Source organism: Drosophila elegans, unplaced genomic scaffold (genome assembly GCF_018152505.1).
Source record: "Drosophila elegans isolate 14027-0461.03 unplaced genomic scaffold, ASM1815250v1 contig_476, whole genome shotgun sequence".
Taxonomy (NCBI): domain Eukaryota; kingdom Metazoa; phylum Arthropoda; class Insecta; order Diptera; family Drosophilidae; genus Drosophila; species Drosophila elegans.
Window position 1 is genome coordinate 13,630,978 of NW_024545863.1, and position 131,314 is coordinate 13,762,291.

Here is a 131,314-nt window from a genome sequence, read left to right on the forward strand (position 1 = left end):
TTACTACTTATTGCCCATTTTTTCCCTGTCTTTGTATTTGCGCATTTATGTCCTAAGATCCGATGCTGAGGGCGAGAGGTGTGTCTGGACTTTCCACTTTTGATGCTTTCCTGCGCCACTTTCTCCCCCTTCCGCTGCTTTCTTCCATCCCCCGCCTTAGTCTGACTTTGGTCTAACCCCGAGGCTAGTCGCATAAAATTTGCATATAATTTGAGTAATTTTTTGTATCCTTTTTGTTGCTTTTATTTTATTTGCTGTTGGCGCATTTCTATTTTATGTGCTCAGCTTGTTTTCGAAATCCAAGCGGAACGCAGAGGAGGTGTGTCTTCTGGAACATTGTAAATATTTCTGATAGATGGTAATGGTGGGAACCTGTATACATTTTGCTCAATAAAGCAATTTCCTTGGAGAAGCAAAAAATAATTTAAGTTAGAGAATAAACAGCAAGTTGGAAAAATGCTAAGTTACTGCATTGAACACTTGAAAAGAGTTAAAAGCCGTTTAAGATTAATGTTATAACTATAAAATACTTTTGTGGAATACGTCTTTAATAGTCTCAATAAATTTCAATGTTATTTAGACGGTGCTTTTAGTTCTAAACAAGCGAAATCTTACCAACGCGTAAACCTTTTAATTGCAGTATCTTTTATGTGCACCAATTAAAACTCCCCGATTGCCCCAACTAATTAATTGTTTAATGCACTCCGGCTCATGCATTCGTTTCGAGTTTTTGCAGTGCGTTTTCCAAAATGGCCGTTTGCATAATATCAGCACACATACGCTCAGGATAATGGCTAATGGGGTCGCTGCTGGCCGAAGGGGCACGCTGGGGTTAAGGGTCGCGTGGCAGGCGAGTTGGAGATTTTAATTACCTTTTGAATTTATACTAATTCATATTTGAGTATGTAGCCGGCGCAGCTGGCAAATGGGGGCTCTGCGCCATGTATCTGTATCTGCCTATCTGCGCCATGTATCTTTATCTGTGCGAGTGCCACGCGAAATGTCCAAATGTCCAAATGTCCACTTACAATGTGCAACTGCAAGTGGCACCATCAAATCGGGCATGCAATTATGCTTGTTAATTTTAACCAAATTTATGCGAGAGCTCTCGTTACAAGTTTGCACCAGCCACGGAAACTTTTGGCCCTGTAACATGCAGCGCGACCTTAAACATTTCACTCGCATAAAAGTAAGAGAGTGGGCTTTTCAAGGGGTTGTGAGGGATTTTCGGAGGGGTGGAGCACCACTCAGAAAGTTCTTGAGCTCACGCTGCTGCTGAAATTACTTTTGCATCCGGTGCATTTCGGTGCGAAATGCCCCGCAAGGTCCGTTTGCAAACCTCAAAAGCGTGAGTTTCATGGCGAATTTTTACAGTCGCCTTCCGATGAAGCCATTTTCCTCTCGCCCCTCCCTATATTTTCCGAGCAAAAGTACGACGGGCGGAGGCTTCTGGCTAAGTGAAAATGTGAGCTAACGGAAGCTCAGCGGGATGCTTGAGAAGTAGAGTGGAATCGGGGAGCGGGCAAACATCAAATGCGAGTGTTCAGTGCAGCGCACAAATTGAAAACAAATGGCACAGGCCTGCACAGAATTATTTTCCCTCTTTTTCGTGCGCTTTTTATGCCGCTCCACATTCCTCGTACGAATTTAAACGGCTTTTCTTGGCTGGGTTTTCATTAAGTACTTTTTCTGGCACGTTTCCACGCTCTGGCTTATATTGTAACTCAAACAGCGGGGTTGAGAACATTTTCGCTCAACTTGTTAAGACTAGTTTAAATAAATTATATAATAAATTAATCAAAATTTGAAAAAAGGTTTTGATAACTGAAGGTAACTAGAACTTATAAAGCGAATCGTTTTATGAACATTCCATTTTTAAAGTTTACTTAAATACAAATTCGTTTTAGTTTACCTTGTTATTAAGCTTCAAAAAGAATAAATTTAAACTATGGATTAGTTTTTATTAATGTTTTGTTATATTTTTCTGAGGCTGAACAATTTTGGACACCATTGTGAATATTTATAGTGGCCACCATCGATAGCAAAAACAATAAAACTAACCCTAATTTAAACCAACTTTGAAACATTTTATTTAAAACTACGTTTTGTTTAACTTAGCCTTAGAAATAACGTAGCCACCAAAAGCATAATTTCTTCGCTGTTCCAGTGTAGACTTTGTTCATATTATTCCGTTTTTTGGTCGAGTTGAAAGGCGCCCATTAGAGAGGTACGTGGCCCGAACCGCTTGGCCCATAACTCACAGCGAATGACCTTCTGGTGCAGTCGAAAAAAAAACGCAGGGGAAGGGGGACAAATGAGGAGGGAGCTGGTCCGAAAAGGAATGTGTATAAAGGATGGGCACTGGCAGACCTTTTAATTCCTGTACAAGGCTGCAACACCACCGAAAAACCAGAGAAACGAAGGAAAGAAATATGAGGCCGGCGAAAAAGTGGCTGAGTCCTGCGACTCTCAAGGATTCCGAGCTCGTTGGGCATTTTAAACGATTGCCAAGCCATGATAAATCGGGGAACTAATTTAATTAAAGTTTACTGCAACTCTGGGCCAAGTCCCTGACTTCCTGGCTGCAGAAGCATCTACCACTGCAGTGGCAGATACATTGCCCGATAAAAAGATTCAATTAAGGAAAATACACATTTCATGCAGGTGCCTCCTTCGAGCAGGACTAATAAAATAGGAAAGCGTCAGGTTAAAAATAAAATTTCTTTTTATATAAAACAAACGGGAAGCAAAGACATTTAAATATATTTATTTATTTAAAATATTTTATTCCAGTCCAAATAGAATATGAAATTCAAATAAGATAATTTATTCCATTTTTCAGCTTGGGATGAAAAAATCTATTTCTGAGCTGAAAACAATTTTTCTCTCGAAAAGAATTTTGATTAAAATGTTTTGGGTGAATTTCGCAATGCACACAAGCCCCAAAATGAAATTCTCACAAGAGATATCATAAAGTTTGTGCCTTTCAGCTGGTTGTGATTTATGCTCCGAGGTTGCAATTAATGAAACTAACTATCGTGTATGTTGTAATTACGAATCTGAAAACAATTTTGCCAGGACATACCATTGTTCAGCCATTAATTTATGGCGTTGCGACGGAAACATGTGAGCAAACCGCGTTTTTGCTCCCTGATTTTAATGCAGCGGCTAAAGGAACATAATTAACACAAATACATATGTTTTTATGGGGCATATGCATCAGATAGTGGAATATATATACTTCTGTTATTGTTATGGTGTGTGCGGCCAAAGCGCATTATGCACATTTCGCCCGTCGTCATAAATAAACGCAATTTTGCTGTAAATTACAGATTAAAATGGTAGCTAACATGGGGATGGGCGTGGCAGGTCGCCCCCAAAGACAGGCGGAACTTTTGGACCGCCCTGGATCTGAAGACATAAATAACAAGTTCATTTTCATTTAATTGCACATTTGCGCACACGAAATCGTAAATTGCTGGAGCGACGTAGATACGAATACGAAATTATGATTTCTGCGTATAAAGTTTATGTAAACCCTAACTCGTTTCAGGATCCCCAACTTCCCCAATCTCCAGCTACATCGTTTCCTATCTTGGCTTAGGAATGCAAACAAATTTAAATATTAAATGCCCAGCGACCAGTGCACAATAGGTAAGTATTTGGGGTGGAAGATGCTCGGTGTTCGGAGCTCGGATGTGGGTTTGTTTTGTGTCCTTTCAGGGCGACAGGACATCTGCTCGACTGTCCACGTCCAGAACTGTACAGAAGTAACTAAAACGGCCAACGACTAACTTTCGCCCAAGTACACTTGGCTGTCTACCACTTTGTTGGCCGCCCATTTTGTGCGCGAAGTTTGTCGTGTTTTTCCAAATTGTTATTTTACTTTTTCTGCAAAATTTCTTAACGCCCCGAAGTCAGATATGCTGCCAAAAGTTTTCTCCTCCACCATATTTATGGCAGTTATAGTTCTTCCTGTCCCCTGTTTACTGGCGAACGGCTGCTTCCGGCTATCGCGTCGCCGGATGGGATCTTCAATTGTAACGCTCCCGTGACCTACCCTGTAGTTCCGGGCTTTTGTTTTAATGGCGTTCGATGCATTGTCGGACTGCTGGCTCGATTATCAGAAGCTCGTCTCTACAGGTATCTCACAGGGTAGAAAGAAACAGCGCTCAAAGTGATCTAAAATAGGGAGTGTTCAAATTTCTGAGATCTGTGATAAATAAGTTAAGCAAAGTGTGATACCATACAGTTAAAGTGTGCTACCTTAGTTAAGTAACCTATAGAGACTAGGGATTTTATCATTTCTTTGAAGAAAAAAATTCTCCAGCTGTAAAAATAATCAAACGATGGTTGGAAAAAAAAAATATTTTTTTATGAATGCAAGCACCATATATCATAAATAAATATTAGTTTGTAAATGAAAGTAATCAACAAAACTTTGTTTTTGTGTTGCAGCCCTTATAAATAAATCACATTTTAATGGTAAACATATTTTTATGCTTGTTTTGTTTTATCTCGAGTTATGGCTTAGGATGTAACAACCTAAAAACGGAACGTTCTTTAACTGAAAATTTAAAAAAGATTTTATTATTATAAATGCTAATGCTCAATCAAATTTGTAAATGTTTGGCAAATTAAAAGGCCACTACAATAAATCATGTTGCGTGTACTGAAAGATGAAAATTAGCGTTGTATTTTGGAGATTATAAACCTTGTTAAAATACAAAGAAGGTGCTTAATTATGATTTACTGAAATTAAGTGCATACACATTTTATGATGAAACTTGTTGTCCAATATTACAAATTAAGTTTTAACAATAATTTCTTAAATTTCTCTAATGTTTCAAAAAAAAGCAGGTAAAATTCGACTGATACATGTTATTTTGTTTTTGAAGTGGCTGCGAATTTTTATGTTGTGTCAATTTCAAATCTAAACAGAGATATATAAGTTTATTATTCATTTGTTTTCTATAAAACCACACATTGACACTTTATGTGTTCTTTTTCCCCGGAGAAAGCTTGTTCCCAATTTTTGCAGACGCTCAAAGCTTTCAGCATTTCTACCTTCCCTTTTTATGCCGCAGGAATATAGATCCAAAGAGAAGGAAAAGCAAAGAAAAGCAAAAGAAAACTCATCAAACCCCAAAGCAAATACCAGACATAAACAAGCAAACACCATGCGGCGTATACTTAATATCAGAAGCAGGACCACAACCAGGACCCACCTATAAACGTCATCATAACCCAGCAAACAACGGGGCCACGGAAATGGGGAAAAAAGAACAACGTCAGGCCCATCGAAATCATTATTTATGTAGGAAAACGTGGCGATCTGGACCAGCTCACTTGGATTTTTCCCTCTTTTGCTGCCAACATCTGCAGACAATGGCCTGTGTGTGTGTATTTTCCACTTCCTTTTCCTCTGCGTGTTATGTTGTGATTTTCACCTCTGATTTTCCACGATTTTCCAGCACTTCTTCGCACTTCAAGGGGGAAGTTTGGCTAAGTGAAGCGCAACTTTTACGTGGGCCTGAATTATTAATAAACGTTAAAAGGCAACGCCAATCGCCGCGCCAGTTCTCAGACACCAGCAGAATTTTCCTCTCCGATTGCCACAGGTACTTGCAGGCGTTTTCCTACTGCCCCGTTTTCCGTGCCATAGTTGAGTTGATGTTTTATGTGCTAAGTAGTTGGTAAGTCACCTGCGACAAGTTGGCTGAAAGCTTATTGCTTTCCCCCGCATTCCACCCACTCATCTGGTTTTTGTTACCGCCCTCCGTGTCCTCCATATTTCCACTTTTGGTAGCCAGCTTAATATCATTTGTCATCGCTTTGTTGGACAAAAACATTTCAAAGCTACCCGATGAGTTTTTCCTTTTGCTGCTTATGTCTGCACTTTGAACGCTTGAGAAATTGAACATCCGTATAATGGCATTTTAGGTCCAGAACATAAACTTAAGTTAGTCTTTGTAAATTCTTTACTACCTAAGACATCAAGAAAAATGTTTAATTTTAATAGCTTTTTTTAAATGCTTAAAGCTAAAGAAAGAAGCCGATAAATAAATAATCAGATGACAATTTTAATTTCGAACCACGTGCAGTGAAATATAGATGTTTAAATTAAATGTTCTAGAATAAAAAAATATCTTAATAACGAAAAATCATTTACTTATGAGTATCAGATTTTAAATGGCTATTACCTTACTCTCTTCAACAAGACTAATTACTAAAACATAACTAATAAAGCTGCCAGAATTCTTGTTTTGTAAACGTGGAATATTAAGTGCGCTAGTATGATTGTAAATATAGACGACATGACTTCCGATTGAAAGACAGTTTGAAAATTAAGTCTGGTTAATTCGGATGGTGGTATTGAAAGTCGGCCTTTCAATTGATTAACATTTCTTGACATTACCAAAATCAAATATTTATGGATTAATTATAATCCATACAAATCGCTTTCCAGGCAACTATACTGTCAGTATCAACTGCGTGTAACCCAATATATTATATATTATTTAAATGGAATTTTCACGGCGTTAGATATTTGAAATGGCAGATAAGACATAATAAAGTGCAAAATTTTATGTATTTATTTGCACAGTGGCTTCATAAATCTATTGACGGTTTCCATTCGGGTGGCTTTAAACCTCGAACCTAAGTCGAATCAAGTTGGCCAAACGCCAGAGACAAAGCGATATAAAACTGCCTCACGTTTCATCAAGGATGCCAGGGACGAAAGTTGGTTTTATGGCAGCTGTTGTCCTTGGGGAGAGATATAGGAATGCCAGTGCTCGAGTGCTGGCAAAATAACGAAAATGAAAGAATGCGATTTATTTTCGCATTGACAATCGTTTGATTTTCGCTGCGTTTTTCCTTTTTACGATCCGGGGTGTGGGTTGTGAGTTGGAAAACGCGGATGGTTTCTGTTTTTTCCCAGCTCTTGTTGCTTTTATTGAGTTGGCTATTTCTTTGTCATTTGAACTGTTGTTGTACGCTTGTTGTCTTTCGTTGTTTTACCCGCTTTGCCATGTCCTTTGTTTTTTCGCCTTTGTTGAGTGTTGAGTTTTTTGTTGCCGCTCTCAGCACATTGTCGTTTGGTGAAAAACGGGAAAAGGGGAAAGGGGGAAAAGTGTGAGGAGAAAGGGAAAGGCTCGTAAAGTGATTCGCACATATAATTGCTTTTGTTGTGCTACTCCTCACGTTGCCATGAACCCCTTACTCCTTACCGCGCCCCTGGACCACACCACCCACAGCTATTTTACCAGCGCGTTGAAATCATTCGTCAGGATTTATGCGAATGAGCGACAGTTTCTGCCATTTGTTTGCAATGCCAGGAGGGGAAGGACAACTGCAGAGGCAGTCGGGAAAACTCAGTTGGGAAAATGAGGGAAAAGGGGGACGGAATGGGGCGGAGCAGCGAACATAAGCGATGAATGATGGTGTATCCGTATCTTGGCGCTGAAGTATCTTTGTATCTGGCGCGGAGCGCGAAACACAATTGCTGAATATATTTAACGCGTTTAGTTTCTTCCCGGCTTTCAACACAGAAAAAAAAACAATGATTTCAGTTCTATATTTAAATTCTTTGCTAAGAACTTTTCGCGTTAATAATTGATAACCTACAATGGATACCTGAACATTAACAAATAAGTAACAACCTAACAAAAATAATAACCTTTGTGTTTATTCCAAAGATTACTTTAAAAAGGACACTTAATAATTTCTCTTAAATCAAGTACTAGAATTAATTTTCAAATGTATGATTTTAAATAACTTTTAAACATTTTTTTGCTGCAACTTTATTTAAGAAGAAAACTCTGCCTTATGTTTGTTTTATTCTTTTTTTTTATAATGCTATATAAGTTTTCCTCGAAAACAAAGTAAATTTTAAATTACACACGAAACTAATCATAACATTTTTTTTTTACATATTTGAGACTTTTTAGCTTATATTGTGTGTTTCCCGGTGTATTCAGCTTCCTCCTCCACTTCTAGGCGGTCCGTCTTTTATTTCTTCCTCTGCTTCAGTGCTGTCTATTTTATTAATTCGTTTTATTTTGCTTCGCGTGACAAGTTGACATAAATGGACAAATTGAGCTTTTAAATTTGTCCCAGGATGGACCAGCAACAGCAACAATAAAAAGGAGAGAGATCTGAGACTGAGAAGGACCACGACCACCATCCAGGACGATAGCCAGTCAAATAAATACAAATTGTTTTGCAAATAAAATTGATTACCCGCAACACCATGAGCAGGACTGGGAAATATTTATTGGATTAACATAAACTGAATGGCTGGATTTATGACTGTGACTTCAGTTTCCAGTTAAGCGGCAATTGGCCGTGTTTATTATTTCGGCCAAAGCTAATGAACTTGGAATCATATGGTTATTATTAATTTGCACAAATGTGAAATTAACATGTCAAATAATTGAAATAAAATAAATAAATCAAACGTTCAGGACTTAATTATAGTTAAAGTTTTAAAAATGTTGTTACTAATTATTTTAAATGTCTTCGAAAAAGCTTAGTTTGAGCTGATGTGGAATAGGTCATACTTTTGCTGTCTATTATTAGCTGTTGTTTAAACCTGGATCCTAAATAAAAGACTGGTCATGTCTTATCGCGTGCTGATCATGGCATACTCTTTGTCGAATTCTACGACATTAATAGAGCGATTGAAAGTACAAATCGCTGCTATACGGCATCACATGAATCGGAAATTTGCACTGTAACTTTAAGCCTAGTACTCTGAAAGACGAAATCCGTTCGTCAGCTATGACAGATAGAAAATAACTATCAAACATTTTTCGTCAGGGTCCTTTTACACCCTGGTACTCAGATCGAAGAAAAAATACCTTAAAATTTTAAAGCCTTGACAAAAGTCTTAAATTAACTGTTAGTGAATGGTCGTCAGGCCATAGTAAGCAGAATAAATAATGTAATATTTGATGTTGGAGTTGGCGGAGCAGAGTATTTCTCGGATCTTTAACAGACGAAATATCTATAAAAAAAAATGCACTGCAACAGTACAATTTTGACGAAAAAATGTATGTGCATAACTTTTCTTTCACGTATCGGATTTCAAAGTTGTATACCTTTAAACTCTTGTGGCTTAAGAATCTAAAAATTTGCATTTAAATTTTGTTTTGAAAGTTTGGGTTGATATTTTTACGACATAACTCCTTAATTAAATTCCGAAAAAAATCATTTTAAAAAAGGTACCAAAAACCTTCACTTTTAATTACATAACTTTTATCGCAAACATCCGATTTCAAAATGCCATATCTTTATAGTATTGGGGCTTCAGTCTGTATGTATATGTTTAAAAACATTGAAGCTATGATGATTTGCAGCTTAATTATTCGATAGTTCCTGTGGCAGCTATATGATATCGTTTTCCGATTTTAATAAAATGAAAAGCGTAATTTTGAACTGTCAAATTAATAATAATAATAATAAAAAGACAAAAAAAATTAAAAAAGAAAAATTACAAAACAGAAAAGTTACATTTAAAAAAAAAAATGTAATATGTTTTTATTGTTTCCATGGGTGCTATATTCTAAAATATTTAACAATTACTATATGTCAAAGAACTAAAAAAAAAAAATAAAAAGCTATAATTTTTCTTATTTATTTTTCCGATTGTTCCTATGGGAGCTATATGCTATGATTTCTGAATTTTTCTTTACTTTTATTATCCTGCCCAAACCTTATCGAACTTGATTTCGCTTTTTCTTGGCAGAATACACTGTTGCAAAAGATGATATTATTAATGAAAATGCTAGCATAGACTCGCACCAGTGCTTTGTGGACGCTACTCTACTGCTTGAAAGCAAGCAGTCGATTTACATTTGACAAGAACGTTCAGCCTACATAATACGAACACAAAAAATTATCTACATCATGTAAGGTAAGGTAAAGTATGGTAAGATAAAGTAAGGTAAGGTAAGGTAAAGTAAGGTAAGGTAAGGTCAGGTAAAATAAGGTAAAGTAAAGGACACTACCTAAACGCAGATACACTATATAAAGAAACACAATTTTTAATTAAAATGAAAGATTAAAGTAAAAATAAGTTTAAATTAGTTGGGTGCGCCCCGGTTTTAACCCTCATTTTTATAAATTTGAGGGGTCAAAAAGATTTTCAAGATTGTTCAATAATCGTTGTTTTTCGAAATTGCGTCCACGATAGCTCAAAAATATTTGTATTGAATCCAAAAATTTGGCAGACACGTTTATTGCACTACTCTCAGTGAATGAGCCTCGCTGTTCTTAAATTTTAAAAGCGTGTACCATGTTTGTCGAAACAATACAAATAACGCTTGGTTCCTCGCAGTTTAAGAAGATCAAGTAATCGGTCCGGCAGAACAGAGCCTATGTCGGCGTTGAAAAATGGGTTTAAATTTATGAAAACTATCTTATCCACACAATGTTTATAATTTAAAAAAAAAAAGTACAAAGATTCAATATACTAATAGCTTTGTAAATGTATTTTTGCCGATGAGTTAAAAGTCATTTAACTTTGACGTTTGTATACCTAAAAGAGTTCAATATTGTTGTTGGTTCTAACATTTGAAATACTTGTGGCCTATGATGAAGACAGCTTTCTTTTAAGGCCATTTTAAGTCAACTCCAGTCGCCCCCTTATTCATCCTTAAATGGAGTTGGCAGCGGAACCATTTGGTTGGGTAGTGCGAACATCTTGAAAACCTGTCAGTCAAATTTGATGAAGGTTTCTACGCAGTTCGCCTTTTAAATGTTTCTGTCCTTCCCCTTCTGGACTTATTTCGTTATGCTGGCTGCCATTGCTGCCCACGCTGTCCGCTCTTTTGGGCCATCGTTCTGCGCTTCACGGACCCGAAAAAAAGGAATTTTAAAATTACCGGTAGGTAGGGAAATGGGAATGACGAGTCTAGTCATTTTTCTAGTTTTAAGACGCTTCGCGCTAAACTCGACACTTTAAACACCAAGATCCGCCCCCTAAAAACATGGAAAATGGTTGGGCAAAAAAAATATCTTAGCTCAAGAAACTCAAATTATATAGTTTTTCACAATTATTTTTTTTTTGTGTTGTGAATATATTGGATTGTGTTTACTTCATTGATGTAGAACTAGAAAACAATTGAATGGAAGCTCATTTAAAGATAAATCAGACTGTTCAAAGACGTCATTATAAAATGATTTCATATATACAATAATAAAATCAGTCTGTATTTAAAATTAACTACAAGATACTTAAAACAAAAAACTGATGCATTTTAAGCAGCTTTAAAAAATTGCTTCAAGATATTCATTCTATTTAAGTAAAACTTGTTTTTGTTGGTGAACAGCTCACTATTTTTAAAATATGTTTGATTAAAGTTTTCAATAGTATATATTAAAAGCATTAACATTTTATTTTTAGATCACTAAGTAAATACGAAGATATTAAACCTATGTAATTTAACAATAGGAAGCTCGTAAGATTTGTTTTCAGTTTAAGAATGGCTGAAAGTCTCACTTAGATTTAGATTTATTTTCAGTGTGAAAATGGCTGTTTGTGTCAATTTCAGAGCAATGGCCACTGTCTGCTAAAGTTTTGTGGAATGCCGAACAGATTTACTTGAGTCAAACTCCCTGGCATGGAGGACATGTGTCACGTCGGAAACCATCCCTAAACTTTCCACATCTCAAATCCCCCTCTGAAAAGCTCTCAACAGCTGCCTAAGCTGCTAATAACGAATGGACAGTGGCCAGAAATTGGTCAGAGCGGGTGTCCTTTTCAAGTCCCTTTTAATTACTTGGAATATCAACACTTTGTCAAACTGTCTTATTCATTAAGGTGCGTGTGGTGTGTGGGTGGGTGGCATTTTGTATGAGGCGACCATTAGCCCACACCCTCCCAGCAGACCAATTCCATCTTCTCTTTTTTAATTGTCACTACACTGAGCGACAGGATTCGATGTGGGTAGGGTGGCTCACACGTGTGAAATGGCCGATGATAATTACTTTCCTTCTCTTGTTTTATTCATGAGCAGCACTCAGTCCACAAGCATTTGCTTTCGTTTAATGGGTTTTCCTTCGGGAAGCCTCAAAGTTAAGCAGCTGAATGACCTAAATTTGGCTTGCTAATGTGCGCGGGAAATAAGGAATATAAAATAAAGAATAAACTTAAGGAAAGTGTTTTTTTTAATCGCAACTAAATACCTTTGGTCGAGTTAGAACAGAAAAAAGTGGGATCTGAGGCCCACAAAGAGAAAATTGTAACAATTTGATATTCACATGTTACAAAGAACGTATAATTTTAATAATTGAATAATATATAATGTATATTAAAAAATATTCAATGTGTTGTTTTATTTGTTTAAACATTTTGTAACATTTATCTATTCAACTCTTTCAAAAATATTTATAGTTTTTGTTTTAAAACGCTGGCACTACTTTCCAACTTGGCTTTGTTTGAAGCATTGTTTCGTCTTGAAAACTCACTTTACGCAAAATTGGACTAGAAGCGCATCTTTACCCCCGACTAACGAAAACTCCTGCTGCCTGCCGCAAAAATAGAATGGAAGCGATGAAGACGAGGCGGATTATGTGCCCAAGTGTAACTAAAGAGAATAAGGGCGAAAATCAACGAATCATTAATCAATCCTTTCATGATGTGACGCGGTGCGTGTCCTTTTATGTGTCAAAAAAAAGAAAAAAAGCAACGAGTGAGAGAAAGAAATAAAATTACAAAAAAAACTGGGGGAAAGAAAACCGGCAGAGAAAGCGAAATTAGAGCGAGCCAGAGAGAGAAAGAAAATAAAAGAAAAGAAAAGTATCTTTTTGCATGGGTTTGACTGACAGCTACGCAGGCAGCAACGTCCAAGTGGATGAACAGGATATACAGGATCAGGGTTGGGTAGGAGGGAAACCAAAAAAAAGAAAGTATCAAGAAAATGGCGACAATGTTTGCCCAGAACCGAGCCCTCGGTGATGGTTTTGGGCTTATTTACATTTTGAGGCCGCGTTGATTAGCTGAGTGCGGGTGGCAAAGTCCCCCATGCAATGCCACCCACCGGCCACAATGCTTTCAGGCCCAGCCACACTCCAGAGATAAGGAATAAAATTAAAGTGATAAAGGACGATGGTTTGATTTCACCTACACGAATTTATAATACCCTTTCAGATAAGTACGGGTAAAAATTAAAACTTTAAATTGAAAACAGTTCTAATAACATTTATAATGATGGGAAAAATAACTCTTAAATATAATAAATTTAGTAAAATAAAAAACACCACATTAAAAAAAGGGAGTTATTGGTTTAAAAAGAAAAATTTCACCTTAAAATAAATGTGAGTTGAATAAGATACTTGCGCATATGCTTTTTTTTTTTTTAAAAAGAACTTAGAAAATTTGTATTTGAAATTTGTATTTTTCTTTTTTATTTATATTTTTTTGTAAGAGTTCGTTCTGTTATATCGTTTATCTTGAAATCGAGCAAAATAATTATACTGACCCTAACTGTGCACTCTGCAACTTTTCATGAAAATGTTATTCCCTTTTGGTACAGTCAGTAAGAGACTTATGGTCTTAAAATAACATCCAATAAAATAATTTGATAATTGATCAATCTCCGGTTTTTAATAAAAGTATGATTGACAAATAATAGTTTGTAGATTTATTTTAAGTTACATTCAATTGGCGTAAACTTACGTTTAGCAATTCTTAGTAAAGAATTTTTTCTATCACAATCTCAAGGTAACCCTTGAGTAGTGAAAAAAAGCGAAACGGAAACTTCCAAGTTAAGCTTCACCTGTCTGTCAACTTGGTGTCTTACATATAAGACGGGGGAATGGGAGAGTTTTGGGGTTATTGGGCGGATGAGTGATGGTCTGGGGAGCGGGCTTCTCCAGTTTCCAGACAGATAAAAAATACGCCAGCTATGCCGGGCATCTGCCCAGATGCAGTCGCCAGCAGATGCATCTGGGAAATGGATATGGAAACGGAATCGGAACCTTGATCTTCAGGGTGCGGGGAAAAGTCTTTCTCTCACGTGTCTCCGACGTACGCACGTCACGTTTGTCGGCGGAGAAAAGATACGGATGGAGAAAAGTGACAGTTTGCCAGGAACAGAAAAAAGAAAGATGGTGAAATCTAAAATCAAACAGACGACGGACATGCAGGCGGTCCAAGTTGCAGCCAGGGAGACATGAGACCTACACCAATGCGTGAATATGGAGCACATCATTAATTATGCCCCTGGGCCTGTGTTTGCCGCTGAGCCGATTTATCTGACATTTTTTGGTATTGAAAAGTTCTTCGTTCTTCGGCCGTTCTTCCTGTGGATTTCTTCCCAGCAAAAATAAAAGAATTTCACCCGCTTGGGTTCCTCTTGCCAGTCGAGATCATTTGTTTTCCTGGCGACACATGCCTGGACCTTTGGACAAGCACTTACAAAAGTTACTCCTCCCGAGATGGAAAAAATAGAGTGCATTTGGCCGAGGGAGATCAATTGGATTTGGTGCTAGGACTTTATTAGGGCACTTCAGAGCGTTTTCGTAAATTGAGATGTGTTAATGGTATTTCTTAAAGTCGAAAAACAAATATTCAGTTCCTTTCTGAGAGCAAAATAAATAACCAAAACTTAAATTTATTTCCTCAACAAAACTTTTAAAATCTTTAAAACTTTTACCGACGTTTTCGGGAATAATCAGAAGTACAAAATAAAAATAATAGTTGAGTTTATTTGAATAAAGAAGTACAAAAAAAAGTAGCTAGTTATTGTTTTTGCCTTAAATGCTGCCAAATTATTTCCTAGCACCTTAATTCTCCAGTGAGTATCTCTATTAGAAAGGTTCGAAACCGTGAAAAACATTCGAACTGCGTGACTTGAAAAAGCGAATCGAAAAAGTGCAACCTGAGCATCAGACAATTAGGCTTTGTTCATTAATTAAGGCAGCCAGCTCCGAATTGCAAGTGCTGTTGCGAGCTTCTAATCTGCACATTACAGTCAAGTACTTATCGCTATGACGAGCCAAATGAATTGCTCAATTGCGAGGCGCAATGATAATTACGAGCGTTTGAGCCGGGCCCGAACTTGATCGGATTTCTAGAGAGGAGCGCCGCGATAGTCGCGTCGTGAACATATGCAGTCAATTAAATAAACATTTATTAACCGAGCCACTGCACAAAAGCTGTTAACAAAGCCATTTGGCCATTTCAGAAAATGAAAACGTTCTCAAAAGGTGTTTGTGAGCTGTTCGGGGGTTCGGTAATCGGGGCATTGGGCATCGGGCATCGGGCATCGGGGGCCAGCAACTGCGACCGAGAGTGTCTCTGGGCCCGGAAAAAAGCGGTAATTGATGGTCTTGGCCAGGACGGCGAGTGCAGTTGTTGTTTTCGACCAGCATGGAGCCCACATGCATTTGCAGTCGCCCTCTCTCTTTCTGGGCGTATCTCCGTCCCACTTCTGCCTGGATTTCACGCATGGAACTCGGTCGGCGTCCCGTCTGGTTCGCCATGCACTTAGAAAAATGGCTAGCTTGTCTGGATATACGAAATTATTATCTAAAATTAAATCTAAAATATAGAGTACTACTTATACAGGATCTTTTCACCAACAAGACAACAATTTAAATGCTTTAACATTAGGGCCTTAAAATTTGTTGATTGCCGAAATATTTATTTTTCTAGAGACTGCGAACTAAAACTAATGTTTTTATATTTTTTAAAATAATTTGGTGATGCTTAAACGTTCAATTATACCACCAAACTAGGACTTAGATCTTATTCTTCGAGTGTGGGCTTGGTTTTTCGGCGAGTCCCAGGTTCCAATCCCTCCCGGGCCAAATACATAGTAAATTCGAATTGAATTTTGGCGGTGCGTTCATTAATCATTATTTCAATCATGAAACAAATGTGCTCGCTTGGTGCTGATGCTTGTTGTTGTTGTTCCCGTTGTGTTGTATCTTGTGAAACTTTGTTGCTGTTCTGCCAGCCCCGCATCCACAATCCAATCCAATCCCATCCTCCGCCCCAGCTCCTCCCCTTCGCTGACCATCTTCGATGCGCTTCAAAGATTGATAATCCCTGGGATATCTTTACATTTAATTAGTCACATTCATAACAGACCGCCAGCCAGCGAGCCGTACCAAATTACATGTTACAACAAACCGAGCCTCGCTTTTAGCCATGTTTACGCTCCTCCCCTTATTCCCTCAGATTTTACTAGGTGCTCCCGATACGTGTGAGAAACTGAATTCTCCGGTCTCCGGTTTCTTCTCCGGAGCTGCTGTTCGATATTTCCCTGGCCCTTTAATGAAAAATCGCCGTTGTTACTAATTATGATTGACACAGTCGTAATTGGAAATTTGAGCAAAGCTTTTCGGCCCTACCGCTTCCATCTCAGCCACTTCTGGCATTTCGGCTTCGACTTCGGCAGTCTTCAAAAAGTTTCACTAAATTAAAGGTTTTTGGCTCAAACTAGCCGAAAAGAAAAACTTTCTTTGATGGATAAGCGCAAGTTTTGGGGGGATATCTCGATGTTGGTGTGAGAAATATTTAAAGAAAGTTTACTAACTTCCTGGACGATGCTATTTGGGTCAATCAATGAAAATTCATGGTATTAACTTGAACTTTTCGGATTTAGATAAATTTGAGAGCTTAAGGGGTTTTTTTACTGCTAAAAACTTAATCTTAAATAAGAGTTTTGTAATATACATTATAAGTATAAATAAAATGTTTATTAAGGTTTGCTTTTATATTTGCTTATAGATATAATAAAAATTCGAATGTTTATGTAGTCAACTATTTATGTAATGTAGTTGTATAGAATACTTGCAAATTTTCAGACTTTTAAATATTATGTTTACTTGTGTAATCACTCCATTTGGTTTTACATCATCTAACAACTATAAATAAACAATGTTGTTGTCAATCAAGAATTTCTATTCAATTTCGTCAATCAATTTCATCATTAGATGAGTTTCATTTTTGTTCTGATGAAATTATATTACAGTCATTTACAAAATTATGGATAATTGCCGTGTGCTTAAGAAAGCTGAGATTCTTGAAAACAATTATCCTTTTATTGTTGCTAATTTGATGACTTAATTACGACATTGGGAATGACAAATTTCCAGTGATATGTGAATATTTTAATGGCCCCTTAAACGATGGGCTCGATAAGGCAACGTCTCAAAGCCCAGAGATCTTCTCACTTTCTTGCAAGAACTTAGAGACATGGTTTTACCGAGCAAAGAAAACGTAAACAGCTCGCATCATTAAGCATAATTTGGAGGAGATTTCTTAAGTTTTTGGAGCTAATGCGAGGCAATTAGGGTTTCATCTTTTCCAACCAATTGGCGGCAAAAGGCGATCGATGGTTTGCTTTTGGCCCGAAGCTTTAGTCTGGTCCACATGCAGCAGATATTGCCGCGATATTCCGAGTCCCAACGGAGGCTTCATTATGGCGAGTTGTGCAGCAAAATTAAATCAATCAGAGATAATCTGTCATGGTAATGGGTGCCTGTCCAGCTCCAGTCTCCGTCTCCGCTGTTTTTGTATAGCCCCAAAGCGATCGGCTTCGACTCATTTAAGTGATTCGTGTAATTATTTTAAACAGCCGCAGTGTAAATTTCGTTAAACATTCATCTCCGCTCGGGACTGGGGTTCATGTTCATCTAGGTTCGATTTGGGCATAATATGACAGGCAAACAGTTGAGACCGGTGATAAATGGCCACAAATATTTTGAACCACATTTAATTGTTTCAGGTCTCTGGGGAAGTGAGAAGGTAAATGCAAAACTTTCGATTGGTATTGTAAATATGACTTTAATGACTATAAAAGTCAAAACTGGCTTTAATTCTGAGAGCCACACATTCGAGAGGCGTTCGGTGGGCTAGTCAGTCAATCATTAATCACTCAATCAATCATTTGGCAAACGATTCCTGGCAGCCTTCATTGTCCTGTTGTTTTCGCTGGAAGAACCTCCAGCTTTTCGCTGGGGTCTCAAGCTAATCAACATCCCTGATTCCCCCAGTTCCATTCCTTACTCCCAGAGTTCCCCTGGTTAGGCTGAATCTACGTCGACTTGTCAACATGTCGTTAACACAATTTCCATACCAGATTGATTGGAATTCCAGACTCTAACTGAAGGCTGTCTATGAGATGGAAATGGGTGGGTCGGGGAGGAGTGGTAAATTGCAGATTCCAGATTCTACTCTGTTTGAAAATAATAAATTTTTGTTTACTTATCATTTAAATATAGTTAAAACTTAAGCTTCATGATGTCAAGTTAGTTTAACTAAGGATAATTGAGTAAAAGATACCGAACTTGAAAATTCACTACGTCAGAAACTTTATTTTGATTTTCGCATCGGTATTCGAAAAGTCGTTTGAAAAAAATTTCATTGTTAATATAAAACGCTAGTTCCATCCCTATTTAAAAATAATATATCAAAGTGAATGCGCTATATTCTGTAAAAGATACCGGCTCTTGAAAAAATGTTGTATTCCAAAAGTATTTCTTTAAAATATGAGCATGAAAGGTAAAATTATAATTGCCAATAAGTTTAAAAAATCCTATAACTCTTTTTCTTTTGTTTTTAAGTTAAAATATAATTTACAAAATATTACAAACAATTTTACTACTAAAATTATTATTATAACTCAGATTTCTTACAAAGCTCAAGAAAACGTGGACCAACTTTAAAATGTTCTAGATTTAAGTCGATTTTTTAACCATTTTGCATACAGCAAGGCTATAGGCTTTTTAAATTGTAAACGTAGAGTATGATTACATAAACATTGGTTTTGTAAAGCCTTTTTGTAGCGTATTGGACTCTAGCCTAATAAAATAATTTTGAATATCATGAAAATATATTTTTTATGTATGTCCATTCCCATTATTAGCATATTCCTAATTACTAATATTAGTCAACTAATCAGTGTCTGTGGATTCCGCCCATTCTGAATATTTGTATTCGATCACACACTCTGGGTCTTCTTAATTTAATATCACAAACTTTTGATGGCTGGCTTAAAGAAGCGAGCTGAAAACAAAGAAATCCCATGCTCAAGGCATGGTGGTTCCTTATATATATTCGCATTGGTGGTCGTAATGTGCCTCGGTGGATGTGGATGCGACATCATTAATCACGTTTCAGTGTGTTGCCTCGTGCAGCAAGTGAACTTCCTTCTGCCGCCGCCTGACAGTCGCAACTGATTGCTGGATCTGAATTGGGATTTCGGACTCAAATGCCCCGGACAAAGAGCAAGCGACGGCAACAAACACACGCTTCCCCCATCTGCGCCATCCTTTCGGTGCCGCATCCCATCCTTCCCTCCCTGCTGACGCAAAGCTCTCAGCGAGCCCTCGTCCTGCGAATCCGGGAACTTTCCCTCGCCACCCACCTCGAGATTTCACCCACCTCAGGAGCTGTGGCTGTGTCAGGGCTGAGCAAATTCAATGTAGCAGCCACTAATGCGACTGAATTCAAAAGTTTCTTGGGCACCGGCCAAGGAGGAAAATAGTATGCTAAGGATGCTATGCAAATGCTTTAAGAAAAGGCTTTACAGACTTAGTCAAGTACTAAGAGAAAATCAGTACAGATTTCACACTATACAGAGCTTTTAAAATATTTATAAAACAATATGTGTATTAATAGAAAGTTAAAGGGGAACCTACTATAATTTTAAATTTAAATGTAATGATTGTTTTTTCTGTTTAGTGTCTCCGAATTTTTGATTTCGCCAAAGACAATAAAATTAAAGATTTTTCTCTTTCAACCAAGTTTTATCCGAAAATGTAATAGGAAATTGGATGCAATAAGAGCAATTATGACCTTTACTTAAGATATAAAAACTGTACGAGGAATATAATGCTATAAAATAAAAAAGATTTATTTGTAGGAAGATTAAAAACTTCAAAAAGATATATGATATATTTAAGGAAATATTCTGCAATATATAAACAGCTCGGTTGGCTTTATTTGTAAACAAAAGAAGCATAATGAGCAACACAATACTATTAGTTAACATGCAACTCCAATTAGTTAACATTCGCTAGTCAATTAATTCAAACACTTTAACAAGGAATGAAGACTTAAACCAACATTCACACCTACGAGCCTGACCAACGAACCGCAGACTAAATTTAAGTTTTATACACTTAACTGGCCTAATGACGTTTTGATGGTGACCATCAAAATCGAATCAGTTGGAAGTCGATTAATTAGTGGCCCTGCCTCCTATATCGCCTTTCCCCGTCAACATATGGAATTGATGGCGAAGGTGGCTCAGCACGTGGACCCAATTGTGAGGGGGTTAAGTTATTTTGGTGGGTTATAGGCGGCTCAATTATTCGGCAATTAGCAAGAGTCACTTTCAGAAGCAAACTCCAAAAGTGCGACACGAATTAATGTTCCCTTTTATTTTCAAAAGAAAGAGTTAGCGCGTACCAGTTTGTTTATTTATTTATGTTTTAATATTCAGTATATGCTCAAACCAAGCACCAATATTTGTATTTATTGAACTGATCCATTTTGATCTTAATGTGATCCATGTGATTCAGTCAAAATATTTACTAAAAACAATATTAAAGCGTTAAATGTCCGACCTTCTCGGCTGCATTATACAACAATCATTCTATCGATTTTCCATGTTTTGTTTGCTTCATTTGAATATTTGCCCGTCATCACCGCAACAACAACATCTGAGGAAAAATCACGGTAGTAATGATAGCAACAATAACAGCCTTAACCCCAGCAAGACCACAACAAAAGTCACATAGGAGAACATAATGCCAAAGTGATATTCGTTGGTTGTTCAATTGAAATTACTGCAAGTCAGCCCAGACTCTCCAACTCGGTAGCTGATTTCATCCAATATATTCTTTCCCCTTCTCAAGATCAATACTGCTATTAGCCCAGAGTTCGCTGCATCTCCACTCGCTCCTATAGGAACCCATTTCTGAAAGTGGAAAATAAATGGTCTGGTCCATATCCACACTTGCGTCTTGTCCGGGATCGATGAAAGCCCTCTGAAAATGGGCGGTGCTTCTTGGGCCCAGACGACTTTTTCGCCGACTCCAGTTTTCGAGCGTGCGCCATGACTGCCGGGCCACCAACACAATCGCAGAAAAAAGACAACTAAAATGTTGTGTCTGTGAGGGAGTTTAACAGTCGTTTCTGGGGATGTGGGTAAAGTTGAGCACTACAGTGGTGGCACTACATTTTGGCTCTAAGCTAAACTAGGTATTCATTTAGATAAATATTTATAAATAAAAATATATTTGGAAAATAACGAATAAAATAATGTTATGCTACAAGAGGAGAATTCTCCCGGGCTATTGTTACCATAGACGATGCTATACACAAGTCCAGTATGCACAGGATCTAACGCGAACATAGGTACAAGTAAATTTAATTTAACATTATATACTTGGTGATTTAAGTCTGCAAATTTTAATTTCTATGTCCAAAACATTTACTTTTACCTAGATATTGCTTAAATTGTGTACCTCTTCCCTTGCCTATAGAAGATTTTTATTGTTTGATATAAACCATAATTATTACGTTATTTATTAGTCAGATAAAAACATTTTTTTTAATACATAATTGGTAATTTTATAATGTTTTTTATAATGTGACTAGTGTCTGTTAATACAATAAATAAATTCATAAAAAATAGCCCGATTTCAATATCAATTTCAATTTCAAGCAGTTCAATATTCCATGCCGCTACTGTGCGTGCGACTCTGAATGGGTGTGACCAAAGATCCTGCCATCTCACTCTGGCCCCCATTGCTCCCTCTCAGTCGCACGCAAAGAAAGAGCGCTGTTCGGTGGTTGAAAATGGCGGACGAGGAGGAGGGTGAGAATAGATATGGCAGCGAGGTTTATACGTATGGTTCTCATTCCATGGCGCTTTGTGTGTGTATGTGGGCCGTCCTTCGATTGTTGTCGCAGTGAAAACCCGTTTTGATGGCAATGGCGGTGGGAGAGAGGAAGCGAGAGAGCGAATGGGTGAGCGAAGAGTGGCGGAACAGGTTCGCTCGCGAGGAGAGTTACCGCCAGCGAGCATAACAAAAAATCGGCTCGAATGGAACGGTTCGTGTTCGCAGCGCACTCGTAAAACCGAAGCGTCCGACATTTCTCCCAGTGTGTGTTTTAAAATTTATAAAAAACCGTTTTTTATAGCCGAAAAAGATCGCAATAATAAAGTTTCTCTGAACCACAAGGTTCCGAGGCTTACCAAAGTGCCAAAAAAAATAGTGCAAATCAAATCCAAAAGTTCTCAAAACAATACAAGTGAAAAATCGGTGATAAAGGTTACAAAAAACCAAATAAAAGTCCATCAAATGTGTTTAGATTCTAAGGACGAACGCATGTTCTGATAACAAATTTTAAAAACCAAGGTTTATAAATCTGAATTTAATCACAACTTATAAGAGGAGGTGCCTCTAACCAATAACTACTGTTCGGAAAGAAAAAGCTACAGAATATGTGCAGGCCGAGTGAAAGTACCCAAGAAGATATCTAAAAGTAAACAAATCGCAGAGAAATCCCGTCTGGAGAACCCCGATCCCACAGATCTCCCGTCATGAGCTCTTTCCTCATGGGTTATCCGCATGCTCCACATCATGTCCAGAGTCCCATGTCCATGGCCAACAGCTTGGACCCAAAGTTTCCGCCGGTGGCCGACGACTATCACCACTACAACGGCCATTACTCGATGACCGCCTCCACGGGCCACATGAGCGGTGCCGTCGGCGGCGGAGGAGTGACAGGTGTTGGCTCGGTGGGTGGTGGTGCAGGTGGGATGACGGGTCATCCGCATGCCATGCATCCGGCGGACATGGTCAGCGACTACATGGCGCACCACCACAATCCGCATACCCACTCCCACTCGCACAACCACTCGCTGCCGCACCACCACAGCAATAGTGCGTTGTCCGGACACCACCAGCCATCTGCCGGCGGTTATAGTTCCAATTACGCCACCGCCACTCCACCCTCACATCCGCACGCACATCCGCACTCGCATCCACACCAGAGCCTCGGCTACTACGTGCACCACGCCCCCGAGTTCATATCCGCCGGAGCGGTGCACTCCGATCCTACGAACGGGTACGGTCCGGCGGTAAATGTTCCGAACACGAGCAACGGCAGTGGCGGCGGAGGAAGCGGGGGAGTCGTCGGTGGTGGAGGCGGAGCTGTGGGTGGATCAGCAAACGGATACTACGGCGGATACGGCGGAGGCTATGGAGCTGCGAACGGGAGCGTAGGCAGCACCCACTCCCAAGGACACTCGCCGCACCAGATGATGGATCTGCCGCTCCAGTGTAGCTCCACGGAACCACCGACGAACACGGCCCTGGGACTACAGGAATTAGGTGGGTAAAAAAACTAAGTAAGAAAACACTTAATTTAAATTGGCAACACGGGATTAGCCTAGACATTTTCGATCTCGCACTTATTGACAACAAAAAACTAAATTTTTCTTACATGAGTCAAAAAGGTATAACGGGCCGGATACTTAATGTATTGGTTTCAGTTTTCAACTTAAAAATTGCTTTGTTTCAGTTTTGTTTTTTTGACATCGATTGACAGATGTAGTACCGCAAATTGTACCTTTAATAAGCATTCAAAAGCCGGCCCTGTCGTTAGCAAACTGATAAGCTCCTCATTTAAAATATTGTTTAATCATTTTAAGTAAATATACTATTTACAACAAGTTTGATACCTTACAATTTTAGATTAAAGTAGCGCTTCCAACCTCATGTAACGGTTTTGGTCATACCAAATAAATTTTCCTATGAGTATATTAAACATTTAATAAAGTGGGAAGATGTAGTATTACGCTCAGAATTTTTTATACAATTTAAATTATATTTAAGCCATCTTTTGCTAGCATCATAGGACTAACTGTGTTAATAAAATGTAAGTCTTTAAGCCAGTTGATTCAGAATTTGTCTGTAAGGCGTGAGGGTTCTAAGAGCAAATTGTTTGAGAGTATACTATTTTAGCTAGCATTTGAATCATTATCACTCGCGGAACCAGCGTGGCTTAAAACTAAAAACATAACGCTCTGACATACCTATAATAAAAATTTTTGAAATTAAATTCGCATGTTATGAACAGCTCAATAAAGATGTTTTTATACTCAAAAATTACAATTAAGTTTCCATTTGTTTGAAATTTGTAATGCAATCAATTTGTTTTATAAATTATTTTTCATTCCGATAAAATAGACTTCTTTGCACCGAAACATAACAATATTCGTTCCCTACAGGTTTAAAACTAGAGAAACGCATTGAAGAAGCTGTACCTGCCGGACAACAACTGCAAGAGCTGGGGATGCGATTGCGCTGTGATGATATGGGATCCGAAAATGTAAATATCCTGAAAGAGATATTCCACAAGAGTACGCATAATCGAAGTTTTGATTGATTTGTTTAGGACGACATGTCGGAGGAGGATCGGCTCATGCTGGATCGATCTCCAGACGAACTGGGCTCCAACGACAACGACGATGATCTCGGCGACTCAGACAGCGAAGATGATCTGATGGCTGAGACGACCGATGGCGAACGGATCATCTACCCCTGGATGAAGAAGATCCATGTGGCGGGAGTGGGTAAGTCAAGACTTTCTCTTCACCTCTTTCTTCCCCCAATTCGCCCCCATGTTGCGGCTCATTTTCGGGGTATGCTAATTAAATTACTTAGCTGCCAACACCCACTTGATCCACTGACAGGCCCCTGTATAGTTCGTTCTTTGGCGAAAACCAAAACGAAAATAAACAATATAAAATAAAAGCCAAAGACAGCAACCAACCGGGTAACAGAAAAAAGAAAACTGCGACTTCAAGCTCATTAATCAAAATCAAGAGTGCCACGCCTTGTGTCGAGGGGCGAACCGTGTTCACCAAATGACAAGTTCCTGTACATACTGCTCCTATATAATATCATACAATGCACATATCGTTGAGTGTGTTCCATTCGCCTGCAATCAGCACTCCAGCTCCTGGTAATAAGGCCTCTTCAGCGGTTCTTTCAGCACTTGAACCGACTTAAAGTCAACTAAGACTACTGAATGGTACACTGCTGATTGATATAGCATACAGAGTGATCTGGGGAGTGCAGAATTGGTCTGCATATATGAGCCTATATTGAATATAATGGAATGAATAAAAAGAGTCAGCGAGCTAGATTTATTTTTCCCATTGGCTTTAATTTGTAGAATGCTTTAAAAATTAACTTAAATTAAATTTAAATTTTGGTGCATCTTTGGTCCTAAATTAGTTTTTGAGTTAAGTTTACCTTGAGAAAACCTTAAAATCTAACAGACCAATTAAAAAGAATAATAAACTATAAATTAATTTTCAAACATATGTATAAAATGAGAAAATGGAAAAAAATGAAATTTGTATAATGTAAAATAAAATGTCATTCCTATAATTTTATTCATAATGTCACTGCTTCCCATTCCCTTTATAGCACAATTTTCAACTGAAGTGACTCACACAAATTCATTCTCTAAGTCCTACAATCAGAGCTTTCATGAATATGGTGTTGCATTATTCTTGGCACAAAAACTGAATGCAACATCGAGTAAACTTGGACGTGGAGAACAGGTTTCTCGATTCCATTCACCAGATCCAGAGACCGACTGAATGGACGCCGTTGAGTTGAGTTGACAGTGTTGGCCTGGCAGAGATAATTACCCTTAATTGGCGCGCCCAAAACGGGGAATTCTTTCAGCCATGTGTCGACCAACCATGTGTGTTACCAACAATATCAACCGGCCAACTGGCGATTGTCGTCGCTTATTGTTTTAATAATGAGGAATTGGGGATGCCTCGGGGCGGCATGTAGGTGACGAATTCATTTACTAGAGGATCGGAAGGAGATAGGGAGAAAACTGATAGATTGCTTTTTAATTAGCACAGCGTCGAAGTACTCCAGCTCGACAATAACCTTGACCCAAATGGGTAATTATAACGTTTCGCTTAACGCCACTCCGACTCGCTCATTGTCAAATGCCTCGTCGGTTCATCGGTTTTCCAGTACCCACTCCAGATTTTAGTCTCACTGGGAATTTGTCTTTGCACTGTAAAAAAAAGAAAAATTTTAATTGTAGCTGGTCAAAAAAAAACAGTGTCCATAAATGTGAAAATTATTTTTGAAAATTAATTTATATTTCGCTTTATTTTTTATAAGAATAACTTGTTTTCTATGAAATTCTTATAATCTTCATTAGTGATTTGAATATATTACAAAATATTATAATTTATTAACCAAAAGTATATTTTTTGTACTTTAAAAAAACTTTATAGTATAGGATTACATCTGTTGTATTATTATACTAATTACATCCTATTCTATTTAATAACATTTTCAATAAAGTTTGCTTAAAGGAAATTTTATAAGATGCTTTAAAAGCAGTTTTCATTACAACTTTAGCACTCAGAATTATTTTTAGTGAATTTTTTAGATACGAAAACCACTGTTGTTCTTGACTACATTTTTCTCCGAGTGCCAGCATCAAAATTCAAACATTAACAACGAAAAATCAAAGCAGTTCGTCGGACAGTGGAACAGAAAGGCAAACGATCGCTCAGGGGCATTTTTGACACAGTCGCAAGGTATACGACTTCTCTTCAGATTCGGATTCGGATTCAGATTCCGATACCCCCTCCTCCATCGGTGAGGTAAAACTCCGACTGAGTGACGGATGGTCCGTGTCATTTGATGTTAATGTTGTGACATTTATCATGAGCGCACGACCACGAGAACAAGACGAAACTTGATTATCTCAGCCCGCGTCTCGGCATCCGTCTCGTTATGCCCCAAAACCCGTAACCCCGAGAGCCCCCTCCGGTGTCATGTTGTTCCCTTAACAAATGACTTACACTCGCTTAGCACTTGCCCGAAACTATGGCTCAAAACTATGCCTGCGATGTGGCGTGTGGTCTCTTGCTCAATTTACTTTGTTTTTGCCCTAAGGCGAGCCTAAAACTTGTTCAAAACTTGTGCTCCCGCCGGATAAAAGAGCGAGGGCTAGGTGTGAAACGAATTTGGAGAGCAATTTTGTGGATTATTTAATAGTTGCCATTAAAAGTGTTGAAAGGCTATGAAAAGTTAATGGAATACGGCTTTACTTAATGGTCAAGTTAATAATTTGTTTAGATTGACAAGCAAACAACATAATTTGCAATTGCTTTTAAAATTGTGTTTCTTTATTTTTTATAAAGGTATTTTCTTAATCAACAAGAATTAATATAATAAATAATATTATATATAATTTCATTTTATTTATTTACATCCTAACGCTACCGGTAAAGACTTATATTTATTGCATTATTCACATAAAATGAAATAATTTAAATATACTACCTCAAAATTAACAAAATTGAGTTTACAACTTGTGTATTACACTTACAAGCTATCAATTCCATGGAAGCTATGTATATGATATACGATTGTAATTAAACTATAACAGTATCTCTGATTTTTTAAACCATAAATACACCTTAAGGAATATTAAGAATAAATTAAAAACTGGGTTGCAAACTTCTGAATGGTATTGTAATACACATTGCAAGGGTAACTGAAAGATACTTATTTAAATTAGTGAATATAAAACCATCTACAAACCACAAAAGTGCTTTACATTTTAGTTTATACTATAAAGCTATTAAAATGGATCATATCCTGAAGCTTTTGTTATAAAAAACTCATATTAAGTTTTATCAACGTGGCTTTTTCTTACTTACCTACTTTTACTTATTTTATTTCTCGTAATTTTTTAATAAAGTACTAAATAATTATTTGCTTATCTTAATTAGTTGGCAACAAAAGATAATTAATATAGTATTAGTTATTCGATAATAAAGTTCTTGGTATTTAAAGTTCAATTTAATTCATTATTATTACATTTCATTTAAAAACGGGCTACTTTTTTAATGACGTAGTCATTTTAACAAAACTAGTCTAGCATGAGCAAACTTATTGATTATTAAAATAATTAAATTTACTTAAAACGAGAGATTTTCCAACAAACAAATACATTTGTCAAAAGCAAATGTATTCAATTTAATCTTCTTATTAAACCAAATGTTAACGCGTTACTTTAATATAATAACCGATAGTGTTACCAAAATTATTGAGAGCCATTTGTGACACATGCTAATGCTAAATCTAAACGAAATAAATTCTGTCAGAAGACTTGACTGAATAATATTGATTTCATGCACGACGGCGGCCCAAGATGAGGCGGCTAAAAACGCGTACAAGTTTCGTGTTTGTACAGGGAGAGACACACAGCTACAGCAACAGCTACAGATACAGTGTAGCCGCTTTCAATGAACAGTGGAACGTGAACAGCCTTGTAACTGAATTTCAATGGCAAGTCCACGATTAAGTTTCCACTAAGAGGCTGAGTTTTGCCTGGGAGTCACAGTTACCCGATGACTTGCGGAAAAGCCTCAGAGGCGGGCAAAAAAAAAAGTGCAAGCCGCAGATACAGATACATTTACAGACACAAATTCAGATACACGAGGCCCAGACGCAGATGCTGTAAAAACTCAGTTGGAATTGCGCCTTTTGCCAAAGTGCAAAGCAAATGGCTGGGAAAGGGGGTGGTAACGGGCGAGGAATCAGGGGAGTAATCACCGGCGGCCCAGGGCATGACAATGATGAAAATGACGCAGTAAAATTAAGAAGTTCGCCTTTATGACAGATGGGGCACGAACAGCTGAGTCTCAGCTGGATTCTTCACAAAGCATAATTAGCGATCCCTGCCGCTCACTCTCTCTCTCTCTCTCTCTCTCTTTTACTCGCTTTATTGCCGTCTCTGTTTTGGTTCGGCAATTTACGCCAATAAAGTTCTTCGGAGCTGTGCAAATTATTGAAATTGGCTTTAATTAGCGGAGCTTTTATTGCCCCTGCCACGCTCTGCGCATTGTCCGTCTGGAAATACAAATATATGAAGTATATAAAAGACTTGGTGGGGTTTTTGTGGGTTCTTGTCTCGAAAGCAACGAATCTCCAAGGTCGCCATACGCGTTCTCCATTGTTCGCCGGGCTCTGAGTCGTGAGCTTCTTAGCTTGTCTTGTCTTTCTTCTGGTACTCTGCACTTTGGAGTCGGTTTTGGTTTCGGTTTCGCTTGATTTTACGGATCCATTCTATTTCCATTTCGTTAGCACAACAAAACGATTCCGTCTTGGGACAAGTGCTGACTTTTCGGCTTAGTTGAATAACATTGCTGATGGTCATTCGATTGGCTTCTCTTTTTGTTTATTCTGGCAGTGGAATCGAAAGTGAAACGAATACATTTCAAAATGGGAAAACTATTGCTTTGAAGTTCACTTTGAGGTTTAGTTACAGTATGCAGATGAAATGGAAAGCTCTTTTAAATATAATTTTAAAAAAATGTGAAATTTCTCACAACTCATAAACCTGAGGATTTCTGACTTTAAATGTTATTCATTGATTTAAATGTATTTTTTTAATGATAAACTTAAACGTGTAAAGTAACTAAGTTTTTTTTTTAGAACTTGTCCGTGGTTCTTGAAATCTCCAAATCCATAATTAGAGTATATCAAACCCCAAAGCAAGACAATGGTAATTTTAAATAAATTGTTAACGCATTACCATTTTTAGCACTACAATTTCTGGTGTTCTTTTAAAATTAGTTTCGCTTAACATACACAGAATAAAGTTTTGTGCAACTCTTTCAGCTCAACTTAAATTAACATATTTTTCCATTTAGTTGTGCACTTGGCTTAAAGCCATTGAAAAGCACCCAAAGTATTTGCGTTTAAATTAAAAGAATTCGAGTTGTAGAACAATTCTCCCACAGCGCGGCAACCAGTTCAAGTGCTGCGGGTACTTTACGTTGAATACACGATTCTACACATATGTAAACATATATATATACATATATACATATATACCAAATATGGTATATATACGAGGGTTTGGGTGTTCTACCCGTACATGTGTAAGTAGCATGAGCTCATGTTTATTTTTATTATTTGCCTGCCACAAATTGCAAGTCACTTGACAAGCTGCTGATGCAGCTCCCGCTGTTGTTGAAATGTTGACTTGCCTTTTTTCTTCTTCTCTGTGTTGTTGTTGTTGTTGCCATGAGCTCACACACTTTATGAAAAAAAAAATATTAAACAAAAACACCGAGCTCCGAGTAAAGTTTTAAACTTAGAACCCAGCTGGATAACGCGGCGTATGCGCAATCCCCGTTCGGGCATTCATTAGTGCAGACCGAAAATTAATTTCTTGCCATTTGTTAGTTGCATTCGAAATGCGATTTCCTCTAATAGACAAACAGGTTTGGTGGCGTTTTTCCTACGCTTGCTATAAATGCTTTTGATGAATGTTTATATAAATGAATTATGACAGCCGTTAAATATTTTCATTTGATTTCTTTCTATTTTACATTACAATTTTTGTTGTCTTCTCGGGTTGGCACGAGTCAAATTTCTTTTTCGGATTAACCACAGACAAATACACAGTGTCTGTTTATCGGGTTGGCAATTAATCATTTATATTCAGGTATCTTCTCATATCGAATGCAAAATGAATGAACTAAAAGAATCGAAGCCCGGAAGTTGTCTGGTGGCCACCGCACCTCAAAATCGGGTTAGCTTAAGCCCACAAATGAGGCCGCCAGACAACAACAGATTATGAAATAATGCCTGACATAGTTTTTATTCGCCCTCTCTCGCTCTGGCTGGCTGAAAATGTAGAGTCACAAACGCATGATAAATCATATGAAATTTTGGATGGGACAAACATGCCGACAGCCTGAGTCAGGCAAGTCCAGAACGATAGTGTGGGATCGAAAGGGACGGACCGCTGCCTACGCTCAGGGTCCACCCGCGGGCGCCAATTTACTGCAGTCTCCCTTCTTTTCACAGCTCTTTAGCACTTTTCCACCCAACATCCCCTCCAAAGGAACGTCTCCCCCGGGGCTTGTGCAATCTTGATTTCCTTGGCCTTGTATGATTCGGCAGTTTCATAAATTGGCTGCCATTCTTGGCAATTTTAAATGCAATTGGCACTCTTTTTCGTTTTCGTTTTCGTTTTTCGCCTTAAGCCATGACACTGCGATTTCCTTTGGCGTGGACCGAAGTTCTTCCGCCTCGCGGGCCTGGCAGTTTCGTTGAAATGTTGAAATGAAATGATACGCACTTATTAAAAACGAATTAACGCAGCATGCCGCCAACGCCAGCGCCGACTTCTCCGCTGACGCAGCAGCTGACATTGGAATCGGTGTTGTTTCGTTATCTGTTTTATTTCCCTGCTCCTTTGGGTTTTTTGTAATTGATATTGCAGTTGGCTCGGTTCGGTTTCGGTGCCGTCCCTTTTCGGTTTCCTTTTTATTTTCAATTCATGTTTTCGGGCTTCGGTACTTCGATCGCAGCCCGAATAAATAATTGATGGATTAGTGTTACATGCTCAAATTTGAGCGAAACTTTGTTAAATAATTATTAAGTGTTATGGCGAATCTACCACATTCTTATCTTTATTATTTTTTATTTATTTTTAATGTGCCTTTTAGACCAACCCGCAACTACCATTCTCTTAACTTGCCAAGATGTACTTCAAATTTTGGCCTGCTGAACTCTTTCCTGTGCCTTTTAATAATTATAATGTATATATATATATATCCATTTCTACCTCTATCGCTGTCTTAAAAGTTACAGTTTAGAAAACCTTCTTTCCTGGGGTGGACCACCCTTAAAATACATCTTTTACCTCCCAAAGAATAAACTTTTAACACTGTTTGACCTGCCACCCCGACACAAAAAATAAAAATAAAAAACTTGTCAGCAGCTCTTAGGCGCATCTGTTTGGTTCCCTTCTGAACTTCTGCAATGACCTGACCCATAGTAGTCCATTTTTTTCTGATGGACCACCCAGTCCAGTGTAAGCCCCACTCCCCTGTTTTGGGGGCCTGCCAACGGTTGGCTGGACATATATCATTAATCTAAGTTTCGGGCCGGCCGAGCTGGGATTGAAATATTTCTATCAAATCGAAAGCTGTCTGTCACAGAGCAATGAAATTTTTATAAATGCACAACTCCCGGGCGGGAAGTGCGAGGGACTATACCTCTAATAGAAACATCAGCGGAGATGGCATTAAATTGAAATTGATGGAGCGTGTATAAATTTGGATGTCCATCTCCGACGGGCGGCAGGTGCGAGGCATTTATCTGGCGGCGATAAAATTGAAGGAAAACGGAGTAAGAAACTGGAAAGGGAAAGAGAAAAAAGAGGAGAAGCGGAAGGATGCAACCCTCAGATGTGTTTAATTTTCCAGCCGGAAAAACTAACTAACTGTGGCCGCGTAATTTTTCGGGAGGCCCAAGGACAAGCCCTGACATCCTGGCAGTGGCGCGCCATTTGATTTTGATTAATTACCCAAGGCCCAACTGACACCACTCTTTCATGTGCCCGCGGGCTAACCCTCTGAATCGCCTCCACCCCCTCCTCCTGAAAGCACCACCCCCGCCCCACGACCTGTCCAGTTGCAAGGTGAAAGCGAGAAAAACTTTGGCGCGGTCTCTTTAAGGGTTGTCAACTTATCTGGGAGATTTATTGAGAACTTGGCCTGTTATGAAACGCAATTTGAAGTGTATTAATTGTGGTGCCCCACCGCCACCCCTCCATTATGTTTATACTCCCCGATCATTAATTATGCAAATCCTGCGTTCTCTCTGAAAGTTATACACAGAAAGAACAAGGATCTATTCTTAATTTTCAATGTATTTTCATTCGGAATCTTTTGACCAATTTTAGGCCACAAACATTTTGCGTTCAGATTTTGGGGAACGACAAAGGAGATAATTTTTGATTTTCGACCAATTTTCAATTAAAAACCAATTTTAAAAACATATATTTTATTTTAAATATAAACAAAATAGTCAAAAAAATATTTTATTTTTGTTGTTAACACAGTCTGTTTTATTTTTTTAACTTAACTTACAAGTCGCCCTTTGTATTGTTTTTAGAACTTATGCAGTAAGCAGGATGTTTTTTCTCTTGTAGTGAAACTGTCAGAGAACTTATAAACATCTCATTATTAATGGACACTTCTTGTGTAAAAACATTAACTTGAAATTTTGGCTAATCAAAATGTACTTTCTCATTTTTCTGTGTAGCGAACGGGTCGTATCAGCCGGGAATGGAACCGAAACGCCAGCGCACCGCCTACACGCGCCACCAGATCCTGGAGCTGGAGAAGGAGTTCCACTACAACCGCTACCTGACGCGTCGGCGGCGCATCGAGATCGCCCATACGCTGGTCCTGTCGGAGCGGCAGATCAAGATCTGGTTCCAGAACAGGCGCATGAAGTGGAAGAAGGACAACAAGCTGCCCAACACCAAGAACGTGCGCAAGAAGACGGTGGACGCCAACGGCAACCCAACACCGGTAGCCAAGAAGCCCTCCAAGCGAGCCGCCTCCAAAAAGCAGCAGCAATCGCAACAGCAGCAGTCGCAGCAGCAGCAGCAGCAATCGCAGCAGACTCCGGTGATGAATGAGGTGAGTGGAGCGTGTTGAAAGTCAACAGGAACCGGCACTTAAGGGCCATATACTCCCCAGCATTGGCAATCCTGCGTGTTCATTTATTAATAAATAATACGCTCCATTACAACAGGCAATTAATACTTGGTATTGCTACTATACAATAAGACTGCTGTCTGGATAAAACTGGAATGAATCTGTGCATAGCATTGTTAGGTTTTCACCACAAAATTTTTCACTAAATAGAAATATGCAATTTTATTTTTAGCGTGAATTTTCCTAAAGTAAAGCCAAGAGCTTCTATCAAAATTAGGTTTTTAAGTTCTGGTAGGTAACCAGTTGATCACCATTTTGATCCTTCTTCTCCTTCTATCGTTGCAGTGCATTCGTTCGGATAGTTTGGAAAGTATTGGTGACGTCAGTTCGTCGCTGGGCAATCCGCCCTACATACCGGCGGCACCTGATACGGCTAATTCTTATGCGGGATCTCAGCAGCACCACGGCAATAACAACAACAACAATGGCGGCGGCAATAACAATAACAACAACAACAGCAACCTCAATAACAATAACAATCAAATGGGTCACACGAATCTGCATGGGCACCATCAACAGCAACAACAACAGCAACAACAACAGCAACAGCAGCAATCCGATCTCATGACCAATCTTCAGCTACACATCAAACAGGATTACGATCTGACGGCCCTGTAGAATCAGCAGGGAAATCTTCAAGATGACTTCAGCATTGTACATTAGCAGCTATCCCTATCATTCTTTGTAGAATTTTGTTTTTCATTTCGAATCAATAGCCTTGTACCCAAGACAAGGTTAACGACAAATCGGAGTATACAGTGAACGTAGTTAGTTAAGGACCGACCATTAGGTAGACAACCCTCATTATATAAAGTTGCAATCCCGATTCCCCACAAATGTTGTATATGAGTTTTACTTAAGCACCCTAGGATTCAGGTTTAAGAGTTTGTATAAAGCCTAGAACGATTCGTCATAGCTATTAAGTGGCATATACTTAGCTCTAGAATTGCTTATTTGTACAATTATGGTATCTATAAATATTATTAACGAATGTAGTTTGCATCTGTTGTGCGTCTCTAGATGTGTGTAAGTTCGTACTTATATTTTATTGATACAAATAAAACCGAACAGTGGAAAATATATCAAAATAAAGAAAATATATTGTATATGGAAATGAAAACGAAAAGATTTTTAACTGATTTAAGAATGAATTATACCTATATGGGGTTTTAAACGTTAAAGTCTTTGAAGGACATATATTTTAAGTGGTAAGTGTTATAAAGTCCCGATGAAGTTCTTAAGCTCTTATTGTTTTTAAAGGCTTAAGTTATAAAGCTTTAGAAAACAGGACCTGCGAATAAGAATTTAAAAGAATCTTCGTAAATATGATTTCCTGAATGAGTTAAGCAACCCCTTTGATTGATAGTCCCGAAGAGAAGTTTCTTAACCCGCCCACACGAGATATGCACACTTGCGAGCTCGACTATAATCCGCTGATTCATCATCGCTCATTGTCAACTAATTAGGACAAATTTAAACATCATGGCCCAAACGCTGCTGGGTAGCCAAATTCAGAGTCGACTGGAGTCGATTGTCTCCCCCTCAGCTCCTTGTGCTAAAGAATTCAACAGGCCTTTGTGGGCAATCAACTTGGCCAAAGGAGAGGAGCTGAGGTCGCCAAATGCTAACAAGAGTTCTTAATTAAAAATCGATTCGCCAATGATTGATCACAGCCCATTGGCACCTGTTGGCTTCTGGAAATATGTTCAACAAGAAATCATCTCCGAGAGTGGGGATCCTCCGCAGATGGAGTGTGTGCGATAAACTGGTCTTAGCTCACTTGCCCCGAATCGCCTGAATCGAGGTCCTATTGCGAATATTGGCTGGCTAGTCAGGCGTGGCCTGCGTTGACAATGACCCAAGTCTCCGCGAGAGTGTCCGCCGACACGGGGACATAATCAATCTACCCCCGATCCCTGACAGTGGATTGGGATTGTCGGCCGGGTACATGGAAACACTCTTAGCGCTTAATTTATCATTGCGAAATGATCAGCTCTGTTCCTCGAAACACTGGGACTCGGGCCCCGAAACTGGAAATTGCGCGCACTCTTCCCCAGCGATAAAAGGATTAAGACCTACTTATAGACCGGAACGACCCAAGAAGTTGTCCAGGGAGCTGGCTACTAAAAAGTCGCGAGTTGACATCGGGGACGGGCACAAAGCTGAAATTAGCAGCTCAAAGTGATTACGAGAGCATGAGCACGTGTTAGGGGAATAATTTAACACTTTGACAGAGCCTTCAGGGGACTCAGGGTCCTTCAGAGAGGGAGAAAAGCCCTGAAAAGGCATCTCGTAATTATGACCAACGGTAGCTTCACTTGTCAGTTGCCCAGGGCAAAGGACCTACCGCGACTCAGCCCTTGAGAGAGCTGGATTTTTTTTTATAGCCATTTTTTAAAATATAAAAAATTCACATACAATTTTAGGAGCCTAATAAATTATGAAAGATAAAGAGGCATCCTTTTCCCGCTGAAAATTTTGTTACTTATTATTAACAAATATTAAGCTTAAATTTAATACTCATAAAAAAATTTAATAAAGCATTGGAAAATTCTCTAAAAAGGTATGTCAGACTAAAAAACTAAATATTCATTCAGCTACTTACATAGGCATAAAATTAATATATATGTCCTGGAAATAACAGAAATAAGAACCAATAAAAATGTTTTCATAAAAATGAGTGTAAATACATTATGAGGCAACGAAGATTTCCCTTCGAGTCTGCCATACAATCCTACGAGATTAATATGATTCTGTGAAATTTTGTTAATCCATTAACCCCCACGAAACGACCTCACACCTTTTGGTAACAACTGGAGGAGACCATAAATACGGCAACCATTTGTTCTAAATGATTTTTAATAGACAAAACTCAGCGCAGCCATTCCATCTGGCCATTTATATCCCAGTCCGGCTTCAAAGAGCCAATCCATCGCCTGGGCACTTGCATGCCGAACATAATACATGGGTTAATGGTTACAAATTAGGCTGGATCGGTTGCAGGCAACCAACACGCAAGTAGAGGGGAGTGGCACGGTGGACCAACCGCAGGCTTCCTTGGAGGAGGAGTGAATACACAGCCTAGGTAAAGAAAGTAGCATCGGAATTGCAATATGTTAAATATTAAACTAAAAAAAAATGGTTTTTATTATATTTGATATACAGTATCCATACCGTGGAACGACCATGTAATTTTACATCAATATATGATATATTTTTTGCCATTTAACAAAAATCGGAAAAGCAATCATATATTAAAATGTAAATACAATGCAAATTAAAACATACAAGCTCAATATTTGATTTGTTTAATAAAATAAAGGAAGAACTAAATTAAAATATAATTTCTATTTAAACGTTTGGAGATAAAAAAAGTTTTACTGATTAAACTACAAAATAAAGAAAAACTAAATTAATACATAATTTCGAATTGCCTCGTTAGTTATTTGTAAAGCCTTTTATGAATGTTTTCAAGTAGTTCAAACAAATTTTACAATATTGCATTTTCGCACACATTTTTCTAGAATAAAAAACAAACAAATTTATTCACTGTTTTCAAGAACCATATTTACTGCTATTGCATTGACCGGAGTTGTGTGCGAAGTAAACTAAGCTGCCAATTTAATAAATGGCCAAGCATTAATTAAATCGGAAAGGAGAGGGAACACACAAGAAACGGGAGGAGGACTGGAGTTGCGACTTGAGTGATGAGACTTGATTGATTCCTGCCGAGGGCCACACTTGAGGTGCATTGTTGCACATAATTGTGGCTCTGGCCTTGGCTGCACATTGATTTATTTATGCGGCCCGCTCTCCTTTGTCCCCTGGAATTTGTTTCCAATTCAAACTTAATGAGAATTGATGCCTCTTCAGCTTTTTGGAGATCAGAGTTGTTTGTTTTGGCTTCGGCTTGTTTTGGCATTAAATGGCCTACTAATTGGCAAGGTGAAAACAATTAGCTGACATTTCTTGGAACGGACCAAAACCCCGGGGCAAAAACGGTAGCCAGCTAGAGCCTAAAATGTCCTGCGGCATTTATCAAAAGGAGTGAGGGAAGAAGTCAAACTGGAAACACTGAATCCTATATCCCAGCACGACGGCTGCGAATCCTTTACCGTTCTAATCCCTTCACTTGTGCCGCCCGACGGCGCGTGGGCGTTTTCGGTGGGCGTTCCGCTGTGTCCGTATGCAAAAACGGTTTGTCCATCCAAGGAAATTAGCAACCGTAGACGCAGTTAATTGTTTCCCGTTGTATTTTGCTTTTCTTCCTGCCAGGATCTCACGAAAAATATGGGTACAAATTTTAGGCTCTAATCAAAGGGTTGAGACAGTGGGCCGAGCCGTGTCCCTTGACTTCTGTTGGGATAATCCGGGATGAAAGAGGATGAGACTGGATGAGACTGGATTAGCCAAAGGAAAAAAGATGCTTTGAATACCGCTGCGAAAAGTCAAAAGTTAGGCAAACTGAGCCGCTCGAGAAATAACTCAAAATGTTGCAAAACCAACAGATTTTCTACGGGAATGGAAAAATGCGAGTAGATTCATTGAGCATATGACCGGAAACTTGATTTTTTGCACTTGCTTTTTTATGATACATTGAATAATTCTATAAATATACGGTGGATTCGATACAATATGTTGATATTGAACAGAGACGGAGATAAATCGCTAGTAAATAAATGCACAATACAAATTGTTACCAAATCGGTTTTCATTTTTCTGTTTTTGTTATATTTCTAGCTTGTTGATTTTTGAATTCCACTTTACGTATCCCACTTATAAACAAATACTACAAATACTATGCACTCATCCTAATGCTCATTCCATTTATTTTTGCGAGTTCTTTTGCCGAGCAGCAAAAGTATCTGCCGTAATTGACATTCGATCATTAATCAAACTGCACAATGCAGCAGAATTCTTGTCTGTTTTCTTTTTTGGTCTGCTTCTTTTCGTTAAGTTTACGAATTTGTATTCGCGTTGAAAGAAAAATACCCAAATTGTGGACACTTTTTAAAATTTTAACTTGCGGAACAGCCGTCAACACCTTTATTCAGAAAAGCACGGTGTAGAGAACTAAATTTCCTCGTTGTAAATTTAGAATCCACTTTTTGTGCACTGAAGAAATAATCACTTTCAGAACAGGTATAGTTTTAAAAAGATAATAACATCAATTTTATTAAATAATATAATTGTTTTAATATTAGGTAAACATAGTATATATATTCTGAAAAGCATTTTTAGATGTCAAACGAATTTAGCGTAAATCGTTCTTAAACGATTCTCAGTAAAGGGTTTTCTTTTTCAATTATATATAAAAATGTGTCACAAATTTTACCAATTTCAATTATCAATTTTAATTAGATCTTTTAAATATCTATATATATATTTCTATAAGGAAAAACTAAAAAATTCTAAACGTTTTATCAACCTAAAACCAACCACAAGGTTTTGAAAACAATCCCCACTATCAAAACTTTATGCGAAATAGTTAAAATATAAATTGTTTTTTGGCTGTGTATCTATCATGGCTGCCATCTGAAGGCTTTGTTTTTGCTACTGACAGCCCCTTGACATGGCCATGGCAGCTGGAGAAGGCCTGAAGGGTCCGCAAATCCCCATATATGATGTGTGCTCTCACCCTCATCCCTCACATCCTCACCAACTTTCTCGTCAGCCACCCTCACCACTCTGCTATCAAATCCACACCATCCCGGCGCCAGAGTGAAAGTTCCCCTTGAACAGAATCCAAAAAGGACCCACATAAAAGTAGCAATTCAACCATTTGCAATTCTTACCCTCGCTTCGGAGTGTGTCTGTGACAGTGGCATTTTTGATGAAATTTTATTCCGTTCACATAGCCGTCAATGTCATTTCTGCCGCTCGCTTAGTCCCTTGCCTTTTTATGTCCTTTTGTTGATTATTTCGTTGACTTGCTTCTGCCTCAGACCCCAGCAAAAAATAGATACACCCAAATGGAAATCACAAGTTTTCCGACAAATGTTTTGTCCACTATGGTTTTGACTCCGACATTTTTTTTTTTGCTCTCATCTTGGACAATATCAAAACTAACAATATCACACTTCTGGAACAAAACAAATATGGATTGAGTAATTTTATTCGGTCCTTTTGTACATTATTAGGCACACTTTTTACAATATAGGGTATATATTTCAGAGCTTCCTACAGAACATCTTGGGAGAGTTCACCATAACCACAACCAACAAAAATTAGTTATTTTATAATCAAATCGTCCCCCAACGTTATCTGAAAAATTTTTTTTTCTCTAAAAGTAGAAAAAAAAATTAAGTAAAGGTGGGGCGGTTTCTTATACAAAAAAATGCGTACAAAGTTTGAAATGAATCGGTCTAGTTTTCAAATATCAAAGAGCGTTTAAGGTTAAGCTGTTAGAGTTGGTGCGTTAAAGGCCAGGAGTATTAAAAGACACAACTCTAAGAATATCTAAGGACATATTCTTGAAACCTTAAACAAAAAGACAAGAGAAACAAAGTTTTCAAAAGTAAAATCCCTTACCCCCTCTCAACACCAAATTTTGTTTACTAAAAATATGAAAAAAGGTTTCTAAATATGTCTTACAACAGATTCGTAGATAAATATTAGCCAATAACCCAACCACATGGCCGTAGAATGTATAATGTAACATAAGTAAATTAGCAGGTATGAAAACCGTTCGTTTTTGTAAAATGTAAAATGTATTTACACTGCTTGCTTTCAAGCAGTAAAGTTGCGTCAACAAATCAATGGTGCCATTTGCTAGCTTGGGCATATTTTTTCTTAATAACGCGATTTTTTGAACAGTGTCGTCTATCCAGGAAGATTAAAATTTTTCTTATAGCATTTTTTCGGTTCAGGGGTTTTAAAATATCAACTTTTTTTTTACAACTTAAACTTATATATTTCTAAAGAAAAATTGCCCTCGCTTTAAGTGAAATTTTCCAAATTTATGTAGCCTTAGCCTTAGATAAACCTTTTTATAATGTTCGTCCCTAATTCCCAATACTAACTTTTTCAATATTTTATTTTATTAAGAAAACTATAAAATAAAAAGTTTCGAGAAGTTTATTAATTGTTTGACTTAGTGGCTCTCCACACTCTGTCTAATTTCATATTTAGTTTCCTACCGACTGCCTCATGCGTTTTTTAAGCTCTAGTGTAGGTAACTCCATGTTGTTGTCCGTCATCCGTACTTCACTGGCCAATTTTGCCTAAAACAACTGAGTAAGTGGTGATGTCATCGGAAAACGGCCGACTAAGAAATCCACAAAACTCTGCAAAACCCAAACTTAATAGCCTTGTTACACCTACACCAGTAACCAATCGTTATCGGAGTTAACGCAAAATGAGCATTTAAACAAATCAAACTCGAGTGAAAGCGTTTGGCTGTAGGAAAACAGTTAACAGTGCAACAGTTAAGCTAAAAAAAGTGATAATTAACAAGGACAATTTTGGCAAGGAAGAGTCGTTGGCCTAACTCTATGTCTACAATATGGAAGGTGTTTTAGCAAAAGCTGGCGTAAAACCATTGAACATATTAAGAGCGTAATAATTAGAGGTAATAGTTTTCCACGGCAGTGAAGTAATTGAAAAAATATCGAGTAGAAATCCCAAACAAATCGAATCAGTTAAAAAAATAAACCCTTTTTTAGAGAGAAAAACCCCAAAGTAAAATTAAACATTGAAATATTTGAATGCAACATTGTTTTTGAAAATATAATCTTACTTAAATAAACTAAAAACTTGATAACGTAATTATTAACATATTTAATTGGTTTATCCAATAATTAAATTGAAGATTTAAATTTTTTTAAATTTAAAATTGATGATTTCCATACTTAAAAATAAAAATATTAAATATTTGGATTTACCATGATATTTCTCTGGGTGTACAAATGAAAGGTTAAAAAAGAAAAACAAATTTAGGCTTATCACCTAAAGATAGAAAATTTTGTCATCGAACCTTATCGGAATATTTTGTATTGTACGTGATTTATTACAATTTTAATATCTAAATTACTAGAAATTCAAGGAATCTTTTGAAAGAGTTGCGAATGGATGTGCTCTGTAACACGGATAGAATTTCTCCCGGAAACAAAAAGGTATCCGGACTTAATGGGCGACGGATGTTATTCAAGTGGCGTCCTATGCAAATTGGGCAAAGTGCATGGCCATTTTTGCAAAACTGCAAACTTCGCCAATCCTCCGCACACGAACACGACCACAAATCGACTCAACACAATCGACTTGACCCAAATGTCTAGCTGGGGCGAACATACAGATATCCCACACACCCTGGAACCGCCCTCACACCCTCGGCGAAATTGAAATGGCAATTTGTATGCAAAATTGTGAGAATGTAAATTTCATGCAACACATCGAATAAATTGAAGTCGGCAGGAATATAAATGAAACCAAAAGAATTCAGCAATAACATCAAAGTGTCCCATGTCCGGTACCAAGAAATTTTAAATGCGGTGCTTAATTCAATTGTACGAAGAGAACATTGCTGGGTGGTGGGATGGTGATAAGAATATTATTTATCATTAGGATTCCACAAAATACAAACATGCAGCTGAAATTTATTTAACACAACATTAAAGTTTTTATTTATATTTAATAACAGTTTTAGACCACTTTAAATTATTTAATACTTATAAGTATTTTCATATTATTGAAAATAATTTCAAATTATTTTTGGCAAACACTGAAACGTTTACACCAGCATTAAATAATTTAAGTCCACTTCATTTATCTTAATCTTTATTTACACCGCTGTGATATTTTATCCTTTTGAAAGTGATACAAAAGTATTAAATTTAACATTTTTTTTCATTGACACGTTTACTTTTTCATTAAAGTATGTTCTTAAGCTGTATATATATATTTATTTAATATTCTTATGAATTTATACAGTGTTTGTTACAAGATTTGTATTTTAACGCAACATTAGTAAGCAAAAATACGATAAGGTAGATATGATAAAAAAGTTTAACATGAAAATATTTTTTTTTGTTGCCAGAAAATTCGATCAGTCATCCACGCTTTATTAATAAATAGTTCCTGTTTTATATTTAATGTGTTATATTTAAGCTTGTGTGGTGTCAACAAGAGCAGTACAATTTTTAAACTCCTTCGTCTCTGAATCATTGGCATTGAAAAGTGAAACTTTAATACGCGGTACTCTTATCTATTATAGTAAGCCAAAAAATTGTGTCAAGACAGCAATTTATTATCATGGATTTTATGGTAAGCTATGGAATATTATTACTTGGCAACAGTAATTAGTGTTATTTGTTTGAAGTGAGTCATAATGGAATTAAACGAATTATTAAATTGTTATTGTAGTTGGTGGTTACATTTTCATTTCATATTGTTATTTTCAAATTTTCTGGTCTTCATTTCACAATCTCGTAGAAGTCTATCGTAATTTACATACATAAGTAACTTAACTTAATCTTAACCACTTATTCGTTGGTAAACACATACAACTAATTGTTTTGAGGAATATTCACTTATTAAATCAATTTTGAAATTCACTTTGTCACTTGATTTCGGCTTCATTTGAAATCATGCTATTTCGCTGGATATTGAACCACACAAACCTCTCTAGAACCGAATTTGTCCTTAAAGCTAATGTAAAACAAATTCGGATCTACAGGGTAGACGTGGAGCAAACTGAAGGGGAGCAGTCGCAGCGGCGAAATGAACTGAGGTGAGCAATCACGGCTGCAAAAAAGTGAAAATGTTAATAAACATATACCATGTGTATGTACAGGGCGGGGTAATTTGGGCAGCGCGGCAATTACATGCGCCTCGGGTAAATTATATTTATCGTGCCACACGTGATGCGACGATGGCTGGCCACTATACAACCGTTTCCTTTATTCCTCTTGAAAATTATGAAATGACCTATAAATGTGATTACAAAGCTCGCCATGGCCTGCCAATTAAATGGAGGCATTCGCGAGGTCTCCGTGTCCGTGTCCGTGTCCGTGTCCGTATTCCTCGCCCGAAAGTCACGAACGCCTTGCCGCCGGAGTAGCCAGCTCCGTGATGTCTTCGCCCTCGCCTCTGGAAACCAACTGAAGCCAAGACCTCAGCGAGTGCCCCGAGATTAGGCAGTAGTCCGAAAAAAAAAAAAAACAGAGGACGGAAAGTAATGCCCGACCTTATCGGAAGAAGCGGCGATAAGATAAGATACGGCTGCGATGTCTTTGGGAGTGCTTAGTGCGCTTGTATCTAATTGATTGCCGGCGGATTACGGCACTTTCTTCGCGTCGATAAAATAGGTGCGAGGCCTGGAAATTGGATAGACAAGAAGCACATTTAATGAATGATAGATCTAAGTGCGGGTCCCTCTGTTTGCACTGAAATCAATCAGCGAGTCGCCCCGCTAAGCTCCCGACCTGGATCGCCGTCGCCGGTGGAAGTTGGGCGCCAGTTTAAGCCTTCTTGGTGTCCCTGCTCCGAATCGGTGAATCGGTGAATCGGTAACGATGGTGGCGATGATTCATCACTAAGCCCTGCTAAGACTGCTGAGTAATGCCCGGAGAGGGGGTGGGGGGAGGGGGGTTCCGATGTGGCAGATGCTCCGACATAGTTCGTGTGTCCTGTAATGAAATTTCAATTAATTAATGACTTTTTGGCAGTATTCATTAGCACTAAACGGCAGGCTTAGACAGTACTAAGCTGGCAAAGTCAAAAACCTTTTCGGTGCCGACGGGTTAGCCTAGAAATCCCCCGGATTAGGGCCTTAATGGCAACAAATCTTGCGTAAACAAAGGAAGGAGGACGAATCGTTTGACTTTGCACACCCTCTAAAACTCCCTGTCCTATTCTCTCTCTCTCTCTCTCTCTCTCTGTCTGCCTGCGGTGCCTCTTTGTCTGCAGCCCTTGTTGTCCTTTTTGCAGCCTCAACATGGCTGCTCAGGACCTTACCCTGCCTTAAAAACAGACAAAGAGAGGGAGAGAGGAAGATACGGAGAGAGGGAGAGACAGAGAGCTCTCCAAATGTGTACACACAATCCACAAGGGGTAGCAAGGACTTTCAGGAGAGAGACCGAATCGGGGTGAAGGACCAGGCAGCCAAAAGGCAGCTGGGCCGAAGTCGCGTTTAATTAACTGATCGTCCGGCTGAAGCCAGGGAAGCCAGAGTGCTCCATATTTCAGCACCTTGGCCAAATTAGCGCCGTCTTGCCAAATCGAAATTCGCAAAAACACACATTACATCACCCCAACAACACCCCCGAATCAGAAATGCTAATTGATTTCACGTGGTCAGTGGCTCACACTTAAGGCGAAATTGTCAGGAAATATACATGCTCGACGGCCTCCCAAGCCGAAGCTCGCTAATGCAGTGCAAATATTTGGCAGCATTAAATATATTATGGAAATAATAGATCTGTCGTTAATTTGTTGCGCCCAAATGAGCGATGGATTGTGAGTTTGGCAGCGTTTTTAGTTAACGAAACTACAATTCACGCGCATTGTGTACAGTCATGCCGAGATGCTAATGATAGTGAAGTCATAGAAAAGTATTAAAAACTATATTTTTAGACAAGCTAGTCACTCAAATTATGCGTAGTCGTACTTAATTTAGTGAGTTCCTCGCTAAGACAAATCAGCACATTGAATTTTAATATGCTCTAAATTTATATTTAAGCCTCATATTTACCGCCTGTTTATTCATTGACTGTTATTAGAAAGTTGACTTCGCATAACAAACAACTTTAACTATATTTTCTAAGCCAAATTTTTATGGTTTATCAATAAACTGTGTGTATTCCTTTACAAACAAAGTTCAATGCCCAATAATTCTTGTTTTGGTCATATTATTTAAATAGTTTGATTTTATTTGTACTATTATCCAAGATAGTTTGAAATATTTCAGTCCCGCAAATAACTTTAATTATGACTTTAATATTTTTGATCAAAATTTATCTTTAATTCGACATACTTATTTAATTGTCTTTTCATTGTTACCTTCAAACATTGATTAATTAATTTACAAAGTATTCCCCCGATATCTGTGCCCATATCTGTGTTTTGATAAGTATGATGTACGAGCGTGTCAGATATTATTTTGGCTGCCTTTGGAAATACTTTTGCTATTTTTGTTCGCCGATAGCCATCCAGAAGCGATTTTCAATCGAGCCGCAAGCTTTGGAAGTCCATTAATTAGTTTCAGCTTACCTAATAACTCAGTTTTGTAAGCCACATGAATCACTCAATCAATGTGTTCTATTGTGTTGAAATTTCTAACTCATCAGGCGACTACATTTTGCCCTCAGATGCAATAACAGTAGGAAGATTCAAAGAGAAAGCCGAAGAGCAATCCCCTCCGGAAGTACTGCGAAAAGCGTACAATAGGCGAGTAAAGAATGCGTATCTTCCCCAGTCACCTGTACACAGAACAAAATTATTTATCTCATAATTAGGAAATTATTATTATTACCACCTATAATTTTCTAATTTAGTCTACAGTGTATTAATTTTAATACAATTTTATTAACTAGAAATGCATTTTGTTTTAGTTTTGCGAACTCCAAATAAATAAAATAATAAATATCAATATTTGTGAATGCAATTTTAAAGTCTTACATCTTATATATTTTTAGGTAATGTGGTGATCTAATCAAATTGCTGCAGTAACCAATAAGGGCAAACATGAAATAAACAATCAAGCATTTTCTTCTCAGTTTTTAATTATTTTTTCCTTTAAGGAAAAGAGTCCGTATTTTCTTCAGTGTATCTCCCCCTTGCCATACGCTAACCTATTCCCTGGTCAGACCCATAAACCATAGACCGACCAGCAACAGATACGGCGGCAACAAAGGGGCAATGACTGGCTAAATTTTTGCAATGTTGCTTTTAGCACATGAAGACAACTTCGCACATAAATCAAAGTGCCCTGTCTGTGGAGAGATGATGTGGGGCGTGGGGAGGTGACAGATCATTTACCTTGGCCGTCGTCGGTGCCAAGTGTCACTGTGCATTGGGCTCGCGCGTCACTATTCAATCACTGTTGGCCCACTGTAGCCCCACTGCCATGTTGAGTTGTTTGCATCGAGCGCCGAGCTTCGGAGGCCAAGGTTGTTTCAGTTTACTGAATAATATTATTGTTGCTACTTCACCTTCCTGCCATTCGCCGCGAAAATCGAGAGGCAGGTAGAAATGAGAAGAGAGAACTCAGAAAGAAATTCCGAAAACGGTTCGCGGTTCGCGTTTTTTGTTTTTTTTTTTTTGCATTTATTTTGAACCTGCCCAGCTTTGCGGCATTTTGTATCTGCACATCTGTATCCGAATCTGTATAGGTATAGGTATCGGTAAAGGTATAGGTATCGGTATCGGTACCTTTACCCCATATCCATCGCATGGGGTTCGCATACCGGTCTGCGTCTTCGTTTTATTCTACTCGATATTGTCGGTGTCTGTTTGTTGTTTACAAAAATACGCGCCTTCCTTTTGCATTTTATTTATTTTTAGTGTCTTAATTTATCTTTTCACTGGGCATAATGAAAATGCGCGGGTAACAGAAATTCGCTCCCAGGTGGCGTTTAAGGCGTAGGGAACAGTGGGTTAGAGTGTTTGCAAACCAAGAACTGCATCACACATGTTGGCTAATAATATCTTATTTACGCAAAATTACTACACAAAGTTTGTATGCTTCTTTAAGCAGTTACAAAAGTTCGGCCTTAAAAAGTAAACTATTTTAATATACCAAAACAAAAATGGGATTTAATAAACAACATTTTAAGGAAATATTATTAACAAGAAACGATTTAAATGTAAGTAAAATTTGATTGACTCTGATGTTCTCGAAATATGTTCGCTGGTTGTGTATCAAATCAATAGAAAAGTAAATAGCCAAGTTAGCTCGGCACTGATATTTTCGGGTTGAGTTCACTGTGCACTTCATAAAGTGCAAGTTCCCAGGCCAGCTGCATTCTCCCGACTGGCTGATTGTTTCAAAATTTGCATGAAATTCCAATAAATATGTCATACTGCAGTTACCCCAATTTCAGTGGAAGAAGTTCCCAGCTCATTTGTGTTTGGTTATACGTACTCTTGGGGTTGAACGGGATGTTAGAGATGGAGTACTAAGGGTATGTTAATATCAGAAATTCGATAAGGAAATATGTTCATAAAAAATGTAGCATGTGGCAAGGTCGGCTCTGAGGTTATTTCTCCGGGGAATTTTGGGGTTCCAAATATTGTGGGCTAGGGCTTCAATAATTTGTGCAGCTCATGCTGGCTAGATCTGACGTGAGAATTCAGGTTGTAAGCAATTAAAATATTTCCGGTTTTGGCATCATTAATTTCAAAGATTTAATTTTAGGTCTGTTTGTTTGCTATTTTTATTGTGGGATTTTTGTGAAATAAATTAGAAGGCGTTGTGCCTTCAATAAATATATTCAAAATTCAATAGATTTGAATAGACCATAAAAAAATAATAAATCCGTCAGAGCAAACGCGTTGGTTATTTTTCTGGCTGTCTTTTTTGCATATATGCACTTATGCAACTTAGCCTCAATTGTTTGGTGACCCATTGACACAAAACTGTGGACTGTGAAACAGACTTCTCGCTAACAGTCAACAGATTTGAATCTGGAAACGTTTAACACTTTTCTCCGCTCCGTCATTCATATTTATGAGCGGCACATTCCCAATGCAAACTTTTAGAAATTCATATCTAATCTCAGGCACACCCTCTAAACCAAACATTTCCCAGCTTAGGTCCCTTGTAAAAGGTTTTAATTGCCCAGCGGAATTTGAGCCAACATTGCATGCATTTTGTGGGCCATGTGGACAAGCTGAATAATTATACAACAGCCCAGGCGAATTTATGATTCAGATTCAGGCTTTGACCTGAATCCAACCGAAAAACAAACGAAAACAATGTGGCACAGCACCTTCATAAAGATATCAGCCAACTGTGAGACGAACAGGTCTCGTCTCCGAATTTGTCAAAAGCCACAAAAAGCCGCTGGCCGACAGGCCATGGTTCCAATAGCCGACGTCAGCGAATGCATAAAATAGCCATAAACTCTTATTTACTTTGCTTTTCCTATAAAGCCTGTAGCCTAGCCAGTTTTGTTAGCCGTCACCTGCTCATTTGGTTATTAGTCAGTTGCCGGTTTTAGTTCGAACCATTTGCATATTAAATGAGCAAAGAAACAATTGGTAAAAACGGAAAACAGTCCAAAAAACGATTTAGTTTTGAGTGCAGCTGCTTTCTCTAACGCTTCGACCTCATCCGAAGGGCGAGATTGTTGGAGGGGGATTCCCGAAGCGAAAGCTGCGCATCCCTGGCCACAAATCGGATGACACGCACCTTACGCGCAGCCCCACGCAAAATTTGCACAGAAGCACTGTGTTTTTAGGGGTAAATGCATTGACACAGAAAAAAGTGCCTGGTCATCTTGATTATCCCCTATCAGAAATCAGATAGGAAAACAAAACACTTAAAGTTTAGACAAAATGTCGTTGTTTAAAAAATTATATTTTTTTATTTGTAAAATGCATTGAGATTTTCGGACACCCCAATTAATCTATAAGCAGCTTTTAGTGAAGTCTTAGAAACCAGACATAGTTGAATTAAAATAATTATGTTTAATTTAAGATTTTAAAAGCTTATTGCTTTCCCTAAACATTTGAAGTGTCACTCATTAACAAAGATTAAAAAGCAAGTAAAAAAGTAATTACAAATCCGATTGAGTAAGTCTATTTTTCTATTTGATTACTTTAAGATGAATAATAAAATCTGCAAATTAAATTGAAGGTAGCGAAAATTTACTTTAAAAAATCCTAAGCTATATTTTTGGAGTCATAAGTGTACATGAATTTTTTTCCAGTGCGTTTAATGTAGCAGCTTGCAGCCTGCTATGTACATTAACTGCAGCCGCCGCAGGAAAACTAGGGGTTGGGTCACCATCGCCACCGCCACCTTCACCATCCCGTTCTCAGCCTGAGGCTTAACACTTTGCCACTTGGCGTATCTGGAGCCGATAATCATCTTCTTGGCCCCAGCCTCCCCCTCAACCCTGATTCCATAGCGGGATTATGGGTGGGTGGGTGTGCCTGGGTGGGTGGCCTGCAGCAGCTGTCGCCGCTTTCTTCGGCACAGCACTAATATTTCGGTATACTACTTAACCCATGCACTAAATGGCGGGACAAGTGTTTTCCACCCGAAGCGGGGAAAATTGGTAAGCGGGAAAAGGGAAAAGGGGGTTGGGTTAACTGGGGGTTGTTGTTGCTGCTGCTGCTGCTGATAGCGCGACAACGAGGTTGAAATTCGGTTTCGGGTTTTTTCTATTTTTTTTTTTGCGCCCGACTTTTGGAATTGCAAGGGTGAGAGGGGGTTGTGCTCTGCGCAAATGAAAAGTGGATGAAAGGAGCACATTTCCGGGCGCTCGCGACACCACTACACGCTCGAAACGGAGCACACAGATACACTTATACAGAGGCGACGACGAGTCGAAACGAGGACAGGCGCAGGCTTTGGAAATGGCAATTGACTGTGCCACTGCCACCCGCAGACCACCAGACCACCAGACCGCCAGACCGCCCACTCTGCCCCCTCTTAATGCACATGCGTACAACTATCTGGTGACTTTTGCTCAGCATATTTTCTTTTAGCAATTCTACTTTTGTATGAATTTTCGAACTTTAGAACGTACCTGTTTCGAATACGCTGGAGGGTGCAGCCTTAAATCCATTTTAACTAAACGTTTTTAAAGTTGTATTTTTAATAACATTTCAGGATTAAAATTCCTTTACATTTCGAACACTTTGGCACCGAGTTTTTTTAATCTGTTTTCGTACTAATCGACCAGTTATTTATTCGTTTATTCGCAGCCATATTAATTGCATGGCACGGCCCAGGGATCAGGTCGCAGCATCCTGCAGGATAATGGCTGCTCTGTCCGCCTCTGCTGCAGCGACGCCAGCAGAAGCAGCGGCGGACGATGGCCGCCTTTGCCGTGAGCAGAACGCTCACGTTCCGCCGCGCTCGGCGTCAAATTTCAAACTGAAACTGAAGTGAGCTCAGCTCACCATTTCAGCGCAGTCGACGTCCGCCGAGCGGTAAGCGGTGTTTTTTGCCAAGTTGATAACAGCCATAATGCCCGGCCCGCTCTCCCTCCGCTTCCCGCTTCCCGCTCCCCGCTACCCTCCCCGAGATCTGGCTCTGCTTCTGGATCTGGGTCTGGATCTGGGTTGTGTGTGGCCCAAGCCCAAGCACGAAACTCCAGGGAGAGAATCGGGGCAGGGACGTCGTGTGGAGAGCTCGCGAAGAGAGCCAGGCTGCAGAAGAGAGCCGTTCTATTACACTTAAAGAAAAATAGCCCCTACTCCATCCTCTGGAATTTAGTTGTTTACTTATTTCATTATTCGTACTCCTACTCATTAGATACGGTATAATGACACAGATAAAATTGAGCGTATATTTTCATATTTGGCAAGGCAGTTAATATGATTACATAATTCTTTATTTGATTTTCTGCTATGAATCATTTTATTGTGCATATTAATACAATTATGCTTATCTGTTTAAATTTTACTTTAATAGAAAATGTTTGTTTTCGTCCATAGTATATATAGTATTGCAAATGTTTTAATAGCTTTTTTTGCTTTTAAGTTCCTTCATAATTTTAATGAGATTTTAATTAAATATTTACGTGCTTAAAATCAATAAAACAAAAGCAATCTTCTTTTGTGAAAACAAATTTAACGTAATTAATAATGGTAGTCTTTTTTTTTTTTAAGTACAGAAAGTTCCTGTTACAATATGTACATAAAATTGAAAGCCAAAATCAAAAATAAAAACCAACAAATTTAAGAAGCCAATTTAATTAGAGGGCTACATTATGAATTTTTAACTCTTTTAGTTGTGCTTAACAGGAGCTTGCCTCAAGAAAACAACATCAGAGATATTTCTTACAAACCTAAACTTATTCTTCCCACTTTACAGAACATTTATTGGGAGAACAGTTCCTTCTCCTCCTGGACTGTTTCGCCAAGTGTAGCAACTCCTGCTCTAAGTTTTCCAGGGCACAACAACGTGTGTTTGTGCTTGTAGAGTTTGAACAAATCCAGCTCATTTCATTTGTAGACATTTGTGGACTCTGTTTCCAGAAGTGCTCAATTGTCCAATAGATTTTCGCGTGTGTGCGTAGGAGGACCTCAGCACACTCGGCAATTTACGAGGCCAGCACAGCTCCCCTTTTCGTATATGTGTGTATACAAGTCTGTGTGACTCCCCCTTTCGTTTTCTCCAACGAGCTGAGAGTCAATGAAACTTCTTTGTCGGAAGACGGCGATGTGAACGCTCCGCGTGTTTTCAGAATGAAATCAAAGTGGGATATTTAAAGCCTCATTAATCAGAGCGTCGCTTTGCCGAGAAAAACCTTCGTGCTGGGGAGACTTGAGGTCCTCGAGAGGTCCTGAAGGACCCCATTCATCGAGGCTGGGACTAGGGGCTGTGGGCGGAGTCTGGTGTTGATGCGCTCGTTAAATTTAAATTTGTTGCATTGATAATTACACAGTTAGCCATCGAAGGGGACACCATTAAGTGTAATTATTTGCCAACTCTCTTATCAAAGCTGATAAAAGGCAACATATCTATTAGCTTCTTTTGAATGGGGAGTAATCTGTGAGAAAAAATGTATCTTCTTTTGGGCCGATTAAAATTCAAAGCAATGATTAAAAACAACAAACGACGAAATCAATATTTTTAAGTAAAAAAATCTGTATCTCTTCAGTTTGGACGATTGACCGATCTCAGAATTTATTCTTACTTAAAATCGTAATTCCTCGCAACATCGTTAGGCAGATGCAATCCTAAAAAACTTAAGAATATTTTGACATTCGCCATTTCTGTTTTGGGAATCTGTCATAAACGACCGAACAAAAATATTTCCCCTAACGAGGGAAATCCATTGTCCCATTCTGTTTGCCATTTTTAATTTATGGCCCATATTTCCCTTCGGTTTTCCTTTTTTATACGATGGCTACCTGAAACGAAGCAGAGTTTTGGCCCAACAACAGGTAAGATGTTGCTAATGGTCGCAGCCTTGAAGGAATTTCTCCCTAGCGTATCATCCAACGTCATGGAACAGTTTTGAAAACGTATCTTGACTTTGGTTTATCATCTAAATATTTGCGTTTATTTTGTAGATTAGCAGGTACACCAAACGTTTTCTCCTCTCGGGCCGTTCGTCCCTGCTTTTATTGTTGCATCGTGAGCGGTGGGGCAATTTGATGATTCGTCGTAATGAATGCTAATTAAACGCATTCGTTTTCTAGTTCACTTGGCAGGCGGCGGTAGGGCAACAAACAGCCAGCATCCAAGTCCGATGCTAAATCGACCAGAGCCGCCACGATTTGGTATCGGTACACACTATATGTACCCGTCTTCTGTGTCTTCGGCGGGGTAGGAAAGTGTGTCAAAAATTCTTGAGCGTATCCAGTCGCACTGAAAAAAATCACAGCAAATGCTTATAAAGTTTGTATTTATAATTTACCATATGAAAACTTTATTAAATCAATAGTGGTCTAGTTCGATAGTAATTCGTATATCAATAGATCTCTCCTGAAATGAAAACTATATCTTTCAATGTGTTTAAATTATAAAAATCTGGTTTACTGAAAACATTTTTTATATTTTGTCTGTGTGCCTCAAAGACGACCAGCAATAAACGCCAGGCTCTTCGTTTTACCGCCGGAGTCTAGCAAACATAGCACTCACACAATCTCTATCAAACCCTTACAGACACATAACAGTGAAGCAGAGAAAACGTTGCAGAGCACACAATTTGGGTATATCCACGATGTCGACAGTGGCAGTAAATGGAAATACAAATAAGAGGTGCTAATTTCATGAGGGTTCAATTAGATGCCTGGCTGCTGTACGATTTCTCTTCAAGTTTCGTTTTTCTGCTATGCACGACTTGTTAGAACTGAAAAATTACAGAGTGCTGCATAGAGTTGATCTTATTTGAATATAATATTTTACAACTCCAAAAGAAACAGTCGAGAGAGAAAAAAAAGTGGTTCGCCCGAGCAGGGACTTGAACCCTGGACCCTTGGATTAAAAGTCCAATGCTCTACCGACTGAGCTACCCGGGCGTTGTAGATTATTGCCGTCAAAGTGTTCTATATAAACAAAGCGACCGCGATATATCAAGCAGTGTAAAGCAGTCCAGAAAAGCTTCACAAAAAGCTTAAAAGGTTGTCTTAACTTGGCGGTGTACAAATTTTTATTTTTATATTAAAATTAACTAAACCTATATTCTTTTATAATACCATTTATATTGTTTTCTTTTTTAACTTTGTAATAAACCAATTTTTTGCATGTCATCTTTTTAATCTTTTTTTCCTTAACTTGCTTCAAGTCAACACTGGGGTTTACTTTATTGGGGTATTATTGTTTCACTGTACCTTAAAGCTCCGATATTGACTCCAAGCAGTTAAGGCCGTTGCAATCTCTTTTTTTAAAATACTTTTTGGCACTGAAAAATTACTTTAAAAAAAACGGTTTTGCAAAATTGACGGAATTATCTTTGTACAAAGTACAAATATTATGTTGCTCATTTTAAATTATGTTTTTTTTTTATTTTTGGCAAATAGTGTAGTTAACTTTTCATTTTTATATGTGCATATTTAATATATTTCCCTTGAATGCGACATAAAATGCTCAAATGGGTTTAACTGTATTCGAAAAAACATCTTAAAACAAAACTTACACAAAAACAATACAAATATAAAGAAAAACAAAACAAGTATGTAAACATGTATGAATATGGAAAAAAAAATAAAAACTATTTTAAATTGTATACGTTTTATATTTTGATAATGATCTTGGATTGGACTGGGAGGGACCTACGTTCCTATAAGTAGAGTTGTCTGGCCGCTGACGTTCGAATGCCCGGATAGCTCAGTCGGTAGAGCATTGGACTTTTAATCCAAGGGTCCAGGGTTCAAGTCCCTGTTCGGGCGGCACTACTTTTTTGTTTATATGGAGTCTTTTTCGCAAGGACATGACGTTATTTTTTGGCGTCTTAAAAATAGTAAACAAAACTCCTTTAGATTAGAGGATCTAAGCAAATATTTTTGCATCCTTTGACAAATCTGTGTTGCTCGTTGGCATTACAATGTATTTGAAAAGCTCCAGACAAAGACAACTAACGCAGCCGATTCTGAGTTCTTCGGGACTGGAAAAAAGAAATGGAGCAAGAAAAATATTTTTATTCCGCGGAGCAAAAGATTGTGGTCCAATCATATTGGTTGGGCTGATAACGGCAGTTCACTCCGGTACGCTATCCCACTACTGCCTACCACGGGAACTCTTGGCTGCTGGTTTTCACCCCTGGCCCGGTTCATCCCTCCTTAGCCAACCTGAATGCCGCGGACTCCTCCATGGCACCCATATTGATGGCAAGCTTAGTGCGGACGTTCCGTCAACATGAGCTGGTCCGCTACACAGTAGATCCCAGCCTCAGGCCATCCCACAATCGGACCTCACAGAAGCGTGATTACAGAAGCTGCCAACCTTCCAGTCGAAATGCTGCCGACTAAAACCCAGCCAGACGTCACTGTTTGGGTTCGGGTGAAAGTGAACTACGTTACCGATGCACCACTTCATCGACACGAAGCAGGTTTAATAAACTGCTTTATCGACAGCCGCGTTGCCAACCGAAGAAGTTTGAATAAAGCAGTCATTAGCTTCGGCGCCATGTCCATTTCCCACGACAGCAGGAATATAGCAATAATTAACGATTTTTGCTTAAAATAAATATTTAAAAAAAAGCAACGATCGCCCGAGCAGGGACTTGAACCCTGGACCCTTGGATTAAAAGTCCAATGCTCTACCGACTGAGCTACCCGGGCACTGTAATTGGCGCCGGCGAATTGTACGGGGATTTAGAAAGCAGTAAAATATATCTCCTTAAATTATATCCTTTGCATTTATCAATACTGTATATGTATATATAATACGCATATGTAATAGGCATCAAAATGGATCGCAAATATTTTGTCGTCAAGATTTGATTATTGTAGACGGTTTTTGGGTTTTTTTTCTTATTTTCATCACTTTTTTGATCCGACAAATACTATGCTTTGCCAGCTCCAACCTGAAAGATTAAATTTTTTTTTCTTTTCGTCAATGTGGACACAATAATCACGCTAGGCAATCGATAGCTGACTTATACTAATCTTAACAATCTGCCCCTATTTTAATTTTATACTACAATTTTTTTTTTGCCTCCAGCAAAGAATCGGTTCGCACTATCTGCTGGGCTGCAGGGTCAATACTATGAGTTAACCTTTCGCCTTTCAAATTGGCGATGATTTAAAACTTAACTGACTTTTAAAAAATGATTTGTAAAAAAGTATACCTCCTAATATCTGTCATCTACCATGTCTCAATTTCTTTGTCACTTAACTCTCACTATGCTATAGTAATAGCAAACAACCATTGTCACCAAACATCAGAAAACTATGCATTAAAAAGTTGATTTTTTAAATATTTTTCATTACTGAATGGAATTATACATTTTTGTTTTTTGACAAATACTTCGAAATAAGCTTTGCATGGGACAATTCGCAATCTTTCTATACCAAATTAAATTTTTTTCTAAAGAACTACTATAGCATATTAAAAAATCGATGAAAACTGTTTATCACATAGCAAAAACCTCAACTTAAAATGCAAAGGATATAATTTAGGGAGTTTTATTTTACTGCTTTCTAAAAACCCGTGAAATTTGCCGGCGCCGGTTACAGTGCCCGGGTAGCTCAGTCGGTAGAGCATTGGACTTTTAATCCAAGGGTCCAGGGTTCAAGTCCCTGCTCGGGCGAAATTTCTTTTTATTTTTAAAAAAATTTATTTTAAGCCAAAATAGTTAATTATGGCTATATTCCTGCTGTCGTGGGAAATGGTCATGGCGCTGAGGCTAATGACTGCTTTAATCAAACTTCTTCGGTTGGCAACGCGGCTGTCGATAAAGCAGTTTATTAAACCTGCTTCGTGTCGATGAAGTGGTGCATCGGTAAGGTAGTTCACTTTCACCCGAACCCAAACAGTGACGTCTGGCTGGGTTTTAGTCGGCAGCATTTCGACTGGAAGGTTGGCAGCTTCTGTAATCACGCTTCTGTGAGGTCCGATTGTGGGATGGCCTGAGGCTGGGATCTACTGTGTAGCGGACCAGCTCATGTTGACGGAACGTCCGCACTAAGCTTGCCATCAATATGGGTGCCATGGAGGAGTCCGCGGCATTCAGGTTGGCTAAGGAGGGATGAACCGGGCCAGGGGTGAAAACCAGCAGCCAAGAGTTCCCGTGGTAGGCAGTAGTGGGATAGCGTACCGGAGTGAACTGCCGTTATCAGCCCAACCAATATGATTGGACCACAATCTTTTGCTCCGCGGAATAAAAATATTTTTCTTGCTCCATTTCTTTTTTCCAGTCCCGAAGAACTCAGAATCGGCTGCGTTAGTTGTCTTTGTCTGGAGCTTTTCAAATACATTGTAATGCCAACGAGCAACACAGATTTGTCAAAGGATGCAAAAATATTTGCTTAGATCCTCTAATCTAAAGGAGTTTTGTTTACTATTTTTAAGACGCCAAAAAATAACGTCATGTCCTTGCGAAAAAGACTCCATATAAACAAAAAAGTAGTGCCGCCCGAACAGGGACTTGAACCCTGGACCCTTGGATTAAAAGTCCAATGCTCTACCGACTGAGCTATCCGGGCATTCGAACGTCAGCGGCCAGACAACTCTACTTATAGGAACGTAGGTCCCTCCCAGTCCAATCCAAGATCATTATCAAAATATAAACGTGTACAATTTAAAATAGTTTTTATTTTTTCCATATTCATACATGTTTACATACTTGTTTTGTTTTTATTTATATTTGTATTGTTTTCGTGGTAGTTGAAGTTTTATCTGTTTTTGTTTTCGATTGCATTTTTTTTTATAATAATTGCCTTTGTAATCGAACCCAGATTAAGGTAATACATACATGCGAATTTCTTTAAAAATTAGTTGCGTAATTTTATTTTACATGGAATGCAGTTAAACTTTTTGCGCCCACTGTGCCTGGCGGACAGTGAGTGCCCCCTTAACCCGAAACTTCGAATGGTGTTTCATTCAATCGATTGGGAAAATCATTTCATTACGGATCCGACAAATTGCATTAAACAAACAATCGAAAATGTACAAACTAAGATTGAACAAATGTACAAAATGGGAAACAAAAAACGATTAATTAATTTGTGCTAGGTATTTTTTGTTTGATTCTCTCATTTTCCATAGTTTTGTTCGTTTTGCTTCGCCTTGCTCATTCTGATTTGTTTTCTCTAAAATTTATCTTGCTAATTCGATATACATAATTTAGGCTTACGAGCTAGGTTCACATAGACTACCGATAGTTCTAGAATGCACTAACCTTAGCTTAGCGAAAAGTACAGCATAAATAATTACTTTACATTACGATTATGGGTTTCCTTTAGCTTTAGGCTTTAACAATTCTCGCTTTAATAAAATTTCGTTGGCTTACTGTATCGATTAACTACCGAATTAAATGTACAGACATTGTTGAGAGGCCTTTGAATAAATAATCTGGAAGGGTCAGCTGTTGTTCCAAAGAAAATCCTGATTAACTATAGCAAGTTCTATGCTAATTTTGAAATATTTTATTTCCTGTTTAACTTCCGAATTTGTCCTTCAGTGGCAATTAAAAACGATTGATTTTTGATAAAATTAGTAAAGCATTTTTCGAGCCGCTAGAGCACTTTTAACAACACAAACGCAAGCGCACAAAATAAATTGAACAGTTACAGATAATTCCGAAATTTTCTCTCCAAGACGAAACACAAACATAAAAAGGCGAGCTGGAACGCTCTGCTATTTACAAACTAAACAAAGCCTTATGTGGTTAACTAGAGTAAGGTTCTCTACTAGCTAGGAATTAAGTACACTCTTGAGGACTCCCTGGAGGGTGCTGGGTGGGGTGTTGGTTGGTTAGGATCAGGGTCTGGGTCTTGGGTGGTACAAACGAAGAACTAATGTTAATTAGAAATCACTTTGAAATTATTGCAGATATTAGTTTTGTTCAACTCGACAGCTCTGTCTGTTCATCTGTGCTGCTTAGAGACTAAAATTATGCTAGGCTTACGAACTAACAGCTTTTCGAATACTGCTTAGAGAAAGAGATTCATCATACTGGAAGGACCCACGAGCACTCGCTTATAAAGGTTTAGAAACAACTTTGAAGAAGTACTTATCATATCCGTATGATCCAACGGTCAATTAGCATCAAATATCAATAAGAAAGTGAGCCATTTTGATATGTTAATTACTAGATTTGAATGCATCTTACAAATTTGTATCTGCTTTGCTTTTTGAAGATTTTATTATTTAACATTTGAAAATGTGATGAGTGGGATTGCGATTGCTCGGGGTACAACCTCCAGTATCATAAACCCAAACGAACCATCGGTGTATGGCTCGTTTCTTAGCTTAACACGAATCAGTTGCAAACAAGAAACATCACTGGATGTTGGTTGATCGACGGGCGGCGACAGGCGGTAGGCGATGGGCGGTAGGCGGTAGGCTGGAAGCGGCAGGGGCGTGGCAGGCGGACAGATCTCAGCAGCAGAACAAATTGCAGCCGACAATGTCCGCCTTGAAGTCCAGCAGCAACTCCTGGTCGGGCTCACAGTCCGGCTCCAAGAGTTGCTCGAGCCCCGGATCCTGAATGCGATCCACGGGGCTATCCTGCTGCTGCTGCTGCTGCTGCTGCTGATGCAGCTGCTGCTGCCTGATGATAACCTGAGATCAGAACTCCTGCGGATACTTGATGCAGTCGGTCGCCTGGGAGCCGGGGGCGGTGGAGGCGAACAGGGAGTTGGGACCGTTGCCATTGCTGCCGCCGTTGGCGGTCAGTGCAACTGACCCCGCACCACCACCCACTCCCACCCCCACGGAGCCACCTCCGCCGCCGTCTTGCGACTGGTAGCCGCTGGCCGCCGAGGCCGCCGCCGCCGTCTGATATGGTTCCTGATACAACTGATTGAGTCTCTAACCAGTACCCGAAAAGTGCCACGCGTCCTATGCGCTCAGGTGCGCGAACTGCGACGGATGGATATCGAACTGGTGGTACGGGTGGCCATAGGGACCCATGTGGTAGGGCACAATGTTCATCGAGGCCATCTTGTGCTCCTTCTTCCACTTCATGCGCCGGTTCTGGAACCAGATCTTGATCTGGCGCTCCGTGAGACACAAGGCGTGCGCGATCTCGATCCTGCGGCGGCGGGTCAGGTAGCGGTTGAAGTGGAACTCCTTCTCCAGCTCCAGCGTCTGGTAGCGGGTGTATGAGGTCCGTTGTCGTTTCGTCTCGCCATTGGCATTCACAGTACCTGCAGGAAGAAGTGGGGAAACGTGTTAGTTCGATGGGAAACTTATTAACTTATAAATAACCTCTTATTATTTACTTTAGGTTACACAAAATACTATAGTGCAGGGTATTGACGTAATTAAATTTATAATGTAATATCACGTGCATTGACTTTTAAATGATAGTTAAATTAATAATTTAATTTAAGAAGCAATTGAAATAAAATAATCTTGGAATCACACTTTTCTCCTGCTTTTAGATACCACTAACTTTGTATTGCAAATATGTACATTACAAAGTTATACATAGTATTTACATATGTACACCGGAAAAATAGTAATAAAATAAAATCTATTGTTCAATATCTTCAGTGATACACTACAGAACCACAAAAAAAAATCTTGGCTTTCAAATAAAATATTTTTTAGTTCAGTAGCAAAACACTAAACTTTTTTTTTAAATTAAATATATACAAACGTATTGAAATATGAATTTGAATATCTATCGTGTTTAAATGTTCCTACCCCACTTTTATCTTTGCCGTTCCCTTAGGAAGCATTTGTTTCTGCCAAAAACTATTTGAAGGCGTTCCTAGGCAATCGTCAAACGTTCAAGTGGACAACACCACCCGATGCCCCACTCCAATCTAGCTTTCTCACCGCTCCGAGGCAGTTAATTTTCTCATTTATATTGTGATTTTCTGCAACGTTGCGCATTTCATAAATATGACGTGTCAAACTGCCATTTGGTGGCACCCGAAAAGTTCATACTTGCTATTGTGTTTTGCCAAGAAAAGGGGTACGAGAAGGTATCTCGCCGCAGACAGATGGTTGTCGCTTGCCGAAAACCATCTTGCCCCGTTCCCCAGTATCCTTGTATCTGCAATCGCGGAAGATAATGACAATTTCCCGTTCTCGGCAGGTCGTCCCCGAAAACTTTTCTGTCATCTGAATCGCGGCTTTTGCGCTGGCAAGCCGCACGAGGGCGTTCGAAGCGCGTCGTTCATAATGAGGGGGCGTGCTACGGCAAAGTAGACTTTTAAAAGCCATTTACCATGGCGTGTTATTACGGCCAACTCAATTGGCCCGCCCGCTTTGTTTTGGCTTTCCAATACGCGGCAAAGAGTTGAGGCAGTTCAGCCGTAGACACAGTATCTCTAGTATTTATATCTGGCAAATGTGTGGCAGTCAGTCAATGTGATAGACGGCAACCGCTGGCTCGTTTTTGGGGGATTGTTGTCTCGCTTATTTCCAAGTTCCACTAATTGTATATGGGTCATGGCCCATTTGCTAAATGGAAAATAGTTTTTATGTTGGGCTGCATTATTTTACATTAATCAGAGGTCTATTAAGTCAATGTTTTACTCTGGCCTTAAAGAAGAATATATTTTTTTGGTAAGTAAAGCTTTAGCTTTTGTGTATTTTATTAATATTTAGCTATTTATCATAAGAAATAATTTGATATCGGCATTCCCATATTGTTTTTAAATTATTATATTGAGTTAAAACTTTTGAATAAAAATTAATCAAATTAACTAAATTAATCATTTAAAAGTTTGTAATTTAATACTATAAAAAGTGGGACTACAATAAATGAAAACAAAATTTGTTATTTGCCAACAGAAATTGAAATACCAATTTTTTTTTGTATTTAATTTGGCATCGGCACTCTTATATTATTTTAAATTATTTTATTGAGTAAAAACTGTTTTTAAATAAAAATATATAAAATATACTAAATGTCATCTTAATGCTTTCAAGTTCTAGACTGCTCAGAACGCAATAAAGCGTAGTGAGAAGTTTAATTCAATACGTGAAATGGTTTGACTTCAATAAAAGTAAATTATTTTATTTGATTTTCTTATTGAGGCTATGCTTTAATATAAGTAAGCTGCTTAAGTTTATTTTGTGATGCCCTTGCCTTCCTAAAGATACAAATTTAAAATGTGGTTGGCTTTAAATAAAACCCAAAAACAAAGTCCGCCCCACACACACACACACACACACACACACACACACACACACACTTCCGAAAGTTTTCCGCTGCTGTTGCCGCTGTCACAGTTTAGTGGTCTTCGATGTGACGTTGGCGGAAGATGTCAGGTCACATCAATCAGCGGCGAAAATCTAAATGGAATTTCTGATTAAAGTTGAAATTAATTACCGCTCATTTAATTAAGGCGAGTTTAAGTGTGGTCGGGAAAGCGCCGACATCAAAAGCTCCTGCGATTCCCTGGCTGGCTGCCATCCTGAATGGGCTGAAACTAATGACCAAGTAAACAGCGAGCAGACAGTAACCAGACAACGGCCATCGGCTTCATCAGTCATGCGGATCAGCCGGCAATAGAGACGGACTATGGTTGGCCAACTGTTGTGGCCACGAGTGGCAAATTGAAGTGCACTAATCCGGCCCGGACTCTTGACCCATTTCGTTTTGCTGCCACTGTCAGTCGGCCATCAAATTTGATATTGCAAGTAATATTTCTAGTTTGCCATTAGAGGGTCTCTTTTTGTTTGTCTGCTGCGGTGTAAAGTTTTCCCAAAACTTGGCAGACTTCCGACTGATGCATGATGTGCAGACATTTTTGAGTGCCCTTTACTATTTGATAAGCAGGGAGCCCTGACCTTGCCCACTCGTCCGGCCAAATCAATATGTCCTGTGGCCACAGCTCTCCTCGGGGATCACAGACAGTTTTGTTTTCTTTTCTGGCAGAGAGACAAGACAACAAAAGACAAGCCGAACACTTGCACTGCCGTCGACCATTTACAATTGTCAAATGCCGCTGTCATATGTTGCAATTTGTTTACACCACTCAAGGAGTGAAGGGGGGGAAAGCGTATCTTTCGGATGCGTGCTGGTATCTGCAAGAGTTTTGGGCGCCTGAAGACTTAAGGAATGTCTCACGACATTAAGAGTTCCATGGCCAAACTAATTGCTTAGTAAGTTTTTAGTATTCAATGCATAAACTCAGAAATTTTATTTCCTTTAAGTCAAAAACTTCAATAAATAAAGATGATTTAGACAGTATCTTTAATTCCTTGAAAATTATATTGAATAAAGCTTATTTTTCCAAATAAAGCCTAATTTTTACAATTAACTTGTACAATTAGTTTCCCAGAAAACTGAACCGATTCGCTTGCAAATGTGACATCCCTTCTCTCCACTCATATGTCTAGATCAACCCCATCATCCCAAATCGTCTTCCTCCAAAGCAGATCACCGTCACTGGCATCATCAGCCACTAATTCCCACTCAGATTTTGTTTGATTTCCGACTAAAGATCAGCAGACATCCGCAACCCGTTGAGTCCCCAGCCAAGTGTCAACACTACGGTCTCTGTTAGCCCTTCCTCTGAGCATATTTTTCCTTATTTTTTGGTTAACTACATGCGAGTTAGTAGCGCATCGCTGTCGTCATGGCCAGGCGCAATATCTAAGGCGAAAGCCCCAGTGAGTTGACAGGGCAGAGCACCATCCGAAAGCAGCCCCATCGTATCCAACGGCACCTGGCATGTCATATCACTAGTGCTTATATCACTTGCCAGAGGACAGGAGGGGGGGGCATGTGAGGGGCCAGATCTCTTGACAGCGCCAATGAGCGAACATTCGAAGCGTTTTACAAGTTTGTTCCCATTTCCCTGCCACCTCAATGGGATGGGATGGCATGGGGATGCCAGCGCACTGTATCTCTGTCTGGGTCTGGGCATTTGTGAAATACTATATAGACATATTGGATTTTGCATGTACAAACATATATGTGCACATATTTTCGAGGCAGAACGCCCCAAGAATGAAGAATCAGCTTGTGTGTGACTTCTTTGTGGCGTTGCCTTAGTACTAATACCCTTTTCTCGGGCAGTGAAATACTACCTACTTTGTGTGTCAGTCTGTTGAATTGGTTTTATGTTTTAAATTTATATCAATTAAGTGATAATTTAATGTATATCTAGACCAATAATAGTCTTAAGCTTTTTTATGTTTGCCAATATGTACTTAAATCTTCTCATCACACTTTAATTTTCTTTAACTAATAGTGGGGAATGGTAATTGAATCACTGCCACTAAAGTGTATTGACACTTCGACTTGACTGCGAGCTCCCTTCATTGTTGGTCATTTCATTTGCATTTCACGTAAGATGACGTCAAGTGTACTGGGCTAAGAGAGCTTTGCTGACAGCCGCTTAACATATCAGTTGGAAATTTGAAATTTTTGGTGCATCCCATTTCGGCCTGCATGCAAAAATCTGTTTCAGAATTTATTAAGTGACGATCGGAGCTCGGAACTTGGAGCTCCTGCGATCTCAGTGTCAGCGGGATCGGTTCTGCAATTCAAATTGCCATTGTCTGGCCGGGATGTTCGGTTCGATGTTTCGTCTTTATCTTTTTGCATACTCCTCGATCGTCCTGTGATTGACACGAGATTAGCATACATGGTAGTGGCCCGAGCGAAGTCGATTGCAGGCAGGTTCAAAGTTAAGCTGAAAACCTTTGGCGTAGGTCAGACACCAGTATCTTTCGAGCCGAAGTTTAATTGTTTTCTGTTTGCCGCGTCGCAAATAGAAATAATAAAGAAGAAAAAAAACGACTAAAAGATACTTGCGGCTTGTCACAAACACTTGTACCGGTCATTTGTCAACGGTCTGGCGTCTGGTCAGGCGAAAAAAAAAATACAACACAACGACTGAACATCGTCATCGTAATCAGCAACGTGTGCGGCACTCCAAGATCCCAGCACCTGGGATCGGATCGGATCCGATGGAATGGGCTGGGATGGCATGGTAGGGAGCACGATCATCTGGCGGCCTCAGTTTTGATTTTATCGTGCAAAAACAACTTTGAACTTGTTGCACTTTTTACAGCGAATTGTAAAGCTTACACAGAGAAAAAAAACATAACACCGTACTGTTATCTCAATGCCACTCAAGTCTATATATATTAAAGTGTTTGTTATGCTGATTGGCAAAGGGAACATATGAGCATCTCGACAAATATAAAAATATTTTTGAGTGTTAAGTTCACCAAATAGATAATTACTGATATTTTTTTTCTGTGCAGATTTGCTGAGTCAGGTTGATGTCCATCAGGACAGGCCATAAATCAATGCACTTCCGATCATCGCAGCGGCTACTTAAGGGCCTGTGGCTAATGAGTCGTTTAACCAATAACCATTATCAATGTCACAATTTCAGCCGCAGGTCATTACTCATAGGAAGCGAGCGAGTCGGGAATTTGGTCACAAATTGAACTAATTAAACACAACAAGTGATCTTGGCTAAGATCGCATGAATTGACAAGGAATTCGGAGCAGTTTTGCGGCTCTCTGGAAACTAAAGTTCCCTCAAATAAGTTTCGAACTCGAACGAACAGATCCAGAAATAAATCAGACAGAGGGCAGAGGTGCCACGCTTGAGGTCTGCTGGAAGAGATAAATCTTGGACCCTGGGACCGATCGGCACGGAGGGATATATGGGATATATGGTATGGGAATGCAGATGGAGGAGTCAAAAGGGCCGCCACGGGGACATGTGCAGCGTGCGGGTTAATTTCTTTCGGAAAAAGAAAATTAATCAAACATGCGGTCGCCGGGCTATCCGAGCATGTATCTCATGCCTCTCTATTCGGCAGGCTGTATCTTCGCCGAGCGTTGCATTCCTTAGGTGATAAATGATGCTGCCCGGCGGTTTGACTCACATTGTGTGTGTTATTTTTGGGGGCAGGCGACAAATGATGTGACATTTGTGATAATGAAAGTGTTGCCGTGGCCTCCACCCACTATGTGCCATTCAGCACGCGCCGGACAACAGGTGTTTTGGTGTCCATCGATGTCCACGGACCATTAAAGCGCTATTAAATCGTAGTCACAACTACTGTCTGCCGTTGTCTGGATGTATTTGTCACACCCTGGGAAGGGGGTGAGGGCATGGGAATTCCCAAAAAAAGAAGCAGGATCTTGATCATTAATCACAATTCAAATAAAGGAAGCGCTGCAGTCACAGGATGGTGGTCAGAAAAATGGCAAGAATATTAAAAACACTCCAAGAAATGGGTTGCAGCCAATTTCTTGGGGCCTCTGGGGGGAAACTTTTTGTATTGTTTCTTGTTTTGCTCGGCGGTGCGAATTGTGCGTGGCCTTGCCCTGCTCCCACCCATTTACAAACCCACTCCCCTCCTTCAGGTTTTTGGGCATTCGCGTGGCTGCCTTTTGCTGGGTTTCGTGAAAAATGGAAATTATGTCAAGAAGTAAATTGATTATTTCGCTTTAAAGCATTTTTCAATTTATATTCCGTGTTTGTTGTCAACACGAACACATTCAGTTTCGTCAGCCCGACAGCCGCCACAATGGCCAGCATTTTATTTCCAGCTCTTTTTTTCGCCGTTTTCTTCACTTACTCGAAGGCACTCGAGTGAAATGACATCATGTGGCAGAAAGCTCTAATTCTCGACTTCTCAGGCAACAGCTGATGCGGTTCGTTGGCAAATTGAACGATCTAAACCTTGAGGGTTCACGGGGTGAAATCGAAGACGAAGGGCGCCTTTGCTCAGATGGAGCAGCATATGGTTTTCTAGTTTCCGGTGCTAAAGATTCTTTCCGCCTAACATTGCAAAGTAAACCATTCAACATGTTTAAGGAGCGGGCTGAATACGGGCTAAGCAAATTGTATGTAATATTTAATTTACAAATTTGCTATTACGCCCTGGCACCTTTACATAATTTAAAAAAGAATTTACAAATATCGATTATGTTTGGTCACTGCTAAAAAATTGTACACATTTTTTTAATGATTATATATATATATACATTTCATTTAAATAAATAAACTAAAAGTTCTATGAAACTTTAATTTATAGGTCACTTAGAAAGTGTTAAAATTTTAGAAATATCCGCCAATCTTTTATAGGTTACAAAAAAGTTTTAAGTAGTATTTCTTTTGGCTTTTCTTTTGCAAGTTGCTTACAAATTACTCCAGAAAAGTATGTTTTTGGACTCCTTGATTAAATTGAAATATATTAAAATTAAATTTAAAGCTGTTTACAGTGTTATAAGAGCTACTCTTTTAAAATCCTTAAAAAAATTTGAACCAATCTTGTGAAAGTAGAAATGAAATGTGTTTCAGTCGTCAAATACAATTTAAAGCCCGCGATTTCGAGCTTAAAACTTAATAATGACTTTCTCTCAGTTTTGAACTCTTTATTCCTCCCTCCAACGAATTGCACCAATTAAGCCAGCCATCGAAGTCAACCTGTTGATTGGACACTCAAGACTTAAGTGCTTTTCGGGGGATTAAGTCAGGCAAACGCCCCCGAGAGACACGTGACGCCCCCGACCAACCCTCTCAACCTGCCCCAGCTCCAACCCCTCTCCCCTTTCCTGGCCCCGGCAATAGACAATCAACCCTTGGAGAGCTTTCCACGCGAAGAAGTTTCCATAATTGTTTTCAATTCGAGACAGTTGCCAACCCCGGACACCATCCTTCAATCCTCAGCGGTGGCATAATGAGCTGGGTAACAAATTATGCCGCTTGTAGCTTGTATTGTGTTGAAAATATAATAAATGAATTATCTGCATAATTAATGAGCTTTTAATTTTTAATGGCGCGTCGCAGGCTCCCAGGGTCCAAGCTGGCAAATGGACAGAGCATAAGCCTCACCGAGGAACGGTGGAACCGTGCGATTATCAGGCCGCCAGTATCTTTTAGATACAATTTTAATGTGACTTCTTGCAAATTATTTATGCGCGCATTTTCGCTCAGATAATTATCGTTTATCTCTGATTTAAAGAGTTCTCTCCCGCCAGAAGATGCTGAGCATGTACACACATACTACGGATATGGGTACGGGTACGGGTACGGGTACGGGTACGGGTACGGGTATGGGTACGGTTATGGGAGTGTGTTCATGTTCGGATCCAAAATGACTACCTCAGTTAATTATGGGGCTCCCGAGTAGGGAGCGAGCGTCGCGCATGCGCACATAAATTAGCCGGGCTGCGCTGGAAACCTGTTTTCACTTCGTTCGTCTTCCTCCCCGTGAAAAGACCGCGTAAACAGAGATACCCCTCCGGTACCCCCGAAATACCCTGCACCGGGGCACCGGTGCACCCATTTTTAATGAGTGTCCTGTCGTCTGCAGTTGAATGAACGCGCTACAAAATGCGGCATTGTCGTTGTCTGGCTTCTGGAGTTCTCGCTCATTTTCCCGCAGACCCATGATTAACTGCTCGGGGTCTTTGACTGGCGCTGATGACCAAGGAAGGACCTGCTCCAAACCCGAATCCGCGACTCGGTAATCAATCACGGGCACGTTGAAGAATTTTTTCCTCGGCGATTTTGATTTACTCGCGTCGCACTCATTGACTTTCCATTAATAATTTCCTTTGTAAATTGCATCCTGTGGCAATTGTTGTAATTGTGATGAATTCTTTATCAAGGCAAAGTGCGCCGGGAGCGGGGAAGAGGCTACTGTCAATGGCGTTAGGTTCAATTATTTTCCATATTTCTTCCGCTGAGGCTGGGCAATTCATTTGCGATCCATCAGATGGCAGGCCACAATTTGCATTTGGATATTAGCTTTTGCCCCGCGGATTCCCATCCATTTAATTCGCTAGTTGATGGGGTTTTGATTGTGCATTTAAAATCAGTTATCTGATTGGCTTTGGGTTGCATAACAGCAAATCGCGGCAAACAGAATTGAAATTGAGGCATTAAACTTGGCCCGGGTCAATGAGGTTCAGATTAAGTGTTCTACATCGACCATTAGCCGATCTACTTAGGGTCATTAATCAAACGGAAAGTTATATTCAAATTACGGCTAATAGAGCTGTAGATTGTGTGCGGTTTATTTCATTAGAACTCTTTTTGCCGTTCATTGAATAAATATATAAATTTCAGGGCACACTCATTTCTACCGGTTCTTAGCTAAAAATAAGTGTTCAACCCACGGCTAAATATTGCCGCATAGTTAATTAAATGGAAACACAAAACACACAACCGACTCTGGCAAATTAACTTGAAATTTAACTCATAGAGATATAGTGATGTATTTGCAAGCTTCGTTTTTAGAAAACAAAAGTATTCAACATGGCTGCCCCAGCCACATGTCAGAGAAGATGTGAACACGAAAAAAAGCATCGAAAAAGTGAAAAAAGACGCAAATTAAAACCCCAAGCAACGACTCAACGACGGAGGCTGAGACCGAAACCGAGGCTGAGTTGATGAAGATGAAGATGAAGATGGTGAAGTCAGGGCGCGGAACAAGTTTTCAAAACTTGCTACAAAGGTGTCTTTAAAAATCTTTTAATTTCGACTCTTCCCCCCGCAGCCGCTCACCCCTTTTTTTTTTGCTCTTTCGAGCAATGTGCAAATTTGCTGTCGTCAGTGGGGAACTTAAAATGGAGCTGGAAAAGGAGTTCGAACAGGGCCTGGGCGCTGGAAGCTGGGAGTCGCCGCCCGCCTTTTAATGAAGCGCGAAGTGCAGCAAATGTATCTGTATCTGTTACTGCACAAGGAGAAATATTACCCCATTGTGTTTACCTAATCTGATATAAAAAAAACTTTAAGTAAATTACCCTATTAAATGACGACTTAAATATCAGATTAAGAAAATATATTACTTGAAAAATGTTAATTTGATTTAAATATTAATAGTAACGACAACTGGTCGAATGAACGACAAAAGATAAGAACATTTCTGAATTTTGCCCCTGATGTATATAATGCCAAAATAATAAATAAACATAGTTCTCCATCGGAAATAAACTACATTTTTAGTATTAAATAATATATAACACTGAACAAAATTGGAAATATATTGTTATTTTTATAAGTAATTAAACTTTTTTAAATACAGAATGATTTGGTTCGGTTAAACAAAAAGGAAACAGTTTCGCAGACTCATGCACATATATTGTGAAAAAAATATTAAGATTTTAGATAAGTCCAAGGCTCATTGTTCCAGCTAACCAAACCGTCCCAAAATTAAATTTTTCGTATTAAAAATTTAAACTTAAATCAGTTTTAACTTGACCATGTGTAATTTTTTTCGGTGTGTCGATAAGCGTATTGAAAGTGAAGCAAGCTCCAGCCAATGTTGTTTTGGGCCCCAGGGCAGAACGTTGCCAACAAATTGCAATTGTTGCCATTGCATTCGAGCTGTCACTGCAAGAGGGAGACAGCTCTAACACAACTACACACACATACACAAACACACATATACACACACACAGCGAAGAGCCCAAAGCTGACCCTTGAACCCCGCCGATTTTAGCACGCCATAAACAGGAAGAAAGGCCCAGTTCACGGCCTGGTACGAAATATGGCCAGGAAAAGCCAAGTGGAAGTGCCAGACGTTTAAATCGAATTGGCTTCAGGTGGCACACCGGGCAGCCCGGTTTTAATCTGCGAAATGTAAGCCAGTTCGTGGCACGTAGCCGCAGACAGCAGATACATATGTATCTGCCAGATACATTCGCACACGCCCGGACCACGCGTGTAACTCAATTTTCAATGGAGGAGGTGGCAGCACACGTACCTCCGCTTGAGTTGGGCAAAATCCTGGATGAGGTGGGCAGCCCGGGGAGGGGAGATCCCGAACCCGGCTCACTTGTGGGTTTGTCTACTCAGCCAAATAGTTTTGCCGCCTGCATTAATAATTCACAATTTCATCTCGGATTGTATGCGATTTGTGATGGTTTTCGTTTAACTTCGGTTTGGTTTGCTGCCCCGCTCCAAGGTCTGCGGTCGAGTCCAGGTCCCACTGTACCATATTCATAGCCTGTTGCTGGTTAAGTTTACACACAGTGGGCAGCAGGACTCCAAAGTGAGGTAAATGTGGGAGTGGATGGCTAATTTAAGGTATTTAAAGAAACATGTTAAATAAGTGCTTCAGTTATACACAGTCACTTTTATCTGATCAACCTTGTTATTGTTAATTAATTAAATTAATTATTCAGGACTTTAAAGGCTTTAAGCTTTTTTTTTAGTTGATTAAACTAACTAACTAAATGATGGTCATTTGTCCGATATAATTTTTAACAGCCAAATACTATAAGTAGCGAAACTCTTTGCTAGTACCGCAATTGACCATATATTAAAAGTCTTTATAAATTTTCAGAGATAATTTTAGATAACTTGCAGGGGCTCCAGCTGTTTTCCGGGATTTCCCAGATTTAAGCACTTAATATCCCCTCGACACCCACTGTGCTCCGTTCGCTTATCGCCATTGCGTCATTTCATTTAAGTTAATGCGCAAAGAGATTAATATTCTATGCGTATCTCGGCGAAACCGGCCAAAGGAAAAAGGAAAAAGGAAAAGGGGGAAAACGGTAACTGGGTGAGAAGTGGATGCTGGAGAGCTGGAGAGCTGAAGAGCTGGGGATCCGTGGATCCGCGGCCATCTGCAGATGTGCGCCAATTTGCGACTGAATTTGATAAATTCGCACTGCAGCGCTGCCGTGACACTCGGTTGAATTTATGGCTCGCACTTTTTCACCATTCAAATCGCAATTACTTTGCTTGATTCGCAATTTAATTTTCCCCCTCCCCAGCCAGCAATCGAGTATCTGGCAGATATAGTCGTACATATATGCACTGCCCGTTTCAGTGGTTCTCTAAACAATGGAGAAAGAGTAAACATTCTTGGCTGCTGTGCGAGTCCATTAGAATGTCGTATCAAAGTGAAATGATTCTCTGCGAGCTGGGGCCATTTCCTTGCGGTTTTGGTCTCTGTATCTGTATCCGTATCCGTATCTGTATGTGTTCCCGAAGCTGCATCCATAGATGTATCTGTACATTCCCGCTGGCCGCCTGCATCTATCAGCGCCGGCACATCATCAGTCATTAGTGGCGCCATTGTGGGCTCTTTAAATATTGCTGTCTTTGTGGCCGGCGAGTGGCCTCCATTGTTACTGTCTCCCTCGACTCGAGCTCTACTCTCTCCCTTTCCCCAGTTTTATGCGCTTTTATTAACTTTGGCCAAAATGTGGCCGACTGCCACTTGAAGGCATCAATGGGCAACTAAGTTTCATAAACAACAAGCTCTTCGGGCCATCATTCATCTTTTTGTGTGTGTCGAGTTGAAGACGCTTTAAAAGCGTTTTCCTCACCGACTGATTTGGGCTATACGATGAGTGATATTTTTAAGGCAGACAATGCCTTTGGGTACCTATATTTAGAACTGCACAAAAGTTGGCCTACAAACAAATTAATCTAGACGCTAATGAGCAGCTAAATTCACTTACACTAAACTGCACCCATTTTAAAAATGTATAATAAAAAATGTAAGGTTTAACCTAGAAATTTAAGAAGGCGACTTTTAGTGAGTACAATTAATTTTAGATAATACTTTAACAAAACGAAGGCTTAAAAGTTTGATTTAAAATTTGAAAAGATTTAAATGGAAGCTTTAAGCTGATTTAATAATCACCTAAGTAAAGCATCATACGCTTATTCTAAGTCAAAACTAAATCTGTTCAATACCATTGGAATCAAACTTTATATTTGTTGTATGTAGCACTGTGTTATTAGGCGTTGTTCTCTTTTCAGTGCCCGTATCTGCCCAACTTAAAGCCGAATGAATTTCAATTCAAGCAGAGTGACGAGTTCGCTTAGCATCCCTCGAAACTGAATGGGACACCGAGTTCATTAAGAACAATCGCCAGTAAAATACACTCGGCGTTCCGTGTGCCAAAAAAGTTACGCTTGGTGCGAAACAATTCGACAGGCACTTCTGTTTTCAGGCTCCCATTAGCGGCCCAGAATACCCAGAGTCCCCTAATAATAGGTCTCGGCTTGGGCAAGAGCCATCATCGTCATCTGGGAACCGGTGGGGCAGTGGTATAAATTTATGTTCTACTGCACTTTCAGCACCTTGCACTGATGCTGATGCCGGGCATTTTGGTGAGCATTATAAAAATCATTTTCATTTTCGGGGACCTTAGAACGCGCAGAGCACCAAAATAAAAATAATAACAATCATTATGATTAAACGTAGCCATTTGAAAAGTCGTGTTCCAAGTTAATGAAAATGTAATTGGGCAGCGAATGCCGGGCGCGTTTTTCTTCCCGGCTCTGGATCTGCAGGTTCTCCATCTCTGGGTGCCGTCTGAGTTTCTTTTTAATGGGCGGGGGCAGGCGCAAAAGCAGCATGGCGGCAGGAGCTGTAACTGCAACAGCAGGTCCACCAGCAGACAGCGACACCCCAGACCAGAGTCCAGACCATTTCCGAGATCGGGAACACAACCCCAGTTCCGTACACAGCAAAAAATTAACTAACTGAGTGGATTCAAAGTCGAAACGTTAGTCTTAAACGTGATTTTGCGTGGTACAAGTTTTTGCTTTCAATTCTCAAATGTATACAAATAATTTTCTCAAATTTTAAATTAAATTTTATAATTGCAATTAAAAGTGTCATAAATGTCAAAATACAAGAAATTTCTTTGAAAAAATTGTATCCCCCTTCCTAAACTCATTTAATGGAATTTTAAGCAACATACATTCAATTAAATTATTTAGTTGTTGTCTATACTTCAAATTATAGATTTTTAATAAATGAAAATATTAGTTTTATGTTTTTTAATCAGTTGTTAGCTTATGTGAATGTATAATGTTTTATAATAATAACTATAATAACTGAATGCCCAATTTTTTTTCTAAGTTAGGTTTTAGCTTAAAGCATGTCGTTTAAAGTTAAAATCGAGATTAGACAGCTTATTTAACTTGAAAGCTTCCAACATGTCTTATCATGTTGTGGTCTGGAACCTATATTAAACAATTAGAATTATAATGAATCAAAACATTATTATGTTGTTGTTTTTCAAATTAATAATTTTAATTTAAATTTAAATTTTAAGAAAGGGACGCCCATTTATTTCAAGTTATTTTTCAGCAGGTTGCCATTTTATTTTTCAATTTTAAATAGTGATTTTTCCCTCAGTGCATTTCCAGTTTCAGAGGCTGCTGCATTCTGCTGCCTTGCAGCGACCGTCGCGTATCTTGTATCTGGCATTCAACTCGTTTGCAAACTATTAATTTTGTGTAACATCCTGGCATCTGCGGCATCGAGTGGCCAAAGCCTTCGGGTTGAACGGCACGATCGGCAAGGGAAACAGAACTGCAGATATTTGCAATTTAGATTTAGAAAATAGACTTTTAGCTGGGGTAGTGCTTTCCAGCACGTTAGATTTAGTTTCCTGGTGTTTCCATTTTCCGCCTAGCTTCTGTTTCAATTCTTCTGCCAAGTTACCATTATTGACACGATATTCGGTAATTATACGAATTGTATGCAATTTATGGAAATTTTTAAGGCAAAATTGCATGCAAAGTTGAGCATATTTTTATGTGCAATTAGGCACTAACTAAAGGCTGTTGTGAGGCCACTCAAAGGAAAAAACCCACAGATTGTATAAATAAATAACCCACTAATTAGGGAGCGGCCCGCTCGAGTAAAAAAATGTGCATAAAGAAATGTCAACAAATTGTCAATTTGTATAGAAATAACGGGGAGAGGCGATCCAATAGGCATTTGACATTTCGACAGTGCCGTCTGCCAGTCATCAGCAGGTAGCACGAGTGTCTTTCTATCTGTATCTGTTTGCTGTATCTGTATCTGCATCTACGCCAGGTATCCGCTGGCTGCATCTTTTGATGATCTGCTTGGAGCCCTGCCAGCTTCGGTCTTGTCAATTAAAGAACGAATTTCGAATGGCAAACGACTTCACAAGACTGCATGCGATATTAACCAAACATGCAGCTATGCTCATGTGTGTTTATTGGCAGATACTTGATGCCAGGAGCTCTTTAAAAAAGACTCTTTTTGTGAAAAGTTGTTCGCAGAATTTCAGACAGCCTCGTTCTCTTCGAGCCGAAGATGGCGTTTGAGCTGGCGTTTTTTCTTTGCATTATAAAATGGTTGCCACAGTAACAACTTGACGTGATTATATGCCATCAGCCCGGCTCCCCGCCACTCCTCCTACCCTCCCCTCGCCACCCCATCCGCCCCCCCTGCTTCCCGCCTCATGAGCAACATGCACTCCAAATTTGCATAATTGTTAACATGATGTTGCTGTTGCCTTTGCTGTTGCTGTTATTTTTACTGGACTTTAATCAGCGCCCGTTTCCGATGCTACCCTCAAGATTGCCCTTTATTATTGGCGTTTGCGCTGCTTGGCACCTGCAACAACGTTTTTTAATAGTAATTCTTAGTTCGGTTGCAATTATAAAAAATCCTGGACATGCCAACACACCCATCTGAAATTCTAATAAAGACATTTGCTGTCGAAAATTAAGTTGTGTTCTGGGACGATAAAGCTGCCAGCTTAATTGCTCGGCAGGCTGTTGACTCTTCGGCTCTTAAAAAAAAGTGGGCGTGGCTTTCTGCAGCTACAACTAAAGTTATTGCAATCTGCAATATATCTTACCGTCAGCTTATCTACAAAATGCTTTTTGTTATAACTAAAGCATTATCTCACCTTTAAAACTGATTTATCATAATCATAATACAAGACATAGTTCTTTCCAACCATATAAATTGCTATTCTAATATAGATACAAATATAGAATTAAATTCGAAGCTATAGTTAGATATAACTGTTTAGTCCCAACGTAATACAACTCCAAGAGCAACTATTGTTGTAGCTGTATCCAGAAACTATATAATTATATCTAAAGATATAGCTATAGATGGCTGCCTTTCACATTGCCCTCAACCGAATATGATTAAGAAAGTAATTAAATCTCGGCGATGCATGAAAACTCAAGGAAAATGGCAACGCCAGACGGAGATGCCAAGATCCACGAGATACATAATTTCCTGCGTTTAATTCTGTGAGTGCGTCTTTTGTGTGAGCTGTGCGAGTATCTGTAGAAATGTATCTGTAGCTCTGAGCCCATTTCATTCATGTCTCTTCCAGGCGAAGTTCATGTTCTTCATTACCGCGCCCCGCTGCAATCAATTTCTTCCGCGCTTCCACTTGCTGCAATTTGCATAACAGATACTCGCCGTTCTTGTTGTTATTGTTGTTATTGCCCGGCTGCCATGAGTAACAGATACATAAATAATAACAATGTGCCCCATTGATTGGAACCGAGCAGGGAACGAGTTTTCCCGCACACACGCTCGCGAATCGAAATGGAAAATCAAGAAAAGTTGTTAGTCAATACGTATCTGTATCTGCTGACTTGTTGGCAGTCCGACTATCTATAAATATGCAGTTCAGGCGGCAGCACATCAGCGTCTCTTTAATTGGCTGACATGTTGTGATTTGGGGTTGTCAAGTGGCAGTTGAAATGCAAAATGCAAGCCAGCAATTAAACTTTTCATCGAGGAATTCACCAATATTTATTTTCAGCATTGAATAATTTCGCTTGCCATTTGGTTATACTTCAATGAGCTAATGAGCGGGGAATTTGATTTATGAGCCACCAAGATAAAACCGGCCAAAAATTATTTCCCAAAACCCGAATATAATGATTTATACGTGGACAAAAATATTTAATTATTTTTTAGCCAAAATAACAAACGAGCTGCAGGTAAGATTGCAGCCAGGTAGATCCAAGCAAATGTCAAACTATTTGCAACGCAATTAATCTCCCACAACCGCCGACTAGTATGAAGAATCATTCCAATAATTTGATTAAACTTGCGATCCCCAAAACGGCATCGTGAGTTGCCCCTTCGATGGGTCAGAAAAGGTGGAAAAATTGGAGAATCCGAAGGAATCGGGGGGGGTGGCAGAAAGAAAAATCTGTGTGCGCGCCAGAGACATGATGAAAAATCACTGAACAATTTTTCGTTCACAATTTTCCAGCCCAACAAATTTCGGGTGGAAATTTGTTCGGTTCAATTTAAATATAAACCGAGCGAGGTGCTGAGATTTATATCAAGCCACAGTGGCCGTATCTTGTGCATCTGTATCTGTCTGGCTGCAGATGTGTCTGTATCTGCGGCGGTATTATGAGTTATTGTGGGAGTCAGACGGCCTTAGCTGCGGGATCGGATCGTTTCACGTTTGTTTACAATTTTCACGAGCTACGATTTTCGCGGTCGAGTTTTTCACGCAGCGTTTCCCCTTTTCCTTCGCCACGAAACTGGAGAAAAATCGGAGAGCGTAAGTGCGAGGGAAATGTTGTTATTGTTTATGTATTTTGACAAGATTCCCCGCGCGCACTGTTTGCCAGACAATTTGGTGCTAAGCACTCGGCAACACTTTCTGCCCAATGAATATTGCTGGCTAGTTGCAACACCCATTCCGAGTGAGTGAGCCAAGTGTCTCGCAGAAGTGGTAATGAGGGCTGGATGAGGTATCGATTGAGGTGAGTTTCTCGTAAAATATTCCGCCGAGGATGATGATTTATGGATCTCAATTCCAGCTAATTCTATCATAAGTGGCTGTGAGTCAGTTAAGTGATACAGCACATTATTAAAATTATTAAAATAAATGAGCTGAATAACTAATTTACTTCTAAGATAAAAAGTTTCGTTGGATTTCAGAATTTTAAATATCGGTTTATTTACAACGTAAAGCTTTATTTGATTTTGATTTGAATGAAAAGTAATTTTAAGTTTTCTCCAAAAGAATTATAATTATTGTGAAATCTACTGAAACAATATATTTTAAAGATGACAACGGTTATGCTTAACATATCGCAGCTTTTGAACTCTTCTTTTATTTTATTTTTTTTTATTTAATTAAATAAATAATAACATTAAATGCTCGAACATACTCAAAATCGTGTCAGTGCCTATTAAACAACTCTTAAAGCTAACATCACATTGAGATAGTTCATTTGTGCTGCAGCCCAACGATGTGAACTCATATCAACTTTCTTTGAGAGAATACAAATTTAAAGCTTTATAAAGACATTAAAAAACCCGGGCCTGGTAAACAAATAATTAAAAATACCTATTCCCCAACTATTAATACATGAAATTAATCTGAAATTAGTACTCACTCGTTCCGAGATGCACTCGCTTCATCCACGGATATATCTGCGGCGGGTTCTTCTTTCCGTTGCCGCTGTTCTGGCTGCTGCCCGCCTCGTTGCCGCTGTCACTTTCGGAGTCCGAGTCGCCGCCACCCGGACTGTGCATCGGGACATTGACGTTCCCCGGACCGCCGGGTACTCCGGATCCGCTGTGGTTGTTGTTCAAGCTGGCAGCGGCGGCGGCGGCCGCCAGACTTCCGCCCAAAACGCCCTTGTTCAGCGATCGGGCCACGCTCTCCACCACCGAACTGGGCGACAGCTTTGGCGATATATCCCTGGTGGACAGATCCTGCGGACTGGCCAGCGACTGGCTGTTGTTGTTGTTGTTGCTGTTGGCGCTGTTGTTGTTGTTGTTGCTGCCGGGAACGCCCCCACCCCCGCTGCCGCCCGGCGTCACAGGATCGTTGGCGTACTTGCAACTGATGTTGGCCTGCTGCTGCTGCTGCTGTTGCTGTTGCGGGTGTTGCTGCTGGTTGGCGAGTTGCTGCTGCTGCTGGGCAACAACTGCTGCCGCCGCATGGGCATGTTGCTGCTGCTGTTGCTGTTGCTGCTGCTGCTGCTGCTGCAGGAGCAATCGCTGCGGCTGTAGCTGTGTGTAGTCCACCATATCGGGGTTTCCCTGTCCGCCGTAGGCCGCCTGGTTGGCGTAGTGGGCCTGCGGTGTGTTCGGGTACAGGTTGGGCGTGTAGGCCGCCGCGGCCGGGAAGTAGTCGTTCGCACCCGGAGTGGCCGCCCCCGCACTGCCCTGACCCCCGTTGGCCCCGCCACTGGGCACCACGCCCCCGCCACCGCTACCGCCCGCCCCGCCTCCACTGCCGCCCGCACTCGAGTTGCCCGCTCCGGGGTGATTCTGCTGCGGATTCATCTGTTGCGGATAACAGGAGGCCAGCGAGTTGACGAACTGGTACGAGGACATCGCGAAGCAGTCGGGATCCATTCTGAGGCCAGGGGTCCAAGTGGTGGATTGGAGTCTGCAAATTGGATGGATGAGGATTAGAAACGAGATCATTCGGTAGGGATTCAATAGTTTAGAAAGTTTATGAAACTAAAAGTGCAGATATAAGTAATTTTAAAGAAAAGTTTTATTAATTACAAGTTCTGTGATTAAATAAGATTTTACATTATATAAAGCAATTTAATTGCTTGATGTTCTTTAGCTACGAATCTAATTATTATTGTTTTCACCTCCATTATTCTACATTGAATTGACTAAAGTCTTAGTGTATAATAGAGGGTTAAGGTTACCACAAAATAAATACGCTTTTATTAGTTTACACTTTCTGCTTTGAGATCTCATTCAGCGATTGGCAACATTGTATCGAAGAAGCTGCGGGGGACTAAATATTTGCATTTAACTAAAGATAACTTGAATACAAGTCAATTTGTTGACTCCCACTTAGTTGCAAAAGGGCGGCGAAAAAAAACGCTGAACAAACCCTGGAGATAAATATTATTCCAAGTTTTGAGATGAAATGAAGAGAGCTAATGATTAAGAGCAAATATATTCTGATGTCTTCAATTTAATAGTTTGCAAGCTTTTAATTAAAATCAACGCATATATATCGACATTGTATCTATTTTCTATGTGGTAGCTCTAGGAAAAACAAGCATTAAAATACCAGTTAAAACGGAGAGTTAGGAAATACGTGGTCGGTGTTTTAAGTAAATGAAACCCAAGACACTGTATCCGACTCGCGCCTCTTGATTGGTTCCTCCCTCGAAGTGTTTCTTCAGCCGCTGATAATTTCACTTGCCTTTACTTGGTTATTATTATTATTACTTTTAGAACGGTAAAGAGTCGGGTTTTTTTCTGTGGTGGAGAGAGCTGGGGCTGCCTAAGCATGCAATTTAGCGAGCCTGGCCATCGAAGTGGATACTTTTCGTATGTATTGGAGCTTTTGGCCGTGGAATGCCGAGGGACCGCCCACTCTTCTGGACACACTTGGCGGAAACTTCTTGCGGCTGCACTTGCTGGCAAGACCTCCTCCCCCTCCCCCTCCTCCTCTTCCTCTTCGTCTTATTGCAACCATCGCAGATACTGCAGTCTTGGTCTTGGGCATGTTTGTTCAATGGCGGAAAACTCGTATTCTCCGCTGCGCAGATAGCAAACAAAAGCAATGACCCTCCGCTTCGAAAGGAGCTGAAGGAAAGGAGCTCTCGAATCGCCCCAGAGCCGAAAAAGTGCAAAAAGGCAATAAGGCAAAAGAGGCCAAGCGAGGCCGCTGCACATGAACATGGCCAAAAAAAGTACAACATCGAGATGGCAATATTACTTTACTCCATCGAAGCATGAATACCCTTGCAGCTAATCAAAAATGGGCTATTGTCAATGGCATTTAATAAACATATAACAAAAAACACTCGTTAATGTAAAATGTTAAAAAATTGAATAGAGACCTTTAAAATCGGGTTAAAACAGGAACAGGTAAACAAAGTGAATATAGTTATTGTCCCAATATAGTTAGATATTTTTTTAATTTATTTTTTTATTGTGTTTAATTCCTTACATATTGGATAGCATTTGATATATCAAAGTGGATAAAATGTATTTTGTTAAGCACTATAAACTTTGAAGCAAAGAAACCAAAATGTTGTTAAATAAATATGGGAACACCCATTCTATCCTCTTGAAGGGCATTAAAATAAGCAACAACTGCGGAGCACCGAGAACATTGGCCAAAAACAATGCAACCAAATGCACACCCCGCACTTCCCTGCCCTTATTTGTGGCTTGAAACCAATAATTTTGATTCAGTGGGCAATTTAACCCTTTAGCATGTTGGCCAAATGAAAGGAGCTCTCAACTTGGGCTTAAATTAAAACGCCGTACGCCATTCGAAACTGGCCAAGAACCCAAGGAGCGAATGCTCAACTTTGGACAGAGATTTATTTGATGAGCAGGGTTCTCGGGGAAAATGCAACAAAAAATAAAAATTAAGGAAATATTGTAAACTTGCCTTAAGGTCTCTGCCCCTCCCTCTACCCTCTACTCTCCACTCTCGCCGATCTCCACCGATTATAGGCTTTAAGGCCGGGGTAACGGTGCTTTGGAGAAAACCATTTCGACCTGGCAATATGAGAATTATAGTTGTAGACAAGCGCCCGTGTTTAAGCCAAGCCGAACAAGGCCGAAATCAGCAAAATTATAGGATCAGCGTCTCTGGCTGACTTTGAACCTTTGACTGGCAGATATTTGAACAACCTAGGGTCGAATCGATTTGGTGGCAATTCGAATGGAAGCGATGAAAATTGATTGGGTGAAAAACTACAATTTTGAAGCAGTCAAAGTTGGCAAGCTAACCTAATGAAAATTGATTCGAACGTTTAGTACAAACATTTGTTTTTACACAACAGACTTTTTGATTTATTCAATCTACTTGCTGGAAAATAAAAAATCTAATACGAGCCGTAAGTCATTTTCACTTAATAATTTTCAAAGAATTTATTTTATCTTATCGTTTACGCTATTAAAATAAAACTTAGTTAAAGGTATATTACTCAAACTAAAATTTTGTAAAACAATTTAATGTTTTCTTCTTATCATTATTCGTATGCAGTTGCGTTATGAAAATCAGACTAGAGGCGTCTGTCGATTTCCTGGTCACTTAAGGGCAAATTAAAAATTCCAAAAAAATGTGAGAGGGGAAGAGAAACAGAAGCCATAAATTAAACGAATTTTGAAAATTGTTTTCCAAACAGTTTGAAACGGCGCTGAGGCGACAAGCGGTTCAATTGGTGTTAATTAAATCCATGAATAATAAAAACGCCGGCGAATTTTGCGGGCTCCGAAAGAGACGGGGAAACCAAGGGGAGACAGAGAGGGAAAGATCAGACGTTGTCTTAGATTGGCGATCGTCGGTCGAGCTCATAAGAAAGCCATAAATTACGGCAATTCTTTCGGGCTCAGCGACATTTTGGACTCGGGCAACCGAGTTTTTCCTTTGTTTCTCCTCTGTTATATAAACAGTTTTAATATGCCCTCAAATAGGAGTGAAATTTCTCCTTTGCCCCGATACTTAAACCGCAGAACGAATTTCCTTTTCCCGGCCTCGGCGTTTTCCATTTCACATTGCCACAGGTAGGATCAGATCCTAAAAGATCCAAGCTAAAGGGGAGGGAAAGAGTCAGAGTGAGAGTAAATAAACAGCAATTGAGTTGCACATGCGTTTGCCGATGCCATAAATCAATTTGGGGAAATATTCCAGGGCGACAGCTGAAAAGGGTTTTCTTCCCCGAACTTCATTCAAGATATTGACGTTATGTTTTCGGGGGTTGGGGGGTTTGACTTTTCGAAGCATTCCTTTCATGAACAAGGGGCTGAGCATCTGCCCAATTAAGATGATTAACTTTTGCATAATCGATAATTACCATTTTTGGGAGGTGATGGGATTTGAATGTGAGGAATGTCTGAAAAATGTTGGTGCGAAGAGCTTTAGCTTTTGACTTTAATTAAAATATTATTCCAAACAATAAAAATTTTCAGGGAAATATAAAACAGATCTTAAAGCTTTGCGTATGCTCACAATTTTGTGCATCTAATGTAAAATTTCAATTAAAACTTATTTCAATATAAATGCAGAAAATTAACCTACACAACTTAAGGTTTTGTTAAATATCTTTAAGCCTTTGCAACTTTTACTTTTACTACTTTTACCTAACTATAAACAACTTTTACTTATTCAAAGCCCAACTTCTTAACGTCTTAAGACTCTTCTTAACCGCCCATTGAAGGAACTGTCATCCATTTCTGAGCACTCCATCATCGTCATCATCTACGCCATCGGCCCAGAGGCCACCATCTTAATTATGAGGCGAACAAAGCACCCAAAGCAGTTATTTCTCCTACAAATGTCGCCCGGTCTGGCTGTTTGTCGTCACCATCACGGATTTTGTACCCAAACGAGCCCTGGCCATAAATCATAATTTTTAATATTTGTTGTCAACAGGGACGTAGCTTGTGTGCATGTAAACACGCCGCTCTAGAACCTCATTTTGCGGTACGCACGAGTACAAGTCTCAAAAAAAAAAGGTAAAAATAAACAGAACAAAAAAAGATGAATAAAGGTATTTGCGCACGCGCAGTCACACTCATTGGCAAAGCTTGTCGTCCCGCTCACACGCCGATCTACTGGCCTGTGGGGAAGCGAGAAGGGAAGAGACTGTGTGCGGACCCATTAAAAAGTCATAAAAATTTGTAAGCACCTCATAAAAATAGTCATAAATATTATTCCTCTTCATCTTTTTGTGCATCTCCTCTGCTGCGGCAACCCTCGTCACAGTTGCTGTTTGGTGTTTGCGGTTTGGTTGTTTGTTTGTCATGGCTCTCATAATTTTTATGAGTTCTCCAATTGTTTTCCCCGACTAAAAACCAATCATCGATTTCGATCCTCACTGCAAGCGGCCATTTGTGGCTCAGTCTGTCATCTCATCTCCGCTCTGATAATTTACGATCTGTTGCGCAATGGTCGAGTCGGAATTATCATCACAGTAGTCCTGTTTTTGGTCAAGGACATCTCAATTGTGTAATATATTATGGTTTGGCTACTGTTCAGAGATAATCCTTGTCAAGTGGGGTGGTATAGTGATTATTATTGGGAGCTATTCTTCTGATTCTTTCTTAAAAGATCTTAAAGATACTTAATCATTTTCACACACAGAAATATTAAAGTGCAAGCATTTCTTGGCTTGAGTAAAAACATATTTAACAATTCTTGGAACTCTTATAAATATTAATAGAAAAATTAAAGAATGACTGCAAATATGACGTTCGAAGCATTTGTTTTTCTTTATCTTGTTGTAGACATGTCGTTTCCTGACAAAAATGTCTGCCGTTTTTGCAGCCAATAGATCAACGACTTTAGCACAAATTTTCAGCTCGCGTGTTTGCGATTTTGATTTATAAATATGAACAAGTAGAGTTGATATATTTGAGGAGGGTGTGGAGGGCGGGGAGCTGGGGTTGGAACGTGATGAATGTCTCCGCCAGGCGCAGGCCAAATAAATTACAGCGCTGCAGAAGAGGCACTCGAAGAACTTTGGACTGGCCTGTTCCCTCCAATTAGCTATTTGGAAATGGGATTCGGAGTGGGAACGTTACTGGGTCTACAACTGTCTCAGTGTTGTGCCCACATTATGCAATCGAGGCCCAGCACTTTGATCTTGGCCCACCCTCGGCGAGCTGGTCGAATGCGAATGAAAGTGACCTACATCAAGTGGAATTTCTTCCACTTACAGCACATATGTGAGGCCCTGCCGGGACGAGGAATGCTGCCCAGGAGCAGCGTCTTTACTCGGTCATTGGCGAAGTCCCCTTGAGTTCCAGACTAGTGCGTCCGTCTTCTTTTTATTTTACATAATTTCAAGTTCGCCCCATGGCGTCTTGGCCAGCATGGGCTCGCTTCCCCGGACAGGGGCCAAGCCTATATGGTTATAATACTTCTTCATCCCTACTCGGGTTAGGTATATAACGCTATGTGCCTGGATTAGCCTTCTATATGCGCCGCTTGTTAGGCATTTTTCATTCGCTGTGACATTTCGCCTTTGTGCCTCTTAATTATTTCAAAAGCGGCTGCATTTCGTTTTAATGAAGTGAAAATTCCTTGCGTTGATACCGCACACGCAACCCAATGAAAAATTACTAAAACACACACCGAAAACCAGAAACAAAGGCCAAATATAAAGAAAATATATACACAGTAGATTCGGGGTTCGGTTTCGGGCAATACAAACATATTTTATTGATTTATAAAGATGAAATTACTTGGCTTGGAATGCCTTTTATTATTCAGCGTAAGCAAATGAGTAAGTCAAAGAAAAATAGCCCAGAGCATTTTGATATTTGATTTGATATTTGATTCTTTAAGCAATAGACCTAATTAAAATGTATTGATTATAATTAATGAGTACTATTAATCCATTATATTATTAAAAAAAAAATTAGCCAAAAAATGTTAACATTTTTCAATTGTTATATAAATTTCCACTAAACACAAATATAAATAAGGTACAAGGATTTATTAACATATTTTATTTATAAACGTAATGGTATTTATTTTATTTTAAATGAAATTTTAAAATATAGACATTAGAAGGTTTTAATCAACAGTAGAAGGTTTTATGTTAAAGCTGTTTGGATTAAGAGTCAATGGTTTTAATTAATCATTTGGCTTAATATCTGTTTCATTTTTATTTTGAACACATTAAAAAATTCGCACAGAAAAGAAAAAAACAAAAAACTAAAAATATAAAAAATATCCTTAAATTTTTAACACTAGTTTTCACCTGCCCCAAAGTGGTGTATCAAATTTTCCTGTCTTAAAACTCATTTACTCACAATTTCAGTTAGCCGACGGCGTTCACCTTTGGTGAATCGAGTTTGTTTTTAGATGTTTACTGCACTGAACTACGAATTTCACTTGTGCTGAAGGCGGAAACTGCAGTGGACTATCACAAAAGTATAATTGTCACAACCAGCCGGATATCTGGAGAGTTAATCCGCTGGCATCCTGCTGGCAAATTGGCTAGACTTTTGCGTTCTACCTGTAGGTGAGAGTTTTGGATGGTCCTAAGGGGTAATTGGCCGCAAAGGGCTAAGCGACGGATTTGGACGGGTTTTAGTATCACAAGAACACACGCACTCGCGCAATTTGTCACAGATCGCGATAAGTATCTGCGGGATGGTTAAGTATCTAAGTATCTGCGCGAATTTCACGCCGAATTTATTACTGTCCATCAACGCCAGCATCGATGCAAGCACTTTGCAGCCCATCCATCTCTTTCGCTAAAATCGAACAGTATCTGAGTATCTTTGTATCTTTGCGCGGCACAGCTGTTGGATTGTGTAGTTGGATTGTTGAGTTTCAGAGTGTTTGTTTTTTGTTATTCCGGTGTATCCGCGGATACGTGCTCGAAGCGCCAATGTCTCACTTTGACTGCTCGGGCATAATTCAAATATCTGAGCATCAATAAAAAACACACAGATACGCGTACGCGCTGGCTCACTCACACTGGCCCATTCGCCCCGTCCAATTGTATCTGCGAGTACGAGCAAGTAGGGCTATGTGACTATGTATCGCCGACCAAGTGCAGCGTTCATTATTCGAAAAGTGTGCGAGCGGGATGGCAGAGCGGCGCACTGGCCGCCATCTCGCTCGCTCTCGGGCAGCGCAGGCCACTACCTTTGCGGACGCGAAGAACGATTCGAATCAACCGCCAAACCAGAAATTCGTTGCCACAAATTGTATCTCACGGATACGAGGCCGCTGTGTATGTGAGTTCGAAAGAGAGCCAGTTCGAAAAACACCGCTCTCCGCATTTCGAACAAGTTCTTATTGCTCTCACACATACTGTCCGTGTCCGTGTGAGATCGTTGGTCGAAAATACGTTTTCGAACTTCGACTTGACCGAAATTCTTATTGTTCTCACAGACACTGTCCGTGTGAGATCGATTCCGAAGGGGGTACAAATCATAAACATTCGAACTTCGAACTTATACCATCTCCGAACGATTTAGTATTATACTGAGAACATTTATATATTTATTATAAGGGACTTTGGAATAAAAAGACTATCAAAAAATAATTTGGATGCTTGAAATATTGTGGAGTTAAAAATGACAAATATCTTGTTTCCAAAAAATTACCCCAAACTTACTTATATTAGGCATATTATTAAAATATTGTAAAAATGTTTTAATGTAGTCAAATCAATACGCAATACTTTTTTAAAACTGTTGTATTTGTAATATAAGCCTCTTGACCTTTTATGAATATTTTATGCAATCCACTGACTCGACATCCATATAAATACATATTTGTTTTAAACTTTTATAACCTATTTTTCCATTTAACGTAAAATTTATTTTGTAAGCTATAAAATTCCTAACGAATTTTGATAACAAGCTATTTTAAATTTACCATTAACATATGATGTTATGTTAAAAACAAGAATGAAACTATTTTTTTTTTAGTTTCCCTTACAAGCTCAATAATTAGGTTTTAAAGGAACACTCTAAACACCATATAAATATTTTTCTACTTTTCTCTCCTTGTTTTCAGAATTTACTGTTTATTCTTTACACCCAATATTTTCTTACCTTTAAGTAGAGGTTGTGGGCGAAATCCAATCGCAGGATGCGAATAATTTGTGGTAATTCAATAAGTTTATCTGTCAACACTTCACCTTCACTCTTAACTTTGTATTTCTGTGATAATTGTATTTGCCTTTAGCACTGCACTTCAAACTTCCAAGTTATTTGAGAGGGTAATCACTTTTAAATATTATTTTCTGGCTGAGCCGAAATTCCTCTCCTATGTAGAGGAGTCAATGGGTAGAGTAATCGCTATGGGGGGGACCATGGCACCTTGCCGTCGCCAAAGAGCTTTCCATGGAATCGCAAGACTGCCTTTCGAGCGGAAACTTCGCGGATTGCGGCGCGTACGAGTACGAGTACGAGTATCTGAGTATCTTTAGCAGGAGACCGAGCGCGCAGCTTGGCGACTGAAGTGCGCCACGTTCGAATCACGTTTGAGCCATAAAAACCAACAAAACGACCCTCTAGCTGACTTCGTTTGTGTGCGTTTCGAACACTGTAAATCATTCGTGGACCCGGCCAACGGGTGCGAGCGAGAGGTGGATGAGTGCGAATTTTCGAAAAGCAGTCTGTCCCGCCCGCACCCACGGCTAGCTCCGCCCCCTGCCGTGATTTATGCGACGAGGGTGCCACGGCAACCGGCCTATGGCGCTCAAGCTTTTTATTCGCCTCGGCTGGGAAATTGGGAAATGAGGAAAATGGGAAAAATGGGGGGCTGCCGCAGGAGAGGCGAGAAAAAACAGGTAGTTGGCAGCCACTCCAGGACGCATCTGCCCCCGGTTCACGCTCCAGATTAGGCCGAAATCATCCTAGATTAGGCGTCTCGGCCCGCACGTCCCCACTTTATTTGTATTCAATCGTGGCGCTGTTCCGCTAAATCACCGTCACATTATTATTTCGCATTATTATTTTATAAACGTTCCGCTCTGCTCCGCGTTCATTTCCATTTTTATTGGCCGTATTCGAAAATGCAAAGTCTCCTGCTAAAGTTATCCCTCCTTTAAAACGAGCTCGTTGGCAGTTGTCTCTGAATTTAAATTTATGGGTCTGTTTTCGGGGCTCTCGGGTTCATTTGGACTCCAGCCAAGTTCAAGTTCTCATGATTCATTCGGTTTCGGGGCTTAACGATTTTGATTTGTTTGGCTAAATGCCTTAATTAAAAGTCGATTTCATATTTGCTACCAACATTCCAGATTCACATTCAGAGCTGAACAAATGTTGTTTGATTTCGGCGGCATTTGAATTTGAATTTAAATTCGATTGAATGGTTTGTTTCTGTTTTTTAAAGGTTGATTAGCTTTTTTTTTATCACAACACTGAGTTGCTGATGAAGACACACCCAATGAGATGATTGTTTTGGTTTTTATTCTTAAAATGTAAGTAGGTTTGGGAAACACATAATAAATCAAAAGTTTTTAAATTAGCCCCCTTTGTTTGTTAATTTGGTTGCTAATAATAACTTTTTAAACATTTGCTTGGAATGGCATTAGTCGATTTTTATGTTTTTTTGCAGATCAGGAGTATTATACAAATATAGTAAAATATTTTATTTGCTGGGAAACAATATCAAAATCAATTTCAATTTTTACTACTTTTGTATTTGACTTAAGTTAAGATAATGTTTATGTTGAATTAACTTGGTTTAAGAAAGTAAGCCATTAAATTTAAAAAAATGTTTCCAGAAAGTAACTTCCAGATAATTTGTTTGAGAGCTCTTGCAGACCTAAAATAATTAATCCATATTAATAAACTCTTTTTAAACAATCGATGGTTTTCTAATACTCAAGACTCGTGTAATTTTTCCAAATGTTTTTCTATGTTCTTACCAAACACACATGTAGCACTTACTGCTCTCTCTGTAGAGCCCGCATGTCATTCACAAAGCAAATAAAAATATTAAAAAAGAAGAGATGGAAAATAAATGAAAAACTAAAAAAAGAAATCATAAGAGAGACGCCTGCGTGTACTTCTGTAATTGGAGTTGATGTTGGCGATGCCAGCGGGCAGTCAGAGCCAGACTCTCGTATCCCAATCCATAGTGTACCACGCCATCCTCCCGATCCCATTCCATTTCAGATCCATGGAGGGTCCCCTCAGCAGCATCCAACATGTTGCAGTCGATTTTTCATCATCGCTTGCATGTTGTTCCTTCGACGTTGTAGCTATTGCCCCTCACACACACTCGCTCAATTTATAATATGAAACAATCAGCCGTGTTTGTAGTTTGTTTTTAGTTTAAGAAACAGCGTTTAACGCGAAATAGGAATTTTCAAATTACATGTGGGCATAGAACAGAAAACACGGCCAAAAAAAAGACTGCTCAATATTTTGTTTTATAAAACGGAGTAAATATGTTAAAGTTGCTATTTAAAATGTTAAAGTTGATAACTTATATTGGAAAATTATCACAACATTGTGTCTTATGAAATTTAAAACTTGTTTTATTTACAAAGTAAATGTTTAATATCTTTTTTTTATTAAAATTCCAAGGCGTTAACATTAAAGATTGTTGTAAGCACAAAATTAAGTTGCTACAGAACTGAAAAATATCAAGATGACACGATAAACTATCGCTATGATTTTGTCTCTGTGCATCAACGGAACTACAACTGCAACAGTTTCCAATTAAACGATCTAAGAAAAATGGACACCCCTCCCATGACCAAACTCACGACAATTCGTTAATACCTTGCCATTTGAGTTCTTCACGCATCCGTAATGGAAATGGGGGTTTTCGAAAAGGTTGGAGGATGTCTACGAGTAGTTGATAAATATCCTCCATTTAGAGGCAAACACAAGTCGGTGTTAGTCGGGATATAAGCGATATCTGGAGCAGAGCAAGCTCCGACAGAACCAACTGCAGTTGGCGATGCATTGAGAGATGCATTTACATTAAAGGCCAATTTAAATTAATTTCCACTCTCTGCTTTTTGGCAGCTACCAGTTTTCAGTCCTCCGTCCTCAGAGCCCTCAGTGTCAGTGTCAGTCCATTCACATTTGATTATGACAAACGTTGCTCAGCTGTCAGACATGAGCTACTTAGTTGAACAAGATGGCTGGCAAAGTTGCTGAAGGGAGAGGAGGAGGAGTTCGGGGTCTTGAGACTGGGTGAAGTGGTTCCGCAGGGAAGGGACTGGAGGTCATTAGGAGGAGACAACAGCTGAGCTTAAGCGACGAGCTCAGGGTAGAAGACTCTGCGGGATTCGGTAAGGGCAGCAAGGAAGAATATCTTGAAAATAATAAAAACAAAAAATTATATAACCTTGCAGCTATTGCAAAAATTAATCGTTCCTATGCCTGCTGTAAGATAAGCGTAATTCTGAATTATTAAACCATTTCTATATCCAAAAACTTTTTTTAAAAGTCGAAAATTAGAGAAGTCACCATTTTTTTGTTTAATTATAATACCATCTGGAAGAGAATCAAAATCGTTGGTTTACTTTAAATACATAAATCCCATATATTTCTTTATCTCAATAAAATTTAGTAAAAAGATACATTTTCATGTGATTTAAAAACCTAATAAATTATTTTAACATTTTCAAACTGTTTAGCAAACTTTTATATTATAAAGTCATATATGTGATCCCTAAAAAATATGACTATTTGGTATTAAAATATTTTTGCTAATACAAATTGAAGGCACTGTTAAATGCTTCTTTAAAATATTATTAATACAAATCAGAGATAAATATAATTTCAAGTCCTTATAGATTCCCAACAGTGCATATATTACAGGAAACGCCATTTTGATTGAATTTTCATACGCATACACACAACCCCGAGTACATGTACTGGGACCATAAGGACACATTTGCCAGCCAGCCAGATAACCAAGCTTTTTTCCGCAATGGGAAAAGCTTTAACTGTATATTGCTCTCGCTTTGGCCGCTGCTGCTGCGGAACGAGAAGGTTTTCAAAGGAGGGTTTGAGGGGCACGGGGCTGTTGCGCATGTCCTTAGCCACAAGCTGCGTACTTATACAATGATTAATTCCCCAGGACAGCGGCGAAAGTTGCCACGAACCTATGAGCTACTTTAAAGTATCTTTAAAGTAAGTGTAAACTTGGCAGCGAAATATTTAAAAATGGCCGACAAAGGATAGAAGGCAGCTGCTCATTCCCAGGCAGCCCCTAGGATTCGTTCCCAGCTCAAATCCTGACAGCAATCAATCAGATCGCAACAAAAGATACGCCGCAAAAAAAAAAAAGGAGAAGAAAACAAAAAATTGTATAAATTCCCGACTGACTGCTCTTGAAATTCTGCTCCAAGGTCGAGCCCTCAGCTCAATGTCCTTCTAACAGGTCCTTTGCCATTGTTCGACATGTTCCAGTTGTAGTTTTTGGCAAATGCTTGCCAATTTCTTACCCGAAACTCCTTTCGCCCGATTCGGAATCGGATTTCGATGCCGAGGCTCATTTGTGTTCATTATCGTCCTGCGGCGCGCCGCCAACGGAATCCTTCCATGCCAGTTCCCTAGTTTTCATCCTCCTTCGCCCACACATTGCGTGTGAACAATGCGGGCATTCACTTGTACGCAGGACTTAGCTACATGTTGCCCGATTGTGTCCTTTCACTCTGCATTTGGCCTCCTGCCGCCGCTGCTAATCAGCGCCGCTTTAATTAGTCCACCTCATCAAGGCCACATTAAAGGCGCAGAAGGATTGCAGCAGTGTGCGGAATTTGCAAATGAGTCACTTTCGTCACGGTTTGAAGTTAATCTTGCAACGGAGGATGTGATGCTGAGGAAGAACAGGTTGTGTGATCAAGTATTAAAGACTTGCCAAGGTTTTGCAACCTTTCTTTTAAGAAATACAAATACAAATAAAGTCAAACTTAGTATCGAGTGTAAGTAAAATAAATGTTTTTAATGTTCAGTAAGTGTTTTATTTGTGTTATATATATTTTTTCATTTGAACTCGGTAACTATGTTGGAAACTTATAATTTGGATATTATAAACAAAATCTTTCAATAAAAGGTTACCCAGCCAAATAAATTAAAAGTCAAACAATATGTTGTTTGTAAAAATGTAATTATTTACTTATACATTCTGTTGGGTGAGAGTAAGGCGACATATAGGTATTATTTCTGATTTTAAATTAATAATCCACATAGAATTTGTTCGACTTCTTTTACATAATTTACTTAGAAATGCATAGTCATAAAATGTTGCACTAGCTGCAGAGCGTCTGCAACATTGCACTGGCAACATGCAATGCAATGTGCCTGAAACATTGTTGCTGAAGGACAAATGCAAGCAGTGCATCCTGCTAAGCGTTACTCTCACATTAGAGGGAGTGGGTTTGTGTCTAGGTACGACCAAAATATTTTCGAAAGAACTATTTTGTAGAATGTAAAAAACGATTTTTCCAATCAGCAGGACAGAAAACTATATCTTTTCAATTCAGTTGGAAAATTATTATCCCTATTTAACTTCCACCCTCCTGACCACAGATGCCGCTTTAAGGCAGTAAAAATTTCCAGCCTTAACCGTAAGAGGCCAGATCAAGTTTTAAACAAATTCCAGGCCGAAACATACTTAAATGTTTCAAGAGTTCCCGAGCCCCCCCTTTTGAGCTGTCAAACTGAACACCGACCTTGGCCATTAATCGTCCCATTCATGTCAAATTTGTACAATTCGAATGTCAATTGGGTGCGAGAAGGAGAAAGTTTTCGGCCAGCCTCCGACGCGACAGCAGAAAAATCAATAATTCCGAACGCGTGAATTTCCATTAACAATTTGTTTGGCGAACTTGAAACGTGAAGCACACAAAACACGAAGAGCCTTGAACCGATGCTTAAAAAATAAATTAGAAAATTCCTCCGCACCCGCGGGCACATGTGCAGGGAAATCTAGTGAAGTTCTCACCGTGTAACTGAGGCCATCGACTCTGCTGCTCAGAATTAGGGTTTTCCGGGGGTTGTGGAAGGGAAAATCTGGGGGCGGGGAGGTTGGCGCCTTGCCTAATTTGAATACATGCATACGGAAAATTTGTGTGTGTCTGAAAATGGAAATTCTGTGTGCGATTCGCTCACTGACTGGCTGACACATATTTGGGCATGATCAAAATTAATGACCCGGCACTCATATAGGCGCAGAAACTCAAGCACGGAGACACCTTGGCACACACATTAGGCTTATGCAACACAAGCTCTAAAAATGGGTAAAATGGGGTTTAGTCTCAAGATTTTTCGGAACAACGTTGATTCTAAAGTTAATTGTTCGTTTAAAATCTGATCAGCTTTAAAAGTATATTAAACTAAAGAACTTTTTGGCAAAAATATAAAGTTACTCGTATAAAATAAATTCAAACTTAAATGTTTTTTCTGTTTAAGATTTAATAGTATATATATTAGACATGCCTGTAAAATATTTAATACAATTTTGTACCCCTGTTTAAATTAATATTTTCTAAGTTTATGCATTAATTTATGTACATAGACAGTGAACAAACTATTTTTCCTTTTATGCACTTTTAGAAATGGATGAGGAAATCATTTGTTTGGTTGTACTTGATAGACAATCATAAGTTTTTTCCACTTTACAGTTTATTAGAAACGACTGTAATGCATAATTTCTTAAATTATGTCGAGTTTTATTGGGCTCAAAATGTAGTTGGCCGCTATATCAAAAACCAGCTGCATTAGCTCAATAATTCCAGCAATCAGTCTAAAAGGTTGGCTTGTGAATAGCCATAAGAATAAGAACCCACCCAACGATCATATCGGCGCCGCCCTTGTGTAAATATCATTTCACGGATTCTTTTGCAGCCGTTTGGCGTCACATGCAATTTGCCATCATTTCGAGTTAAACGCTTTTTTTGACCCGAGCTGTCGGTTATTAAAAGTCATAATTGAATTTCTTGTAAACAGTTGTTGGTTGTGAAAGATGTGGCCCGAACATGCAAAAACCCACAAATAAGGGGCTGAAGGGGGAAGGATGGGGACTCCGGCCTGGCGCTGAAGATTTCGAAAGTATGAAAAAAGCAATTAAAACTGAAATAATGAATTCTTTCTTGCGCCAGTCGCTGCCATGTTCCTCTTTCGAGGTTGGAGTTGAATGCGGAGTCAGAGTCAGAGTCGGAGTTGGTTGGCTGGTTGCCTTTCTGGTGAAGGGATTGGCCTTCGCTTCACCCATCCCCCGCCCTCTCCACCAGAAATTTCCCGGGCTGATTAGCATGAGGCGTAACACTTTTTAATTGCAGCCACATTTTGCCGAGCCCCGAATGTGCAGCAACAGAAACACTGGCAACACATAATGATAGCAGCACTTATCTTGCCATCAGAAAGTTGAAAAAGTTTATACCTACACTTTTTCAATTTTTTTAACAATTACAAAAGTTTTTCTGGCGGCTGCTTTCCCCCGATTTTATGTCGCCTTACGATTTTAGGTTGCCTTTTTTCGGTTGGATTGATAAATATATGGTTACCTTAAATTACCACTACTTATAAATGAAAATGGAGAGTTTTTGCAATGATTTCACATTTTATTCGTTGTACAAACTTGCTGAATAATATATTAAACTTAAATGTATCGTAAATAATGCAATTGTTTTTATGTATTTGTGTATTTATAGAACCAATAATTTGAGCGTTTGCAATATGTTTACTGTTTTCGAAAAGGGTGTTTAAATTAATGAGTAAATCAATACTAGTAATCAATACTATAAACATAAATACTTTTATTGACTATAAAAAATATAATAAATTCCAAAGCTGCAAGAATTGGTTTTGTTCAGAAAGTGGTTTGTTTTGGATTAACTCATTTAGCTGGGAAAGATAAAATCCATAGTTTAAGAAATCACAATATCATCATGTCCTGCTCTACATCTAATTTAAGGACACCCATTGGGTGTTGACTGTCCTTAGCTGCAGTTCCATTATCTTCCTTGGGTTGTCAAGTTATCTACGCCGCTTGATGCTATTGTGGGTGTGTTCGCAGGAACTGCTACAAAAAATTGTGACAATTTACACTGATCTCTGGAACCTGGCCAAGAGTCCCGTCCTTGACTGTCATAAAGTCAGTTCCGCTAAAAATCGTCGTAAAATACTCCCGTGAACTAGAAAAAATAAAGCACACAAAAAATGTGCCTCAGTTCTAGTTTAATTTTGAGAAATTCTCTGTTCGGGCAGAGGGAAAAAATGGAAACTAGAATACGCGGGACAATAAAAAAAACGGTGCGCTGTAAAAACGTTTTAGAGCGAACTCGCTTTTGTGCTTCGCGCATTTTGGTCATTGTTAAAAAATTCGAGCATTTTTTTGGGTCGCGACACAATTTTTTGCCATAGTGCCTCTTGGATTTCTCTTGGTCCTGGCCTCGTTCTCAGGTCCTGGTCTCATTTTCCATTTAAAATGCGCGACGCACAGAAATTTTTACACGAATTTATGATTTTATCGCTTTACGACCGGAGGGCCTAATAAACATTTATTGAGGCTGCCGACGGTCTTAGGAGTTCTGCTCGAGTTTCTTACCGTACTAGGCCTCGTTTGGTAGCCTCAAAACTGTAGCAGGGTCAGGTTGCTCGGGATCTATGCGGATCCTGCGAATTAAGCCAGTCCAAGGCCGCGCAGGGTTATGCAAGTCTATGCAACGGATGGGCTTGCATAATAAAGGTAAATATTTGTTTAACTGGGAACTGCTCTAGTTAGCATTGTCCCAGTGGCATTGTTTCCGCCCTCATCCCGGTTCCGCCCACGAGCCGGGAAGCGAGTCAATAAACAGTCACCTTCACCTCTTACACAATATTTCACAACGATCTCGCAAATCCGGGGATTAGGCGCACAATTCCCGGCGTTCTCAAAAGGTTTCGGGCATCGTGTCGTCCGCAGTCGCCATTTGCTCTAATTTAAATTACCATTCTGCATTGTTGTAAAATGTTTCCTAAAAACTGACCCAATTTACGCCACACACTTTTCTTTATACTTTTTCGAGTAAGTCTTTCGTTTTACGACCTAAAAATGGTGAAAATTTCCGCGAATTTTAAATTATTTTATATTGTGTAAGATTTTTGAATAGGTCTTGGAGGTGCGGATTCGGAAATCGAGAAACGGGAAATCAGTTTCTAAGAAGAGAACGGTCTGATTAAAATTTTCATTTTATTTAAAATACTCGATATTTTCAGTGTTTCGGTATATTTATAAAAAAATTTATTTTCTTTTCTAGTTAAAAAAAAACCTTTTCCAGAACTTGATAAAAAAGAAAGTGAGAAAATCAGAAAATAGCGAAATTTGTTTATAGAAATGAAAACCACTATATTTTTTCTTGAGAACTAAAACAAGCCCTTTTAAACTTAGTTTTGTTCATTGATAACCAAACATTAAGATAAATTAAAACAACATTTCTTATGCCTAAAGGGTATGTTTTTAAGCACTGTCGCACTACTATTATTATTACCGCAGCTGTATATATTATATGTAGAGAAATTTTAAAATACTTTGTAAAGTTTATGGTGCAAAAATACATTTATTTTGAATAGTCGCCAACTTTCTAAATAAAAATATTAAGCTTAAGTATGTTTAAGTATCCTATATGTTGCTAAGAATAATTTAATTATAATAAAAAGTATTTCATTTTTGGAAATAAGGTCATAAACACAGGACATTTTCGTACGATTGAAACGTAGCTTAGCACTCAAGGATTTAAGTCCCTTACTTAACCCGTACAGCCATTACAGCTCAATTTCTTGCGAGACGGGGGCGTTGGCAGAAGGAAAGTCTGTTTTGGGTAAACAGAGCGAAAATCCCTTCCACCGCCCCCGCCCTCGAACCAGCCATTTCCACCTCTGATTCCTCTGATTTCCACGGACGAATCAAGGCCTACCTGAAGCGGAAGACGCGTGTGTCTCGCATTAGAATGATGTCCTGTCGAAGGACGAGGCTCGCGCGACTCGACTCGGACCGACTAGAGTCGGCTGTTTATGGATGGTAAATGCACCGTGTCATGGGTCCTTAAGCGTCTTAATTGCTCGCGTATCCTTCGCCGGCGAGCAGCGCAATTGGTTTCCAAGGCGGAAATATTATTGGCACATCATAAAACTATAAAACCGGCCGCAGGGGGCCCTTCCTCCTATGCCCTGGCATGTCCAGTTCAGTTCTACAACTCGGAAATCGAGCTCTGAGATTCAAACTAAGTCCGTCCAATGCCATCAGCCAATTCGCCGAATTACGAGGAGCACGCGCGACAGTCTACGCCGAACTCCCCAGAGGCCTCCGCCCAATCATTGTTAATGGACTTCGTCCTTATTAGCTGTTGATGTCCCACGTTGACGAACAGCTACGGGATATATCTTCCCTGGTATCACCATCAAATATCCACTGAGTGTCCATAATCTGAGGAAAGACATATATTATTTAATATTATTATTTTATAATCGAATTCATTAATTTTATTTAAACTTTTGCGTTTTATTGTTACAATAAATTGACAAAACAAAAATTAAAAACAAAAATGCGGTTAATTTATGGTTATGGTTAAAAATTAAACACACCCAGAGAAAATCCACATAGTAAAATTAAACATTAACATATTTGAATGTAACATTATTTTTGAAAATATAAACTTACTTAAAATACTTAAATAAATATAAGAATAATTAATTGATTAATCCAAAAAGAAAATTGTAGATTACAATTTTTTTTAATTTAAAACTACATTTTTTTAATACTTAAAAATAAAAATGAATGTGTAACCCACTTTGATTTAAACACAAAACTCCTAAATCAGTACCAAAAATTTTTAGTTTAAAGTGAAAATATTTGGATTTACCATAATGTTTCTCGGGGTGTATGTTTTCATTATATTATAATATCTTGTTTCACAATGAGGACTAAAAATATACTATTTTATTCTGTTTGAAAGCCAACTAAAATAAAATTTAAAAAATATTTGGGTATATTTTTGAATAAAGTTAAATGAGGAATATGCATTTTTTATAATTTGGAGATTTAATACGCTCGAAAAGATAGAACGCTTGATTGTCAGATCGTACAAGCAAATTGTATATATTATTGAGAAATTATTAGTTAAATATTCATATATTTTTTTATGTTTATACTGTAAGTCAATCTTTTAATGTTCCAAGCAATTGTCTAAACTTAATTCTTTAAATTAATTACAAAATACTTGAGCTGAGAGTAATACTACTATTTTTTAAACAAATAATAATTGTAAGATAGCTACACCTGCTAGCTATACCTCACGACTTACAACAATATTTGCGAGCTAAAAAGTCATCAATCTCGGTGGTCTCAATTGGTGAGGCTGTTACAGAAGGTGTTAACAAGGCTCTAACTGAGACTTGGCAATTCGAATTTTATATCTCAGGGCCACAAGCAGTCCCATTGCAATGCATAATTCCCATTTCATTCAGCTTACGAGGTCATCATCGCTATTGAAGAGCGGCGGGACAATGCGAATAAGTGTGACAGGAGCAATTATTGCCTGATCCTGATGTCTTCGATGTCAACACAACAGAGCTCGAAAATGGCAGGCAATTCGAGGATATACAGCTCGCACAGGACTTCGAACAGAAGCCAAGGACACAGGCAACGCGTGACGCATTGGGAAAATATTTGTACAAAACATTGAGGAAGTCTGAAAAGGAGCACAGCGTCTCGCCATCCTTGACTTTGATTGGTGCCGATCCAAGGACGAAATGCTATATCCACCCATTGAGTTGACCTCGAGAGGAGTCGTCGGAGGCCCTCCGATCGAAGGTCATCGAGGAAATATACTCAGTCTGGCTTTCTCTGGTTCCAAGTGAAATCTAGAAGCCGAAGATTACTTCATCTAGACATCTTAGACATCTGGTAAACTCATCGAGCCGATTTCCCCAGCGTAGAGCTAACGACTCGATCTGTGTGCAGTTTGATTGTTAACTCAAACAAATCGCATAACGCACACGGAAATTTTGAATAATTCTCGAGCATCACTGCTAATTAGCCGCCGATTGAGGCAATCAAATTGATTGCCTGCGATCGAAGCCAAAGAAAGCCTCACGCTGGGATCTCCGGACACGAGTTAGACGGATTGACGCTGGTACTATATATAGACGGTGTATCGGAATAGTTCGGGAATTTGTACCAATCGTGAGTTGTTTGTTTTGTTTGTTGATAATTTTTCTCGGCCCTTTACTATTTTATACGCAGCGGGTCGTCGCCTGTTTCACTCTGATAATGAGTGCGATCTACTCGATTGTTTTTATCACCCCTTCCCCACTTTTATGGCATTTGCTGTATAATGAGAAATGCCCCCCGGAGGAGATCAGCAGCGACTTCAAAGGAAAACCAGCCCCAGCATGTGACCATCATAGTTTTACTCAGGCTAGGAAAACAAACAAAACTCGGGACTTTACTGACACTGGAGTATCCTAATGGGATATCTTATGTAATGCCCCACTGTTGGTCAGGTGGTGCATTAGGCCATTTTAAAAAAGCTTTGAAGTTGGAAATATTAATGAGCCCCAAAGCAGCAGGTACGACAATCGATAAGGCAATTAATGAAAACAATGCACCGTTTGCTCTGTAAACTATTGAAGTTGAAATTACTTCTTGGTTTTTTTAAAAAACAGACTTAAAGAACCTGACTCTTTGCTTTTATGTTTTGGTTTTTTATTCTTGTATCGGTTCACAAAAATATTCAATATTTTCCTTACTTTTTGGTCTTTTTAGTGAGAACCTCCCCATAATAATATTTAAACCGAGTTTTCCAAGCCATTTTGTTCACAAAAAAATTGAGTTTAAATTGAAATTCGCAGGATAACAAACGCAAATCAATTTTAGCATTGAATAATGTAGAATTTATTTAAAAAAGGGTATTTTTCGCTTTCTCCTTTTGTCCGAACATATCAAAAGAAACGACAAGAACTATGACAAAATTGATATGGAAGTAAATTAAAATCATCATAATATCTTAAAAAATTATTTTTTGGTATGCAAATTAAATCTTTTATAACACGTTTATTTGGTAAATTCAACAACTTACAACTTAATTCATTTTTTTTTGGATATTTAAGGAGAGAAATAAATGAGTTTAGTTTCGTTTTGTATCCTAATGATGTTGGTCACTCTGGTTTCGCTTGACCATCGACAGCTGATGATGCTACCTCTGGGGAAAATAATGATGTGGATGACTGCAACAGCAGCCAAAATATATCTGAGGGCTGGGAATTAACACATTCGCCTCCTCCAGGCGCGTGCCTGTTTCACCTTCCCGTGCATTTATCAATAGTGCGCCGGACCGACCCACCGAGCTGTAGAGCTGTAGAGCTATATAGATGGCGATGGCTATCTGACTGGGCTAACCCTCATGGAAGTGCCAAAAATGTGCAACGCCGTCAGCGGAAGAAAGGAAGGAAGGATGAACTGAAGCGGGGAGGGGTTCGCAGGATACAAGGGGACGGGGGACATGCAGCTACTCAGGCACAATGGGATGGTCCCGATTCACTGTCAAGGTAATTTATTAATTCGACAATAAAAACGCACGAATTCTTGGCCTGAGCTGCGGACTGGCACTCTGGGTGGGGTTCGGGCTTGCAAACGGATTCGGATTCGAGATGGGGTGTGTTGTGGTCGGACACTCGCATGTGGGCCTTACAACTCAATTAAAGTTGCCGGGGTTCTGGACGTCGAGCATGCTGCATTTCCTTGGAGATCCGGGGTGAGCTGAGTATTTTTATCGCCATGTGTTGGCTTCGGATTAATCTCGATTGAGCCGAAACCCAATCGGTCGTAAGTGAGAAAGTTAAGTGGCTTTATTAAATTCGCCAAATGAGAGTCAATAAAAATTAAATAATTGTCTTGAAAATATATTTTTAGTATAGCACTAACAATATGTGTTTTAATACGATGCTTGTTTAGTTAGGTTTTAATCGAGAAGTGGATATGGGTCAAACATATACTTATTTGTGTAAGCTAAGCAAACACATTCGTCGAAATTCTCTTCTATGTACCACAAAGAAAAAATAAATTAATGTTACAAAAATAAATTTTATAATATTGTTTTAAGGAAATGATTAAAAAAATGTTAGCATATATATATTAAATAAATAAAAATTCCAAATAAATTTTTTAATATTTTCTTACAAAGAAATTATTAAGAAAATGTTAACATAACGCAAAAAATAAGAAACAAAAATGAGATTTAAAATCCTGATGAAGCCATCTTAGTTTTGAAAGAACCTGATGTTACGATTTGATATAATAAATATTTTGTGGCATGGTTTGGTTTACAAAGAAAACGAATTTTGTAAGCTAGATTTTTTAGAAAACCCTCCTTAGGTTACTATACAATTTATTTGGACGAACAGTTACGTATCCCACTCCAAACCGAACACTGATTGTTAAATTTACTCTAAAGCCAGAAAGGCGGCTTCACATTCACTGGGATTGTAGCAATCACAGGACATCGGGGAAAAGCGAACTGCAGTCTGGCGTACTCTCTTCTGTCAAACTGAAAAACGCCATAAATTTAGTGCAACAATGGAAGCTGCCAGCGGATGGGGATGGGGTACGGTTGTTCGGGGAGTGGACTTGGGGTGAGGTAGAATTCGCACATGCACAAACGGCACACATATGCCACGACTATCGATATGTTAGGGGTGTTCAACGGGGGTGGCTGATAACATTTTTCTCGTCCGCGTAAGCCGATCAGAAAGTCATGTAAACACAAAAAGTGGCGGAGAAGCGATTGTTTTTTTAGCAGTCAATTTAGCTGAGCGGCTTTTGGTTATATGCATCCACCAGATAAGCCAGAAATTTGAGCCTCGTTACAGAACGAGCAAAGTCGGGGCAAAAAATAGTTTGCACTTAATATTGGCCAAAAAAAAAACAAGTAACTACCCTAAAACAAGCACTTCAGCTAACATTTAAATTGAAGCACATTTTATAATATACACATTGAAATAAAATGTCATTTAATAAAGCTGTAGTTATACACATCTTTAAATTTAATTAATATATAAATTTAAGAATATATTGTTCTATTGGCATTAGAGAGTACTGATGTGGGAAAACTGAATATAAATATTTAAGGACTGCTAATGTCCGATTTATGATATAACTTTATATTTAACTCTGAATTTATTTTTGACCATCACTTAAAATAAAAATGTGTATGTGTAAAGAACCAAAATTCTTAGGCCCATTTCTTCATTTTTCGCTGAAAGCAGCAAGGATCCATTAGGTTTCTCAATTTACAATGCACTTATTACTAATTAAGTATAATTTTGTTTTATAAATAAAAGAATAAAAGAAAATTCATTAAATGCTTAATACAAAGTATAGTTTAGTCCAGTTTCTTTTTTTTAATAATTAAAAATAACATTTAATATTTCAATTTTTGTAAGCAAAAATGATTGTATATTTTAGCAGTCAATATGGCAAAGCGTCTTTCGGTTTTTGAGCAAATATTAGACACAGGAGTGAGTTTGGGATCGGGAGTTGCGCACTTGCTTGGCCACGAGGGCAAACAAAAAGCGTAAACACGCGACCCTCGGCCACGCGCAATCGTTGTTTCAAGGATCGGACGTAATGTTATCCTTTGGCCGCCCAGTGCCGCGGAATAAATTCGGAGGGAAAGGGCCGCGGATTCCGGGAACAACTGGCAGCCAGTCGCTGTCCTCCCGCGTTGGAAAAAATCCAGAGAAATTTTTAGGGAACCATAAACGGGCCGGGAAAAAGCCTCTGTGCCGAGGGAACATCTTCAGCAACAGTTTACGGTTCCTTTTTATGTCTTTATGATTATTGCAATTAGAGGGAGATCGATTGATCGGCCCTCTCGCTCTGCGCACCTCATAGGTAGGCATCTCATGGCAGTAATTACCGTGCAGCGTCTCAAGGTCGCCGAGGAGGGGAAGTGCGCGGGCGGATAACTCGCGATGATAATGGGCGCGATGGGTAGGTAATAAGCAGCACAGCAGGTAGGCCCCGAACGGATAAAGCCTGCAGCACCTCGGATAACTTCCCCTCGCCGAGAATGCAAGGACATTCGCCCGGAGGGGTGGTTGCGAACAGCAGGCGGCAAAGTGTCATGCGCAGGGATATTTATGCGCTATAACGGCGAGCGTGTGCCGAGAGCACACTGATTTTGCTATATATGCAGGATCTGCCGCAGGACCAGCTCATTCGCAAACTCACCAGCGTTGCGTGCACATCGCAGACTTAGAGAGCAGTCCAGTAATCTACAAATAAACACAAGAGATGGCCGCCACCAACAGCCAACAGAGTCACTACAGCTACGCCGACAACATGAACATGTACAACATGTACCACCCCCACAGTTTGCCGCCCACCTACTACGATAACTCCGCCAGCAATGCCTACTACCAGAACAGTTCCAGTTACCAGAGCTACCAAAGCTACTATCCGCAGGAGAGCTACTCGGACAGCTGCTACTACTACAACAACATCCAAGAGCAGTCCCAGACCGCCCAAACCGCCCAGTCAGCGCCAATCACACCCCCACCGAAGTGCGCCAAGCGGAAGGCCGAAGAGGATGCCATCATCGCCGCCGTTGAGGAGCGACCCAGCACCCTGAGGGCTCTGCTCACCAACCCCGTGAAGAAGCTGAAGTACACCCCCGACTACTTCTACACCACCGTGGAGCAGGTGAAGAAAGCCCCGGCTCCGGTCTCGGTCCCGGTCTCCAAGGTCGCCGCCAGTCCCGCCCCCAGCTACGAGCAGGAGTACGTGGCCGTGCCCACGCCCAGCGCCTCCGAGGACGTCGACTACCTGGACGTCTACTCCCCCAGTCGCAGTCGCAGTCGCAGAAGTCGCAGCTGAAGAATGGCGACTTTGCCACCCCGCCGCCAACCACGCCCACCTCCCTCCCGCCACCCGTCGAGGGCATTAGCACGCCACCCCAGTCGCCGGGGGAGAAGTCCTCGTCGGCTGTCAGCCAGGAGATCAATCATCGAATTGTGACAGCCCCGAACGGAGCCGGCGATTTCAATTGGTCGCACATCGAGGAGACTTTGGCATCAGGTAGGCATCGTTCGCAAGCAAATCAACCCCTAAATCGTTCTTAAAAATATTCAAAAGAATTGCCAAAAAAAAGTATATATTTATGATAGCAAACACTAACTTATGTTTCCTTTATTTTTTGCTTACAGATTGCAAAGACTCGAAACGCACTCGCCAGACATACACTCGCTACCAGACCCTGGAGCTCGAGAAGGAGTTCCACTTCAATAGGTACATCACTCGGCGTCGTCGCATCGACATCGCCAATGCCCTGAGCCTGAGCGAACGGCAGATCAAGATCTGGTTCCAGAACCGACGCATGAAGTCCAAGAAGGATCGCACGCTGGAGAGCTCGCCGGAGCACTGTGGTGCGGGCTACTCGGCGCTGCTGCCGCCACTGGAGGCCACCACCACCAGCTCTGGTCCTGGCCCCGCTGCGGTGTCATCAGTGCCCATGTACCACCACCATCACCACCACCACCAGGCCACGGCCAGCAGCTATCCCGCCTACAACCACAACCACAGCCATGGCCACAGTCACGGCTATGGCCTGCTGAACGATTACCCACAGCAGCAGCAGAGCCATCAGCAGTACGAGGTCTACCCGCAGCAGTACCAGAACCAACAGCAGTGCGGCTACCAGCAGCATCCGCAGGACCTCTACCATCTGCCCTGAGCTCCTCGGTACCGCCGTACCGCCGTACCGCCACACACCCAACACGCACTTCCCTCGACCATTTGTAGGTGACACGCAAATGGCGAAAGCCGAGAACGAAGCTGCGAAGCGATGAGTCGCACAGTAGAGGCACAGTAGAGGGCGCAGCGCACTCCCTATGGTGCCCAGGACCCTTGGGCACAAGGACGAGTGCGCCTGTGCAGCGGCGCAGACAGACACACAGCCTGCCTGCCCAGAGAAATGAAATGATCAGGCACGGGAACAGGAAGAGGAACAGCAAGAGGAAAAGGATCCTTGCTGCGAGCGGAACCCAGTGGCTGGCCATGATGGGTTCTCAGCGATCGATTAGCTGCGGCCAAACACAAACCCAAAACACTCAGCTGGGAGGCCGATAATGGCCAAAAGACTTGGAGACTGACACATGTTTTTTGTACATTTAGCTGTTAAGATGATATTAGATTCCTATTTATTAAAATATATAGCAAATCAATCGAATTTAAAACAAATTAAATGCAATTTTTATTGGGAAGTTGGGTAAATGAACTCTGGTAGTTGGGAATGATTTGAAATATCCCAAATTTCGAATACCATGCTAAAAATATATTTCATTGATCAGTAACTTTCTTAAAAATAAATTAACGTGCTATGTTTAAGACATCTTTAGACATCCAAGTCTATATATATATATATATATATATATAGATCTTTAAGATACATTTTAGTTTTATTGTTTTTTTTTTCAAAAATCAAATTCAAAATTTCCAAACTAAAATTTTATTTTTTAAGAATATTTAACGCTCTAATACTTAATACCCGAATTTTAGTTCTTACAAAAACGTTGCTAATTTTTTTAGCGAGCTTCTGTATCTCCAAGAAAAAAGGCTAAATAGAATTTGTTTACCAACTTAAGGAACTTTTGGACACTTGGTTGTAAATCTCATGATTTATTTCTAACGAATTGCATTCTCTGATCGCTGCAACCACCCGACACATTTTTGCTGAACTTATACGAAAAGCAAACGATTCAATGTTGAGCACGAATCCTGCAAATTCGAGCAGCTGCGTTTTCTCGCCTTGATCCCCCTCATCCCTGACCCAATGCTATCTCTCGGATTTTCTACAAAATTCACTCTTTTCGGCAGAGAAATTGTCACATTTTGGTCGGGCCTCGGGGTATATCTACCACCACATCCCCGGCCCCTTCCTCCCCTTCGCCGATGTTCGTTCGTCTATTGAAGTGAGACATTGATTGGTCATTTTTCATTGCACACCCGTGACAGTTATGGGTAACGCAACGCAAAAGGAAAAGCCGAATCCCGATCCTGAATCAGAATCAAGGGCAAAGGGAGCATTGTGCAGTCGCATTTTCCCCGGCATCATTTATCCGTCTCATTAGATAAAAGTGGACAGTGGGTGAGCAGTCAGTCCAAAGTGGCATCTGTGTTCCTTTGGTAGAGTTAGGTGAGAAATGGCATTCGGTTAGTTTAGTGGTGAAATTTACCAAGCATCTGCAATTAGGGCTTAGGCAGTTTACATTAACGATTTTGATATGAATATATTTCACAAGTCGTCTTCGCAAAATCTTGGATGTTTCACATTAATTACATTTAAATTTTTTTTACTAACGATTAGATCTCACATGAAAATAGTACAAATAGTGAATTCAAATGTTTTTGTATGCCAAAATAGAAATAAAAACTTAATTTAAGTTTGAACACATACAAATTTTATTTTCAAAGATTAAATATTTAATTAAAATGTAATTAAATTCAACAAATTTATATTTAATTTAATAGGAACAGCTTTTCAGAGTATCCTCATTACGAATTTAATCAAATTTTGTTTCGTCCTTTTCCACCTTGAAATATAAAAATATTTAGTTTTTATATAAACAGACACTGGCATTGGCCCTTAACTACACTGGTATAAAAATATATTTTTATTTGACTTTTTTGGAATTTATTTAAATATCTGAAAATTTTATTTAATAGAAACTTTTTTAAATCTACATCAATTTAAATACTTTAATAGTTAATCAATATTAAATATTCAAATTAACAATTAAATATATTAATTTTGAGTTCAATAGTCAAATTTTTTTTTACTTTTACATTTTTTTTATCAGTTTAATACCCAATAATTGCCTAGAGGGACATTACCCGATACTGAATTTGACTAGGAAAATAAATTTAAGCAACTTAGCATGATCAACATAAAGATTAACCCGTCTTAATTTCCAAGACAAGCCCACTAGTTTTTAGGGCAGTTAAACATATGAGATATAAAGGAGATTTTTTTTATTAAAGTAATTGTTAAAATAAATTCACCAAACTTTACAGGATTAATTGTAGTAAAACTTAAAATGGCTCTTGAAAAGCTAAATAAAAGTTTTGCATATTTGGTTAGTAAAATTTAAATTAAATTAATTATCTTTAAGCTCAACAGTGTAAACCCAATACAACCCGATCGCTATTAAGGAAGCTTTTAAATGGGATCGTTTACATATACAAATATAAGACTGATATAATGGTATGAACTACTTTTTAGGTCAAGCTGCTAAACTTATTTAATTATCTACTACGCAAAGAAATTAAAACCGTTTCATTGATTCTTATCTTCTAATTTCCAATATTTTTAATTTTTTCCTGAACGGTCATCCATCCTCACCTAAACGTATCGAGGAGAGAAAAAAAATTCTGCATATTTTTTATAGTTTCCAAAAAGTCAACATTAAGCAAGCAGATTTCCTAAGTCCTTTGAAAACTCCGTTAACTCGCGTATACCCTTCCTAGCCCTTTAGCCAACATTAAGTAAACGAAGTTGCAAGGTCTTCTTACGGTTTTTTTAGAGTCAACATTCCTTTTTTAAATGCTTCTTTGGAACTCTAAGAAGTGGTAAAAGATTTACGTGTAAATTGCGAAAGAGTTACGTTAACTCTTCCCCAAGTCCTTCTGCGAAACGAAGCCTTTTTTTATCCTTTTTATTCGCATTTCGCTTTATTAGAGAGTCTCGGGGTCGTTTCTTAACTCATTCGCGAACCATAAAACCCGAGATTCGCGGAAGGAGTCGTCGTTGTGGGCGGAATCCTTTTGCAGACCCGGTTCAGTCAAGGCTGCAAAGTCAATCCTTTAGCATAATCCTTTAAATAGCCAAAATAAAGCCCGCCTTTGTCAAAACAATGCGCTTCGCTCGCAAAATTCGCATTTGCGAATAGGCGGTACCATTGTGTCCACTTAGCCGGCAGGTACCGCCTCCTCGAAGTCCTTGGGTTCCGAAGATTCCTCCGTCTACAGCTCTATCCCTTCCACCAGCCTCAACCATAACGATCGTAAAGTTATCCTTTCGCAAACACGAGCACAAGGTTACCTCCTTAAGCTGGCGAAGGAGTTACAAAGTCATAAAAACAAAACACCTTTGTCCGCGCAGCATTGTCGGTTGGCGAATTATCCTTTCTGTCGCCGCTGCCGAATCCTTAATCCGCGCCGTGTTTACAGCCAGCTAGAGGGAGATGGGCTGAGAAAATAGATAGAGATAGTAGGAAATTCGCAAATGACTCGGCTCTGGCGAAAGAGAAAGGGACATGACATGCCAGAACTGGAATGCCGAGGGTTTTCGAGGATAAGCCTTTTGCTGGAAGGGATTAAATTACATTATCCTTATGTTAAAGATAAACACGGAGCGTCTAATCCAAAACATTAGATCAAGCGTGATGTTCGAATTAACTCGAGCTGAAGAGTTTTAAGCGAAGGCATAGCTTTCCTTTGAAATTATAAATAACAATTCTTATTTTATAATTTCCAGATTTGAATAAAAATGTATCTTGAGCATACTACAATTCAGAATATTAAAAGTAGCTGAACATATTTCGCGTGTTGTGACCATCAGCTTGGTCGTTTTTAAATAAGACAAGAAGGTTAATTGAAAGCAGAGATGATCCAAAAACTAACTTCCAAAGGAGTTTTGATAAAATCAGTTTCCCATTTCAATCTTAAAGTGTGACAGATTCTTTTATATTATTTATATTTTATCTGCCAACAGCTAAAAACAAAAGAAACTTTACAATCAATAACAGAGAAAGAAAATATGATGACAGGTCAAAAAAATTGTCAAATTGTAAAAGATACCTGTCTTGAAATATTTTGGCTTCTGTCAACAATAATAATAATAATATAATTTGAAATGTTCCGCATACAAAGAATATTTCATAACGCTGACAAGGGTAGGCAATAACCACACACTTGTAAATCTCAGTAAAATTACGCTCCTGTCATATAATCACTGTACACGAGATGATAATCGAACTGATACGATGACACCCAAACGACTTCGGCAAGTCATCGTGGAGGTCAGCACTTCTGTTGCGGCCGCACCCTTTGTTGTGATGGCCATATATTTATGGCGCTCAAAAAGCAATTAATTGTGACCCAAATCAAATATTTCCGAATGGCTGGCAATATCAACACGGCAGCCCGATCTAATGGCCCGGCAAATGCCACCGATCTCCATGGACCAAGACGTAGGAACAGGAATGGATATATACACGTAGTGGGAATGGTAATGAGATCGAGATCGGCATGGCCTGGTATGCTGCATGAGTTATGGCCACCATGCTAAGATGTCGCTCCAAATGCTTCGTTTCTATGCACACGTAGAAAAATTCTTCTAACTTTTAATTTCCGTGTTGCCATCTTGATATTTTCCTATACATATTGTAACACCAAAAGTTTTAAAGCTTGTCAGTTTTATGAATTCTTTTCTTGAAAATAGTAAAACATATTTTATTTTCGTATTATTTTTTTAAAATTGATAATTCCTTAAAGTTCTGAAATTTTTAGTTCCAGTGGATAAATATTACAAATGCTGAAAGGATATCAGTATTTATATTGATGTTTTCATATTGTAAAAAATAGTAATAGTTTAAAACATTAAAATAAACAAACGATTCACAAAAAATGTTAATGATTTTTTTGTGTGCATAAAATATGTTCATGATGCTTGTACTTTCCATGGAATATCCAAGCCAAACTCCGATGAAATCAGCGCCGAAACTAAAACTAAACCAAACCTGATCGTTCGCCAGCGGCTAGATCAGTGCTGAACCCTGCCCCAGCCAGAGGTTAACATCAATATGGTAATAAGCCATATCACGTCCACTGAGAACCTCCGATCCCAAGCAATCCTCATGTGAGTTTGAGGCTGGGGGATTTATGAGTTCACCGAATGCTTTATGGCGTGTCGCTTTGACTAATTTATCTGCAAAAGGCGACGGCGCTGGCCACGAGTTTTTATTGTTAATTTATGATAAAGCTGATTATAGCCGATTCGGTTTTGGTTTTTGTTTTGTATTTGTTATACAGTCCCAACAAAGGGATTGGGCTGCTGAAGTAAGGGATTAAACAAACTGTCTTGCTGCCGTTTGCCAATAAAATATGTAAAACTAAAGTTTTTGCCAGATATCAAGTTGAATAAAAAGTCAATTTTAGCTTAGGACAAAGGATAATGTAACTTAATCTGGCTTACCACAAATGAACTGTTTGTATTCTATTTTAGAGTCCAAATATCTTTAAACTATAATAGCCAGTCTCATCCATAAGGCCAAAGAACCAATCTATTAACAATCATCACAAGAATTATTGATCTTATAACTGAAGAACTGCTTTTGTGGACTGTTAAAAAATGTTCGAAACATAAACTTTTAAGATTTAGCGCCAAAATTTTTGTTTAACTTTGTTAACGGTTTCCCTGTTAATGCATTTTTTTTTTAATACTTAATGAGTACAATAAGAACTCTGCAATTTTTATCTGAGCACCAAATCACAAAACAAAGAAAGCATCTTGTAAAGTAATCTTGCAGATATATTTCAATTATTGTTGATTCTTGCCCCGCTAGCTAATGAAAAAGTCTTTCGTTATTCTGAAAATGAGAGCGACTGCGAGGAAATCTCTGGTCGGTTTATTTTAAATGGGCCGTAAAAGATAATTTTAATTTTTAATCAAACATATGCACTGCAAGTCCCGCGCCGACGAGGACCGCCATCCACCGCGTATTTTTGTGTCAAAGAGGCCGCCGAAAAAACATGTGAGGATGCATCCTCAGATTCAGCGGATGGCACCGCTCGACGTAGCACATCTTGAGTGCTCGTGCTCGAGAGCCCGATCTGCCACTGCCACCGCCTCCGCATCGGCACTATTTGGCTATAGCTGGCATTATTTTCGCGCGTTCACGGCCATGGTACAGCAATACTAAATTCCCCATCTTTTGGTTTTCTAAAGAAAAGTTTTGTGATTTGAGTAAAGGGTATCTCATAGTGGTAGAATTCGACACTCATAGAAACTAGAAAGAACTCTATGCTCAACCACAATCGCAACAGAGAGCGTTGAACATGCTATGTTTTTATTTTTTTAATTCTAGGGCTTGCAAATACAAACAAACAAAATATTAAAACTGCTTAAAGAAACCACAAATGAAGGAAGAAATCAAACATCGGCTAGCCGTAGTTTAATATAATTAAAAAACAATACCAAATTTTAAATTTTTCCGATAGTTCCAAAGGAAGCACACGATATAGTCTTCCGATTTAATATATATATATTTAATATATCGAACTTTGTTTAAACAAATTGAAAAACGGCGCAGCTTTATTTTGTACCCATTTTTTTCCCATGGTTTGCTTGGGAGCTATATGATATAGTCCTTGATGTAGTCGAAACATTGTCGTACTACCTGGACTATAATGAAGAGTTTAGGAAAAGTTTAATCCAGATAGCTATAAAACTGAGAGTCTAGCTTGCACAGAAACGGACGGATAAATAAATGGAACGACTCTAACGGTGGTGACTAAGAATAAATATACTGTAAGGCGTCGGTAATGCCTCTTTTACTGTGCCCAATTTTTTAACTAATATTCAAGTGTACCCTGCAAGGGTATAAAAAATTAAAAATTGAAATTATTAAGTGTACCCTGCAAGGGTATAAAAAATTAAAAATTGAAATTATTAAAAAAAAAGTAATTTTTTTTTGTGACGACCATTTAGTCACTTTATGATCAGTTATGAAATGTTGAATGTAGATTTGATAATAACAATATTTTATACAACATAACAATTATTAATTTATTAATTAACAATAAAAATTGATCTTGTGAAGGAGGTAGGACTTTTAATAAACTGTGAAAAATATACGCAAAAAATTAAAACAATTGTTTTTTTTATGCATGTATGTATATTTCCCTTGAGAATATAAATTAATAACACGATAAGTGTCGTTTCTATCGACAGCTATATTTGCATCACTATCCTGAACAAAGAAAAACGAGGTAGGGCACAAGTGCTTGAATGCGTTGACAAAAATAAAACTGATCGGAGCAAAAATGTAATAAACATTAATGTTCGTGTGTGCGACAGGTCAGAAAGTGCAAATTAACTGATATATTTTTGAGCCCCTGTGTATTTGCCTAGTCTCATTTTCATATTTTTAGTTTTAATGTTAATAAATTTTGTATGCAGCACCATCTAGTGACAAGGGCCAGAAGCTTGCAACCCATATTCAATTCTTATTCGAAAAATCCAGTTAGTTGGATATTTCAAAAAATAGGACTAATCCTTTATCTACATTATACATGAACCTTACGTTTATAATTGTATATCGAGGACAACAACCAAAACTAACTGCGGCCTTCACTGCTTGCATGAACTGCTTGCAGATACATTGTTGCGCGACTTTCGACTTAAAATCTGCAACATGTGTAAAAAATAATAATGTTTAGATACAAAAGGATCAGAAATGATAACAGTTTTGTTCTTTACAAATTTCAAGGAAAGAAACCAAAGAAAACTCAATATTATATATATAAATAAAGTCATTTTATTAATTTTCATATACCAAAAAATTGTAACTTTTAAAACAGCCGTGTCGAAGGTCTTTTTTGTAATCAAAGATGGATATCTTGTCCCACTCTTATTTCCTAATTGCAGCCCATGAATGAGTTTCCACGGCCACAAACAATACTTGTGGAAAATACACCGTTACCAGCGCACTCGAAAATATTTGTGTCGTTCGGCGAAAGTTCAAAGAAATCCGACATTTTTGTTTTGTCTTGCGTGAGTCGTGAGCGTGAACCGACAAAAGTTATGTATGGCGCTTCTCTACAGTTGTTCCTCAATTAAACTTTCCTGTGCCTCTCTGATTCCCTTACCCTTCGATTTCCCTCACAAGGCAAACACAATGCGCGGTCTGAATAAATATGGCGCAAGTAAACAAAAATATCTGGAAGATACAATTATACGCACGCAATTTGTCAATCAGAACGAAATTTTTCTTTTATTTGCTCGCCGGTCATTAAGAGCTTCAGCAACCTGAGAATGGGAGAACAAATGTAATAAAAGTGCCGCAAGGCGGTGTTTCTTTTTTGTGCCCACAGTCTGGGGGAGTAATAAGTTCTGTGGTGTTTGCCTTCATTTTGTTTCGAGTTCAGGGCTTTCCTTTGGCAATTATAGTTCTGTTAGATTGAGTTGCTCTCGCTGGATTTTTCTGCTGCAGCCCGAATCGCTTGAACGACGAGACAGTCGCACAAAAGGTAAACTAATTAATTGATTAATGGCCGCGATCACACGCTTTATCTCGCAAATTAATATTATTCAATTTAAAACTGACTTAAAGTCGTTTTCACCACAACTAAGAGTTGTCGCACTATAATGGCGCTCATTAATTCTCCCCAGCCCCAGACAGAGAAAGAGGACTATAGAGAAAGAAAGGGAGGCAGAGAGAGCAGTCAGCAAGATCCTTTTGAGATCTTTATCGCCTCGCCGATCCCTCCGACCATCGATAGTCCCCGAATGAATCAGTTGCCGCTTGTCACATGCGCCCAAGTCGGGCCTCAGATAATGCCAATGGATCGCATAACTCAAATCTCGACTCTCGGGATCCGAAACCGCCGTCCTGGTCACATGAGTCCCCACAATTAATTGAGCTGTTAAATGTAAGTCTCGGAGAAACGAAAGGGAAAAATTAAAATTGACATCCCAATTAATATTTGGCTCGTTTGCATGTCGGGCCGCAGAATACTCGGAACAATTTACAGGTTCTACAGGTTTTTCCATCCTCCAACTGCCCGCCGAAGATTTTGTCTCGCGGGGCTTGCCCAAATCGTATCGATTTCAATCAGTTAGGTGTGGATATTTCAATTTCATCCTCAAGTTACTCTTGAAATGATAATGTAGAGGTCTGTGGCTCTAGGAATAAGAGTTTTACAGCAAATAAACAATGTGAATGCTAACGTGACAAGTGTCTTTATTATTTCTATTTCTATTTGTTATGTTATAATCATATATACTTTGTATCTCATATTAAATATCTCAAATGTCTTAAATTTCTTTAGTTCTACATAATACACTTTTTTTTCTTGTATTGTACTCGTACTAATTCAGATATATCCTTTACTTATTACATTTTTTTTTAATAAAATCGTAAAATTGTTTCAATGGCTTAGATTAATTTAAGCTGCACCAAATATATTTTTTATTTCTTGAGAGACTCAAAACCAATTAGATGATTGCTTCCCCCAATTCGCTGAATGTATCCAATAGATTAAAACATTTTAATTACACGCATCGCTTGGTGGGTTTTCCCAGCTTGCTGACTGATATGGATTTGTTCCGCGCAACGTTCCGGGGATCAAATATGTATAATGAAAACTTCAACGCCATCGACGGTTCCTTACCTCTGACGGAATTCTGCCACAGTTTTGCTGGGTTTTTGGGCCAGTCGTCAGCGCCGTCATCCACCAAGATGGTAGGCATTTAAGGCCGACTCAAACACACGCACCACTCGCACAGACGGGGCCAGTCCGAGAGTATCCTTTTCGCTTCTTTCACTGGCTCGACTCCCTTCAGGGGCGTAGTGCATGATAAATGGCGGGGAATCCGTCAATGTCAAAATCAGACTGTTACAAAGCAGCAACGGCGTCCGCAGCTCTCCGAAGGGAATGGCAGCAGCAGGGGCAGCGGCAGGGACAGGGAAAAGGAGCAGAGCAGGAGCGGAAAATGGGAATGCGTCCAGGATGCGAGCAGGAGCATCGCAAACAACGACAGCAGCTCGCCAACTGCCGCTCCGGATCCGGAATCTCATTTCAATGTCATGCATTCAATATTCACTTAATAATTTCGCAACATTTTTGCCTTATTCGAGATTGCATATTAAAGCAACGAATAAAGTGCACACTGAAATAAATAAAAACGCTTGAGTTGGTCTCAAAAAATATACTCTTCACATTTTTTAAGAATCCATTTTTTGTCAAGGAAAATTCGTTTTATTTTTTAATTCTGATCATATATATTTTATAATTTTTTTGTTTTGTTGACTCAAGCATTTTTGATTATAAAATCTATTTTATAAATCCAAAAGTACCACATGATAAAATTATAAGTTTCTGCGACATCCAATAAGAGTATTCTAATAATTAAATTAATGTATTTATTTTAATTAAAATGTATTTAATAATTTCAACATAGAAAACATCTATTATCTTCTAGCTACTTTAATGATATTTATAAATTTAAAATTAAATTCTAGTTTTATTTCTTACTGTGCGTTCTGACAGTCCGGAACATGCGTATATGCAGGCCATGCAAATGCCAATGCAAAATCATCTAGCGGAAATTATGCTGACTAATTGCGCGCGATTAATCAGCTCCTGGCGCCCACACAGCAGAGACAAAAACAATAACAATGGCAATGTGAGGCGGCGTGTGCAGTCGTGGCTGTTGAGTAACTGGCTAGAATTGAATTTGATATGCTCCATTGGCACCTTACTCATGTCAGCCCAAGTCGGGATAAAGTAATTAAATTACTCAGTGGTGCAAAAGTGTTTTCTATTAGTATTTTTAATTTGACATGCAAACTGAGCAGGGTTGGATTGTAAGAAAAGGGAAAATTAATGGCGTATTAAGTCTACATTTATAGACATTTTTTGATTGACCATTCAGTAAGAAATTCGTTTATCAAGTGCAAACTTTATATTTTTTGTTGGGCTGTATTGTTTTCAATTTCTTAACTGAATGATAAGATAACCCCATTGATGTGTATTTGTTATATACATTTATCTATGTTTTTGCATTCGGCATACCTTTTAATATAATCCTGTCTAAGCGCAAACATTAAAGCTCATCTTAATATTAAACAAATGTTCACATCAGCTCAAAAAGTAAATATTTTGTCCTGTCCGAGCTGGCAAAAAACGAAATAACCATGTCCATTGGCGAGTATTTTGACAAATTGCCCGATTGGACATTGAAACATTTTATCTGCCATGTCGTCGATGCCAGTGGGCGTAGTCCTGTGGGAGGAGGGTTGCTTTTCGGGTGGTGGGTGGTGGATGGGAGTGGACGGCCACAAGCAAAGTGGGTGGAATCTGACAAGGGGATGGGCGATGGGCAATGCGTTGGGTCAGTGCGTGGCATTTTGGTCATTTATATGAACACTCGTCCTTTTTCATTGCCAGTTGGTGTCCCTGTTTCGCCCCCACCAACGTCCCTTCTCCCTCGCTCCATGGGCATTTCGCTATCTCTGTCTGGGCACATGTGTGTAACTTCCAAACTCCAAACCAAACTCAACCGAACCGATCCAGAAGGGCCGCCTTCGGGAGCACATCATGGCGAATGACAGATTAGCAAAGTCCCAATGGACATTTGTATCCAAACGGAGACTCGAGTGTGGGCGGTCGGTGCACTGAAAGAAGAAATAGGTTACTTGAAAATATTTAAATTTTATTTCAAGCTTAGTAGTGCTGTTTTTATTTTATAAAACAAATTTTTTATAAACATATCATTTTATGATCAACAATAACTTAACTTGCCTCTAGTTAAAGAGGACACTTTTTGTTTTCAATTACTTTATGTAAATATTAACATTTTAACCAACTTTATATGTAGTATAAACAAAATATTGCAATAATTTAACTTGCCTTTAGTAAAGTAATAACAAGTGGTTTTCGATTGATTTATATATTTTTAAAGGAACAATTAAAAAGGTAATTAAAAAGGGCTCAAAAAACACTTATACGGAAAGATACCCTTTGTAAATAATCATTTTTGGTTGCTTTGAAGTGTATTTTTAAAGTCAATGGTTATTTGTTTGTGTGTCGACGAGTGGGATTATTTTGGGTGGTGGATCCGAGTGTAATTTAAATTGCCAGCCGGCCGGAACGCAGCGCTTTTGACCGCTGCCCACCTTGAGGTCCCCAGAGACGCTCGCCAGTGGAGGACGCTCCTTATCGGCCGTGATTACTTTCTAATCCGTGGCAGCATCAGAGGCAGTCGATCCCCGTACCGCTCCCGTTACCGGTCCTGGCGTTGACACAAACAAATGGCCACCTCCGAGTGGCAGCGGCAGTCGTCGGAATGACAGGGCACATCAAACGGGCAAGAGTGAAAGGTATTAATTGCCGTCAGGACGCCCAGGTAGGCTTTGGCCGGCAGGACTTGTGGTGGGTGAGAGTGTTTTTAATGTGAAAGCAATTTCAGCAAATCCAAACCAACTCAAACGAAACTGCCGCCGTGTACCTGTGTGGACGTGGAAATTCTTTAGTTATTATGACCAAAGTGGCCATAATTATTTTGATGTTGCTTTGTAATTAGTGTTCGATCGGCTGAATGAATGGGCAGGGAAGGAAAGCCAGAAGGCGAAAGGGAAAGTGAAAAATTGCATTTCATGCGTGGCTGCCTCAACAGGGAAATTACGCACTCATTCCCCATGTATCGGAAAGTGAAATTCGTTTGGGAGCAACTAATTGCCGTCATTCGGTGCACTTGCAAAATGGCCGCCTCGGCTGTAATGGCCGAAAGAAAATCGTTGAAATCGCTGGAAAGCAACTTCAGAGGGAGATGATCTGTGGGCTAATGCAGTGCAGGAGCAAGAGATAATTTCTTGAATTGATTTACTGTCAATCATTCACAGTAGGGGGTTCTTGACCATTCACCTTTCATATTAAGTAGAATGTTTAAATTAGTTTATTGAAATATGACAACGCTTGTCATTTTAATGGTGATAGCTGCACTAACATTAAGTTTGAAATCACCTCACTAAACGTAAAATAAGACCTATGAAAAAATTAGTTTATTGAAATATGTCAACGCTTGTCATTTTAATGGTGATAGCTGCACTAACATTAAGTTTGAAATCACCTCACTAAACGTAAAATAAGACCTATGAAAAATTTACCTATTTATTTATAAAATATTAACTAAAATAATAATAAATAAAATAATATAATATAAAGAGTAAAAATGTTTTTAATTGTATAGTTTAGGAAACACTTATCCAATGTTTTTTTCAAGACAGTAGCATTTTCTGGTCGTCTGCAAAAAAAAAAATTTAACAGCCTTTAATTTTCGCATGAAAACTCTTTAAAAATAAATAAAGGAGAGCCATATTTTTGGCACTTTTACTGCGTAACACCGTCAGCATATGAATCAATTTGCCCCGCCATCATCCTCACTCCCACGTCGAACATCTGCTCAAATTGAATACACCTAGGGGTTATAGGGTGCCTAAGCCTAGGAGATCTGCCGTCATTTGAATGCGGATCTCTGTCGGCGGTTGAGTAATGGCCGCAACTCCCGTTGACGAGCACAACGAATTTCATTGCAACGTCTCATACTATCAATGTCGGCAATATGTCAAATATAACAGCAGCAGTTGGGATCGAGGGAGGGTGGAGCTGGGAGGTGGGAGGTGGGACTGCGGGAGTGGCAGCCACGTGATGCCAAAAAAGTAAAAATATCCAAATGGGAGATGCAGAAGCTGTTGTGCGATGCGATGCAATGGCAGAGGCGCATAAAAATTCATTTTGAAAACTTCTGCTCCCGCATGTGAGGCACAAATTAATAATGACGCCAACAGCGTCGACGGCGCGACGAGGCCATATATCCATATATCTAGATGCAGTCGGGTGGGCAGCAGATTGCAGATAGAGATGGGTGTTGCAAATATACTGTATCTATACTTCAACAATTAAGTGATTTATGACCCTGTATTATAACTTAGCAGTTCATTAAATCGAAGGAAAGAAACATTTGCCAACAAAAATGAACACAATAATTTAAAATATTTTAACTTTTACTTTTTGCCTAACTATAGGCTTTCCTGTTCACATATCTCTTTAAAAGCACACGAAATTGCAATAAATCGTAGCTAGGAAAATTGCCGATCAATTTTTTTTATAAACTTTAGTGCCAGAATCTCAAAACTAAATAAATTGTGCGAGACATTTCTTCTTATTTTAAAAAATACACATTTTTTCATTGCTTTTGTGATGGTGACAAATAAATATCAATGAGTAACCTATTTTATATTTGGCAACAAGAGTGAATTTTAATTAAATTCAATTTGAAGAAGTCATGAAACATGGTTAGTTTATAAAGGTGCAATTTTTGAAAATAGGGTTACAGATATAAATCTCTCCATTTTTTTTAGCTGATGCTTAAAATGTATGTTGAAATTATTGAAGTTAAAATATAAATAAGCAAATATTTTTGCTGATTTCTTTGCAACAACAAACCATAAATAGAAATCTTTGTTTATAGATTCGTGTCACGCTGTCATATCTTTGGCCGATCCGACTACAGTTTCCGACATCAAAGAGCTGGCGAATCGCTGTCTGACTTTTGCCATTGGCTTGTTTGAGTGACAGATCGCTGTGCAGGATGCTTTGAAGTGGAACCCGTGGCAACCGTTTAAGATATAATTAAATCGGTGCACACGAGAATTGGCGCAGAATAAATGGAAGTGAAATTTGTTTTCAATATTTAAATGCCAAAACAAATGACAAACACAATTCCCCATTATGTGGGAAATGTGTTAACAGAGAAATCAACAAAGCGAACAAAAAATAAAACAAACAGAAAGCCCAAAACAAATGACAGTCGAACGATGGGAAGAATCAAAACTTTGCCCACTGACAAACCACTCAACTCATTGACATTGAAAACAACAACGACCCAGCCAAACAAACTCACACAAAATTAGATTAATTTGGGTAATTTGAAGTTTCGTTGTAATGAGTTTGGTCAGTCATTTGGCTTTGACATTTTCGTTCATTTGGCTTTGTTGTCTTTATTTCGAGGGTCCGCGACTTTGTCGACGATTTTCTTATCCCCTGGCCCCTGGCCCAATGAAAACACATTTTGAAAACCCAACTCGGACCCAAAGTTTTATGCATCTAAGAATTTTTGTCATAACATAAGACACCCGCTGCCTCGGATGCTGTTTGTTCCTTATTTATTCGGCTGCCCAAAATGCTGAAGTCACCCATTTTTTGAGTGCCCCGAGCGACATCAGTTCCGCATTCAGGGATTCCGATTCCAATTCCAATTCCGACCCGGCTGCAGTTGCATCTCTGGGGAGCCGAGGGTCTGCACTTCCAGGCGGGCCGGGGCGAACGTGTTTCTTATTATTTTTCGCTGATTAATCGATTGTCGGCTGCGTGTCGCTGGCTCTCCCTGCCTCCATAAGTCATCCCCAGTGCAGCGCCCAGTGATTCAGACACTTGTCACTGGAAAAATGTAAACATGAAATGCATTTATGTAGAAATGTGAAAAATATCTGCGCGAAATACAAATCTCCCCCGTCATCTGGGGGAGGGATGCAAAGTTGCTGTGATGCTGTGATGCTGTGAGTAAAAAATGGTTTGACATGGCGCGTCTCAGTTGAGGGACTCGCTCGGATTGGGGGAGCCATTGCGTAAGGGAAAATGGATTACTTTAATTTTTCCGAATATTTTACGAAAAACAATGTAGCTGTAGCTCGCAAATATGTGGGTAAAGAAGTCATTTTAGCTAGAAAATAATTGTGATGCACACTATATTAATAAGTCTATTTCAAGACTTGCATTTGTCTTTTGTGTAAAGTAACAACATTTTTACTTCATTAAATAGTGTTGCATTTTAAAGTTTATAAATACTTGAGTACCTAAATGTATCAAACTCTTTAAGTATAAAAAGTAATAATCCCGATTTCCTCACTCGCTAAAATATTTAAAGTTTCTTCTTAGTCTTACTGAAAAAATAAAATGCCTAAAATAAATCAAAACTATTTTATATATAGAAAGTGAAATAACTAAGCGCCAGTAATAAATATTTCCCAAAATGTATGTTTTTCGCATTCCCATTTGTGTTGCAACCTGCGGACCAAAGCCAAAGCTCAAAATTGGGAAAACGAAAGCGAAATATTAGCAATTCCCAAACGTTGAATTTTTATCAGGAGCTGTCCGGCAATTTGAGCCGCATGGATTGGATTTCCTTCAGAGCCTTTGGCACTGGCACGCTCATTGTTTTCCGAGTGCCGTGGCCCCGGTTCCCAGTTCGAGTTCCCAGTTTGAGTTCCCAGGTTCCCAGTCCCTTCTCCGGATTTTGTCCTCCCTGCTGGCTCTGCAGAGTATACCGGCTCCCCCTTGGCTTCAGATCCCGGCTGCTGGCTCGGTCTGCTGGGCTGCTTTTGATGATGATGGCATTTCCTTTGGTAGTTGCGTACGTCATAGATTAATGGCAGCAATCCATCAAAATCACTCGATGGACATGACGAACAGCCGAAAATTCAGAAGAAGCAGCCAGCCAAAGAGAAGGGAAAGGTTTGCCAGCCTGCCAGTCAAAAAAGGCACAATTTTGGCTTTCTTGTTTACTGCGTTCTTTGTGTTTGGCGGATTTTTTGTTTATTTCCAGTTCCTGACTTTGTGTTATCAGGCTTTGCGACCACAAAAGCTTATTTTGAAAGTTGGGTTGCTGTTAGATAGGTCTCCATTTGACGGCTTTTACTGTTTCTGTTCCAAGTTTAAACACTGTTTTGTATGTAAGTATATATAAAAACCGTAAAAATTAAATAGTAAATTTTAAGTAAAGAATCCTAGAAATCAAATAATTAACGAAATTATTGGTTTATTTTTTCTTTATTTAACATTATATATATTTTTTCAATGTTATATTATTTTGGAAAATGTATTAAAATATGTTTCTTAAAATAATCAAAAATCGGTTCGAACACAGTGCAGAACAATGTTAATTATTTTTGGCGAAATGAAATATAAATTTGTATCTATAAAGCATGTTTTTTTAATTTATAAAATCTACACTGGTAAAAGCGTCCTTTAGTATAAGGAGACACAGACACAAATTAAATGGGCAAAATAAAAACAGTAATTTTAACTGCATTTATTTTTATAATTATATAGAAATGGAAGATGGTTATGAAATGGAAGGGATATACTTTTCTTTTATTTTATATTGATGATTTTAATACGTGTAGTTCAAGACTTGTGACCCTATATCGGATCAACCTCGCATTGGGAAGTTCCCATTGAATCGGAGGCGTCAAAGTGCATCGCCCATGTAGACGGTGTGATCAATCAATTGCCGGAAGAGCTGGCAACTCACGGCAAGGTCCAATGACAACGTTTCTATGAATAGATAGATCCCAGACCATCGCCAGCACACTTACCAACGAGATCGAGAAGGCACACCACTTAGCATGAATCCGGCATTAGTGGGAAGGCATCGACATCCCCCAGAAGATACTTGAGATCGGCCAGGGCTGAGGAAAGAGAAATTTTGGGGAGAGCACTGGCGTTCGCTTGCCACGTTCAATTAACAACAAAAGTGTGACTGCGACACGTCCTCGGTGCTCGGAGTGATCACTGTACACCTCTGCGTCTTTCTTCCAGACATCTGTGAGTTTTTATTCAAAACTCTTGTCTCCTGGTCGGCGGCATTATCGGAAACTGATTAATAACCATTGTCGGGCTATGTCGGCATTCCCAAAGTGTGAGTTCATGTTCCCGATCTCAGGTCCCCTCCAGAAAGTGAAGATCTTGTTCCGAACTGTGTATTTCGTCTTGATTATTGAGCAACTTCCAACAAAAACACGAACTGGGTATTTATGTTTTAAATAAATCGGGGGAAGAACAGCCCGAACTATTAATTTCAGGCTATCATTGTATGATGCTAAAAATATAATTGGATCATAATATTAAGTTTTTGTTTCTAATATAAGCCAACCAATTATTTAAGCTATCGAATATTGTCCTTAATATTTTTAAAATATTTCTTCCCGTCCCAGTTTCCATCCAAAAAATATTTTCGTTCGTTTTCAATTCATTACAAAACTAAGCTTAGCAAAGAGCATTTATACAATTGTAATACAAGCCTTTGAATAGCATTTAATTGTTTTTTAATTGCCGCTCAAATTACTTAATCACGTTCGTGGAAATCCCAAGGTCTAAGACTTGGTTCATACCCGAATTCAGAATTATTTGGCTCCTTGGGAGTTTGGGGCTGCTTTTCTGTGCTGGGCCCCGGCGATTATTCGTTTGTTTTGGTTGATAAATGTTTTTATCACCGCATCGAGTTCATTCAGTGCCGGCAGCGCTTAATCTGAATGCCATCGTCAACTGATGGCAGGGCATTAGTTTTCCAGGGGCGTCCAGAAGGGGGAGGGGCATTTGGGGCTTGCCGGCGGAAGTTTCATTACAGTCGCCCAAAAGGAGGAAATGAAACGGGAGCGCCGATCCTGTGAAAGCGCTGGAATCGATGCGTATCTCGAGCGATGATTTGCGGTGTGTGTGAGTTGAAAGTTTGTGAAAACCATAAAATAATTAACACTTGATTATTATTCGGGGAGCGATGACTGGACGAAAGTTTGGCAACTTCGCTTAAGTGCCAACATGGGTGACATCGAATTAATTTGCTCTCCAACTCCTCCGAAAACTATTTCGCTGCAATCTAAAAACAGATTTAGACTCTGTCGCTGTCAGCAGCAGAAAATTCAGAGGAGCAGCTGAGATTTTTGGGGTGCTGGGGGATGCAAATTTCTACACTGCAAGATGGATGCAAACGGTAATTTATCAAAAAATTCCACCCTTGGCGCTATTTTCTGCGTCTCCCGTCATTGTTCTTTCTAATAAACTTAAGTGCAAGTTGCAAGGCGGCGACAAAAGAAGCCAAGACAAAAGCAGCAAGAATAAAAAATTAACGTCAAACAAAGAAAATCCACCATTATTATGTGCCACGCACACACACACAAATGCGAATGGGAGAAATGCGGTTTACGTTGGTTTTCCGGGGCGGCTTCAAAAGTTTTCGAAGATTGTATAGTAACGATAATATGTTCAAGAAAAAGCAGATACTCAAGCCGAATAAACGAATTGTAATAATCAAATTAAAATTATTTCAGTGTATTTAAAGCAGTCAAATTTTTATATTAATCTCAAATCTTTTTACATTGTCACACTTCAAAAAGTAACATTCGCCGTTTTCAAATTTTATGTTTGAAAATCTCAAAGGCTCTGAAGCGTTATGCATATGTATAACTAATTAATAATTGCACTTTTTTTGATACCTCTTTCTTTGACCTTAAAAAAGTATTTTTGGAATAATATTTTTTTAATAAAAAACATTGACAGATGCTTTAAATTAGCTCACGACAATACAATCGGTCACGGCTAAAATTTCGTTTAAATTGACTCTTTTATATTTTGGCTATGAAATTAACTATATGGTTTCTCAGTTGGCTTTGTCAACTCCTTAAACCACCCAAACCAGGACAAAGCGTGAAAAAAATCTGCTTTTCATCCCCGCAAGGGTTTTCTTTTAGGGAAACCAGAGTTCGCTGTTACTGTTTTTTTTGTGCCCCGGGGAAACAAGGGTGACATGATGGACAGACGTCGACGTTTTTCATCAGCGGTCGTCATCTTGTGTCATCGTCAGACGGCGACCTCTACACTGAGGGAAAATATCACATTGTTCATCAGTTTTTCTGTTTTTATAAATACAACCAACTCAAGAAAGCCACAATAATTTTTGAAATAGTCGAGGTCATCACGTCAATTAATTTACTTATGATATTAGGATGAATGTATAATCGAATATATTTTTTGAAAGTTAATTGCCTCACTATAATGTTATTTTATCAACAGAAATTCATATCAAATAGTTCTAAGCTTTACTTAAAACCAAAAACTAAATAATTTTCTTTCAAATAATACAATTCTGTGTCTTTAGAGCATAATGTCTTGGCTAATTTATCGGGAGAAATTTTGCAGTGTTCTTATACAATTTCTTTTGTTAGTTATTTATATTCTATTATTTTAACATTGTTTGTTTTAATTTTTTTCGGTGCACAAGGCTTCCGTAGAGACTCTCGCACACACAATTGTGCGTATGGCGGCCATTGGCATTATGGTGGTGCCATGATGGTGGTGCTGCGATGGTGGTGGCTGTTGTGCCTATTTTTGTGTCACATTCCAATCTATATCAATCTTGTGTTTGCAATGACGGATGGCATTTGTCAATGTCAGACATTTTCGTTTTCCATTTGGGCCTCTAATGGCAGACGGGCAGAATGGCAGAAAGGCCGGAACAGGAACGCAAGCCGAGTCCTGTGCTCTGGATTCCGAGTCCTGTCCCAGGACTTAAAGTCACTCAGCCACTTGCCAAAGTCATCGCCCACGCCCACGCCCACCCCGCCACCCACCACCCCCTCTCACCGCTCAAACGCCCTCGACGCATGAGTTTGACGGATTTGATGTCAAATATTTTCCTTGTTTCCCTCGACATTTTTTTTATGAAAAGCATTTTCTGAGAATTAGAATTGGCTTCTCTGGGTGGTTTTTCCCCTCGAGACAAAAGCAAATTCTTTGTCTTTGGGGGTGGTTGTGTTTGTTCTCCTCTTTTCTCATATCAGTGTTTTTTTGGAATCCGTGTGTTTGTGCCGGAAATCAGTAAATGTGTTTGCATTAAGTGTTTTCGATTCACAAATATTTGCATTCTTTGGGGGATCCCCTGCCCTAGTAGCTTGGAATTTATTAAAGGAATAGCAAAGTACTCGGCTATATAAGCTTAGGTTTGGGAATTGAGAAAACAGGGGAAATTAAAATACTATACTATACTCAAAACACGAAATTGTGAATACCTTTATTACAAGAGTTTAATATATTAAAAAAAAGTGTTGTGTGTTGGTTTTAAAACAGAATAACCTTATGATTTATTATTTATTTGTTTAGTGGTAACTCCTCGCATAAAATGTTTACTAAAAACACTAATGAAAATGTAAAAATGTAAAATGTTAACAATAAATGCTGTAATACTATGTTATGCCATTTCCTAAGTTCATTTAAAAATTGAAACTTTATCAAAGTTGTAATGCTGTTCATATAAGTATCGATTTAGTTCAAAGATTTGTTTTATTTTCTAAGTGCATGTCAAATACTAAAAGTAGAGTATCAAATGGGAATCGTTTTCACTGAAAAACTTGTTATCCAAACCAAATCGTCATTACACGTCACCTCTTGAAAGGAGTTACTCGCAACAAATTGGAAAATCATTAATCACAGTGCTAAATGTTTAATTTAGCAGGCCCGGCAGGACAGTCGCCGTCAAAACAAACACTCGACATCATTCAACATTAAGTAATGATAAACCAAGACCTGCGTGTCCCTATAAAATATGAAGAACAACTGAAACAATGATGAGGTTGGGCAGAGTAAACAGAAACCACCCGCCAAATGTGTCAGCAGTCCAAACCAAAACCAAAACCAGAACCAAAATAAAACGAACCGAAGAGCCGCCGTTTTGTTGAACATCATTAATAACAAAATACAACGAGCGGAGCGGTCAGAATTAATGAATGCTTATGAGATGCCACTGCAAAGATGTGCTAAACGCACGTCCAGCCCAAAGAATACGGTTCCAGTCCAGTCCAATCCAGCCCAGTTCAGTTCAGTTCAGTTCAGACCTTTCCGTAGGATACGTGGGCAGTCGGCCGGATCGGAAATTAATGAACTCACACAAAATTAAAACCGAGAAACAAAACCGAAATGCATAAACAATTGAAAAGTGTGTCGACACAAGGCGGAATGATTGGGTGGGTTATAGAATTCCCAACTCGAGGTACCAGGTTGTCTGTCTCGTTAGAGACTTTCTGTATCCTTTAACAGCATTTTAGTAGACTCCATGTCGACATTGCGTTCGATTGATCATTTCGAGTGGAGCGGCGCTGGGGGGAGCTGGAAGTGGAAGTGGAGTTGGGTGATTGATGAAGCCCGAACGTGAATTTCACACCCAGCCGATATCGCATACAAATCGAATTAAAGACAGAGCCAAACGATGGCTAATTAATTTCTACCAAATATTGATAAATGACTTGCCGGCTAGCAATGCAAATCTACAATCGAACAGACCACAAAGTTCTTTCCACACTGAAATATATGGATTTGATCAACGGTTCGATGTTTGAAGCCTAAGGGTAACAAATATGTAGATTATGTGAAAAATTGAACTATGTCCTTTCCTTAGAAGTGGTTAGTTAAACGCTAAAACCACTAATTTAAAAATAACATTTAACACAAAAGAATTTCAGAAAGACATTAAGCGAAATAACTTTAAAAAAAACATTTTAATTAAATATTGCTCGTTAGAGAGTTGTATTAAAATTAGTTTTTTTCAAAATGTTAAATATTTACACAACCCGCATGTCTAACTTTTGAAAAATTTCATGCAGTTTTGTTAAGCACTTATGGATTGCAAAAAAGTTCAAATATAATAACGAGTCTATTTTTTTTTGTTTTTTACAAGACTAATGGATAACAGGGATATATTTCATATAGTTATAGCCAAATAAGCAGGGTTTCCAACAATACTTTACTTTTATTTCATTTCATTTAGACTAAAACTAAACGAGACGTATATCTTAAAATGACTTATCTTCTGTTTTAAGCTCCTCTTGAAATCCGCAGATTTAAATTTCACCCGACATTTTGTATTGTATTATGTATTTCGGAATGCTATTTTATTTTTTGGCTGAATCAACTTTTATGATACGCTTTGATCTTGATCTGCTAATACCAAATTTAAAGAAAATCTGTTTGTGGTCGGTGCAGGGGGCTTGTAGTTTGGTTGCTCCAAGTGTAGCCGGATCGAGGGACTATAAATAGACGGCCCTGATAAATGATGTGCCGAAGAACGGCTTCAAGTGACGGGGGCAATTATGCGAGGAGCCAGCTGAGGCCCAAATGACAGGTCGATTGAGTTAACGTTAACGCTAAACGCTAACGCCTGCTGCCTTGCGGGCCAAGTGGATGAGCCAGAAAGGGAGGAGTTGCTGCACCGGCTACCAGCTAAATTCGTGGCTATTTCTGTAGCAGCGTTTAGCTCGATCGCCCCACGATCGATCGCCAATCATTAATAATCCATTGGAACGAGGTCTTATGGCAGAAGCAGTCTCTTGTGGAGTAACTCGGACCAGGGCCAAACAGGTGTGTCTTTAACTTTTTTCCCCGCCACATCTCCGCTGTCTGGGGATCGTGGGCTTTCGAAATCGATCATCGTCACGCCGTCGCTCGAGTCGATTAAAGTGAGCGAATTTTCATTACCAGAATTCATTTATTTCGCTAGAGAAAATTATAATTAAATTTCCCGTTGATTGTGTTGGCCGATCGTTTTGGCTTTTGTTATTAGGCTTTCAATTTTGCGGCTGCGAATTAAGTGGTCTAGAATGGTCAGAGAGGCCAGGACCACACACGCAAGAAATTGGTAATGGATATTGTTTAGGAAATGAGAGAAAATTCAATGTATGGATTGGAAATTGTAAATTAAACACGAGGTGAGATTCTTAAATCACAAGACCATCTAGCCATTTCATATAAATAGATACAGTAAAAATAAATATATTATAGGTATATACTTTACTTTTTAATTTGTGCCTAAATCCCAAATTATGCTTTATGTCTTCTTTTTAGGCAGTTAAGCTTTAAGCTTTTTAAACCGACTAATAAAATGTTTAATATTGTATACGCTTAAGGATCTAATTTTTGTATTTAACTTACTATGGGCGGAAAGGGAATCCTTGCCTGAACCGATTGACTCAGCAGTGAAATGAAAACTGATCTACTGATGTGGACATTGCCATTTCTACACCAATTCGCATCTGGCTCGTCAAAGTCAAAAGTCAAAGGCCATAAATCACCGACAGACAGTGGGCCACAAAGGATAAAGTCAAAACACAAAACAAACAGACAACCAATATTCCGCCCACGCGGTGAAAGGATGTATGCAAAGTGAAGTTTTATGACGGTCAGTGTCGTTTGGCAATTGACGTTTTGAAGGACATGGACTACCTAGGAGAAGGATTACAAAGGATTGCCGAACAAGCGAATGGACAATATTTGCATATCAATTCGCCACGCATCCCGGGAAATGTCAAGGACATTCCATACGAGGACAATGGGTGAAATGGGTGAGAGTAAGTCGGGCGGTAAGGGTGTCAAAGGTTAAGGGTAGGTCCTGCGAAAGGAGAGCGATTCCATAAATCGGCCTGCTGCAATTGAAGGACATGTGTTGACGGGGTATTCAAGTTGCATTTTCAGTTCCTCCATTTCAACACTTAGAGACAAATGGCCTACAATTTGGCCATTACTTCTGGGCCATTCACCGACTGTTAATGCAAATGGGGGGAGGGTTGGGGATACTTGCCTGCGTGCTGTATGAAATTGTTGCACATTTGCATAATTATGGTAATTATCAATATATATTCATTAGTGTGAGACTGATGCTTAAATTTAATTTACTTTTAATTAGCCTCATAACAATTACGCTCGACCAGTTTCGTGGGCAACAAGTTGTTTCATTGTATTTTTAAATGCATACGTTTACATATAATGTATATAAACAATGATTATGTGAAAGATGAAAAAAAGGGGAAACTTCGTCGTTTTTGAATAATGAATCGAACAATCAACGCTTCTAGAAGACAATTTAAATTACGTATAAACAAATGCACTTAATTTTCAAATCAAATTACTAACTTAAATTAAAATAATTTTTCCATAAATATACATGCTTTTAAATATGAACATTAAGTTTTAAAGCTGAAACTTTTGAAAAGAAACTGAATTATACACAATGTTATTTAAATACAGGCCATGAGAAATGAATTTCCAAATGATCGGCCTTATCTGACCAACTCAGTAGCCTTTGTTTTAGGCCACCGGGTAAATTTTAGATTTATTTATTCTCCCTCGAAATCGGTCTAGTATATTTAGCCTTTATTCAAATCACTTGAATTTGTTTTGTAATTAAAACTAAGACGAGGAGAAAGAGAAGCAGGCAGGGAACCAAATTCAGCCATTGACCCCATGCAGCTGGGAAAGCGGTGGGAAAACCGGTTTTCCAACTCATTTGAGCCTGGTCAGTCCGGCGAGCGGCGATAAATTTTCTACCTGTCAATAGATGAGCGGCTACCTTAATGGCATCCCAAAGATAAACCGGCAGAGGCCTTTGATTGTGTGGGCCCTGCTTTCTCCTTCTTCCAAAATGGCTGGCCACAAAATGTTGAATGCACTTGCCGGCCACGGCCACCACTTAAAAGGCAGTTTTCCATAATCGCTCGAATTATTTAGCAACAAAAAACGAAATTGACTTGGGCGAATTAGGGCCAAAAACACGCACTTAATGGGGAGTGGTACGACCTGTACAGTGGGTAATGGCTGTGTCAACAGGCAACCGGCTGCTCCATGCCTGGCAATGAAGTCATTAAAAGTTCACCCTTATTATGGCTTTTAAAGTGATTGCAAAATGAGCTGGAGAGAGGTGGCTCGCCAATGAAACGTCTTCATTAAACATGCATCAAATTTGCGATTAAGTAAAAAGTGCACGCACATTTTCCGTATGAAATAATCAACCTACCTTTCCCACTCGGCCTTCCTTTATTGTTCCCTTTTTTCTGCCGGCTACGGAAGGTGCAAGGAAGCAATTTCCTGTAATTGCCACCATTCTTGTTAATCACACTTGTATAAGACCATATATGTATGTATAAGAGGAAGGTAGCACATTCAGAAGCCAGGGCATCCAAGTGCAACAGGCTTAATCGTTTTCTCTCTGCTGCCTTCTAAATTCGCGATGAAATATTTATGAGCTGCTTGAAATGCACACACCTGAGCTCAGCTGGGTTATTTCTGTTTCGGTTGGAGCTCCAAGAAGAACCAGACTGAATTCCATAATTGGGGTCCAGCCTGCGAAGATCGCAATACTTCCGTTGCGCAACTCGAATCGATCACTTTAGCAGCTCCAAATAGTATGAAATTATGTAAAAGTGGGCCATCAAAAAATCACTCAAATCAACGAAGTACCATTTATGTTTTTATTGGGCAAAAATTTTAAAACGAAAAAAAAAAGGTTTAAAATGTTTTACATTCTTGTGTAAGTTATAGCTTAAATTATATGTAACTTATGTTGCACGAAAACAGTTGCAAATTTATTTGCCTTTTTTGTAGTTAAACACCATTTATTAAAAAATACTTTTTTTGGACAATGTTTGGTGATTTAATGTGTTTTAAAAATACTTCACTTAAAAAATAAGTCAAACAGCCCCAATTTACTAAAATTTTAATGCTATGTTTCAGCATCCATGTTTTTTCCAACATTTATCAATTTGGTGCTTCAACTTTTACCATAACTTGTCCATATGCAGACACATAATCAAGCGACTTCCTTTGATGGCGCTCAAAAGCGTCGCCAATAATTACTCCAATCAAAAG

General features: G+C 39.1%; 3 protein-coding genes, 1 long non-coding RNA gene and 5 other non-coding genes across 10 annotated transcripts; 4 read left to right on the plus strand and 5 right to left on the minus strand.

Annotated features, from left to right (window-relative positions):
• Positions 1-22,073: 22,073 nt before the first annotated feature.
• LOC108148383 (homeotic protein deformed) lies at positions 22,074-34,705 on the plus strand. The gene is made up of 5 exons (XM_017275409.2): positions 22,074-23,367; positions 24,267-24,367; positions 24,434-24,611; positions 33,163-33,545; positions 33,909-34,705. The coding sequence occupies exons 1-5, from the start codon at positions 22,575-22,577 to the stop codon at positions 34,239-34,241; spliced, it is 1,788 nt and encodes a 595-aa protein (XP_017130898.1). The 5' UTR covers positions 22,074-22,574; the 3' UTR covers positions 34,242-34,705.
• A 7,633-nt stretch (positions 34,706-42,338) lies between these two features.
• On the minus strand, positions 42,339-50,670 carry LOC108148384. Its single transcript, XR_001774555.2, has 3 exons — positions 50,318-50,670; positions 44,045-44,248; positions 42,339-43,936 (listed from the first exon to the last, which is right to left on the minus strand). It is a non-coding gene; the product is annotated as an uncharacterized LOC108148384 (long non-coding RNA).
• A 3,022-nt stretch (positions 50,671-53,692) lies between these two features.
• Trnak-uuu lies at positions 53,693-53,765 on the minus strand. Its single transcript has one exon. It is a non-coding gene; the product is annotated as a tRNA-Lys (tRNA).
• A 797-nt stretch (positions 53,766-54,562) lies between these two features.
• Positions 54,563-54,635, plus strand: Trnak-uuu. The gene has a single exon. It is a non-coding gene; the product is annotated as a tRNA-Lys (tRNA).
• Positions 54,636-55,453: 818 nt separating this feature from the next.
• Trnak-uuu lies at positions 55,454-55,526 on the minus strand. The gene has a single exon. It is a non-coding gene; the product is annotated as a tRNA-Lys (tRNA).
• An 898-nt stretch (positions 55,527-56,424) lies between these two features.
• On the plus strand, positions 56,425-56,497 carry Trnak-uuu. Its single transcript has one exon. It is a non-coding gene; the product is annotated as a tRNA-Lys (tRNA).
• An 822-nt stretch (positions 56,498-57,319) lies between these two features.
• Positions 57,320-57,392, minus strand: Trnak-uuu. The gene has a single exon. It is a non-coding gene; the product is annotated as a tRNA-Lys (tRNA).
• Positions 57,393-57,481: 89 nt separating this feature from the next.
• On the minus strand, positions 57,482-87,527 carry LOC108148304 (homeotic protein Sex combs reduced). 2 transcript variants are annotated; one of them, XM_017275285.2, is made up of 3 exons: positions 87,109-87,527; positions 77,982-78,985; positions 57,482-60,059 (listed from the first exon to the last, which is right to left on the minus strand). In XM_017275285.2, the coding sequence occupies exons 2-3, from the start codon at positions 78,949-78,951 to the stop codon at positions 59,752-59,754; spliced, it is 1,278 nt and encodes a 425-aa protein (XP_017130774.1). In that variant the 5' UTR covers positions 78,952-78,985; positions 87,109-87,527; the 3' UTR covers positions 57,482-59,751. The 2 variants fall into 2 exon arrangements, with proteins under 2 accessions (XP_017130774.1, XP_017130775.1); XM_017275286.2 differs by lacking the exon at positions 87,109-87,527 and adding an exon at positions 85,348-85,962.
• A 15,776-nt stretch (positions 87,528-103,303) lies between these two features.
• LOC108148195 (segmentation protein fushi tarazu) lies at positions 103,304-105,106 on the plus strand. The gene is given in 3 exon segments (XM_017275101.2): positions 103,304-103,852; positions 103,855-104,086; positions 104,215-105,106. Coding segments are annotated over 3 exon segments (1,308 nt in total). The 3' UTR covers positions 104,742-105,106.
• Positions 105,107-131,314: the final 26,208 nt, after the last annotated feature.

Excerpts from the sequence above, each read along its gene's own strand:
- LOC108148304 (XM_017275285.2), bottom strand. The coding sequence starts at position 78,951 with ATGGATCCCGACTGCTTCGCGATGTCCTCGTACCAGTTCGTCAACTCG. Across the intron at positions 60,060-77,981 it reads GCGAGTGCATCTCGGAACGA|GTACTGTGAATGCCAATGGC; the intron begins GTGAGTACTAAT and ends TTCTTCCTGCAG.
- LOC108148383 (XM_017275409.2), top strand. The coding sequence starts at position 22,575 with ATGAGCTCTTTCCTCATGGGTTATCCGCATGCTCCACATCATGTCCAG. Across the intron at positions 23,368-24,266 it reads CCTGGGACTACAGGAATTAG|GTTTAAAACTAGAGAAACGC; the intron begins GTGGGTAAAAAA and ends CGTTCCCTACAG. Across the intron at positions 33,546-33,908 it reads AGACTCCGGTGATGAATGAG|TGCATTCGTTCGGATAGTTT; the intron begins GTGAGTGGAGCG and ends CTATCGTTGCAG.